Below are 144,179 nucleotides of genomic sequence, written 5' to 3'. Positions count from 1 at the left end.
GACAGGAAAAGTTTGCTGCCTAAATTAACTTCCCATTTAGAAATGTTCAAATACATGTAAAAGCACAAATAGATCATTAATTTGCTTTCATTTTCTGCAATCCCATGAAAGATTTCTTTGCCATTACCCATCAGAAAAAAGGTTTTCATTTTGCCCAAAGAATTCATTAACTTTTTAAAAACACCTGCAATTCTTAAGTAGCATGAAGGAATAAACGTCTTCAATGACAATTGACTATTTATAGCATCACAATTACAAACAGGCTGTAATGGCAGCCACAAATGGTTAAAGGTACACAAGTAAACATGGTAAACCACAACTTCCTAATGTGCTTAAATCTATGAGGCTAATTTCACCATAGATCACGCCAGCACTTTCAGGATCTGGGATGGAACCGGACCATTAATAAGCCATAAAACAGCTTTGTTTCCTCCATACTAGTAATATGCCTCCTACAAAGAATGTTAGTTTACAAGAGTACATTCCCAACTCCCCTTCACCATCTTCAGAGACATGTATTTTTGCTGAACAAACATTCAAATGCCATGTAAGAACTCTGAACAGGCCTGAACATCTGTAGTTTGGCAATATTAGTTAGACCTGAAGCTTTCTTCAGAATTAGATGGTAAATTCTAGATTTACCGATGATCTCTATGAGCATGTGTACATACAGAAAGTCTTACTTATTCATGCACCAAGCAACAGCAATGTGAATTCAAAAATCAAAAAGGGATAGTTTACTCTTTCATAAACACTAATATAGAGAGGAGTGACCATACCATTCAAGAAATCAACTGTGAAATCAACCTGTTGTGAGGCAACAGTTGGTTTCAGATCTACAGTAGGAATTTTGGAAACAAAAGAAACCAAGAAACAATTTTTCTGAGTTCTTCACCATGCAAACTTGCGGTAAATTCAAACATACCATCAAATTTGCACACGCAAAATCAATGATCAGTGTTGATCTTGGAACAACCTTTCATGTTTTTTAGCATAATTAGCTATGGATTTCTAAATAGCAAATGACAAAAGAAAACAGACCTAATTACAGCTAAAAGAAAGACTTCACTAGTCTGTTTCTATTCTCATATTATCAGAGAAGTAGGGGGATAAGAACAAACAGAGACATGTTACAGATTTCAATAACTAAACAGACTGGCTTATATGCTTGCATAACTAACCATAAAATTACCAACAGCTCATTCCTAACTGACCTTAAGGCCACTTTATGTGCCAGAATTAACTAATACTAATGCAGTGTAGTTTATTGTTTCTTTCTTTGTGATCCTTTTTTCCCCACGAAATTAAGCAGCATAAAGACTCATGTCAGATTTGTTGTATGTATGCAACATGATGCAGTAGAAAACTGCAACTGTTTCTTCTCATAAACCAATGAAAGATACTTCATGAAAATACTAGATCCTTGCTATGATTTTAGCATCTATTTGATGCTCCTTAAGTATTCAGATTTTTCAAGGCAGACAAGAACAAGCATATAAAAAGTGCAAATAATATGTTTTTTTGCTCAGTTTTTACTTTAAAAATATCAAAACTTTTTTTCTTGAGAGCTGAGAAGAAAAACATGTGTTAATAATTTGTCCAAAGAGCAAAAAATGTCAGAAATTAATAAACAACTGACATGCTAAAATGAAAACATTCACAAAACTCTATTATGATTCAACCCTAATAGCTGTTTATAGCAACATGCTTTTTCTGGTTTTCTTCATTTTGTTTCACTTAATGTAATTGTTATTGCTATTGCAGGATTGGCATTTTATAAAAAGAAAGACATAAGACTACATTTAATGCAGAATAAACATATATTACCCACACTACTGGAAAGGGAAAAAATGGCTACTTTGCTGATTTGTCATGGCGAAATTCCACAGTTTACCATCTCTGACATAAATATGTTAATATAAACCACCAAGAATGGATAAATGCACTGACATATGGGGAATACATGGAAGGCATTAAAACCATTAGCAATAGCACCACTGATATTTTAAACAAAAGGAGCTGCGCTATTGGAGGTAGTGTCATTCTTAAGAAACCATCAACAAAAAGAAACTTTGCTCTAATAACAAGGTAATCGAAGTGATTCACTCCCATACTAAGCAAATATAATTCAAATCATCGTTTCCCTACAGCAGTTTGGCACACATGTTCCCTTCAACTTCAAGGTCTGGAAAAATTCTGTGGTTTGGCAAGAGAGCAGCACAAGGGTACAACTGTATACAGTACTACGAAGCAAAACTGTACTCTTTCAGAAGAATGTGACTATACTAATTAATGTAAAGAGTTCATCTGTTTTTAAAGATACAAGATGTGTAATCAGATATTCTGATCTTTCACTACCTTACCACAATCCAGTAACTATACCTGCCTCCACAGTTATAAATTAAGAGTTTTAAACTCTGATTTTCTTCACTGAAAAATAAAAAGCCAGTTAACCAAAGTATGCCTTAAAATGAGACTGTGACCTATAAGACCATTTCATATGGAGTTATTATGTATGCAGAACCTTCTTTTTCTGTAACGTCTCTCTCCTTCCCAGTGGAGTGGCTGTCACAAGGTTAGCCATACTTAGCAGAATTGAACGGAGAATACATTTATAAACAGAGAGCACTACTTCCAACCTAGCCACAGTGTCTTCCTGACACTACCCCTCCCAGGAAATTCTTGGACCACCCATGATAAACGCTATTTAAGAGCTATTTGTTATTGATGGACTCTCCCAGACTGCCAACGTATTATGACCACCCATTGTGGGTTTGCTTGAGGAATGCAACTCAGGCCATTCAACAAAAGCAGTAAGAGCCTCCATGACTTGAGCTAAAGGACGAAAAGCTCAAACACTGAATAAAAGATCTAACAAATGAATAAATGATAACTAAATAACTGACTTAAGAGTAGGTTCCAATCCGATCTTCAGAAAGGATCTGTAAGCTCTCAGAAGCCTAAATCACTTGAGTGTTTTTATATCCTGCTATTTAGTCCATAAGCCAACATCTGTAGCAGATGCCTTACACTTTTATGTAAGAAATCCTGGAAAAGTACAAAAACCTCTGATACATTAATATGGGTTGCATGTTCTTGCAATCTACTTAGATTTCCAGGCTCCAATATTACTATTAATAAAGTGCCACTGTTGTCTTGTGAACATCTCTGTCATGAATATTGCCGTATGACCTACTCTCTGTCTACACTCCAAAATTCAATTTCCTCTAGACTACCGTCCCTACCATGTACTGTGCAAATCTCAGTCACTCTGATGTTCTCTTAGTTTTAACTTTAGTAGTATTTATTTTTATTTTTAAATCACTCCAATTTTTAAAGTCCAGAAATTTGTAACTTAGAAGCATAGTGGAATGAAAATGAGGCAGGAGGACGCACAGTGAATATGGATTGAATATTGTCCATTAATGACCTGTAACTTAAGTTTAGCTCTTTGGAAGCCCTTCATTCTAGGTCTTGAATATAACTCTGATGGACCCTCTCATTTGTTCTCCTTTTGAATTGTGAGGCCATACTTTGTGCCCATCAGGTACAAAAGAGCAAGCACTTAATAAATCAAATAATGTCAGAAAAAAAGGTATACATAGCTAAGTTGAAAGGCACTTTGCTATCTAATATATAATATTCTACTAAATTAAAGCAAGTGATTATCAATACTGCTTTTTATACTCTAGTCATTGGCACCACTTCTTTGGAATCACTACACATTAAAACTCTGAAAATAACTCAATGGAACAGGAAATGTTTACAGAAGTGGGAGCTTAAAAACAATGATGGGTTTTCACTTCAGCTGTAAGCACTATGACAGGCTGGACAGCTGTAGTGATGTCAGTCAAACGGATTCCAGACCTGATATCATATAGTTTATTTACAAAATTACTTAATGAAATAAATAAAAATCTCTTGCTTCTTTACAGTTTCCCATGTAGTGCAATAGGCTAAAGAAAAGCTTCTCTCTTTTCTAGTACAAGTCTTAATTACGCACTCAAACAAATGTATTAACATTTGTTAATACATTTAATTTGTTAATACAAATGTATTAACATTTGTTTTCTGTGACTTGCTCTCGGAGAACCACAGAAAAGCCTCTTTTCCTCCAGACTCCATCATGGTCTCTTTTATTTGCATTTCCTTTTTGAAGAGGCCAGAAATGCAAACTCTAGTCCAGGGAATTATATTAGCTCTCCTTGCATGCAAACAGGAGATAATATGGCTCATTTCACTGTATAAAGTTCCCTCACATTGGTCAATTTTTATTGGATATATAATAAGCATATTTTCATGAAAGGTTAACAGTGATTTGCCTTTTAAAATAACCTATTGGAAAGAACTATTTCTGCTGTTCTAACACACCCTGCAGTTCCTTAATGTGCAACCTCATCACTCTATCTGAATGACTTAGATAACAACTGGTTTCATTAATTCAGTATCACTTCCTTTTTTTAAAGGTTTTGTTTTCCTCTGGATGGTACTCATCCTCTGTGGCTGAGAGATTTATAATTTGTATATGTGCCTGGATGATATAGCCTGGGACTCAAAATACATTTTGTTCCCGAGTTATTCCTCCCCATATCTATTTATCCACAGAAAGAAAGTTCATTTTATTGTTGGGTAATCCACCTTTTCCTCAGGAAAATATTTTGCAGATCATAGCAAATTCAAAAGCCAAACCATGGCCTTAAATAACATAGTGCATATTTAAAGATTTTCAAGAGAAAAGGATATTCTGTTTAAAAATAGTAAAGGCATATAATGCACACTTAAAGAAAGTGAAATCATGTTTATTCCATACAGGCCTTTTTATCATTTATAGGAATCTTGAAATAATGCACTTAACTTTCATGAAGGACGTTATTATTTACAAGATGTTTTAAAACTCTGTGTTTCCATATCTAAAGTAAAAGTAACAGGAGCTGTTCAAGTCATGGGATAGCAATGCTTGCATAACACTTGGTAAGTCAGTGGGAAAACCAGCTAAACCTGCCAGACTAGCAGCTTCCCAATGGAGAGTGTATCATATTCTGCAGTGCAAACAAAACATTTTGAAGTTGAGTCATTCGTAGACAGAGTTTGTTCCAACCTTCAAATATAGAGTAAATCTGAAATTTGGAAAGAGAATGCACTTAGAAGTGAAAAACACTTCACTGCATAAGTATCACAATATAACTGTGTACATACATTATTGATGGGAGGACCTCAAAAGTTTTATTTCAGAGCAGATACCAACACTTCAGATACTAGCTGAAATCTATTCAAAACTTTTAGATCAAGTATAGTTTACAACGAAAACAAAACAGTTGTCCATGTTCACACTTCACACTAAAAATACAATATTCTGCAAGGCAGAGAATTTCAGAACTCCTTATGAATTTCGTAACAAATCACATCTTGGGTGTCCCTCATTAGGTTTTTTTTTAACCTTAAGATGAGTCCTAATAGATATTTAACTAAAACAGCCAAATGAAAAAGTGATTTTTCCAAACAGCACTATTTTGTAATTATTATTACTTGACAGTAAGTGAACTACAAATGACAGACATTGATAGGCACCTATTGTTATCACTAATGTATTCCTCTAGACTTTTGGACTGCTTCTTAAGCAAAACCAAAAAAGGTATTTCTTAATTTTGTATCAGATTTCATATTAAAACAGCCCTGAAGATAAAATGGAAGGAATGAAACTTCAGTTAGAATCACAGGAGAAAATGTTACGTGCTTCAGATAAAACAAAATGCTGCCAGAGGTAGTGTGACATTTGGTTTACAATACAATTTCTTAGAAGTTCTCAAGATTCATCTGCTGGTTCTATACCTACTACTCTTAAGAAATTCTAGCACAAATATGTACATTTGAAAGAGTAATCTTTATGTCATACGCTCCATAAATTTGTATGAACTGTAATCTTACTTTATGCCTTTTCTTAGAATGAGAGGTCTATGGTTTCTGTTTTCCTTTGTGTTATTATATTATTTCTTATATTTGGCATTATACATTTATTAAAAAAATGTTTAACTTAGGGATATCAGCTAAAACCTGATAATTGGAATCAGATGTTGCTTTTCACTACTGCAGGCTTCTCACCCTCAGTGTTCTGTCCAAATTCAAATTGGGCAATTAAATTCCAATTACCCTGTTCTACAAAGGCTCCTATACTACACTCATCATCACATCTCAAACCTAGAATTTTAATTGTAAAAAATATAATCTCTTTCTGTAATGGCATGTTACATTTTAATGTGAGCTATTTTAAACTAGTGAAGACCAGCTGGTGGCTTTAGGATGGAAACAGGCAAAGGAGAAATTTTAACTGGCACCTGGAAAGCTTTAGAATAGGCTGCACAAAATGCAGTAGGCTAAGTATTTTGTTTGGTCAGCAGGCAGGTTGAGGAGAGTTCATGAAACAGGTAAGGAGAGAGGAGGTAAATGCACAAGGCTTGCACTAATAAAGTCTGAGGGACAAACGGGGGTCATTCAGATGTCTTTGCACTGCACTTCTCAGAGACTGAGGTTTTGGAGAGCTAATTAGTTTCAGTGAAGTGCAAGACATGAGTTATGTCTACACAAATAATAAGCTAATAATCTAACATGGAGCAATACAGAGTTTTACACAGACTTTGCAGGGCTGCTGCTGAGACAGAGTTAGTAAAGGCTAATGGACTCAAGCTGCCTACATATGATCAGTATCTGTACCAGAATCCCTTGCCTATGATAAAAGTGTCCATATTATATATAATTTTTCATTGCCTGTGGTATGCCAGATGTTACAGAACTAGGGGGAAAAAATGGTGTGGAAAGGCTGGCTTTCAAAACGTTCGAACTGCAGCAGATACATAGTAACAATCTCTCTTGGAGTCCATCACTCATCCTGTGTAATATGCTATCAGCCTATGAATAATTTTAACACTTTTACTAGTGAAGGACATTTTCATACTGACAGTAGACCTACTAATTTTCACCTTCCCCGTGAAGTTTCTGAATGCTAAAATATCTCCAGCAAATTTCAATGTTCTGAAAGGTCCCACTTAATTTTTTTCAAATGCTTAAAAGGAGAGAAAAACAAAACCACAAACCAACAAAAAACTCAAAGGTGAAAAAAAAAAAGAGATGCATGATGGAAGATAGAGAAGAAGGAGCTTCCTTAAATCCTTAGGTCATCCACATAGTTTATGCCTGCAAATGCCCTACTTTACAGATTTGTGCTGCAACTCGGGAAACTTCATATCATGTAATTACAATACAAGGTCTATTCCTAACAAATACCATTGAATTTATTGTCATGAGTTCTGGCTACATACTGTGAGACCATGGATGACTCTTTCTTGACTATAAGCAAGGAAAAAATAAATCTATTTCTGATGAATATACACATTTATAATTTGAGATTTAAAACTATGATCAGTTTATCTCTTTTTTGGATACACTAATAAAAAGCCTTTGCCTGAAATTTATCTCAGCATAATAGTGAGAAACAAGATTCATATTTCATTTGTCAGTTTTTAAGAGCTATGTTATTAAAATATGCACAACAAAGTAATTATATTTCTCATTTGTTTCAAGAATCTGTATTTTATTAGATTAATAAATTTCAAAGTAAAGAATATAACATATTTTAAGCATATGAATAAAACTGTTCTGTGTAACCAAGGTCAAATGTCATTAAAGTAAAAAAGCCAAGTGATTTTTTTTTAAATTTTTCTGGCACTAACAATTTAATTCAGTGTAGAATTTCACAGCTTTCACATTTTAACGGAAAAGTGCTTCCTTCATTAGTTTTAAATGCATTATTGATGTGTCTAGTTCTAATGGATATGGTGCACATAGATGATTAATATATACACCCATTCAGACAAATATGGATACAGAACAATTCTAGATATTCCTTCAGGATTTAGCTATCCTTGCTGTTTCCTAAAGTCTCTGCATCACAGCGATTCTATTTCCCTTAAGTAAATTAAGTAATTCTCAGAATGGAAGCTTTAAGGTTTTTAATTTTTAAATTTTGTTAAGAATAAGCAGAAGCCTTCACTTTGTCCCAAAAATCCTAGATTAAAAAAAATCAGTCCTTTCTTCCTTAACCATTTTTGATGCAAAAATAATTCCTCCACTTCACTAAGACACAAGATACACGCTTCATGAGATCTAGGTCTATGGAGTCATGCCAACAGAATAAATGGCTCTTTCAGCTTGTAAAATAATTTTTATCTTAAATAAATTTGAATTAAGTAATTCATCATAAGGAAGAAATAGATTTTAAAACATTATTGGGATCCAAAAAAGACAACTAAAATATAAAGATTTGACGTGTCTGCATTAGCTGTAAGAATAATGAAACAATCTTAAGATTATGAGGCTATTTAAGGAATCTAAGCAATAGAAACATGCATAAGAAAATATGGAAAACTCTCTCCTTTTAGTTATTAGGTTCATTGGGTGGACACCTAGAAGGCACCGAGCCTAGCAGGCAACTTGGGTTTCAGTGAACAGTTAATGAAATTAAAGACAGGTTTTTTATGACAGAAGCATTTGTGTGAAGTACATTGAAATAGCAGAAATATTTTCTTGCTCTTTTTTTAGTACTTATTAAAAGCATTATGAACTCAGGATCCTCTGTGTATAGTTCTAGGATTAAGTAAGCAAAAATATGAAACTTTCCAAAGATTTTTATATGTAAATATCTAATTATTATAAGGTTTCGTAGATTCTTAAGATATATTGTATAGATCATCTTGTGGTGGTGATGACAGCCTTCTTGAAAAATAATGAAATCTAGTGATTTTTCTCCGAAAATTTTGTATGAAACCCACAGGGAGGGTGGTATTTGTCACTGTGATAAAATGCAGACTAAAATGTTATCAAAGGGGAGTTTCTGAGTCATTTATAACACACTGTACACTCATAACAAGGCAAGACTCCAAGATTTCTGCTTCCAAAAATGAGAACAGAGCAATGATTCAAAATTCCACACTATGCACAGATACTTGCACTTGCATTCTATGCACAGATAAGTTTAAATCACACGTTAAGATCACAAGAAATACCGGACTTCAGTTGTTTTTTCTCCAGATTTTGTCTTAAAAACTGCAAAATCTCTTGAAGTAGTGATAGTGTTGCAGATGTCTGTAGTTCTTGTTACAACAAACGGGAGAGCTAGTTCTAACACTAAGGTTGTAAAATGGAGTGGTATGAATAGTAATGTAGAGCTCTTTATTCCCTGAATTTTCCAATATTGCTGTTACTGAGAGCATTTCTCTTGTGACAGAAATAATGGGATAACATGTAAATCAACCTGAGCACTCAAAAAACAAAGGAAAAAAGCCTGAGGTGCGGAATTAACAATGTTACTGTACCACAAAGATGATGCTGCTCTTAAGAGGATTAGTTAGATGCTGTCCATATTACCTGCTGTTATGACCCATCTGTTCAGGTTTAGAAAAAGCAGGGAAAACATTAATTGCTGTAAAATAAGTAAGATGAACTTTGAAATTAAATGACTCTGTTTCTTACCAGCATCATAACAGAGCACTTTACCTTTGCTCCAATAGATGGTGGAGAATATTCATTGTGGAAAACAATACAGAGTTAACATTTTTTGAAAAGTGGAGCAGAATCTAATTCTTAGTGAGGCTAGGGAGGAAGGAAGAAATGGGGAAAGCAGAAAAAAGAGGAAGTCTGGCAAATTTTTATAAAGAGCTCAGGCATTACATAGAATAATGAAATTGTTGGCTATATGTGTCAGCTAAACATATGATACAGACATTTTTCAATGACTTTGCACACAGACTATCATGTATTATTCAATGACATGATCATGTCTCTGTTCTGCTTTCCATTTAATTCTTAATACTTCCTAACACTTTTTGGTTTACTCCCTGCTACGGAACATTAAACTGATGCTTACATGCATCTACTGAACTCCAAGATCTTGTCCTAGGTCAGCAGTGGCTGGCTCTAAGCCCATCAGTTTATAAAGTTGGCATGTTTTTTCCTCACCATGTGCATCACTTTTCTAAAATAGAATATTAGGGAAACCAGGGTTCATTTTTTTGCCCCAGACTCTAGTAATACTTATTGCCTAGTTAGAATTGTGAAATGTCTGTTGCATCTCTTCTTATTCAGAATATTTACTATCTTATTATCTGTCGCCACTACTTGTAGGTGGAAGAATTATACTAATTTTAAGCAAATAATTTGAATGGTGTATATTTCAGAACTTGACAGATTACTCGAGGCTGTACTTCCCCAGACATATCTGTAATGCCAATATCTAATGATACCTATCGCCATCTTCCTCCCCTCACTTTAAATGTTTGCTTTTATCCCCATGTCATCATAAAGGCTTGGCTGCAAGGTGCATTAGATCAAGGCATTGATCTAGGTGGAGAAACAAAAAGTTGCCAAAGGATTTATTTTATGCTGAGAGGGCCTTTTCTATGTTCTACACTGTACCCATTTTAATCTCAGGAATAAAATATGACAAGATGCTCAGATATTTATTTCCATTGCTTTAGGCTAAATATTTTTTTTCTAAATTATTTAAAATAGTCACACATAAATCTTTGACAATCAGAGTTTTTTTAAATGGTAGCAGTTTTTCAAGTGATAATATTTCTTTTAATATAAAGCAATTCATTTCCCTTTGATTCTTTAAGTCCTCCTTAGTTGTCTTGGAATGAATGCATGAATGAATCAGTCGATGTTTCCTGACAATAACACCTAATATATCTCTTTGCCTCAATTTCTCTTTACTGAAGCATTATCTGGAAATATTCCTTTTGTGTTAATGTTCCATGATCATGATACTGTTTTCCAAATAACTTGCTGAGGACTTGTCTCCAAAATATAATTGTACTAACCTCTGAAATAAATGAAGCACTGATGAAATACTTAATCAATGATTTTTCATGGTTTTTTACAACAGAATTGAATTGAATTGAATTGAATTGAATTGAATTGAATTGAATTGAATTCAGCTGGAAGGAACCTACAACGATCATCTAGTCCAACTGCCTGACCACTTCAGGGATGACCAAAAATTAAAGCATGGTATTAAGGGCATTGTCCAAATGCCTCTTAAACACTGACAGGCATGAGGCATTGACCACCTCTCTAGGAAGCCTGTTCCAGTGTTTGACCACTTTCTCTGTAAAGAAATGTTTCCTCATGTCAAGCCTGAACCTCCCCTGACACAGCTTTGAACCACTGCTGCACAGCCTGGTTTCGGCCATGGCCTGAGAGAAGAGTAAGAGCACTAGTTTGTCCTTGGAGCCAAGTGGCAGAGGACACATCAGGGACATCCAGCAGCTGTGCCCAGTGCCCGGCCACCGAGGACAGGAACAGTCCCCTGGGCCTCTTGGGCACAGGGACTACCTTGGGGCCAGCACCCCAAAGGCCTTCCTCTGAAGGATGTTGGGGTGGAGGGGTAGTGGGTGGGGCTGCGTGGGGCTCCACCATCCCCATGTCGCAGTGCCACCACACGGCAATGCAGCAGTCACAATGCCCCGGGGCAGGATAAAGGGGGCATCCTTTCATGTCCCACTGCCAGCCTGCCTGGCTTAGTCCTTAGGAGGGAACTGGCCCAGGGGCAGACCGAAGACATCCTAGAGGATGAAGAACCAGTGGAATTTCTTAGAGGGGGCTGAGGGAGGAAAACTGGAGGCTGGATGAGGCTGCTGGAGGTTCTCTGCTGCAAGGCCAGCTCCCAGGGGGCCACTTTCAAAGCTCATCTGATGCATGGAAATCCTTTTCATGGCTAGACCAAGGGAATGCCTTCTTGAGGAGCACTGCAGAGCTCGCTGTCCTCATCCCCTGCAGAGCCAAGGGCAGCAGCCATAAGAAATGAGATGTAGAGATGTTGCAAGGGGTCCCAGTGCTTTGGAGCACCCACTGGTGCCCTGCCAGGCACGGGAAGGATTCTTGCCCCCAAGGTTGATCAGACCAGGGGCATTTGGCCACTCTCGGAAGCCCCTGGCTCCAGGTTGAGGGAGAATAGGGGTTGGGCATCTTCTGGGAGGCATGACCAGCCTGTGCGATGAAAAGGCAGGTCTTGCTCGCATGCTCAGGCAATAGCCTATCGCCAGCTCTGGGGTCAGGAAGGAATTTTCCCCCGGGGCAGATTGGCACTGGTCCCTGGGGGTTTTTTGCCTTCCTCTCCAGCACTGAGCATGACCACTTGTCAGGGCTCCTCTTGTCCATTTTGGCTAGGTTACTGCCTGCTGCTCATGCACCACGAAGATGGCCTCTCATGCCCTGCAGCTGCAGGGAGGAAGGGGGTTTTCCCCCCAGGGTGGGCTGGCAAAGGTCCATGGGGTTTTTTTGTCTTTCTCTGCAGCACTGAGCATGGGCCCTTGCCAGAGCTCCTTTGAGCCATTTTGGCTAGGTGCCTGCCGCTCATGCTGCACAAAGGTGGCCCTCATGCCCCGCATCCAGGGGGAGGAAGCTTTCTAGACTCCCAGGGCAGGTCTCAAGTGTGGCCCCCGGGGGTTGCTTCTTTTCCTCTGTAGCATTAAGCATAGTCCCTTGTCAGGGCTCCTCTGGGCCCTTTTGGCTAGGTTTTTGCCTACTGCTCTTGCACACCAAGGCGCCACTCATGCCCTGGCTCTCTCTGGCTCTCTTTCCCACTGCAAGTTCATAGTGGGATTGAGCTCTGCTCTTCCCTTGGCTCAATTTCCCCAGGTGTTCTTGCTTGTGCAAAACAGCCTATGCTTGGAAGGTCTCCAAGCTTGATGCACCATCAGTAGCTGCCACTTTTCAGCTCTCCCTGCACACCAATACAAGCACAGGGCAGGCACGAGAGCGCTTTTCATACATCACTGGCCAAGAAGCACAGCAGAGCTACTTTTTGAAGGCAAAAAGTATGCTTCTCATCGATATGTGTCATACTTTTGAAAATACCCCATAGTACCACACACCTCTTCTTCTTTTGTGTGTGGTCAGTCTTGATCCTCATTCTTCATGTTCTCACTCTTCTGGAAACAGGGACTGCTTGGCCTGTATTCCTGCTGCTACTTTCTGTAGCTCTGTGACTTGCCTTGCCAGACTGCAAGGGATGTTTTCTCAAGCTAAACTGAAGAATGCATCAGCCTGCTCCTGGCTACACATGTGCATTGTGTTAATGCTTGTGAGCATCGGCTCTGAAACAGATTCAGAAAAATAAAATAAAGTGAAATAAAATAAAATAAAATAAAATAAAATAAAATAAAATAAAATAAAATCCTGTTTCCACTTGTAACCTTTATGGTATGTGTCCCTGAAAACCCCTCATATTTCAGGCAAATAACAGTCTCATCATTATTCAACTCATGATGAGCACAGGGAATCAAAGTCAACCAAACAGAACAGAATAGAATAGAATATTTATGCTATGTTATGCCTAGAGTTATGCATGACAAACCCTGACCTAGGCCTGAGGGGTCCATCCACGAGAGCGGCTCTCTGTAATGCAGGTCCCAGGCCCATCCAGGAGAGAGGGGCAGGGATGGGCACACCTAAAATGTCGCTCAGGCAGGGACTGGAGGCCCCAGGCTGAGCTGAGACATGTGCCCTGGGCCCTTTGTTTTAGATGTTTTTCCAAGAGAAACAGCTCAGGCATTTCTAAAAATGAGTACAAAGAGAAAAAAAAGTCCACAGGGAAATGAACAGGTATTACTCACCTCAAAAAGATTTGCAACTATTTAGTTCAGGAGCACTTTCAGGCTGAGGGCTTGATCTTTGAGCCTTACTAGTGTCAGAGATGTGGGGTTTTGCCATTCTGTGGAAACCCAGCTAAACTGGATGAACACAGAAGACTTTCAAAAACCGCACTCCACACATGCTGTTTGTTCAGATGCAAATTTGTTCAGATGGTCAAATTATCTCAAGATGATCCACAGCTCTCACCGCCATCAGAAGGTACATGCCTCCTTCCCACAATGTGACAGAGCCAATACCTAGGCTGGGACATGATTACCCCTTCAGTCCCTTCTGCTAGTGCAGGGCTGGGAAGAAATGTCATCAGAGATTTCCTCAGCATGTACTGCTAAGGAAAGGAGGAGGTAGGAAGAAGAACAGAACAGAACAGAACAGAATAGAATAGAATAGAACTGAATTGAATTGAAACAGTTTAAAGTTCTTTTTTAAAGAAAAGTTTCCTAATGTCAAGTCCAAACCTCCCTGATGGATGCAGCTTTGAGCCATTCCCGCATGTCCTGTCACTGGATACGAGGGAGAAGAGATCAGTACCTCCCCCTCCACCTCTCCTCCTCAGGAAGTTGTAGAGAGCAATGAGGTTGCCCCTCAGCCTCCTTTTCTCCAAACTCGACAAACCCAAAGTCCTTAGCTACTCCTCACAGGACACTCCTTCCAGCCCTTTCAACAGCTTTGTTCCCCTCCTTTGGACGTATTCAAGGACCTTCACATCCTTCTGAAATTGTTCGGGTCAGAACTGCAGACAGTATTCAAGGTGAGGCCACATCAATGTTAAATACAGCAGAATAATCATCTCTTTTGACTGGCTGGTTATAGTGTGTTTGATGCACCCCAGGATGCAGTTTGGCCTCATGGCTGCCAGAGGACACTGCTGACTTATATTGAGCCTGCTGTCAATCAGCATCTCTGGACCCCTTTCTGCAGGGCTGCTCCCCAGCCACTCCTCTCCCAAAGTATATTTGTGCCTGGCATTGCCCTGTCCCAGGTGCAGAATCCGGCATTTGGACTTGTTAAATGTCATGCCATTAATGATTGCCCAATGCTCAAATCGGTTATTACACTCTTACATTGACTATCTTGCTGTTGCTGAAAACAACATTCATTGTTGGTGAATTTCATCCTGTTATCAGCTTCTACATAGAGAAAAATTGCTACTATTGAGAAAACAGAAAATTTAATGGATACAGTTCTTAGTCATAATGAAGTCTTCATTTCTTCACTCATGGCTCTGTTGCTTAGAACAGTAATTTCACTGATATTAGTGACACCATTAATGTAAGTAACTACACATAACTGGAGGAGGAAACAATTTAAATAAAACCAGATGTCATACAGAAAACTAGTATTAACATAAATTAAAAGTGAAGAGCGAGATTCTTCCCTGAGTCTGACGACCTCAAGTCAGTGTTGGAAAACACAGGAAGATTTCAGGTACTCAACACACTGTTACTCTGTTTTGATTTACATTAACTTCAACCCCATTTTGTGTGTGAGGAAATATAAATTAGAATTGCACCTTCTCTCTTGAGTACACGACCTTTGTGAGATTTTATACAGAAAAGTGGCAGTGTAGCAGAGCAAATGGCCTGCCAGACCACCTCCTCAGCATTCTCCATATGTATTGGCTTTCACCTAATACACTTTTTTGTCACAGTCATAGAATAATTTACATAGGATTTGGTTTCCCTACCTTTGCATCAACAGTGTAAGGATAGAGATGTAAGGATATAAAATATCCAACTTTACATCCTATACTTTTTAAAACACAGACTGTATTGTTAATGATTGTCTCCTTCTGTTAATTAAATGTTCTGTAATATGACAGAGGGCAATTAATGAACAAGGACTAGGAACTCTAGGAAATTGCAAGAAAACACTAATTAGCTATAAGGAGCAGCGCTTGAAGAACTGAGCCCCAGTTTCCTTTACAACACATTTCTTACTTTAGGTTCACATCTTAGATTATTGTATGGCAGGTGTCAACTAAGCAGAAATGTTTCATGTTTTACCATGTTATACAACAGGAATAAAATGAGAACCTTATAATAGGATAAATGACGGACACTTTCCTGAGATCTTAATAAAATTAATTGAAACATTATCTAATTTAATATCAATCTGCCTTAGAAAGAATATTAAATGTATATTTTGTCTCAAGTAATTCCCTTATAACTGGAAGTTACATCACACTTCTGTTTCTTCCACTCTCTCCCTGCTTCCAGTAATAACAGGCAATGAACCAGTGTTCTGTTTAGCTTCTCTGAGAAACCAGACGTAAAATTACTAAAGCCACTGATATCATTTGGGCTAGAATTTCATGCTACTGCCATCATCCTCTGCTGGTCCTTCTTCAGAGTCCTTATCTGAGTTAAAAAGTGGTTCATTTGCATTCAGGTGAAAGAATGACACACATACTGAGGTGACATTTTAAAAGACAAACTGCAGCTTTATCATTTGTCTTTCTCCAGACCAAACCTCTCTTCAATGCACAGTATAGGTCACTCACTACATGGTCAGAGATGAAAAAGACAGTGGCAAGAGTCAATATGACTCTCTCCAGATGTTCATAGCAGAGGAGCTGAAATGAAGGTCATAAATGTTGGAATAGTTCCCGGATGTGGTTTGTAGTATGGTATGGTATGTCACTGGGAAAATTATCTATTTGTTTCAAGAAAGGTTCTTAAATGTAAGCAACTGGCTGGACAGAATACAACTACAGTTCTGTAAAAAAACATGTCACAGGGTGTCTCAGCTATTACGATATTCAAGACAAGTAGATACATTGTGACTGAATTATGAAAAACCATAGATCAACCAATCCCCTCGGATTACGATGTCAGCATTTGAATGTGTGAATTACCATAATTGTTAAACATCTCAAATACTACTTTTCAGAAACACAGTGGCTAGAAATAATGGTGATTCCAGCTGTTGAATATTCTATGGCATAAGAAGAAGGGTTACAGGACCCCCTTATCAGCATCTACTCTTCCCTGCCCACTCCAGCACATGCTGCAGGCCTGAAAGGAAGAAGGCAAACAGAAGCCCCCCCCCCAGCTGCCAAATCAGCTCACAGGCAAAACTTGTTAGGGAGTGCAGAACCAAGCACTTCTGAGCCTGCTGTACTTTATGCAGTGGACTGGAACAAAAGAGGCACAAAAGGCAGCTTTAAAGAATTTCTGCTTCCCGCCTTCCCCACGCTATGCTGTACACAGTTCAGATACAGCCAGGAGCTGGGCCAAAATGTTTGGTGTGGCTATAGTGTACTCCATCGGACAGCTGGAATCATTTTATATTGCTATTTTAATTTGAGACAGAAGTTGTGTCTGTTTTTCTTTTCATATTTAATCTGTTAGCTAAGGCTTAGCCTTCCCTTTTCCAAAAGCTCATTTAGAATGCAGTTTATTCCATACTTCATTTTCCCTGTATTTCATCTAATTGTATTTTTAATACCTGAACTCTGCTTTGTTACACATCTTCTATACATTTATCTCATAACTGCCAATCGATTTGGCTGTAAGTTTTTTAAAAACCATGTAAGAAGGGAGAATCTTCTTGGAATGTAATTGCTTGAATTTTAATCCAAATAGGGGAAGAAGCTTTGTACCTGCTCTACATGAAAGCCCAGAAATTCTAGAACTGAAACTTCCCCCAGAATGGTTTCCAGAATCAGCAAGTTTTCAGCTGCATTCCATGAATATTATTTGTTGAGCAAGAGAAATGCATGATAGTGGCACTCTTTTCAAGATGCCGAGAAAAAGAAATGAGGCACCTGAAGGACAGCTTCCTAGAGGGCTATGTAAGATAATTAAATTCTAATTCCTACTTCCATAAGAAGCATAACTGAAAAAAACTCCTAATGATTGGTCCTTTAGTTCTTCCTGTTTGGTAAAGCTTCCTCACTTCAGCTTCTCAGGACAGAGGAGGAGACTGTATTCAAAGTACACGTCACAAAATATTTTTCTACAAGCCCCTTCATGGAGCATAAAAAGTAGATGCTCACTTGCTTACCCCTTTCAATATTTTATTATTTGCTCCTGGAAGACAGTTGTGTAGTGCGTGAAGGGAGCAAGAGAGGTTTATTTTATATGGCAGCTTCTCTTCATGTCCTTTGAAAAGCATTTTTTTCTGAGGCATTGAGCACAGTGATTTTCAGAACCGTTAACTCAAGAGCAACCTCTTGTTCTTAGCCACTCTGAATACCAGGCCATAGACATCTCACCTTTGCTATCTTTTTCAGAAAAAAAGGCTTAACTAAAAGTGCAGAAACGATCATTCTTAACCTTGCAGCTATCTTCTCTTACTCCTTCTCCAGGGCTTTCATTCCCTCCCTTGAGGCACTCCCTTCATCTCTCCAGTATCATCACTTCTCTCCCCACATATGTTCTTTCGCTCCAGTGCTTACAGTTAGTCCCCGCCATTCCTTCTTCACTCTCATTTTCTATCTGATGGTTTCCAAGAAGCTGTCTGTTCTCCAAATTATCCCTATGACTACAGTTAGTGCCTTTCCTTCCTACTCGCAGCCAATCCTATCTCTTTCCAGTCCAGAAGTGACCCCCACCCTCCCTGTCTAGATTCTTGGTAAACAGAATTCACATTGAACAGCTGAGTAACCAATGGTTTACTACCACCCCTTTCAACCTAGTAGTGCCATTCAATAAAATATCTACACTTGTAAGAAGTACAGTAAAGATTTTATGACAAATGTGCTATGAATTGAGAAGTTTGCCACTGCAAGCATATTTATCTAAAATCATGTGGTGTACAGCTGTTGTTTGCTGGCAACACACTTAGAATGGCTGGAGTATCCCATGATTAAACTGAATTATATTGTCCTTTCTAGCTTACAGAAGGCTTTTGCTTTCTTTTTTAAATCTGCCATCAGTGACTTAAAGGCAGCAGCCAAACTAGGCACTGTAAGAAATCAAGTCCACTTTGAGAATCTCCCAAAGGTGGGTAAAGCTGAAGCCCCTCTTTTCCCGCAGGCCACTTAGACTAGGACTAAATTTAGGGTAAAAGACAAGCTGTACTTCTGTGTTTTTGCTGAATTTCTAAATCCATTTAACTGTTGCAAGTTGAATGGTTATGCAATTCTCTAAATTTGGAGAGTATCTCATAGATTATTAACAAATTATGGGCTTGTAAACTACACAGCTGCATCAGCCAATGACTGCTATTTTTTTAAAAAAGTGCTGTCTTACACAAAAAACCCCCAAAGGCCTCACTCACCGTCACAATGATTCATTTGCTCAACAGCACTCAAGATGCTGTTACCTTTTGCAGATATCTTTTTACCCCAGTGTCTGGCCCAGTGAATCCAACTTCTCCCTCTCACAAGTCTTACGAGTCCTATAAGAATAAGAAAGGGCACATGCAGCTGCCGTTGGCTACTTTGCACAAATGTCTTGGTATCATTTACAAGTTGATAAAACTGGAACAGTCTTTAGCCCATGAAAGTTAAGATTAATTGTATTAACTGCCATCCCAATTTTTTTTACAATTAATACCATGATTATAAATCTGTGCATTGGAGAATAAAAGAAGAGGAATACTGAACATGATGGTGGATGAAAATAAAATGTTAATAAAATTTTGTCAGACTGCTATTTCAGTAAATTGCATAGAAAAATTAAACTGTATGTTCATTAAATTTAGGAGATATCCACTCCAAATCCGTGTTCAATTCACTGAGATTACACAAATGACAGTACCTAGATTTGACTAACAGTACAAGGACAAGACAAGGAGAGAAATACATTCAACCTCAGAAAGCATGTCTATGAGGTCAACAGTGGGCTTTTTTCCTTTTTAATGCAGCTGTCTTCTTTGGCTGGACGAGGGTAAAGGAAATAACTTCTCACCAGATACAAACTGCAGTACAGCCTTTGGCAAAGACAGTCTTCATACAAAGCCTGCATTACTGCACACTACTGCTCATAAAGAAAACTGATGAAATTTCTTCCTCAGCAGCTTAAAGTAGTATGTAGAAAGGTTTGTGAAATGAGTGAAGAGTTGAAGACTTGATATTAAGACACATGAGGACATGCTGGAAAAACATTCAGTAGTTTCTCTCCTTCAGAGTCTTCTCTGATTTGTCACCCAATTTTAATCACTCTCTGCATCGGAAGGTTCTCAGCCAAGTCAGTCGACTGACTGCATAGATAGTCCCAGCTCATCAAAAGAATGAAGTAAAATAACCTAGTTTAAAGTGTTGCAGTTGCAAACATATTTTGTTTAACATCCACAATGGCATATGAGTACAAACTTTAAGATAGCAGCACAGCACAGCAGATGTTTGAAGGCCTCTACAGTAGAAAGGCCTATGGTAAAAAAGACCTCTACAGTAGAACAAGTGAGTTTGGGAATTCTTGTATTCAAGAATAATTAACAGTTCAATAGTCCATTTCTGATCAAAAAAAGCATCTCTTTTCTTCTCCGTTATGAATATTTCCTAAGCAGGACATTACTGCATTTAGAGAATTCTGTTTTATAAGAAAATGAAATGTAATTGTTTAACATGCATAGTAGAGGCATATTCAGTTCAGCTCAGGACGATCTGTGAATTTCCTAAAATTCCAGGGAAGTGCATCTTCTGACATGAATAGTAACCTATTCGCAAAAGCCTACTCCTTCTGAAGCTAACTGAAATCCAAAAGAAAATAATCAGTCTTCAGGTTCTTACCAGGTGTCCTTTTCCACAAATATGCTTACATCCCTAGTCTCAGTGTCCAGCTTTCTGAGGCTTCAGTAAACCTTTTCTACCCTTTATAGATTTGGACATTTTTATATCTCAGACAGTACAAGAGGATCTCTGTGCATTGGCAGCTACTGAGTTGCCAGATTTTAATTTAAGTAAGTGAGCTATCTGTCCTGAAAATAAATGTCCTTATCACTTTCCTCAGACCTCCATCTCAAGCCCTTTCATTGTTGTTTCCTCGTTGTTTTCTTGTTCATTATGAGAGAGCAGTCACGCTCCCAGATACACCCCCTCTGAAGTTTTTCTGACATGACTACAGCTTCCCCTTAGCTGTACAAGCTAGCTTACTTTCCATCTTCTGCTTCTATTTCTTTCATGAGTATAAAGGCTGTTCCATCCAAGGGCCATAAAGAAGACAAAGGATTCTACCAAATAATTTTTCAACAAAAGCCTATAGAAAACTTTTTAAGACCTAATTTTTGAAAGTTCCTCTAGTCTTCCTGCAGAATTCAAAACTTTAAAATACATTTCAGAAAAGCAAAAGAAAAACTAGAATTTTTAGAATTTGATGGCATTTTCTAGCCTTTGAATTTGATCTCCTGGAATGGAAGATCAGAAAAGCTGACAGCTGGCTGCTCATTTCTCTGAGAGATAAAATTACAGGAGAAAGAAAAAAAAAATTACAAAATTCCATTTACATCTAGTTTTGCTGTATTTGTGGATTATGAGAGGGAGTAATTGGGAATGACTGGACCAAACAGTAGGGTCAAAATGTGAAAGAGCCATGTGAAAGAGCTTTCCTGACTTCAGTGAGATCGTATTAGAGGTCAAGCTGGTCACAGGTTTTAAATCCACATGATTTAGTCTGTGACAAGATAGTCCTGAGTCCTAAGGACTCATACTGGAAAAAATGTGCCCTACATAGGGACGAGACAAGACTGATTCAATACTAAAGCCAAAACTTAGCAAATTAAAGTCTGAAAAAGAATTTTCCATATCACTACAAAAGCTACCTCCCTTTTGGAAAATTTTATGATTAAGTAAACCATCAATGGCGAACCAAAATTGCAAAAGAATGGAGTTTTTATAAAAGTTGTTCTAAAGTGAAATCTCCAGATGTGACCACCGGGAAAAGTATACTTTGTTAGCAGCTAGCAAAAGATGATAACTCACATTTCCAGACACATCCAAAACCACCTGTAGCCAATTCTGACTAAAGTGGTAGCTTTAGTGCTAAATTGTATTACTATCTGAGAGACCCACAAGCAAATGTCCTTACTGGGAACAGTAGATATGTCTCCCTTCAAGCAGGTCAGCAGAAAATCAATATAAAATTTTCAGCGGTTCCCACGCAAATCTAGCTGTGAAAGAGATTTCCAGATTTCTACTATTCATTTAACTTCCTCCAGCTGCCAACTAATGCACTTACTGTCAGATATTATCTCACCTAAGCATGCGACAATATAAACATACCTGAAACTAATGTTATTTGAAATATAGCTGTACTTCTAAACATATAATCAGACTTACAAATTAATGCAAAGAAATACTGTATTGAGTAACAATTTGAATTAATACCTTCCACACCTTTTACTGATAAACAGGCCACAAGTTGAATTTATGTGGTAATCAAAGGATGTTAATGTTTTCTATCTGACAATTTTAAATTGCCATGCCTCCAGTGACAAGAGATTTCTGGAGAACGTGCACTATCACAAAATCAGAGAACAATTCTTTTTGCAGGGACTTCAGGAAATCTTATCATCAAACCTCCTCAAAGTAAGGTCAACACTGAACTCAGACCAGGTTGCTGAGGACTTTTTCCATTATAGTCTAGTTGTGGTTTGTTTTTTTTTTCTCTTGAAGCTATCTCTCAGTATATCAGTCAGGTGGTCACATCAAACTGTCATATATTTACCTCCTTTAAATCCATAGACAAAGAGGACAGAACAGATTTGCCATATTTAATCCAATGCAAATTCTATTTTTGATTATTTTTCATCAAATGCCCTACATTGACTTACTGAGCATGTGTTTAAATATCTGTATATTTCAGACAGGTAGCCTTCTAAGGACTTCAGGAAATCATCTCATCCAACCTTCTACTCAAAATAAGGTCAATGCTGAACTCAGATCAGGTTGCTCAGGGCTTGTTATATTAAAGTGTAGTTTGGGATGAGGGGTTTTTTCTCTCTCTCAAAGCTACCTCTCAGTATATTGTTAGGGCAGTAGTAATTCATACGGATTTCAAAATCATGATTCTGTCACGAAAAAATAACTTCCAGCACAGTATATTGGCTCAGAGCTTGAAGCTTCTTTTCTTCTTCTCTGCTTTTTTTTCTTTTTTTTTTAAAGCAACTACCAATGAGGACAATAATATGCTAGAGCGTACTTGGATGGTTTTGCCACACAGTATTCACCCAGCTTGTACAAAGATGAAACCAACACCCAACTATAAAAAAGCCACCAAAACCCAGCAGATGACAATAGTGTCCACATTTGCTTTTATCCTGCTTCAAAACATTTCAAAGAGACATGATTTATTGTTCCCATATTTGGAAGATAAGACTCCCACCTTATTTTAACTTAGATTGACTCAAATGTGTGATAGTTAATAGTTACAGTTATTATAGTTAACCAGTATAATATCCTTTAATGTATATTCCCTAAGATAGATTGAAATTCAATTAATATTTTTGGTAAGATAAACACTTTTCCCTACATAAGTTTTGAACAATGAGTGAAAATCAGGAAGAGACAATGAGAATCTAAAACTGAGACATCATCTTGAAAATAAACCTAAGATAAATGCAAAGCTTCTGTCTTATTTGCCGTCTCCAGCTTTCATAGCAATCATTTTATAAATCGTTCCAGAGTACCATATGATGACAGCAACAATGCCCTCCATCACTAAAAAATCACTATTGTACCCATGTAGGGTTTTTCCCTCTTTTCTGGAAGAACATTTATGCAAGTGAGAGTTATAATAATGGTTGGAACAAACTACCTCATGAACAGGTGCTGGGCAAGCAACCACTGAACTGGAGTGCTGCCAGTACACCTCACTCTTGGCTGGATCTTGCTTAGCAGAAAGCTTAGCCATAACGTTCAAATTTCACTCATCAGCCACTTCCCCTTTTTCACCCCTTACTCCTTCCCGTGCCAGTGCTTCCCTTTGAATGCAATGGGGCTTTGTGCAGAGGTTATTGAGAATCCAATACGATTCTTAACTGTATTCATTCAAATTTTGGATGAAACAAGAATAGTGTTAATTTTAAATCCCTAACTAGCAGTAGGGGTAGGTATACAGATCTTCCAGTGTTGGACACTCTGGCTTCCTAATCCAAAGTCTTTCTTTCAAGGCATGGGATTATTCTTTTCTGATTCATTTGTGGTTTTCTTCTTTTCCAATCTACAAGCTTACCATTGCATTTCTTAGCTTCTCTTCCTAGCACCTTCTCCTAGTGCCTTTGAATGTTACTTCATGTTGAATCCTATATTGGAAAGCCCAGGTGATTTTTTTTTTTTTTTGGTTCTGCAACTCCCCCAAAAATACTTATTTAGAAAGCATTTTGGAGTGCTTATTATACAAGAACAACTTGGTTAACAGAATTTACATTTCAGCTGTCATCCTTCAAATGATCGATTTCTGCACATTCCTTGCTTTTCAGTAAAGTGTTCCTCATAACATCAGCTTCAAAATCTTCCCCCAGAACCATATCTGTGGGGAAATTCATAAGCTGGTTCAAATCCACAGCTCTTTCTTCTCAGGAAAGAGCTCTTCAAGAAAAGGGTTTCTGGTCCTTGAACAGATTTGGCTCTTAACCATAATACTAAATTGACTGTGTGATGTTTCATAAAGTTCAATATTAAAGGCTTTGTGCCCCAAGGCACACCTTCAGAGTTAGACCAGTCTGGCTTGGATCCACAACCAATGTTTATTTTACACCACTTACAGATTCTGCCGCCCTGATCAACAACTGATTTGCCTGAACTTAGTTACTTCAAAGTCTTGATTCATAGTACTATTGCAACTGAGCCTCTAGACTTTTAACAGTTAAACTCTAATAAGACATTTTCCACCCAAATGCATTCCAACAGCAGGACCACAGATCAGGATGCTGCAAGACTACAGTCAGCTCTATTCTTCAGTATATAACATCTTTTTTGCAGAACTATGTTCAGTGCTAAACCTGAAACTGATCTTAATCTGGGTGCAGAATTTAATGAACTATACCATTTGTTTGAATACAACATTGCTGAATCCAAAGAGCAGAAATATATAATGTTCACCACAAGACAGCAATTAACAATTTCTCAGTTCAAATAACATATACACAAGGAATAAAACTTCCAGAAATTCTAAAATCACTGAAATACTAGCATCTTTATTTACAAATGGAAGGAGATATGTAAATATAACAATACTCACACATGTAACGAAATTATACTTACTGCATAAATTTTTTTTAATAGTAACAACTACAGCCACTGTTCAGGAGGTAGTGAAATAAAGAGGAGCTACTGCACACTCTTTTACATATATAGTTACCATTGTTTTCTCTTTAAAGTAAGTAAAAGTGTAGAAAGTAGAAAGCCTCAATGCAGTTTCAATACACGAAAACAAAGAAGGTAAACCTAAAGGATTCAAAACATATACAGAGAATTCACGTGCTAAACTAGCTGTAGGAAGGCTATGGTTTCAATATAAAATAGAATCACAGAATCATAGAATCATTTAGGTTGGAAAAGACCTTTAAGATCATCAAGTCGAACCATTAACCTAACACTACCAATTCCACCAATAAACCAATTAAGGGTAGAGTAATAATTAATTTCATGTTTCCTGGCTTGGTGGCTGGATTATTTTTTAATGAAAGTAAAACTAGAATAGAATGAATAAGGTTGGAAAGTCCAACCATCAACCCAACACCACCATGCCTACTAAACCATGTCACAAAGTGCCACGTCTACCCATTTTTTGAACTCTTCCAGGGATGGTGACTCCACCACCTTTCTGGGCAGCCTGTTCCAATGCTTGACCACCCTTTCTGTGAAGAAATTGTTCCTAATATCCAATCTAAACCTCCCCTGACACAGCTTGAGGCCATTTCCTCTCATCCTATCGCTAGTTACTTGGGAGAAGAGACCAACTACCTTTCAGGTAGTTGTAGAGAGCGATAAGGTCTCCCCTCAGCCTCCTCTTCTCCAGGCTAAACAACCCCAAGTTCCCTCAGCTGCTCCTCATAAGATTTGTTCTCCAGACCCTTCACCAGCTTTGTTGCCCAATTATCTGCAGGATACAGTCAGAGAGTATGCATACACAAGGCATATCAGAAAAGACACATAACATGTAGAAAATATGCAAACTTTTTTGGTACATTATAAATAAAATGTGTATCTCAAAAGAATAAATTGTAAAGCCTGCAAAAAATAGTCAAAGATGATAATCCAAACTTTACAGTTTCAATAAAAAACTAAAATATTCCATTGTCTTTTCTAAATCTCTGCAGTTAAAACTACGAATGTGGAATTCAGGGCACAGCCTAACATAAAATAAACCAAACTGTGCATAGGCACTATTACAGCAATGTATTACTATGTGAGTTGTCTTCATTTTTTTTTTTATAGTACCCTAAAACGAGTTTAATAATTCAGACCCAAGTGTCGTGGTTTAGCAGCTGAGCTTCCCCTAGCAGACATCAAACTGTTATAAGATATATGTCCCAAACACTTGTGGACTCAACTGACAGTCTTCCCAATTTATGAAAAGATTCATGGACCAATGCAGGTCCTGAAAAACACTTAATGCCTCACTCAGAAAACAAATCTTATCAGCCAACTCCAAAGATTCCCTAGTCCAAACCAGCACTGAAGAAACACTGGATAGTACTCAGTATCAAATATTCCATTCATGACCATATTCACTGAGAGGCAAACCAAGAGGCCAACTGTAAATCTACTTAATTGCATCCAATTCATATACCTCACATATTCTGGATTCTGTCCAGGATATGGAATTAAAACCATCTACTGGCATAAATGAAGTACCTAAAACCAGACAGAGATTTTTAACCTCTGGATCTTTTGTAGAGTTCCACACAGATATTGCCATACTAACTGGGAAAGTAGGAAAGTAGCAGAGTCCCCAGTAATGTGTTAAAATCATTGTGTCCCTCCTAAAAGGATACAGCAAAAGCTTGTTAATTGGAAATTCTGCCTTAAAAAGTAAGACTCTCCTCCCTACTTTTTAAACATCTCAGGAAACTGGTCATAATAATGAGTATTTGATTGCTAGTAATATAAAAGCAGCAAATTTTTTTGTTTTAAAACATATGGCTGTACTACAGCTACTGTGACTTATACTACTTGGGACATGATCAGTTCACAAGGGAACAGATAGGTAAGGGGAACCCAAACAAGATAAAAGCGATATAATGACACAAAAGAAAGCATTCTGATGTGTCTGTAGACATGAAACTATTTTCTCTAATAGAAAGTAGAAGACCATATATTAGTAAATTCAGTCTGTACACAGGACTACTCAAGTTCTTGCAGTTTCCATATAGAAACGCTGCAATTGCTGTTTGTAAATACCTCCAGTTAGTCACAAGATTCCTCTTTATTGACATAAAAATATGAAGAGGAAGTTTTGGCTACTTACTTCACATTCTAAACAGATTACAATATTTCCAAGTAATTAGTCTTAAACAGAGAAGGTTTCAGAGTTCTAACATAGAATCATAGAATCACAGAATCGTTTAGGTTGGAAAAGACCTTTAAGATCATCCAGTCCAACCATTAACCTACACTACCAAGTCTACTCTAAGCCAATCAAGGGTAGACTAGACTAAACCATGTCCCGAAGTGCCATATCTACCCGTTTTTTGAACACAACATAAGAGTACCCTTCAGAATTTCCCTTATTTTATAGGGCTACACCCATCCATTCTCCTCCTTCCATAGTGGTGCTCCATTCTTCACTCTGATGATACTATACCATAACTCAACTGGTATCAAAATTATCAGATGCTGACACCTGTGTGTTATCTCAGTACCTCTAACATTGTGCTCTCTTCTTCATAGCCAAGCTTCGTCACACTGTATATCACCTGGACCTACTGTCCAGACTTCCCATAGGACTTCTGAGAACAGAGAGTGCTAGTAATGACCTTTTTTACTCCAGCAAGGATGAGGTGTAAAGACTGCAGTCAGGCTATACTTCACCACCACCCACCACAGTGCCAGAGCAGACTACAGCGGTCATGCTCACATAATTAATGGTAATCTGCAAGTCTCAAGAAAATGAGAGAGGAGATACTGTATAAGTCCATATTCCAGGGAGTCTCCAGAAAGGAAAGGAGTATGCTGAGTGAGAGGAGAGCAAAATCATTACAAGCTGCATTGCAGTCTCCAGAACAGTATGCTCCTCCGCATCTGACTGACTGAAGAAAGAGAGTATTCATGAAAAAAGGGAGAAATCATTCCTAACAAACAGCCCCCCAAAATCCTGTGGACCTCTTGTCAAAATCGTTCAATAGTATCACAATACTCAGTAATGCCATGACACTTTTTAGGTGTTTGTATTATGAAAGATTCCAATCTTGTTCCTCACAGCTATTGTACACACGTCCATCCCCTTTGGAACTGTGGGAATGACCAAAACAGGTCAAATATGTCATGTTTCTTAACAGACTACAGAGCATTGTTAGATATAAGAACTTATACAGAAAAAAAAATGAATGAGGAAAATACTAGAGAGAATAAAATCAACTCTGAAATTCAGGTGTTTGGTACATAGCATAAGTCCTCTGGACTTCGCACAACTGACACATGGGGAGCTAGTAAAATAGATTTATGAAACTCCTATAGCAAGCAATTATTTCCCTTCACGAGCTAATTACTCTGCAATTGCAAGTTTTTGGATGCCTGCATCAGTTCTTCTGCATGTACGAAGACCATTCTTTGGCAGAGAGGTATAGGCAGCAGACAGGACTATGCTTTCTATCACTCACCATCTTTTCTCTTTCTGACCCCAAATTGCCTTACTGTCACTTTTCTTTTCCTCTTTGAGCCTACTCTCCTCCCCCCCTTTCATGGAAGTAGGCACAAAGAAGAGCCAAAGTCAAGGACAGCAAGAGTCAAGACCAAAAAATGCTGTGAATCACAGATCTACAATGCCTTCCAATAATTTCTGAGCCAAGAAGAAACATGGCTCCATGTTTAACCAAGAGAACGTATCACAGAGAGAGATGGTTAGTGAAGCTGAAAACTTTCCATCATAATCTAGTGGTTTACAGAACTTTGCCAAACTTATCCAATAAAAATTAATTTTCCATTCCAGGTTCTCAGTTTAATTTGGGGAGGAGCACATTCATTTTTGGCTTAATCTCTATGTCCCAATTCCTCTCTGTAAAATAGGTGTGATAATATTTCACAGTTTTTTTGAAGACAAATCCAATGTTTGCAAAACCCAGGTATTCTAGTAATTTATGCCCTTCCACACAGCTCCTAAATCAACCATTTGGCTCATACCTTTCTTTCAAAAGATGCTATGCAGTCGTTGTGCAGCTTCAGCAGAATCTAGCAAGCACGTATTCAGTTGTCTAAAAAGAGATGCTAGCTAATCACACTTCTCAACCTCAAAAGCATTCAAACTCTTACCTCCCACCTTTCAAGAAATGCTTCTAAGCCCTGACCTAGAGGTCAGGCTGGGATGCAGCGCTCTTCTGAATCATCACATTGTGTAACAAGATTCACTGGCTCAGAGAAGTAATGACAAGCAAGTACAGATAGAAGCCCACCTGTAGGTAACCACTGAAGCGTTCATGAGCATGGGAAAGACCTTTACTCTGATCTTTACTACAGAGACAACTTTTGTATATCACACCTGCTAGACAAAACACACTGAACACGACTGGGAAAACAACTTTCCCACTCTACTTCATTCCTACAGTTCTATCCTAACAGAACTAGTGTTAAGCTTCTTACTGATACTGTATTTCTAGCCCTATAAAACTTAAATATTTAGGTGTGGTGGTTCAGCTTCAACAGAAAAAGTGGCAGAGTCCCTGACTACATCCCAGAATAGTTTATTATGTTGTGGTAGCTATCATCTTCTCTTCCAATAACTGTACTTTTGAGGAAAGTAATAGCAAATATTTTAAATCAGAGCAATTTTGACATGTAACAATAGAATGTGATTAAATGAAAAACACCACCATACAAAATGATTAAGTAATTCTAGTCACAGATATTTAAGTGAGCCAGTGATAGTCTGAATTCTGGGAATAAAAGTTAACTTGGTGCAAGATTGAAAATAAACTTTTCAGTAAATTTACTTTTAACTTCAATAGTAAAAACACAAACAAACAAAAAAAAAACCAACCCACCAAACCAAAGGAAATTGTATTTTAACAGAAATGACATTTGGGTATTCATACGAAATGGAATAACTCCAGTATAAACATTCTCCTACTATATTCTGCCATCATTCTAGTTTTACTACATTTCTGATGTCATTCAAATTGTTTTTCTTTTCTATACTTACTAGATATTCTTAGCATATTCCTCTCTACAGAAAAAAAAAAAACTGTAAGTGAATTATAAATGATACCATAACACTAGCCACAGAAGAAAAAAAAAGTTGAAAATATGACAGAGGAAGAACAGATTTTCAGCAAACCAAATGTAATAAAAAAGAAAGCAAAACAGTCTAGGAAGTACTCAGCAATACCCAAAATGCATATGTGCATATAATCTGTTATAGACTTTAGCCAAAGTCAATCCCTTTTTTTTATATTAAGACCAATTTCTTGTAATAAAAATACTGATTCAGTAGATACTGGTATTTCCTTTCTATTTCTGTCCAAGGGTCAGCCAAAAGTAAAAACAATTTACCTGTACCAAAAGCTTCCAAACAAGTTTCCTGCACCCATAACCACATACTTACTTGTGTTTCCTTTCACTTGAAGTTTGGAGAAAATTTGGAGTAGTCAGTTTTCATTAACCCACAGTATGAGAGTGTGTTTAGCACCTTATGTGTATACACAAGCTTGTGCTTTCCACTTTAAATGTGTGGCAAGAGACAGGGAAGAAGGGTGAAGGTCCCTCCTTGAGGGGAAGAATTTGTATCCAAATGGAAATCTACTCATTGTTTGTCTTAAACTCCACCATCCCCTTTTTACACTGGGGCACATCTCTCACTGAACCATGTATTTTTCCTCAATCTCAAGATGAAAAAGCACCTGAACTACTTATACTAAAATGAAAAATAACAATCAGCCTGAAGCAGACACCCAGCATGGAAAGTTTCAGCCTAAAATGTTCTCAATTATAAGCAAACGAAAACAGAATTATAGTGGAAAGTGTTAGACTACCTTAACTGTAGGCATCAGTGCCAAATCCACACATAATAAAACAGATTTCACAAGTATCCTAAGCACTGATTAACGCTCTTCAGTCCTAAGATATCTTACACTCTTGCCACATGGTAGCACGGAAAGCCTATTCAAGCCTGTCACCAAAATGCTGAGTACAATATGCCCTCTCAGAGTCCGTTCGTCTTCTAATGCCACTTATGGAGGCTGTCTTTCTGGTAGTCACAAGAAATTGCCCACTACAGTAAGATCCCAGTTTCCATCTGAGTTTCTTTGACATAACTACAAAAGGAGTAACAGTGAAAATTCATAATGGTCTTTATTATTAAACTGGTGAATATTATCAAGATACGTCATCTTTCAAGATGCAGGGGATACTTTTCAAATGTTCAAATGCTGACAGTTACAGCTAACACACTTTGAATTTTCCTCACTAAAAAAGATTATATAAACAGATCTAAACCATATCTCAGATTTGCCTCTGTAAGCCACCCTTCTTAGAAGTTTTCATTTTATATTTTTCCTGATTTTAGTTCCAATTTAATTAGCCAATTTCAAAGCCTCACATATATGATTGTTTTTATTTGTCTGCCTGTGAAATTTACGTAGCACCAAACATTGCTCTATATATATTGCTTTTACTTTTGTAACACAATTAGGTTTGGCAGAGTACTGAAGTTTTACTTGAAGACTTTGTTCTAAGAAAATTTACCTCACCTCTCATTATGAAGCAGCACAGTTGGATCACACCCACTCTGGAAATGGCTCTTTTCTGACTGCTGCTAAGACTCTCTTCTGTATCAGCTGTACCAATAATTGCATTCCCTGTTTGTGTATTGGTACATAATAGGGAATTTCATTAGCTTTACTAAGACTCTCTTCTGTATCAGCTGTACCAATAATTGCATTCCCTGTTTGTGTATTGGTACATAACAGGGAATTTCATTAGCTTTACAAAGGATTACCCCATCTTAATAAATCTGCAAGCACAATGCAATCAACTAGTAAGATCATAGGCATATGTACCAATGATACACAAAATTCAACTGCTGTCAGAGTTGTAGACTAAGAGGTATACATAGAGAAAAAGCCCTGTGTGTATAAATCTATACATATCCACTCTTAGCACCTCACTGCTGCATGCATACCAAAATGAACCTTGGGTATTCATATCTGTTTTGACTTTCTGTTTTGCCTACATTTGAATACAGGGTATTTTCTCTGAAATTATTTTTCTTTAGCAAAAAGGCTAATTTCTTGTACTTTCACGAAGCTCTCAGAAGTATTACCAAAATTAACACAGTAACACACTGCAGCTTCATAAAGTTCAGTTTGACAGACCACTAGAAAAAAGGTGTTCTGTAGTAGTTAAATAAACACATGTCTATAGCCAGCAGAAAATCCTCCACTACTCTGAACTGCTAGTCTGGTTTTATGGTGGTCAGGTGTGAGGTGTATAGGCATAGATGAAGCAATAGCCTGAACTGTCCAAGAAGCAAACAACAGCAGCTAATGTGCTCATGCTCACGTAATTCCACAGTTCATAAAATAATCTACCAAGGCTAAGATTTTCAATCATCTTCAAAGAAATACCCACAGAGACAGCAAAGTAACAGCACACTGTAAAGTCATGTCTGTATTAAAAAAGCAATATTCATGTCTTCTCTCCCACATTAATAATAATAGGCCTAAAAGCCAACAACACTACCAAAGAATCCAAGAAACTGAGGTTCAAGAGTAACGCAAAGTTGTGTTCTTCTTTGGAAAGGGATAGATTTATCCAGCAATAGCTGGCAGAAAGATAGTCACAGGCCCCGTCATTCATTCTCTGCCATGGATTTCCTCCTGCCAAGCAATGTCAGTCCTGTTTTTTCCACAGTAAACATTACTAATGCTATTTTCTCCAGATGTTTTCTCTTAAAGCCTATCTTAGTTAAACAATATGGACATATAAAATAAAACTTGAGCAACACATAATTGGGATACCAATGACACTGAAAACCAAAATACCCCAGATAGTCCCTACCACTGCTTCATATAATACAGTCTGTTCTGCAAGCCCTCTGGTACCAAGTGTAGACCACGACAATAAATACTAGATGACACCATTATCAGACATTTTTAGAAGTAATTTTCCAGTAAAGGAAATATTCTCCTATTTTTCCAAACGCAGTATTAAAGTCAACACTATAGCATACTCTACTGTATCAAAGATACCTAATTTAAGCATCAGTGATACCTACAAGACACACTCCCAAGAGATAATGAACTAAACATTCTGAACTATTAGTATGTCCTGTCTCCTCCATTTACATCCATCCATTTACATACATCTTCCTCAACCCCCTGCCTCTTGCCTCATCTGTAGTCTTTTATCTTCCATTCATTAGTACCTAAAAAGTTCTAGTGAAATTGTGGTCTCAAAGGGAGAGCAGACAACACCACAATTTTATCATTCACATTTTGGGGTTCTTGGGGTGGTATTCTCTTTGCTATCTAGACCATTTGATGCAATTCAGTACCTAATCAGATGCAGTTTTTAAGCTTATCACACCGCAGACACACAAGTGTGGAAGTATTTCATATAAATAAGATCAGAGTAACTGACTGCAGTGGCAACAAATTGAGATAGGCCTCATCTAAATTCTTCTTTTAAAGAGAAAAGGACAGAATAAAGATACTATTGCTAATCTCCATTTTATAAATCAGAACTGAGCCACAGAAAGACTAATATGACTAATAATATATTTATGGTAGTCAAGAAATAGATCATAAACTCCTATGGCAATGATTACATTAGGAAGTAGTGCAGCACAAGAGGAGCAGATGTGCGGAACAAAACAGTGCTGGCAACCCAACCTCCAAATGTATTTTGGTGTTTTACTACAAGCTATCTTATCTCTGATTCTGTGGACTGAACACCATTAGCATATAGAGAGCATTCAGTTTGCCTAAGGAGTTGCTCTTTCACTTCAGCCTCACCTGAAAGGAACTGATCCACATGATGCACGGCCAGTCTGTGATACAAATCAAAGCACAGTAAATGGGGAGGACTGGGAGATATGTTTCAAGAAGGGGTGTGCACACTCCTTATCTAAACTAAAAAGCAGATGCTCACTCTGCACCAGTGCACTGCAATTCATACACTAGAGAAAATAAGGGGAAAAACTTTAAAAATTTAAACTACTTCAAATTATAGAGCTCCTTTCACTATGGCTTCTCAAAGCCAAAATATATGTGACCAAATAAAGTAGACAACAAGTTTAACAGGTAGCAGCATTGCATTTTGAATGCATTTATGAGTGACAAAATAAGAAATAATATTTTTAAAGCTACCCATCTTGATGTAAGAATAGATAAAAATAAAACTCAGAGTTCTGTTATGTAATATATATTTTTCTTGTCCTCATCAAAGAAGTTATTAGTCTAATCCAATAGGGAAAGTCATAGAGATATTATGTGATTTGAGACACTGAATTTTACAATGAAATAAATATCTGGTAGCAAAACATTAAAGTATATTGCTCAGTAGGACTAACATTCTATTTGGAATATCAACCTCTGTAACTATTTAAAACTAAGGTGTCAGCTATAAACAAATTATACAGTTTGTGTTATGCCAGACGCAGAATCTTGTATCTGAAAACAACTGAGTCTGCAAGCACTATCAGGTCCAGGCTGACATTCAGCCAGCACTCACAGGTTTGCAGAATTCTTTGGATATGCCCCCTGACCTGTATGTTTCCAGCATCACTTGCATAATGGAAATTTACTCTAGAACCAAATTTGCACAAAGGTTAACATTCAGAGATTAACAAGTGGTTAGTATGCTGGTGTTATGTTTAAGCATCAAATTGCCTTTTCCTGTCTCCTGTTACCCCTTTCAGTGCTGATGCCCTCTGGAGAAGAAGAAACAATCTTCCTACTCTCTCTAGCTTTGGTGCCTTCACAGTTGGAAAGCACTAATTTAATCGTGGATTTAGGATGTGTTTCAAAGACAATGTTGTAGGCAAAATCCTATACCTCGATGAAAAGCATAAATAAAATGGAAGGCAACTTCATACATTACCCATGTATTTTTGTTATTGATGTAGCAATCTGTTATGCTGAAAAACTTCTGGGTTTGCAATATGGGTCAGTCAGTGTGAACTGTGTGCCCAGACTTTGAGATTTGACATGGACACATAGTTTTATGTTAACAAATTCCATTTCAGCACTAGGGTCAAAATGTGCCCCTTAAATTCACAGTTCAAAGAGAGCTAGCAAGAATGAATCTGAAAACAATTAAAGAGCCAAATCTTTATTTCTGCATTCCCTACTTAATTTCTGGAAACTTGGAATTTATTCAGAGAGCCCTAAGGTCTTCAAAGACAAAAATGAAGAATCTAATTAGACATGAAGTAAATCAGCTAACTAGAACTACACGAAGCACAGGAGAAGATTAGCTATTTCTATTTCTAAAAGTAGCATTTCACACTCTCCAGATATTTTTGTCCTTTTAGACTAAGATTTCTTTGGTTAACAAATGTTTTGGTAAACATTTTTGTACAGAGCCCAGGAAAATGGAAATCCAAACCCAATTAGAGTATTTGTCCAACAGCCTTAATGCTATTGTCTGACAGTCAGAAACCTCAAACTGTCCACTTGCAAAATGGTTAGAAATTAAAATATTATATGTATTCAGTTAAGAAAAAGTCAATCCATGTCACTTGTAACCTGAGGCTATTTAAGATGAAGAGAAGATCTGATATTAGAAATGTTAAGTTTTCATGTTTTCTAATAACAATGAATTATGGCAAGGATAATCACAGTTCAAAACCAGGATACTGTTGGTACCTGCTTTGATTGGACTGTCAGGTCCTACACAGGTCTTGACAAAGGTTCTCTTAAAGAAGTTGGAGTAATCAGTTAGGGGAACACCTTCTACCCATGATTTACAGTATGTATGGATCTCATACTAACACACACAAAAGCAGTTCAAATAAAAACAAGTGGCTACTTCAGCCACACAGAAGCTATACCAAGCTCTTCTCATATAAAATAGGTCATATATTTTCTAAGTAGAGAAAAAGGGAGACAGAATTTGCATCTCTTTGTTTACAATAGCATATTTTGTTTTTCTGATTCTATGCCCTGTAGGAACATGGTTTTGATATTGCTATTAATCAATGCAGCCAGCATATTCCTCTCTGTCAAACACTTCAGATAATGTGAAATATAAAAGGCAGTTTAAGACTAACATCTCACAATTATATTCCAATTCTGCCCCTTTTGGCTTTAAAATCAAACATACTTGTTAACCACAGGGTGCAAGCATTACACTTGAAAAATTAAACTCCGAGGTGATTGAAGATGCAGTTGCTGGTCAGTGGAAAGTTACATAACATTTCCAGTTTTATTTCAGGCTAACACTCGTATCCACACTACTGAATTTTTATGCAGCTTTTTGAATTCCAATGGACATTCACTCATGGAACACAATCTGCAAAAATATGTGGCTTCTTGATACTCTTAAAACTGTTCCAGTTGCACATCAGTCCATCTATCAGGATGTTATTAGTTTAACAATATGAATGGACTATTCAATGCCATGTTAATTTTCTTTTTCAAAAGGAAACACAAAAATATACCCAGGCTCAACATTTCAAAGAGAAGCCTCCTAAAAATGCCCCAAAACTGTATTTTGCCCTAATGGTACAGTTGTAGCAAGAGTTTGAAATTTGACTCAGTTTTCCTGAGGGGACAACAACAGGAACAATGAAAATTCTCTACAGATATACAATGCAAATTATGCAAAATTCCAACCCAGGAGCTACACTAAAAAGTGTTGACTGGCACTGTGCCCACCAGCGACCACATGCCAAATGGAGCAGGATGCAGTCCAACTGTTCAGCTTCCTATGATGAGCAACCATGTGCCAAGAATTTGGACTAAGGGCAAAATCATGCTCTATGACTCTTTTATCAGCACTAATTCCAAACAATAGTCTTAATGCAAAAAAGAAGACAAAACATCTTGTGACTGCACCTCTTTTGATACTACTCAAAATCAATTTTAATTAGTAATCTTGACTAAATATATTTATATCATATATGTCATGAGCTGAGATCAATATTAGATGCATTTTGTTTCACAGACTAAGCAAAAAGCCTTTCTTTTCTATTGCAAACTACATTTTGAAATGCAAATTACCAGAAACTTGAAAAATACATTTTATCGTGGAAATGTCAAGAACACATTAGCTATTGCCAAACCTCCAGCAATCTGCCAATAAAATCTCTAACCTTCACGCATGATTGGAATCAGTATTTCAAAACTAGCCACAACAGTAAATTCTTCTTGTTTTGAATTTGAAGTTGACCAGAAACCCCATGTCATAGTCCTGATGAGTCACCTAGAAAGACCTAGAAGAAAGTTAAACAGCTTTCCTACCCAGCTGTTTTGAAAGGATGTGTTTACAACGAATCCAACCCCAGCCCAGTTTCAAAGGCTTATACTACAAGCTAGCAATCATCTACCTCTTAGCAAATACGAAGAAAAAGATTGTGCCAACAATGCAGGACTTACTGAATTAAAATTAGGTGCATACTCAAAAAAGTAGTAACACACTTTTACTCAGGGCTCTGCTAAGTGTAATAATTTAAATACAGTTGACATTGAATGAGAAGAGAACCTGTCTGGGGAGGAAACACACACGCACAAAGTTACACTATGAATTACGACAAGTTCTAATACAGTAGAATGACTTTTCATTTTGTATTCAGCTGACAGGTTCATAAGAAACTAGTAATGAAAGACTCATCACCTTGTATTTGGGAGCTTAAGTAAATTAATGTGTAGCTGCTACATAGTTCCTAGTGGTCAGACAAGTACACACTACATAAAGCTGTGATACAGGGGATACCATTCTTCTCGTCTTTGATGGCACATGATGATTCAGAGTCAAGCACTATGAAAACTTTTAGAAACAAGCTTTTAACAATTACTTTGAGCACTAAGATTTGGTTGTTCAGGGATTTTTCAGGCAAAATAAAGAACATACAGATCAGGAATCATATTTAAGTGCTACATATAAATGAAGTATAAGAAAGTATAATAGACCTCAGTTTTGCACATTACGCTGAATCCTAGAAACATGTATAAAAAGACTACTTTGTGTACAATATGAGTAGCTCCTGTAGTTTAGGAGGAAAATAAGCAAAAACATTACTTACATATTTGTCATCTGATCCACTGGCTATAAACTCTCCACAAGGAGATACTGCAATTCCACACGGATAGCAGCGGCTACTGTACCCTTCAAAACGACGTTTGCACCTTCAGAGAAATTTCAGTCTTATTAACACCAACTGAAAACTAGCTCTTTTACTGCTACTTTCAAGAAATCCTGCTGAAGTCTCATCCATTTTTCTTAGTCTACAAATTTACTAAGGCAAATCCACAAATTAAGTTTTAAATATCTCTGCAGCAGGATTTTGACAAAACTGAAAGACATCAAAAAATATTAACAACTAAAAATAAAATGAACACACAAAACTACCCAAAAACAATGCCCAAAACCATGCTTTTGCCTTGTTTAGTTTACAAAGATAGAAACAACATTAGTATTTAGAAATGAGGAGCTGTGATGCCTAGCATTAAGCTACCCCCAGTTAGTCATCTCAGCAGGGAAAGCCAAACTCCCCTGCATTAAGGGGAGGGTGTTGTGAAAGTCAGTCTGCTCTGGGAAGCTTTAGAAATCTCCCCCAAGTAATTTCTATAAAAAGATCCAGTATGTGTAATCATAACATAAATTGCTTTTCTTATACCCAAACCTGGATATTTAGTCTGTGTTCCTCTATTTACATTCCTATTCCATGCACTAATTTATTGTATCTTGTAAATTCAAGAAAGACAATGTCCAAATGACATTCCAAACAGATAAATCTAGCTATCTACCCTACAACTGTAGATAACTTCTTACCTAGCTGTGTTAATACAGTCTAAAGGAAGTAACGCATTTAAATTGAATGCAAGGAATTAATTTCCTACTTTTCATGTTAATATTGTAAGGTAGGATTGCGGAGTAAGCTTTTGATAGCTGAGAACACTTGGCCCATTTAAAAATAATACTGTTTTTAATGAGATGAAGGTTAATATCCATCTAAAAAATCCATGATTGTAAAGAACTGTGATAGCTTTTTAGTCACTACAAAACTAAGAAAAAAAGCAGTAGAGTTGCTTCAATGTTAAAAGACATTTTAATACAAGTTTCAACCCCATTCAGAATTATCATTTACATATGTATACCTCATTTCAGAGCTTTATTTTTATACCCACAAGGTATCATTTCAAAACAGACTTATAATAATCTGTATTCTTGTTTTGCCTTTATTATGAATGCTATCAACCTGTCCTTCTCCTTACAAAACAAATTCATATATTTGACCATAATACAGCTGTCACACATTCTTTTTTCTTTATGTATGCTAGATCCAGGAACAAATTTGAAAGAGTAACATCTCCTGCCAGCACCTGTGATATACACTTTTTCCTGGCCAGTGAAATCACAGATGCTGTGATAATTTGATTGACTGAACCCGTGTGCAGAAATATCTAAATTTTTATACCATGTTGTTCTGGTTTAGACACACATGTATGTGTAAGAATGCACTAAATGCCAACCTGATTTTTTTCACCCAGGTGAAACAGGCATACTTAAAGAGAAACATTACTTTGTGACTGATCCAATGGCTATCACTTAGTAAAGCATTTAAAAAGACACTTATGAATGCATGAAAATGCATCACTTTACAGAGCCTAACTCTGAACTTTCACAGATAGTATATATTTGGCTGAATTTCTGTATACAAAACTACTGATATCAATGGACATTTTGAGTATACAGTAACCAGACTTTTCACCTCAGGCTAGTGCAACCCTAAAACTGTTGTAAATAACCCAATTTAGGAGAACACTACAGATCAAAGAGAAGTAACTTATAAAGACAGTCAATCACTGTGACTAAGATGTAAAAACATTCTTCATCTTCAGTTTGCACATAGCTCTTGCATGAGTATTCAGAGACTCACCATAACCAATGGCCGCATTTGGGCCATTGAATAACTTACCTCTATTCAAGCTTCCTATTAACAGTAAAGGAGAATATTAGCTACCTCAGTCTCCTCTCAAATGCAGCATTTTAACATATGTGACTCCAAAGGTTAGGCAATGGAGGACAAGCCACAGAATACATATTTGATTTATACTTTCAAAGAACTTCACTTTTTGGAAGGTAACTTAAAAGAAAACATAAAGGGTAGCGCGTGCTTCCCATACCACAGCTTTCACAGAATCATATGATTGAGGTTAGAAGGCACCTCTGGAGGTCATCTTGTCCAACTTCCCTGCTCACCTAGAGTCAGTTGCCAAGGACCGTGTCCAGACAGCTTTTTAATATCTCCAAGGTGCAAAACTTCACAATCTCACTGGGCAACCTGTGCCAGGGGTCAGTCACTAGAAATGGTTTCCAAAATTAGTTGTTCTGTCACCTTGCCAGGGATCAAGGTAAGGCTGACCAGTCTGTAGTTCCCTGGGATCTCCTTTTTGCCCTTTCTGAAGACAGGATTAACATTTACTTTCCTTCAGTCCTCAGACACCTCTCCTGATCACCATGATCTTTCAAAGATAATTCAGAGTGGCCTCACAATGACATCAACCATCAAGGAGCTGAAGGCAGGCTTTAAAGAAGACAAGCTAGGCCCTTTTCAGTGGTGCCCAGTGACAGGACAAGAGGCAATGGGCAAAAATTGAAATACAGAAGGCTCTGTCTGAACATCAGGAAACACTTTTTTACTGTGAGGATGACTGAGCAGTAGCACAGGTTGCCCAGAGAGGCTGTAGAATCTCCCTCCTTGGAGATATTCAAAAGCATTCTGGACATGATCCTGGACAACTAGCTGTAGGTGACCCTGCTTGAGCAGGGGAATTGGACAAGGTGACCTCAAAAGGTGCCTTCCAACTGCAATCATTATGTGATTCTGTGACTAAGCAGCAAAGGCATTACTGCAACTTTGGGCAAGTCTTTCCTTCAAATATCTTAGACAGAAATAAAAATTAAGCATGATGTGTTTCATCTGTCTGCTGTTCACCTTCATGGTTAGATGTGGCATTACAAGATTTTGCCCTCAGTTAGGCTTCTACCAAACGTTATTCATCATGTAGAGTAGATCTCTCCCACAACTCAGCCTCAATCATGTTTTTTCTTGTCTCTGCCAGAGTCCCAGTGGCATTCTTTGTGAATTTCAGAGTGCCTCAAAAAATACAGTCCTACTCAGTGCCTTTTCTCATTGTCACTTATGGACAATGTTCATAGAAATGTTCAAAGAAATAGTTTCCTTTTAATCTTATACTTGTAAGGTACAACAACATCCTGTGAAAGAAATTTCCTCATGAGAAAAATAAACAAAATTCATATATCCTCTGTCCTTCCTGAATATGCCTTCAGGATCACCATTCTTCCTTAAGTAGAGCACTGGCCGTAAGGACTAGCTCTCAGTGTTTAAGATCTTGTTCTCAGGGCCTGTAAAAGCTAACTTCCTCAATGAGGTGTTTCTTCTTCACAGAAGTCTCCTACTAAATCACTGCAAACAACTTCCTTTCAAAAGAATTTGACTCTTCTGCATCTGTGACCAATAACTCAATTACTCCACCTATAAATGAATGCATAAGAACTAACAGGATGCCAAGGCTTTCACTCCCTGCTATACCACAGCAATATAAAGCAATGTGTGAGTCATACAACAGTGCCACTTTTCCTTGTGCTAGTATGGCCACAGTAAAAACTAACATCCTGGATTTTATTTTCTTAATTGTTTTCCTGTTCAACCTTTCCATTATAATCAGGCTGTATATTCTATTATAAGTATAGCTACTTCCCCACCCCCTCAAAATCCTCCTCTAAGAAGACATTTTAAAAAAACTGATTCCAATTAAACTTTCCACAGAATCCAGTAGAAACTTTGTTATGCAATCTATTAATTCCAGATATCTCCAGGTATCACAGCAATGGAAAACAGTGGATAAAAAACCCTAGAATAAATAGATAGTTATTATGTGTATAATTTTAGTTTATTCTAGGAGTTCTTTTATTTCAGGCTTTTTTTTCCCCCTCTTGTTTTTTTTTTTAAGTAGCAACAGGTGGTGATCAAACTTATTTTGGATATTGCAAGCTTTATGTGGCCAGCTGGCATGCTGTCCAGCCTCCTAAGAATGCTTTTCTGGTCAGAGCGTTTCAGGGGTTACCATGACAAACATCTGGTAATTGCATGGGACAGGACACAGCCAAGTTTTCCCTATGTTCGCCATTGTACAGCTTTTAGTCTACATTCCAAGCTATGTATCTTTTTATGTTGCAAACAACTTGCAGAATATTAGGAAAAAAAGTAACATGTTTTCTCTCTTTGAAAGAGAAAGATAGCAGAATGTGCATGTCTTTATAAATCAGGGAATACTCTCACAAATACATGTATTCATTCTACTTGCTACATTAGAAAAATATCTTGACTGCAAACCAAAGTTTTCTTTTTTTAACCACTTTTTCTTGTATTCTATTACTTTGTCCCAGTGCTCTAGTATTTCACAGAACCACAGAATCATAGAATGCTTTGGGTGGGAAGGGACCTTTAGAGATCAGCTAGCCCAACCCCCCTGCAGGGAGCAGGGACAGCTTTAACCACATCAGGTTGCTCAGAGCCCCATCCAGCCTGACCTTGAATGTTGCCGGGGATGGGGCCTCCACTGCCTCTCTGGGCAACCTGTTCCAGTGCCTCACCACCCTCATTGTAAAAAATTTCTTCCTTATATCCAGTCTAAATCTATCCTCCTTTAGTTTAAATCCATTATTCCTTGTCCTGTCACAACAGGCCTTGCTAAAAAGATTCTCCCCATCCTTCCTGTAGGTCCCGTTTAAGTACTGAAAGGCTGCAATAAGGTCTCCCCGCACCCTTCTCTTCTCTAGGCTGAACAACCCCAACTCTCTCAGCCTGGCCTCATAGGAGAGGTGCTCCAGCCCTCGGATCATTTTGGTGGCCCTCTGGACCCGCTCCAACAGGTCCATGTCCTTCTTGTGCTGAGGGCTCCAGAGCTGGACGCAGTGCTCCAGGTGGGGTCTCACTGGAGCAGAGTAGAGGGGCAGAATCACCTCCCTTGACCTGCTGGCCACGCTGCTTTTGATGCAGCCCAGGATATGGTTGGCTTTCTGAGCTGCAAGCACACATTGTTGGCTCACGTCCAGCTTTTCACCCACTAGTACCCCCAAGTCCTTCTCCGCAGGGCTGCTCTCAATCCCTTCATCCCCCAGCCTGTATTGATATCAGGGGTTGCCCCGTTCCAGGTGCAGGACCTTGCCCTGGACCTTGTTGAACCTCATGAGGTTCACACAGGCCCACCTCTCCAGCTTGTCCAGGTCCCTTTGGATGACATCTCGTCCTTCTGGCGTGTCAACTGCACCACTCAGCTTGGTGTCATCTGCAAACTTGTTCAGAGACCCTTCAGTACCAGCAGATCCATTGAGGATCTATGAAATCTGAGTATAACTTAACAGTAGTAGTAGCTACCTTAGATGTTCTGTACACATGGGTTTCATTTTAAACACACACCAAACCCTTCACATAGGAGCTCAGCATGTTTTCACCAACAGCATCCAGCAAGCACCATGTTCCCCATCCTGTATACTTTCATGTATCCCCAGTCCCAAACTTGAAGGAATTCCAACAACTGCTTTATCCCTTTTCCCCCTCAGAATCCAGATAACAAGACTCAAAGCTCCAGGGAAAAAAGATGGCAAATCATGGGATCCTCACGTTCAGAACAGACCAAGAAGTAATCAAATCCAGAGTATGTGTATCCGTGTATCTTGCTCAGAATGATGTCAAGCAGTTAGTTCACAGCAGAGATGCAAACTGAAAAGTATCTGAAAATTGAAGGGCCATTCATTCAAACTGCATGTCTGACCCTAAGGCTCTCAAAGTGTAATTGTTAGAAAATGTGTGAGATGAGTTCCATGTGGCTGCAGGAATTCTACTGAAATATGTTGCCAGGGGAGCTTATGATCTAGCTGCACAGGATCATAATACTAGTTGGAGATTTTACCTTAATGTCTAAAACTATCTTTATACAATTGGCAAATCTTTTCAGAGGCTGAAAGAGGGTAAAACTGATTTTCCCTGGGATCGTGCATCAAAGCATTATCATGTATCTGAGTATTCTGCAGAAGAAATTCAGTATATCCAAGTAGTCCAATATTCCTCAAATATCTTCACTGTTGTCCAATAAGTACCCACTGCCTTTTTTTACAGAAAGAGATGAGGAATGGCTATTTCAGCAGCAAACAGCATTGGAGCAGTTGAACTTCTATTCCTCAACTGTTCAGAGTGTGAGTCAGAGGCAGGCTGCTCCTGCCACCAAATGTGCTAAATGTGGTGGTGGTTGGGAGCTCCTCCCAACACAGTGCCCCTGCCAATCTCATTACCTGCAACAGTAATCTAGCAGCTGTCACATCTACCTCCCCACACCTACCATAGTAGCAGCCCAGACCTCTAAATTGGGCAGTAATAACTTTTCCCTGCTCTCTCCATCTCTGGGTAGATAACGAGCACATCTGACAGCATAGCACAACTGTCCCTTTCCTTCCTTCTAAATTAATTCCCAACTTCAGCTGATATTTTCCATCCTGCTCTGTTATTCAACATTACATCAGTTCTCCCAGCAAGTTTCCCATCTCTATATTTCTGAGGCAAGTAGAGAAGAGCAAATGGTAATTTCATCGAATCACAGAGTCACATCATGGTTGAGGTTGGAAGGCAGCTCTGGAGGTCATCTTATCCAACCTTCCTGCTCACATAGAGCCAGTGTGGCTTCACCAAAGCTAAACAGAGGTGAAGCATCACCTCCCTCAACCTGCTGGCAACACTCCTCCTGATGCAGCCCAGGACATCACTAGTCTTCTTTGCCACAAGGGCACATTTCTGGCTCATGTTCAACTTGGTGTCCACTGGGACCCCCGAGGTCCTTTTCTGCAAAGCTCCCTTCCAGCTAGTCACTCCGCTCCCCCCAGCATATATTGGTGCCTGGGGGTTGCACTTGCTGCCAAGGGGACTTTGCACTTCCCCTTGAACTTCATGAGGCTCCCATCAGCCCATTTCTCCAGACTGTTGAGGTCCTTCTGGATGGCAGCACAACCCTCCAGTGTATCAGACGCTGCTCCCAGTTTTGTGTCACAAGCAAACTTGCTACACTCTGCCCCATGATCCAGACAGTTAATGAAGTTGTTGAACAATACTGGAACCAGTACTGATTCCTGGGGTATACTGCTAGTTGTTGGCCTCCAACTAGACTTCATGCCACTGATCACCACCCTCTCAGGTTCCCATTCAGACAGTTTTCAAGCCTCCTCATTGTCTGCTCATCCAGCCCATAACTTCATCTGCTTCTCTATGAGGATGTTATGGGAGACAGTGTTGAAAGCCTTACTGAAGTCAAAGTAGACAATATCCACTGCTCTCCCCTTATCTACCAAGCCAGTCATTTTATCATAGATATTTATTGAATTGGTCAAGCATGACTTCCCCTTGGTGAATCCATGCTGACTACTCCCAACTGATTCCTTGTCATTTATGTGCCTGGCAATAGTTTCCAGGATTAACTGCCTCATCACCTTCCCAGGGATTGAGACGAGGCTGACCAACCTGTAGTTCCCTGGGTCCTCCTTCTTGCCCTTTCTGAAGGGCCTTTTCCTCAGAAATTTATAGAAACTATGTCTTTTTGGTCAGCTAGAGATAGGAACAATTACTGGATAGATATTGTACAGCAACATATAAAAAATACCCAAGCTGCAGCTACAAAGACAACTTGTGCCTTGTTTCATCTCATATTCTGCCAAACAGTGTCTTAGACTAAGAAGTCTGCTGTTGATGCAGGTGTTCTGCCTTCAGAGGGAAGGCAATGGCTGATAAGAGCAGAGACAGTATTTTTTCATGTCCTAGAACATGAAAAGACATGAGCAGCTCTTCACTCACCCCAAAATGTTTCTATGGGATAATCTCTGCAAAATCAGTAAATCTTTTTTCAGTTATTCACCTAGCTTGAATGATCAGCATATTCATATGCTGATTGTGCTCACAATCTCGCAAATTCATTAATGCATGGTTTCCCTGCACAGTGGTATTGACCTTGCATTATCTTCATCTGTTTAGATAATACATTACAGAGTGTATATACTACCTATGGTACTATGCCTTTCAGAAGTGGAAAGAATTACTCTCAAGTTAGGAATATTGCTTAGAACATTAATCAGCTTTTGGGTTCCAATTAACTACATGGATCACATGCTTGATAACTACCAGGACCAACTTCTCAGCACATTTTTTTGGAGCAGAAACAAAAATAAAAACATCATAAGGCATTCCTTATTACGCATTTTGCAGACCTATGCATCTTAGGTGAGAAATATAATCGTGAAATGCATGACAGAGTGCAGCAAGAGCAGGGCTGCTATGAAAGGGAAAATGAGTGAGAAGCCAATGGTGATCATGGCACAGTGTCCTCACCAACCAGGGCACCGTCCCACCACATCTGAATAGGGTGGGCAGAGTAATGTGCTGATAACAAAGTCCATTGACAGTCCCAGAAAAAGGGAGGTGATGAACCAGGTCCAAGGTCCATCCCGGGAGTCCAGTCAGGAGCAGCAGGAGATGAAGCCAGATCCAGGGCTGGAGGCAAGCCTGCAACATGAGTCTGCTAGAGACAGAACTCAAGGCAAACTACCTACAAGGTTGGTCAAGGTCCATGCAGAAAACAAGGCCAGAGGCAGGACATGAGACAGGTACACTGACAACATAGTTCAGGCAAGGGCTAAATGTCCAGGCCTGAGTTTAAATGGAGTGCCTGAAGCAAGGAGCAGAGAGTGCATGGGTGGGTCCAAGGCTGGTCAGGGCAATTAAGGCCCAGTAGTGCACTGAGGGCCCTCACAGTGCAGTCTGTAACTTGAGTAAAGAGACATCTGAAAATCTGAGACCAAGCCAGACCATACGATTAGTTTCACAAAGGAGGATGAAGCTTTACTGCACCATGACTTTAGCCACATCTTACTGATGAGCAAGCAAGGTCCACATCAATGCCTAAAAGCTTTGCAGAAGATCTGAAATCCACCTTGGGGAAGAAAAGCTTACACTACTTCACATTCTAGAACCTCTCTTAGGAAAGTGACTCTTTGGAATGAATCCTGCAAGGGCAACAGCAAACTGCTGCAGAAATCTGGACAGCTGATTTTTCTCAATATCAGCCAGTCCTGAAGATGAGGGTATTCATGTAACTTTGACAGTTGGTGCTACAACTAAGTGTTTAGTCAATATTCTAAATGTATTTAACAAAGTGAAGAGGGCAACACTTTGAATTGATAGTTTCCTCCTAACATAACGAATGAAAGAAACTTTCTTTCTTCTGGATGTTTTAATGCACAGAATTACCTAATCTACAAGTGGGAGGAAATGAGAAATTGAAGGGATCCAGACTGGTAAAACAGAATTAAAAACTGTTGTGTGACACTTAAGTGACATACGAACATATTAAAGCAGCTGGTATTTAGTCTAGTCTGCCATTTTCGGTTGTTATGGGTTTACTGTGTAAGGGAATGGAATTTTCCTTAATTCCTAAGTTTCTACACTCTTTCTATGCATTGGTTTTACAGCACGGGGATGCCGAAATATATCTCACTGCCATATATGTTCATGAACATAGTCACTAAAAACAGGCAGGACTGGCAAATAAGGAGGCTTAGTGTATTGGAATTTTCTGATATATCTAGCCTAGGAAATCTATAGGACTCACCAACTTGTGTCATTCCAATCCAGACTTTCCTGAAAGATTAAAATTAAATGGTGGAGACAATAGGTACAGATCCCTATGAATCATTGGTAGCTTCCTGACTTCAGAAGGAGTTGTGATGTCTCTAAAATGCATTCAACAGAGAGAAAGCAGAAGGAGGTAGAATGGTAAAGTTTATTGTGTCTTATGGACAATTAAGAGTCTACAAAGTTTCATCATAAAGATCACTTAAACTCCTTCAAAAAATGTAAGCGTGCATCAACTTTTTGTACCTCCTGATCATTAAATGTTTGTCTGACTCTTTCTTGGTAATCCTGAAGCTAGTAACTGTAATGTTCTTACTCAGATTCCCATTGCACCTCAGTCTAACTCCTGTGTTCAATGCTTCCACCTTGGACTCAAGAGAAAGTATTTTTACTTGTTCTCCAAGTAGCCATTCTTTTAGACAAGATAGACTTAAATTGCTCTTCACCATGTCTTGGAAGTTGGTCCAAGGTCATTATCTTACCCTAATGCATATATTCATAAAGGCTCGTAGTTCACTATTCCAACCTGGAAGAAGAGTAGCCAAAGTTGGTTCTTTTTCCAAAAAGATCTATTCTTCTTGGTTCTTTATTCATAAGTCTGCTTTGTAGATTCTCTGGAGCTTTCCTTAGTTACAGTTATAAACGAGGAGAATGCAGGAGAAGTACAAAAATATTCAAAATCTGCAGATGAAACTTTACAAATCCATGCATTTCAAAGCAAATGAAGCAAGAGTCTGAGTAAATCCAAAAGTCACTAGCAGTGTCCAAAATTCCCTCATTTATTGGCAAGATGACCTGGCTGCGTGAGGTTGGCTGACAACATCAGAAAGTTAAAACGCCTTTTCTTGCACCACCTTCAGAGGAACCCGTAAGACTTTCTGGCACTCTCTGAAGCAATCTTGGAATATCTCCAGATCATCAATAGTGAAAGAGACAGATTCACAGCTTTATTCAGTAAGGATGATGAAAATGGAAGTTGCAAAATACTCTCATCAACTTCAAGAACAAAAGAAAAGATAAGTTAAATGAATTTTCACTGGGAAAAAAATGTAGTTTGATAATGCAGACTGAACAGAAAAATTCTTGTGGAACTCAGAGCAAAAAAATCAATGTATTCAAAACCTATAAAGCTGCAGGCCAGGATAACATGTCTGAAGATTTACTCTAAGCAAAGTTCAAAAAAGAACCTGAGCATTCTGCTATGATTCCTCAGTTAATTATGAGAAAAGGAATGCATGTCAGAAGAATAAAAAAAGGAACCATCATCAAAGAAATTGAATAAAAGAAACAACTAAGAGTCCCAGGGAAATTGTGCAGAGTTACTCTGAAAATTATTTCCCATGTTTTCAAACGCAGCTTTCAAGAGCACCATGCTGGAGGGTTTTTTCCCTGTTTAATCAGAAGTTCAGACTTTACAATAGTATTAAATAAAGTAGCAATGGATAGAACTCATTAAGGGCAACAAGCAGATTAAACAAAAGCAAACCAGTTTTCACTGTGGATGTCTAGGGCAAATATTTAGAACAAAATCAACAAAAAATAAAGTTGAGATCTCGCAGTTAGTGTTACTACCCACACTGCAAACAGTATAAATGAGAACATGGACTTACCTTTGATATATTTCAAGAACACTGGACAAAGATTTCACTAAACAAACCCTATTCTGGCAAACCCAAAGCAGAAATAAAAAGAGGTCATTCCAGAGGGACCATTCAAAACACAGTAATGGCTGATGCACCAACTTTACAAATCAACAGCTTTAAGAGATTAAAGATACTGGCCCACTATAAGATTGTTTAGGAACTAATCTCCCCTGTAAGCACCCAACAGTACAAGGATGGACTGGATTTGATTGGACAAAACCAAAAAAAACCCAAAAGTTTTCAGTCTGTGTAACTGTATAGTAGACCTAACACTTCAGTGGAGACTTTTTCCAAGTTCAGATAGAGATTTCCAAACTCAGCCATTTCAAATTTATTTCTTTGAAAAACACCTGGTGAACACATTAGGAAAAAGTGAACAGTTTTCTTCCTTATGAGAACTCAAGAATAGATGTTAAAATACAGAAGACTCAATCTCTGGTCTGAGCAATGAGAAAAAATTTCATTTTAAAAAATTGGCGTTCTTTTCCCTGAAAGTTACTAGCAAGTGAAAAATAATAATTTATTTTCTCTATTTCTTTTCCACAACAGTTACTACCATTGATCTCTGTGTAATATGTAACAAACACACACATATACATAATACCTAATAAGCACCCTTAAAATATGTGTCATTAAGGCCTTGAATTACTTTTTTGAAGTTTGGCTAATAGAACTCAGTGGACACTAGAATACGATGACTTTGCCAAATTAAATATAGAGCAAGAACACACATAAATTATTCCCCTCTTCCAGGACACATTCATTTAATTGATTGCCCAGATTTTACACTTTAACTATTTTACCATTCACCTGCTCTACTTATATTAGTATTTAGAAACAAAGAGACAGATAAGTGATCTGTGAAAAGCTTTCTACTTTTTCATTACTCTTCAGCAACACAGTTTGAGCAGCTTATTAGAAAAACATAAGAAGGTAACAGATTCCAACCCCAGCAGTCTCCAGTTTCATTACTTTCTGACATACAGTGCAGGTAATTCAGCAATGCTTTTGGCAAGAACATATGTGCCCCCGATAGGTTTAATGTATTCTTACCACAGAAAGATGGAAATAAATGAAAGGATCATTAAGCATTTTCTAAACAGAAAATTCAGTACTAGAAAAATGGTATTGCATCTTTCAATAAATATATGTTTACATACACACAAAGCAAATATGAAATTGTTCTTTAAAACTTAAACATCCTCCCTGTCCAAACCCCTTCTCTTTTAAACATAATTCTTTTAGCCTGTACAACAGAGATTGCCCCAAGTATTTCCTTTCCTTAGCAATATTCCCTCCCCACCACTCTATCCCTTTGTCCCACAGCTTTCCCAAGTACAACACTGAAAGCTTTTTAGAAAAAGTGTAGTGTTCTATTCTGAGTTTATGATAATGTATTACGCAAATTTATAGCACCACATACAAGATTTGTAATAATGTTGTTATAATTACATTTGTATTTTAAAAGCTGGATGACAAATTTTAAATCCTTTAGCAGTAATGACATGCTGTTTTGGAAATACCATTAGCAGTCAGTTCAATATACTATTTTATATATAGAATTAGATCTACAAAGGTAGGTAAGACATGAGTGAAAAATCTTGACCATTTAATGACTTCCGCATAAAAAACTACAACTTAGAAACCAGTATTTTGTTTGGTCTCTTAAAATTAGTAAATTCCAATTAGCCTTTAATTTTCTTTTTTAAAGGCCTGACTGTAGATCTGATTCCGCATCAAAATTTCTACTGCTATATCTGTCCTGGTTTCAGCTGGGATAGAGTTAATTTTTTTCCTAGTAGGTGGCATAGTGCTGTGTTTTGGATTTAGTATGAGAATGATGTTGGTAACACATTGGTGTTTTAGTTGTTGCTAAGTAGTGCTTACACTAGTCATAGAATCATAGAATCATAGAATCGTTTAGGTTGGAAAAGACCTTTAAGATCATCCAGTCCAACCATTAACCTACACTACCAAGTCCACACTAAACCAATCAAGGGTAGACTAGATTAAACCATGTCCCAGAGTGCCACGTCTACCCATTTTTTGAACGCTTCCAGGGATGGTGACTCCACCACCTCTCTGGACTTTTTCAGCTTCCCATGCTCTGCCAGGTGCACAAGAAACTGGGAGGGGGCACAGCCAGGACAGCTGACCCAGACTGACCAAAGGGCTATTCCATACCATATAACGTCATGATCAGTATAGAAACTGGGGGGAGTTGGCTGGGTGACAGCGATCGCTGCTCGGGAACTGGCTGGATCAGTGGGTGGTGAGCCACTGCATTGTGCATCACTTGTTTTGTATATTCTTTTATCATTATTATTATTATTACTACTTTCTCTTCCTCTGCTGTCCTATTAAACTGCCTTTACCTCAACCCACAGGTTTTTTTTTTTTTCTTAATTCTCTCCCCCATTCCACTGGGGAGGGGGAGGTCGAGTGAGCAGCTGTGTGGTGCTTAGTTGCTGACTGGGGTTAAACCACAACAATATCACAGCAAGTATGACAATTCTAAATAAAGATAAAGCATGGCTTTTTATTCCAAGTTACCTAATTCAGCCTTAACTCAGTGTTCTTAAATCCCACAGTTTGATGCCATCACCTGCAGCTATGGTCATGAAAAGATTGTAAGCTTCAGGTTGCTGAGTGCTGAACAATGACCCCTGTAAAATATGAAATCAGTTTCAGATAACTATTCTCATGGAGCTAATATTTGTAGAATCACAGTATCATAGAATATCTCAAGTTGGAAGGGACCCATAGGGATCATCGAGTCCAACTGCCTGCTCCTTGCAGGACTACCTAAAATTAAACCATATGACTAAGAACGTCGTCCAGACACTCCTTGAACTCTGACAGGCTTGGTGCTGTGACCACTTCCCTGGGGAGTCTGGTTCAGTGACCAAACACCCTCTCAGTGAAGAATTTAGTCCATTTAAAAAATAAACAATAAATATTTGTTAGGTTATATGACAAAAAGCTTGTCTGCACACACACACAAAGGAGCGCAGAGGAAAGCTGGCATGTGGAGGAACCCCATAACCCAGTCAGAGAAATGGAGCACAGCCTTGACTCCTCTCAGTGTTGTCCCAGGACAGCCATGAGCCCTTCGGTCCAGGGGTGACATCAACCATGATGAATCAAAAGGAGAGGCTCTCTAGGTCATCTCACAGACTGATATGGATTACTACCTATCAGGGTATGGGATCCATTATGGGACGTAGGGGAAGATAATTTTGTGATTGCACAAGATTTTATGGGATGTTTAGGGGAAGAAATAAAGGCAGGGAAAGGGAGGGATCAAAGTGGTTTGTGAGGGAACAAATGTGGGAAAACAGAGGGGAAAGGGAATAAGAGGAGCCAGTTGTGTGTAAACAGACTGCTGGTCAGTGCATTTGGCCATGCCCTGCATCTGATCAGCACGGCCTTTCTTGTCTTCCTATTGAACTCCATTTCTATTTTCCTGGGTGAAGGGACTCTCTACTCTATCAGCATACACGTATATGAAGGTCTAAGAGCCAGCAACTGGATAGGGGACCATAAGAGGCCAGCCTGTGTGTCCTGGAGTGAGTGAAGGTCTGGGTGCCACCAACTGGAGTGGGGCCATAGATCAGACAGCCTGGTGGTATGAGTGCCAAGAACTGGAGAGACTGAAGTGAGTGAAATTAAATGCCAGCAACTACAGTTGGACCAAGTGTCTGCAGTCCAAATAACTGGAGCAAGTGAGGGGGAAGTGAGGGTGCATGAGGCAGCATATGATCACTAGCAAACTTCAAGCTGGACTAGTCAGCAAGTAGGTGAAGTGGTTTGAGAGCCAGGTATATGTGTGTCTTTTGGGGAGTGAAGCATCTGGAGGAGCTGGCTACCAGAGGAACCAGGGGCCAGGCCAACTGCCAGAGAGACATGGGTTCACATGCCCAGGTGCCAACAGCTGGGAACTGCAGAGATCCAAGACCAGTTACTGGACAGTTTGTGTCTAAGCCCAGCTTCTGGAGCGATACACATTGTATTTATGTATATATTTCCTACTAATGGACCTTCATCCTAATCAGCCAAAGAGGAGAAGAGGATGAGACTGTTGGTGATGTCTGTGTTTGTGAGTGCTGAGTGTTTCTGTCTCTGTTGATCTGTGTGGCCAGCTGTGTGTATATGTATATATGTGCCAACTGGGTATACAAGCTCAGCCTCACTACTGGTTGGACCCAGGGGCAGGGAGCTATAGCAGCCTCAACTCCATTGGGCTACTGGATTCAGCTACTCCTAACAATATTTTATCAGAACTTCAGAAGCATTATTTGGCTTTGCATAGCTGACAAGATTCAGTTCACACAAACTTCCTGCACCTATTCTATATGGTTGCTATTCATCATTTCTTCAGAAGATGGCCCTTCAAAAACTAACATTCCAAAAGCTGCTCCCTATAATGTGCCCTATCGTAAGTTCACATCAGTTTGGAGTCATTACAAGGTCTTCAAAGAAAGGTAGAGGTAACCATCATCAAAACCATTAAAAACAGTAAAACATCAATACTTTCCCAGATCCTTAAAGGAAGGTTCAGATTATATTTTCTACCTTCATTCAAGACCTTCTTATTACTGGAGGGCAGCAAACCATACCAGACATTAATATTGCTCATGGCAAGGAATTTTCATGTTGTCAAGACAAACTAAATATTTTATACTTTTTCATAGACATACCCCAAATATTGATCAATTATACAAATGTGAAATGGTCTATGGCCATTCATTAGCAGATCATAAATTCCATCAGCTAATTAGAAGACTGTATCATTCAGAGAAAGACTATTCAGTTAAAAATATGTTCACATTAAAGCAGAATATATACATATATAATGCAAGCTGGGAACGTTCTAGCAATTTCTAGTTTAAAATTACTTTTTCAGATTGTAAATATAATTTTCATCTACATGAGAAACAAGAAAAGTACAAATATAAAATCTTAAGGAACTACCTTGACTACATAATACAGACAACCAGAGGAGTCCAGCATTTAACTATAAGCCATGTTTAGCCCTGGCATAAGTGGGCACACTTTCCACTGACTTCAGTAGCAACTGCATTAATTCATAACAGGACTGATTTTGGCTTCGTACCTTTAAATAATTAAATCCAGACTATCTTTAAACCTCTGATTTTTTAACATCCACATTGGCAAATCCTGGCCTTTTTGCTGGCTACAAACTTCTTTCTCCAGGGAACTAAATATAAACAGTTAAAACTCCTTCTTTGCTTTTCCCACCATTCACATTCTTGATTTGGCTGAATACATCACAGAAACCTCAAGGCCATTTCCTGCAATCAGTGCTTGATGGCCAGGAATCTTCTATTCGTTATGAAAACTGGTGTATAGGTGAAGAATGGTCTAGTATTTGGCCAATAGAATACCCCAAATGGCAAGACAAAGTGAGGCACTCAACATTACAAAGACTATAGGAGCTTTCACTTACTTTGCTTTAAGCAGGTTTCCTTCCTAAACTAAGGATTACCACAGCCTGCTCTAACAGATCAACTAAAATGCACTGTGCAACAGATTTGCCAACAAAGTCTACATATTCTCACATTAGCTTTGTATAAGTATAAAAAAAGAGTGATTTTAAAAAGAGAGTAATTGTCCAAAGGACACTATTCATTAAAAGTTACAGAGCACCCTTTCTTTTTGTGTTCTTGAAACTTTTACTCACCATCCCCTTCTTCAGTCAGTAATGATTGCAGAGTCTAATACAAAAAGTTCTACAGACACATACACACATTTACTTCATGCACTATTCCTTTACTTTGGAATACACATAAGAAGAAGTGTTGTTCCCTTCGTTCCTTCCCTGTCCTGACATATTGTCAGTAATATACTTTACTAATATAACGCTATACTTGTATCTTGAAACTACATTTGCTACTGAATATTGCTGTAGAAGACAACAAAATATATACCAGCTGGGATAATATGCAAGCTGAATTTCACTTATTCCTTTGTGTTTTTACAGTCCATTCATTTATGATAATCTATATGAGAATCTAATGCAAAATGTAGCATATTCCAACACACTCTTCACACTATATTCTTTCATTCTGACAGACAAATCACTTGCCTATGCCCCATCATCTTCCTCATCCACCACTGTAATCTCTTCTCAGCTTCTCTCTAGACTAACTACATTGCAACTTCCACATAAAATTTGGCCTCAAGAAGGACATGGTTCAACAGAATCCCTATCTCATTCACTAATTCCATATGAACACCACCAATATCCAAACAGTGCAGCTGGCCTATGCTAAAGGCATTGATCAATAGATGTCTCAGAAAACACATCTTCCAGGCAAGCACATACCTTCGGACAGGTTTGTGACTGTGGCTAGGAAAAAGTTAACTGACTGAAACCTCTGAGTTTCTTATTACATTTTTCAGCCTTCACATCATGTACATTTCCTAATTAATGGACCAATGAATTTTGAAACAAAAGAGCCTGGGCAAAAAACTAGAAACTTTGTTATTTCTTTGAAAATGAATGTAATCTATAACTGTGTTTGCTAGCAGAATATAATACCATCCAAATATTTGTGGTTGATACTGATAGATTCCTGTTCAAATAGTATGTTTTGCAGCACTACAAACATATTGCTAACACTAAAGCTCTGAATCTTTGTGGTCTGATCTCAAATAATTTCTCATCTATTTCTCAGAGGTTCCTAAACTCTAAGACAGGAACACAATTTTGATATTTCAGTCAATTCATTTTATTACGTTTCTTAAAAGTTAGTATGCAAAGCAATGGAACCATGAAACGCCACATAATACTTCGGTAATTGTCCTGGTTTCAGCTGGGATAGAGTTAATTTTCTTCCTAGTAGCTGGCATAGTGATGTGGTTTAGATTTAGTAGGAGAAGAATGTTGATAACACACTGATGTTTTAGTTGTTGCTAAGTACTGCTTATGCTAGTCAAGGACTTTTCAGCTTCCCATGCTCTGCCAGGTGCACAAGAAACTGGGAGGGGGCACAGCCAGAATAGTTGATCCAAACTGACCAAAGGGCTATTCCATACCATGTGATGTCATGCTTGGTATATAAACTGGGGGGGGGGTTGGCCGGGGAGCACCGATCGCTGCTCGGGAACTGTCTGGGTATCAGTCAGTGGGTGGTGAGCAATTGCATTGTGCATCACTTGCTTTGTATACTATTATTATTGTTATTATCATCATTATTATATTGTTATTATTATCATTACTATTTTACTTTATTTCAATTATTAAACTGTTCTTATCTCAACCCAGGAGTTTTCTCACTCTTAGTCCTCCGATTCTCTCCCCCATCCCAGCGGGGCAGGGGGAGTGAGCGAGCAGCTGTGTGGTGCTTAGTTGTTGGCTGGAGTTAAACCACAACAGTAATAACTGATAATCAATTTGCATTAGGTGATCTTATATCTCAAACCAAATTGTCAAGTTGGAAATCACTGGTTGAATAAAACAACTTACAGCAGTGTAAATCCATTACTATCAGCTTAGGATATTCACTTTGTCAGGCTTGGTATTAGAAGGCTAAGGACTACTTATCAGAATGAGGTGGTTACTACAGCCAGAAGAGCAACATTTGCTCATTGCTTCAGAAGGAGCCTAATGACATCACTTGGGTCTAGTAACACCCTGCAGTAAACTGTCATAAGCAGTTAGTTCTGAGGGTAGGGTCTGGAAACCAGACACAACTCCAGGGAAAAGAGTGGAGGGACCCTCAACATCAGCCTATCACTGAAAAGTGGGAGATTTCCACCAGTTTCCTCAGGCTGAGGAGAACAATGAACCTCTTTCACCCAGCTCCTAAGCAAACACTCTGAAAAGTAAGCTATTACATGAAACTGCAGCAGTATCACCACCACATCTCCACAGGACTATGCATTTAGTCCAGCTTCCTGATGAAACGATGCTTATGCAACTGTACTGTCTGCTGATTCCCATCCAGAATTTTTTTAACCTGCTTCGCTATTTAAATCAAATCTGACAGAGAGATAAAGGTCTTAGATAATTATGTTTCCACAAGATACATGTAAGTGAGTAATTAGCAGACAGAAATTCAAACCAGCACAGCCATTAAGGAAAGTAATTTTGTTTGACAAGCCATTAACCAACCAACCTAAGAGTAATTTGGAACAGGCGTGCAGTATGGCATGCCTCTCAGTCAACTAGTAATAAGGACATGACAAGAAGTTAAGCTTGTGATAGGGGAGGAGTGTTTAGGGAACATAGAAAACAAAACTGAAAGTGCATGTGGTGGGGAGGTGAAGGTTATAAAGAACGCAATAGTCAAATCCAATTATTGTGGTGGATTTGGAAGGTGACATGTAAGGACACAGGCTTAAAATCCTCTAGAAAGGATGTTTATTAGCTTTGTTACTGCTGAAAGAACCTGTATAAAAAGAAAGACAAGCTTCGTATCATCATTATATAGTATGCCCCAAGCACTTCAGGGGAATTTGTTGCCAAAGTGCTTTTTAAGGAAACAAAAATACACTGAGGTTTGGAATAATAAACATTAATATGCTCAATTAAATCAAGATTATAGAGGTTCTAAGCAAGCAGTATAAGGCCTAAAGTTCTGCAAGCAATTGAATTGTGTAAGCTTGAATCATATATGGAGCTTCAAGAGCTAGGCATGTCTTTTGTGGTTTCCTCTCCTGGACTTCAGTAAGCTAAGTTGCACTATTTTGGATCCAAGACTAAGAGTTCTTTATATATCAAATCCTAAATAACTGTACTAATCTAAGGTAGATGACAAATGGGAAGTAATGTGCCACAAGTAATACAAATATATAAACAAAAATCTGGTAGTAAGCACACTACCCAGAACAACTTCTTCCCTAGGTGAGTTTTTTTGTTACGATTTTGCCCAGCTCCTTCTTTTACTTCTACTCTTTTTCTTCATCCAATACTTTAAATTTGTCACAGCCAGCCCATAATTCTAGCTCTAAAATGGCCTTTTTATAAGTTTCAGAACATCTACCTCCCACCTGAGAGATGCTTGCTACATTCTTGCTCTGATTTCCCTTCCCTGATGTTGACAAAATAACAAAAATTCAATACTGTTCTGTAGAATATCAGGAAAGACCTGAAGAAAACATAATCAAGTCGCTAAAATACTACAGATGGAAAGGTGTAGTGTGAAAATATTTATATATCTACTAGCATACATATATATATAGACATATGTCACTGTCCTGGTTTCAGCTGGGATAGAGTTAATTTTCTTCCTAGTAGCAGGCATAGTGCTGCAGTTTGGATTTAGTAGGAAAAGAATGTTGATAACACGCTGATGTTTTAGTTGTTGCTAAGTAGTGCTTACACTAGTCAAGGACTTTTCAGCTTCCCATGCTCTGCCAGGTGCACAAGAAACTGGGAGGGGGCACAGCCAGAACAGCTGATCCAAACTGACCAAAGGGCTATTCCATACCATATGACGTCATGCTCAGTATATAAACTGGGGGGGGTTGGCTGGGGAGCAGCGATTGCTGCTCGGGAACTGTCTGGGTATCGGTCGGTGGGTGGTGAGCAATTGCATTGTGCATCACTTGCTTTGTATATTATTATTATTATTATACTGTTATTATTATCATTACTATTTTACTTTATTTCAATTATTAAACTGTTCTTATCTCAACCCAGGAGTGTTTCTCAGTCTTACTCCTCCAATTCTCTCCCCCATCCCATTGGGGTAGGGGGAGTGAGTGAGCGGCTGCGTGGTGCTTAGTTACTGGCTGGGGTTAAACCACGACAGTTACTTTCAACCACTGTTGCAATTTAAGGTTTTCAAATCAAACAAGGTAGCATTAAGACATTTGGCTATTCCTACAGTTAACAAAGATAAAGTACAGCAATATATACTTTCCATCATGATGCGATGCTAGTGTGCAGATATATTTTCACTGTATTCATTATTCTTCGTCTCACTATAAACATGTAACAACATACGGCAGCTTCTTACCTTGTGCAAATGTGGAAACTACTGTCTAAAGATTTACCAGCCAAGATTTTTTTCCTACATTTCTCTCTGCTCTGTCACAGGAACAACTGTTTTTTCCCCAGCTTCCTTGCAATTTTTATACTTTTTCTTCAGCATGATACTATTGAATTTTTCATTTCTGAAGTAATCCTTTGCATTAAAAATTGAGTTTAAAATGAGAAGACCTTCTAACTGTGCTACTGCATTTAATTTAAAGATGTTTAGAATCAGTCTTTATACTACAGCAGAAGTGCCAACCTTCTGGGAGTGAGCTTTACTGATGCTCTTCTCTTCACTTCCCTGCATCCTTCTCCTCCCTCATGGCCATTACCTCCCCAAACCTAGTTTCTTCCAGTCCTTGCATCTGCCCTCTGGACCTTTGCAAGACACTGAGGTTCAAGGAGGTGAGAAGGGAAGACATAATCAGGACAAAGGAGCTCTGGGAACAACAGTAATCTACATGGTTGTGGATAACTGGAACAGTATGGGGCGGGGCGAGAGGCGGGACACAATTCTACTAGAGAGAGGGAATTAAGTACAAGAAGGAGGAGAAAGGAAAGAAATTGTAGGAGGTGAAGTGAAGACTCATAGCTGCAGAGGCAGAGCACCTGTAATGATACAGAATGATACAGCCTAGCTTCAACTGGTGAAATAGGTTTGGAGAAGTAAACCGGCCACATGGCACAGGGTCAGAGGAGCAGGCTTCAGCCATAGGTTGGTTATTCTGGAGCTCCAGCAAACTGTCAGGAAGCTTGAGTCAGTACAGTCATCACAGAGGTTGCCAGTGAGAAAGAGAGAAGAGTGACAAGACAGAAGACAAGCCGGAAGCCCCATCTGATTGCTGCCACTGTTCTTGCCTCCGGGGAAGAGGAAGAAGAGCCAGCAAGAATGGGCAGAACCACCACCAGATTCACACCTCACCTGAAAAGAAGGACCACTGCAGCAATTTGCTAGCCTACAACAGAAAATGCTCCATGTAATTATTCTATATATGTATACTGTATAAGTACGTACTCTCCATTCATCTGCAATATTTCACAAAGCGTTAACAAGAACAGAGATTACCTTGCATAATTCAAGCTTCAGATAAGGGACAAGTTTTCATCAACTGTACTTACATCCGTACAGAGGCTGCAGACTGGATATTTCAGACAAGGGTACAGTCTGATTTTACAACCAAATTACAGTCAGGAAGATTCAAAACATTCATACTAAAGAAAGATAAGCTGTGGCAAGTAATGATTCAGTAGGGTGGTTTATCATCTTAAGCACATTACTGGATCAAGGCTTCGTCACACTGATAACTGCCACTGCTACAAGAGATGTGCTATACTCTACTAAACGTAAAGTAATGGTTCTGACGACCTTCAGTCATTAGAGGATTGGGGGGTGGGGGAGGAGCTCAATTATTTTAGCCACTATATTTTGGGCAGATTTCAAGAGGAGCAACTGTAAAGAATTCTACTCTGGCTTCATTGAAATTACCACAGATTTCGATAAGCAAAACAAGGGTTTAGACAAGAGAGTAAAGCAACCAGTTCTTAGATTCAGCTGATATTTAAATGTTTGAATGTCCCTCTGAACATTTCGCTATAGCACATTCTAAATTTCTGTAGTGTCATGCAGATAACCTGTATCTTTACAGAAACACTGATTTAGCAGCAGCTTATATGCACATACAAGTAATATGACAAGTTTATTTAATTTTCACTCCCAGTCCCTGTTTCTTGATTAGTAAGTCACACAGACATAGCAATACTTACTATCTTCTAAACATATTTTCACTTTTAGAGTACTAAAATTCAAAAAGGAACAGGAATTACAGGCACCCATTAAAATGGTTGTCCCATCCCACCACCTTCTAAGAGATATACTTTATAAGTCAGTGCAGCTATATCTTTTTTATGAATATACATATATATATATTTGTAATATTTCCTGCTAAACTGTTCTGGAGGAAGATTCAGAATACTGTTCTATTATACATCAATGTCTGCTGTGAAGAGAACATATTGGAAATGATACAATAAGCTTAATCAAGTACACTGCAGGCTGAGATGAATTTCACACATTGCTAATTCTTGCAAACAATCTCTAGAACAGACCAAATGAACAACTGTCATAGTTTAACCTCAGTTGGCAACTAAGCACCACACAGCCGCTCGCTCGCCCTCCCCCTCCCCAGTGGGATGGGGGAGAGAATTGGGAAAAAAAGTAAAACCTGTGGGTTGAGGTAAAGGCAGTTTAATAGGACAGCAGATGAAGATAAATTAATAATAATAGTAATAATAATAATAATGATAAAAGAATATACAAAACAAGTGATGCACAATGCAATTGCTCACTACCTGCCAACCGATGCCCAACCAGTCCCTAAGCAGCGATCACTGCCCCCCAGACAACTCCCCCCAGTTTCTATACTGAGCATGACGTCACATGGTATGGAATAGCCCTTTGGCCAGTTCGGGTCAGCTGTCCTGGCTGTGCTCCCTCCCAGTTTCTTGTGCACCTGGCAGCGCATGGGAAGCTGAAAAGTCCTGGATGACTGTAAGAACTACTTAGCAACAACTAAAACATCAGTGTGTTATCAACATTATTCTCACACTAAATCCAAAACACAGCACTATGCCTGCTACTAGGAAGAAAATTAACTCTATCCCAGCTAAAACCAGAACAACAATTTAAAATCAAAGTCATTACATTGCAAATTATGTATACTTGCTTACAGCTGCTGCTATCCAAAACCAGAAATAAGTCATGCTCTTCACCTATGTTTCTAGAATTTCCTATGTATTTAATAATTTGCTAACAGCTTTCTCCCACACTTAATCAGAACATATCTTCCTTAGTGTTCTACAAGACCTTCTAAATAGATTTTCTTTTTTTCTTTTTCATGTAAAGAACAAATCTCCTGATCGTCCCCACTTACTACTGTCCAGGTAGCATCACAAAGCAGTCTTGGAACATGGGAACTGATTTGCATGAATCTAAACCAGAAAATGCACTTCAAGAATATATATATCGCAATCACTAACGAGCATTCAGTCCACAAGATGAGACTAGGGCTAGTCCAAAGAAAAGCCTTCATAAATTTTGTTGTGTAGACACTGGATCTTCAGCATCAACTGTTTCACCCCACAGGTTTGCTTCTATTGCACCACCCCTCATCACTAGCTAACCTTAGATTCCAATGCATTTCACACTTTAAACAGGATGGAATTTACACACAGCATTCTGCATATTTTTATGTCTATAAAATATTTTAGCTTATTATCTTAATGTAAAAGCAGAGTTATATGAACTTTTAACAGCTTTAGACTATACATCTGTAACAAAATAGTTGATGTTCAATTTTCCTATTGACTTATCTAAAGCATTAATTTTACATAACTGAAAAAATAGAGAACCTTGATCTATAATTTTCCCCAAAAATGGTCAATTTTCTTTGCTATACCACATACCTCTAGGTTTTTTCCCAAGTGAATACTTGCCCACAGCTTTAAAGTTTTTCTTGATTAAATAACCTGAAGCCACTAAGCTGACCAAGCAAAAAGAAAAGCCAGAATTTTAAGCCTATATGTGTTACAAATAGTACTGAAATAGTTAGCACGATTTTAAGTGTTTTACCAGATCACATCTCTCAGGAAAACCCACAAAGATTTATACAACAGTAGTAATAAGGAACTGTTTTAAACCCACAGAAGCAAGGAATTTCCAAGTGGGAATGAAGAACCATACTCAACCAAACCTAACGCAGTAGGCATTCTAGCATGTATGGTATCATAAGACCTCCAAACATTCAAATCAACCTTCAAGTAAAAAAAGAGCAAGGGTGAGGGGTTTTAAGCCATCTATTCTATTGCAGCCCTGAGTAATTTTTTTTTTTTTTGGTTGCTGTTTCTGAAGTTTCAGAATAAATCAGGTGACTTCAGATTCAACTTTAGAGGAGAACAGTTACATAAGGAAAAGTTCCTGCTGAACTACAGTACTACAGTCTGGCGCAAGTAAGGCAAAGGGTAGCATACACTTCCCTAATAGCAAGCTTGTTCAGTCATTTTCACTGCTCCCTGCTTTCCACTAGAGAACAAATGAGATGTGGGTGCCTTTATCACACAGACTTATGACCTTGCCCATCCTCCCCAACACACAAAAAACTCTATCGATTGCTATTAATTATATTTTTAGCCTCCAATATCTTTGTTGATGGAGTTGTAGTGGTGCTACAAACAAAATTCAATAAAGTATATACCTTATTTTGGCAGATCTGATGGACTGATCTAGTATGAATTTCTGGTATCACTGCTGTGCTGCAGCCTGCATTGAGGTCAAAAACTTCCAATGCTCGGTTGCTGCCAGCTCTAAGTGCAATATCTGTACAGTTGTCTGTGTTAAACTGATCTAAAGGAACAAAAGCATATAGATAGACAAAAAGACAGATAACTAGATATCAAGACTCTGTTGTATTTAATGAGCTCTGAGCAGCACCAAAAATCTTACAGTCCTAAAAAATTTATGTCCAAGGCTGAAGTTCAATATCACAAAAAATACAGCATTTTTACTCTAATAGAAAAAGAGTAGTAAAGGATGAAATGCTAACTACTTTAACTGATGTTATTTCCATGTTATGAAGTCCAAAGAACTATAAAGAAAATAAGAAATATAAAGGATACAAAAGTAGAAATCATTTACTGCTGAAAGGCTGGTAATCTCCATTGTTGAAGCCATGGGAAATTTCTGTACCAATTTGCAAACACTTCTCTGTTTGTATCTGTAAAAAATACCAAATGAATGCTAGTGTTAATGAAATAAGTTATGATTTGTGGCCACCAGTAAACTCCCTTTGGAATCACAAAGCAAACCAAAATGCTTTCTGTCATTATTAAAAATTAAAGCCACAGATCTTTTGACTTATTGCTGAAATCTAGTAAAAAACTTGGTAACAAGACTCATCTGGATGAAAAGAAACATGATATTAGTATACCTAAGACAGATTTTCCATCATCATGAAAGACTAAAATAATCCTGTATGTATATTGAAAATGTTGAAGAGAAAAAAATTCTGTCAAGTACCTATGATCAAAAACCAGAAATACCACTAGTTTCAGTATAGCATTTCATGTGCTGATTATAGGGGCAATAAGAAAGAAAATGAGGAGAAAATAGTGAGGAAAGAATAATTTCCACTTAGCTGGGAATAGAACAAGGGGCTGACACACTATCAAAGAAATTTGGCTTCCCAACATATACGGGACTCCTCAAGGTCCATTGGGAAATCTGCCAGCTCCATGCAGATGTTGCAGACGTGCCAAGCCCCCTAAAATGGCTTCAGACTTATTTATATCACAATGCAGAACTGTGTTGTGATTCAGTCTGATTAGATCTTTCTGTTTACTGAAATATATCAGCACAGACAACATGGATCTGATCTGAAATCCACCAAAGTCAACAGAAAACATTCCTCCGTCAATATGGATATGGCTGTGTTGGGCAAGAAGAGTGTGATTTCCATAGAAGTCACCTAAGGAATATAAACAGAGTTGTTAATAGCTGCACTGGGTCTGGTTGGGGTGGAGTTAATTTTCTTCATAGTAGCTTGTATGGTGCTGTTTTACATTTGTGACCAAAACAGTGTTGATAACACACCAGGGTTTTAGCTATTGCTGAACAGTGTCCACACAGCATTAAGATATTCTGTGTTTCTCACTGTGCCCCCAGAGTGAGTAGGCTGGGGGAGTGCAAGAGGTCAGATGTGGACATAGCCACGACCACTTACCTACTTACCTGAATTATCCAAAGAGATATTCCATAACATATAATGCCACGCTCAGCAATACAATGGGGCAGGGAGGGCAGAGAGGAGTTTTTTGAAAGTAGCCATTGCTCGGAGACTGGCTGGGCATCGGTCTGCTACTGCGAGCTTCTGAGCAATTACTTTTGCATCACTTGGGCTTTTTTTTCTTTTTTCTTCACTTATTAAACAGTCTTTAACTCATCCCACAAGTTTTCGTAACCTTTGCCCTTCCAATTCTCACCCCCATCCCACTGGGGGATTCCACTGGGGGAGAGTGAGTGAGCAACTGGATGGGGGCTTAGCTGCCAGTAAAGGTCAACACACTGCAATAACTCAAAATTTCTACATTATATTCTAAATGCAGACACTTCATGCAGTAAAATAATTCCAATGTAACTATAAGTATTATACTTCCATTTTAGCATGTCTGTCTAATGACAATACAAAAGTCCATGCCTGACACACTTGTAGGAATAATTACTGTTTCTTTCCAACAACGCTAGAAGTTTGCAAAACTGAGATCGTTTGACAAAAGCAATGTTTATCAGCTGGATCAGTTCAAAAGAAAAATGGTTAATTTGCTTTTGCCTTTCTTTATCACTCTCAAACAATGATCTGTTGAGCTTTTCCAGGTAGACATTAGAGCTACTTCAGCAGCGATGGTGAAGCAGAAGATAAAATACAGTGTTTTGCAATTTAATCACAGAACATTTTGTGGTTTCCAGAAGTATTTTATTCACATAAACTACAAAAATAAGCTGCTCTAGACTTCCGGAACAACTGATTTATCTCCATTTTTGGGTAAAGATATCCAAACTAACTTTAAATAAGCTGACTGAGATAATAGGACAATCTAATGAAGGCAGCATGAAGCTTCCTCTGGTCTAATTTGCCCTGCTAAAAAAGGCTTACTGAAGCAGATTGCTCCCAAATGCAAGAACGATTTTTTTGAGTTAGCTGAAGTATCCCTCTTCTACAGTGCAGTCTGCTACATAGATGAACACCTCACAGGGTGTTTCCCAGATAGAATTTCACCTAGAAAGCAAACAGTAAACTGAGATTCATCAAATAGAAGTTAGGACAAAACTGAACCACAGTAACAGAAGGAAAAAAAAAATACAACAAGAGTACCCATTAGCAAAAAAAGAGGAATTTTATTATATTTAGGACCCTATATTTTTTGGACACAATGCATTTGCCACATGTCCTATTACACATTCAGTTCAAAATGTAAGTCAACTAAAATTCAGCCAGGCATTGTGGACACACTGAGCTGGACACTGTACATTAGTTCTTGCCTCTTAAGAGATTAAATATAACAATTTGGGTTACCTTTTTATGCTTTAATAATATCTCCATAACCTAAGAATTAACAGGCTACACAGAAGGTAGGTAATCAGATTGTGGAAAAAAGGTATTACATAATTCAAACAGACACAAGACAAAAACCTAAATGCCACTCACCTGTAATATATAAGAACAGAATTTGACAATAAATATGTATGTCGAAATGTAAACAAAAGTGCACAATCTACATTTTAAGTTAAAATAAGTTCCTGTTTGCTATAGAAAAGATTGTTATATATCTTACAAAGGTCTTGTTGAGGAATTAATCAGAGGAATGAATCCAGTAAAGGTCAAAAGGTGTTGTAATGTTTATCAAGATAAAGGTGTGAAGAGCACACAAAGGAAAAGCTTTTTAGATTGTTGAAAGATACTACAACTTATCAGTAAGAAGGTGCACTTAGCAAAATAACTGTGCTTTTGATGCAGAAAATCAACAGATTTCTGTGCATATAACAAGGGTTGCCTTGTAAGTGAAAAAGAAGATGATAACAAATAAGATAAGAAATCTTCAAAAGGAAAGAAAACAGATTTTTATTCTCCCATCAGAAGCAAGTTCCTAAAATAAAATTATATACAACTAGACCAAGAATTCTATATCAGATCTGGCCACTTTCCATAGATAAATTTGACAGTCTGCCATCAGCAAAGCTAATTCCTTTGTTGTAGGGTTTCCAATATGAACACACTGTCACAGACAGTTGTGAAGTTGTTTTCAGCTATAACAAAACACTACAAGCCCTAGACAATGCTGCATAGATGAAGGCCACGAGTATGAAGTGAATATAGGCAAAATTCCATCTCACAAGTCAACTGGAGAGATTATTGTAGCATAAATACACCCTAAAAATTGTCTAAATTAGACCAACACCTCCACAAGCCATGGAAAAGCTTGTGATGGAGGCAAAACATGGATGAACAGTATCTTCTTACTACATTTTTTCCAATTCTATGCACAGCACATAATCTCAGCTGACAATCCTACAGACCAGGTATTCAAATAAAACCATATTTGTGTTGATATACTCAAAACTACAATTCTGTCCTCCTTTAATGCCTTGAATCATTAGAATTCTGACAACAGTGTAAATGACTAATCTTTTATATGTAATATATATGTGATTTTATATGTGATATAAGTGATATGATATATCACTTATCCCACACACTTTGGGGATGTAATAATTTTGGGGCAATACATTTACAGTATATAGTTATTTCCAGGAGACTGGCACATCTTCAGAAAAAAAATATAAAACCAGATTCTAAGATGCAAGCACTTCCTTCAATGATTGCAGAGACTGATCTATCTACTTTCCAGCAGATCTGAAGTCCTTTGCTGAAAGCATTTTTCAGGAGACTCAGATAAAGCAGAAACATTTTGATGACAGACAAAAAAACTTCCATGTGTGGAAGTATGTTACTATGCTAAAACCAGAAGACAAACAGGCACCTAAAAAAACCCTCCCAAAACCAAAAAAACCCAGCTTGATGCAGATCTGACATTTAAAATTGTAAGGAAAATGGCTGCACATGACAAAGTCAAAACTAAGTGACAGACCACAAACATCATCAGTATAACAGATTATAAGCTTTCAGGTTATTAAAAATGTATTTATATGCACTGTAAAAATTAGTCTTCAAACAGTAGTCCCATTATACATTTCCAGACACAGCCCTGAGTTCAGTAAAATAAGAAAATCAGTTACATGAAAAGGAAAAGAATCAATTCATCTTCTGGAATGCTTAGAATTCATTATAACTGAAAAATATTGTCTCTTACACTACAGAGGAGGGTGGGTGTCATTCACTGACCCTATGTAATGATCTTAGACATAAGAAAAGATAAGCACAGGAAAATTTAAAGCATTTAGAAATGGTTGCTGTTAGAATGTTGCTAGAATTCATCTTATGACTTATGTACTCCTCATCGAGTTTCCATTCTGTTTCTGACAAAAAACAGTGTTTAATTTCTTTGGTCTATTGGCTAAAGCTCAAAGGAACCAAGCTTAGAACATTCTTATTATCATACTGCTGAATCAGGTCTGTTCAGCCCATTTACTTAAGAAGTTTAAACTGGCTTAAAGTGGTTTGCATGAAAATAATTATCCTGTTAAACATTAACTTTCCAGAAGTACCTGAAATGAACACTCTCCTATGTATCATTAGCGTGCTAAATTTTAAACTCATTTACCATGGCCTTTGCTTTATCCATCTATAATATGTGCTGGTATAGTTTCCCATTTCATCAGAGTAGATATTTTATCATTACTTTCCTTACTGTGTATATGATTACCGCAACCAGTTGCTAAATATAATGGCTTTAAAAGGCATTGTTTCTATTACTGGAAAATAATTTTCTCCTTTTTAAACTCTTTTCAAATTGCTCATGCTGATCTTTAGAACAACACATAAAACTATAAAAATGAGGTAACAACCCATAGATGTTTTGTTCTGCTCAAATTCTTATGTGACTTAAAAGTAATTAAGAATTAAAAAAAAATAAACTGAGAAGCTAATAGTTACACTTCATATCAGCATGCACAACTGCTGATGGGAGTAGAAATTCAATAGTTAGCAATTCTGGAAAAGGTAAAGAAATTTGTTCAGGTTGTGAATCATTTTGAGATTAACCACAGAAGAAGTCAGGAGATCTGTATTCTATTCCCAGAATTGCAATGAATCTCCTCTATGGCATCTGTAAGTAAGGATATATTTAAATAAGCCAATAAGGAATATAACATTCTTTTTCTTATTTCCATTTCTCAGTTTCACCTTTAAAACTGAGCCAATATTTAACCATTTAATTACATTGTTGTGATGCTTAGTTAATTAATACTTATGGGGAGTTCTTTGAAAACTCCGCACAGAGAAACAGTGATATGATTCGTCATTGTACTGTCTTCACCTCTGAAATACAGCAGCAATCTATTGGTTAGCCAGACTGCATTGCCATGCCCTTCTAATTAAGGATATAAAACATGCTTTGGGGTTAGATCTAGCATCTTCTTGAATCAGTCTGATTCAAGCATTCTTCCAAATTTGACTCAGAAGGCAGAATGAAAGAGTTGCGAGAAACAAAAGGAATGATGCAGTGTTCCATAAAAGAAAGAAATGCTGGGAAATGAACTGGAGGGAATTCACAAGAAAATGTCAAAGCAAATTAACCTTTAATACCTTTTTTTATAGATATATATATAATCAGACCTCAAACTGGTTTGTGGATTCGTTGTAATGTCTATGATTCTGTGGTTGGCCTTTCAGCACTACACTAATATCCCAGAGAGTCTAATTGCATATTTTTGAGTTAGTGTTACTGCATCAAGAAATACTGACAGCATGGTAATAACAAAATTCTGCTATAAGCACAACCCTACATACATACTTTAACAGCTTTAAACCAGGATATTATATGCTACTAACAAAGCAACTGGAGCAACACAGAACACAGGTGAAGTTCAGTGCCCAAGTCCTTGCAAAACTGCTTGAGTGGGTTCTACAAATACACCAAGTTCCATAGTACCTTTAGTTTCTGAACTAACTAGCTTGAAGGCAGTTCAGACCAGTCTTCCACAACAGTAACTGCAGTATGGATTTTCTTCAGGTTACTGGATACTTTCCTCTAGGAGGCATAGGTATTTGTTAAAAAAAAAAGGAGATATCTAGAGTCAGCACATCATATACTGCAATAAAAGTTCCTTATTAAAGCCTAAGCCTCCACAAATAGAAGGAAAAAACATTTTTAACTATATTTTAAAACTGAAAGTAATCAGTAGAGGGAAGGATCTAAAAGATCAGAATATTGTTTTCCATCTTCTTTTTCTAAGTTCCTCCACAAATTCCTGTATAAATTTTAAGAGTTAAGAATGGTATGAGAGAAACAGTTGCCTGCCTCAGTTTCAAATATTACTTGTTTACGCTATGAATAGGTTTCAAGCAAAGCTGGAACAGGAATCGCTTTTTCTGCCTTCCAGGTTCTCCTGTACTATTATACTTTGCTACAGGGTAAGCACTTCAGAACATGAGATCTCCTTAGAAGCAGTAATGAGAAAAGAAAGTCAAGGGGAGGAAGGGGGGTGGGGAAATCCTTTCAAAAGAAATTATGTCCATATTTCAGGATTTTCTTTTAATTTTATTCTATTAGTTTTACCCTCCTATGTAATGTATATACTATAAAACCAAAGCAGGAAATTCTGTATTCCTTTGTATTTAGTTTTTCCAGTCTATTTGCTATATTCCCATTCCAAATAGAGTATATGACTAAAATAATATGAATAAGAGCCACAGCAACACCCTCCATTAAGGATTTTGACCAGAATGGCAGGTAAAGAATTACAAGTGACAGTGGATTAACTGTAAAACCAAGCATGTGACTGAAAACCCCGATTAATTAACCATTTTGAAGAAGTTATAAACAGAACTTAGATCACAATCCATTAGCTACTTTTCCAAAGAAGGAATTTCTGTTCTTTAAAAAGTGTATTTTAAAGGAGTGATATAATTTGGCATTTTTTTCTCCTTTTGTTTCCTGTATAACTGTTTAAAGTTTCAGTGAAGTTCCACATACCAGGTTCATGCCTCAATACAGGAAAGCACTCCTATTCAAAAACATATTTAAGCCTATCCTCAGTATGTTTTTCTGTGCAGTGGCAAAACTACCAAGGAAATAGGACAGTTTTTCCCACCTAAGGATGCAGCCCAATACTATTTAATATCATGAACAGACAGGATACACCATTTGCAAAATCAACTAATAGACTTCAGTGTTGTAACCTTAATTCTGTTTGTTCTTCCACTCAAAATACAAAGTCATAATATCAAAGAAAAATATCGCTTCAAGGTTTTTTTAAACACTGTTATGTCTAAACATATACATATATACATGCATATATATGATATATATGCAATGTAATAAAGTCTTAAATACACAAATACTACTGAAAAACAGCAAAAGCAAATGAAGAGCAGAAATCCTTAGTAAAAGGATACAAGGACAGTTTTAGCTCCAATTATGAACTAAAAGAACAGAAAAGGTATATCAGGCATTTAATAAAAGAATTTATTCCAAGTCACAAAGAAGGATGCCTAACAAGGAAGAAATGCAGGGACAAAGACAAAATAGGATAATAAGAAAAGTAATTAGACACAATATTAACAGTTGGAAAGTCAGTGAAAATTATAGAAGTGATTTACTTCCATTTGACAGAGAAGGAAGAAAACAGTTGCAGTACATTGGAGTCTCTGAAAGAAAAAGTATATAGAAATATTCCCACAAGAGAAAGATTTGCAATAGCTTCTCAAGCGTAACATAAGACATTAATGCCCACTAAGATGTAAACAGGCAGAAGGTAAAGCTCAGAAGGTCCCAAATGGTAACAGTAATAGTAAAACTGTATTTGCACCAGATAAGGTATGCTCTATAAAAAAAAATCTGACATTTCTATTTTTTTCTGTTATGCCAGAACAAAGATATTTTTACAATTAGCTTTTACTATTTGTTCAATTTTTTTCTTCTGCAATATTCTTGCCCTCCACCCCACCCCACCTCACCACCCAAAAAATCCCAGATGAAACAGCACAAGTACTTTTTACTGGTCTGTTAATGAGAAATTTTACTCACCACTTGAGGTCATCCTTGGTTGTGTCTAGATGGAAACTGAACAGATGAAATTCAGCTCCACAACACAGCAATATGAATGCATCTATAAAATAAAACTGTGCAAAGCGTACAGTCTTACGGAACTTCTCTTTGCCCTGAAATGCAAAGAAAATTACTAAGAATGGATTCTAAGATATTGAATACTTTTTGTCTGAGATTTCTGGTGTTAAGGCGTAGTCTCCGTGCTATCCTGCCCGTATGCCAGGAGGTTAACCTACTATGTAGCGGCCCTTCCTATTTTTGATGTCTATTAATCTCAAAATAAAGTTTTCATTCTACTTAAATTAGTTGGCAGTAAAGTTAATAGTATCTGTAGTCAACTGAATCTAATACCATCTAGCTTCATGGTCCAAACTTCCATTTGAATTGGGGAGTAGACTATAAAGTCAAGCAGAGCTGAGCCAATGAAAACATAATATACAGAGCAGACAATAAAACCAAAACTTCCAGACATGCCCACTAGTTTTGTCTCCCAAGACTGGTTTTTTTTTCCTTTTCCTATATTGTCATGGTAAAAGCCTAATTTGAAGTCAATGGAGACCACCCACATCATAGTATCAGTTTGAATCACCACTACTCAGTAGCTTTGAAAATCAGACTGTATGTTCCTTCTACAGAGCTGTTAAAATGGAAGTAGATAAAGGTGCAAAATAGTGTCCTCTGTGAACCAAACTGACAGGAGTTTCTAATTACCAGAATTAGGGCAGGTTCATTATTGCAGACTGACCAGACCCTTAAAGTTCTGTCTTCTGATGCAGAAACTAACCACTTCCTGTCATGACTCCAGCCAACAGTTAACTGCACCACCATGACCTAGTAAAAATAATAACGGAAATATCATAAAGCTCATTTCTTGCATTTATACATTTCTCCAGAGTTAATCGTACTGTTTTAATATAATTATACACAATATTAAAATACATTTTAAATACAGGCTTCAAGTGGTTGGATTGAAACTGGTAACAGTAAACCACTTGTTTTTTTTTTTCTTCCACCAAAAACAATGGAAAAATGTCTCTCATTAATAATCAAGATTCACAAAATTAAATAAGGTCAGAGAAATATCAAGTTATTCTACCTGAAATATCATATGTATTTGGATGACATTGCTTCCATTGGTATAAGGAAGTTTGTATAAAAATGTTATAACAAATACAAAAGACACATTTATCTTTTACAGACATTCACATTCTAAAAGAATAAAAACTAGTATCTAAATTTTCTTCAGCTTTCTGCAATTCAGATTTGACTCAACTAGAACTATAAAATAGTTCTAAACAAATATATAACACAATCAAACAAACTTCCTTCAAGGTAACAAAAACACATTCACAGATCTTTACTGCCACAGTAATATTAACAAATTCTATCTCCACACCAAAGTGAATTAGAACCAGAGAAGTGGTTATAAGGTTGTTGTCATTAATAGTGAGTAACAGCTGTATTTCTGATCTTCTTCATTAAATACCGGCTGTCTCTGAAGCGCTGAATTGGATTAAAATTATTCCAAACTGTGGCAAAAAACTCCACAGCAAATAGAAGTTTGACCATCAACTCCTAATGCTTCTCATCAAGCTTCTAAGGTCTGGAAAAGCTGTCTTCTGATGCACAGAGGTCCAAACGTCAGTCTGAAAAAGACTACCCAATGAGGGATATTCAAGGAATAATTTCATCTGACTTCATCGTCTTGTTGGTAACAGAGTGAAGAAAACAACCATCACTGACAATACGGCTACCAAATACTTCAAAGTGCAACTGGGATGGTTAAGGTCCAGAGCCCTAGGACTTGTTACTATACCCATATGGCAAAATAGGGTGGTCATCATGCAAGATCACAGCGCTCTGCATCTGTTTGTTAGCCAGTATTTGGCTCATGGAAAGGCCCAAAACCTGGCATCTAGCCCACAGTGTTGATGATGATCATGTGTTATTTTGCTCTGACTAATAAGCTATCCTGAGTGTTTCATCCTAGATTACTTCATCTCTGCCCACCCCTAATAACAGGGGTTGGAAGTCCAGCAAAATTGAAGTTACCACACTGAAGCTTGTAAAGACTAGGTGTTTTTTGTCATGAGCCTGCAAGAAATGTACTGGTGTGGAAAGGTTCAGCCCAAAGAAAAAAACTGAATCCCAGGATGGTTACTCGAGCATTGAAGGCCTTCAAAATCTGAATCAGGCTTCCTATGAACTTCATTTTGAATGCTTAACTTCAAGTGCTTAGAAACTGATTTTACAGAGCTGCAAAGTGCCATATATTCCAGAAGACAATGTAATTGATGGGATGATGCTTTAAAAGGAAGGAAGGAAGGTGAGGCTACTGAGATCCAGAAGGATTTTATCACATAAAGCAGTAAAGGAACTCACCACAGCTATGGCAAATAAATACTTATTGTAGAAGTCTCAGCAACAGAACACCTGACTTTGACTTTGTAGAAGTTCAGTGTTTTAAAACACAAAATATAAGCAGTTACAAAAGAATCACCAATCTAATTTATCTACAGATAATGATAATTCTGACTTTAATTTTTGAAAGTTATTGGAAGAGCATTTTCAAGAAACATCCTTGAAATTCACTTGAAGAAAAAATACAGTATTACTCGAAAAGATAATATGAGTATTATAATATAATGAAATTTTATATTAAACATGATCAGGAAACCACTTAAGACCTTGCAAAAATTGCAGTACTTTATTTTATTCATTAGGCTTTTATTACTGAGCTAGCTGGTTTTGTAAAAACACAATGAACATGCCACTACAAAAGCTTCTGCAGGACTGTCTCATTAGATTAAAAAAATGTAACTGCTTGTTTAAAAATCATAGTTTAAAGTATTATAATCTCCAGTTAATAGCAAAAAGCTTCTACAAGAAACAGACTTTCCAGTTTGGTGTCAAACAGTTAAAAACAAGATTAAAAACTTACAAAGAACGACCTTCAAAAGCCAGAAACACCATCCAGAAGCTAAAATTATTGATGTGATCTCAAATTATATTGAAGCTGATCAAAAAGGTCAAAAAAGAAGAAAATATGGCACACAAAATTAACAAACTTTGGCCCATATTATTCTAATTTTTCCAGATGAAGTCTGATGAACTTCACCTAGCCTTAAAATATTCAAAGTTCTTATGCTGCCCTCTTGTGCACATTTTCTCTTTAGTCAACTGAAGTTTTATATTAAAAAAAAGTTTGCTTTAAATTACAGGAAGGCTAATGAATTTATCTAAGCAATTAAGATCTTCTGTGAAAACATATATCTTTAAAAAGGCTTATAAACAAGATATTTTAATTCCCAGTTACCAAAAACCTGTAGGATTTTCACCAGAAAACTGCACAGGTACTGGATAAGTACATATGTAAGTACTATACTTATTTTATTCTCAATACAAGGATTTATTTGTAATTTTTTTTTATTTATTTTGTAAAACCATTCAGAAGCCTTGAATTATCTGCATTAAAGAAAAACAAACAAAAAACCAAAAAAACCAAAAACAACTTACCAGAATATACAAAACAGTTTTCCAAAGTGGTAAGGAACATGAGAAACTTTAGGAAAATCTGAGGTTTGGAAAATTGGAAGACCCATGCAAAAAGCTTAATAATGTCTGCACTCCAGGTCCCCCAATCCCAAAGCCCAGTGAAGGAGATGCCAGATGATTTGCGAGAGGCCAGTAAGCTTCAAAACAGGCATTACTCAGGGTTCCCCAGTCCTGAAGCACATTAAGAAGGACAGCAGCTGGTTTTGAAAAAGACTTCTTCAAAAAGGCCATGCTGGCTGTAACTCTTTTAAAGCTGGCTAATATTACCTGCACTTCACTACAGGACACAGACACCTGAAGAGCCAACACTGAAGAGGAATGCAGAACTACTTAAAACTGTGAGCACTTCAGGGAGCAAAACTGAATGAATTAGAATTATAGCAAAATTGCTGTTATACCACTCCACTCTGATGGTGCATTATAAAAATATGATTTTTGATAATCAGCTATATTCAGATGTTAGTGCTGCCTTGAAAATGCAATTTCTAACAGAACAGATATCATTGCCATTTCTTGCAAAAAAGAAAGTTTTACATTACCATTGATTGCACCTCTGAATAAGAGCAACAGTTTTTAATGAAAATACATCTATTATGACACTTCAAAACCAATGGCATCTAAAGTAGAAAATAAATAAGTGATTTCACGATAATCTGAACTGTACAGAACTACTACATGAATGAAATAAGCACGTAACTGATGATTTGCGGTTCCTACTCCCCTACAGTACAGTACCTGACAGCTTCACATTTATGTGGCTTTTGAAAAGAACTACATGCACAGGTTGCATTCTTCTGCTACTTACAGACCCTGAAGTAGAATGTGGTTTACACTTCTTTTCAGACTGTGCATCATTAAAAAGACATAGAATAAAGAATGAATCATTCATTATCAATGAAATAAATTAGATAGTAGCACAAAACCTAAGAAAACTAATAGAACAAAGCCAATTGTTAGAAGAACAAGTTAGTAATTAATCAAAATTTTTTTAAAGCAAGAGAAAGAACTAGTACTTGACACCTTAACTACTGGCACCAGAAAAAGCTTCTCTGTAGTAGCATGAAGTTTGGTGCAGGTCACTTTACTCTTCTCATCACAATAAATTAGACTGCATTTGCAGAGTACTGCAGTATTTTAGGGAGCTCTGATTGTTGACATACCTTATAAAATCATAATATTTAATTGTACTTCATAGAAAGACAAAGCCTTTCGTTAATAATGTGTCAAAACCTACGTACTGTTTCCTTCATGATTTACAGAGTAATATGAACTAAGGTTTTCTTTCAAATTTAGAAACCTCTAAATTCAAACCTTTTTTTTCTCTGCTTTCAAATATGTCTACTTAGATTACTATTCTGTCTTATTAAAGTCTATGTTTTCTCTTATTGCCAGTATTGAGACATTCCTTAGATGTTATTTACTATGTAGCAAGTATATGGAGGTATAGATGGAACAAAGTCAATGAAATTAGTATGTTCCCCTGAGATGAAACAAAGATAAAACCCAGCTATTGCCAGTCCAAAATCAATGAAGCCTGCATAAAAACAAACTCCAGTGAAAAAAAAAATCAAAAAAAGAGTATTTCACGGTATTGAAATGTCACTTTCTGCAGCCCATAGTCTCTATATACATTCAAGCAAAACCAGCTTAACTTCTTAATAGTGGTTCACATAAAGAGAAGCTGGATCTGCAATGCAAAAGATGTTCTACTTCATGTTCAGAGTAGCTCTGCTATGACAAAAAAAAAGATTTTAAAGTTCGTGAAAATCATTTACATCTTAGCTGCTTCAGATTACTTAAGAAAGATGCGTTAATAACCTGAAGAAACACTGAATTCTTTGGGCACAACTTTGTTAAGCTGCTGAGTACTAAATACGGTAGCAGTACTGTACCATTTTTATAGATGCTTGTAACAAGTAAGGGAAGGAAATACAGAATTTTGATCTCTTCCAGTTAAAATTGCATTTTTTAGAAATCCTGATCTTCTAAACCAATGTTAAATATATTCCAGATATATGAGGTCCCTTTGGACAAAATTACTGCTTTTGTTCTGTTACTATCTACATAACAAAATTATGTCAATAAAACCTCAAAACACTATTCCTGCCTGCAGTTTATGTGACTTGCACTATGAATTTGCTCAAATTAGTCAGTGATAACATGAGAAAAACATTTTTTAGAGTTTATGAAGTTTCTCTTGTGGAAAAAAAAAGACCTACCCTGTCCAAAAGGCATATTTTCATCAATTTCCTCACACAAAGAGGAAATATCAGTAATGTTACCTCCATTAGTGGCCACAGTGTCACAGCTTCTTCCACAAAATACAACAAAAATTACTCAAAAAAAACCCCAGTTTTCAGAAATCAGTTATCAGATTTTTAACTTAGAAACATTGTTCTAAAATAACTTAAAATAGTCTACTTTTATACTTGTTAAGGCCTGCTAGTAAACAGTCATCTTGCATTACAAACTTCCACAGTAAATCAGTCCTGCTATATACATTTTAAGTCACAATATTTACTGTTATTAAAACTTTAACAGATAGTTCTGTAGAAATTTAGAATTCATTTTTTTTAAAGCTGATTATAATGTTAAGTAATGCACATGTGTTTTGCATATGCATACACTTTCACAGATACGGATTTCTCCATAGGAACAGTCCCTTTTTTTTTTCAAAGAGTTGTTCTTTAGAAGTCTGGGGCTGCAAACCAAACACATTTTTTGCCAAGTCATCACAGTCAATTTTTTGGCTAATAATCTATTACAATATATTACTGCAATATATGCATGCATTATTATTACAACACACTGGCTTTATTATTTCTATTTAATTTTGTAATAAACATACACAATGCAGATAGCAATATATATCATGATAAATTACTACTTACCTCCCAGAAAATTGAGAAATGGGAAAACCTGGTAGGCAGTTTAATTCTAGAACAAAACTAACTAATCGGAGTTCTTCTACATCTTCTACAACTTCGACATCTTGAATCAGCAGTATCCCCTCTTCCCCATTCTTCTCAAGGTGATGTACGTGGAATCTTTTCATTACTATGCCATTTTAGGTTAAACTCAATTATACACTATTTCTTTAATAATGTAATTCATAAATTTACCTGAAAAAACATTATACGTGTCAGTGAGATTGGAAGTGAATATCAGTACAGTCTTGTCAGCCAGGCCGCAAGCCAGCATTTCTCCACCCCGTATAAAGAAGAGTGTCTAATGATTTATATTTGAAAGCAACAAGGACCTAATATGCTAAAAAAGAACTTTCACTTTTAAGCTAACATAACATTCCTAGAAATAAGCTCTCTGCAACTGATTTCTTTCAGGAGCTATAGAAATAATTTCTTCTCATTCTCTAGGGAACACTTATGGCTGGAATATGTTTTAGAAAAGTTACTGATTGCTTCCATTTACTTTCATTTTTTGAAGATGAAAGTTGCTCTTGTCCCCAAAGTATTTATAAAGATATACATTTTTAAATACTTTGAACATATTGTGGCTTGCAGAGTGTACATTGATATAATTATATACTTGGTAATACACTGGATTGCTAATCTAAGAATCCGTTTCTGTATAATATTTATATAGATTGGAAATCACTAAACCTCTTACAAGACTCACTTCTCCAAAGCAGTTAAGAAAAACACCCTTCTTTGGATTACATGCAAGAATTCTTTCTTTATATTTTAATATATAAAAAATGAATAATGTTTACATAAGAAATAGTATTCTGATTCTTTTGAAACAGAACTTCAGCTTTTCATATGCCCTAATGACACTAAGTAAATGTCTCAGAAAATAAAATTCCTTAGTGAAAGAACTTGTTAGACTACTAATTTTCAAGTGGTAGTGGGAAAGTCATAGAATAAGTACAAAAGGAAACAAGATGTAAAATCAGAGAACAATTTGAATCCTTTTGCATACATGTTAGAAGCTTGCATGGCTTTGAAAGTTAAAAAATTATGATCTAACAGTACATGTGGCCTTAATAAACCATGTCACACAAATTTTGTTTTTCTTTCTGCACACTGGCACAACTGTACATTTTATAAAGCCTGTACATACCAGAATATGGAATGCAACATATTGGGGTTGGTTTACAAGTAACAGATACAATCTTCTCCTATTGGATTGGAGGAGGACTTTCCAACGGATATTCTTTATTTTTACTTCAAAGAAGGAAAAAAGAGAAAGAGAGGAAAAATATTAAGACATCTAAACCCACTAGATTTTCATTTCAGTCATGACATAAATGTGCTTTGGGAGCTATTCTAAACATCGTTATATAAATATTTTCTGAAAAACCTATGTTAAATCCAAGATAAGACCCAGAAAAAATTTCAAATTGTCATATGTTAATTACTCCTATCACCAACTGTTATGAATTCATGAGATTGAAAATTAACATGGACTTGTACATAAAATCAAACTTCTTAAGTTGCATACCTATCTAATAAAAGTATTTAAAGAACGCAAACTCTACCTTGTTGTGATAATAAATAATATGAAAAATATCTCCATATGTAAAAATAAGAATTACATTGATCACCTATTTAACAAGATACTAAAAAAACCCACACAAAACTTGAAGTGCTAAGTACCTTAACCTATCATAAAATAGTGCAAACCAATCTTGAAATTATCTGAAGTGCTCATCTAAAGGCTTGCCTATGTGTGCAAGGATTACAAAAACAGTCTTGAGCTATTAAGTGTTTAAGAAACATTTTTGTTAAGAGAGAAAAATTATAGCATTAATCATTCTTTACTCTTATGTTTGTACATTTGTACTACATAGAACAAAGAGTCTATATAATACTAAAGAGAAAAAAAGTGTGTAATATCCCCATTTAAGATACCACACCAATTAACATGAAAGTGCCAGCTCTAAAACCATGTTCGTTCTTTGTGTTCACAGTGATGATGAATCCACTGGTCAGATTGTACCATTATGTATCCTCTGTTTAAATCCATTAGAGTAATGTTTTAGCTTAAGATAACGTGATTTTAGGGGTGAATGAAGCACATTATCTGAAATCACTAACTCTGTGCCACGTCCAGTTACTTTTCTGACTAGAATTGCATCTTAAGAACATGTTGCAACTATGCCTCCAACCATATTTAGCACCTGTTCTTCTTTCTAGCAACAAAAATCTAAGAAAACAGATGTGTATATTTTCTTTCGTATGTAAGACTTACTAAAATTTAATTGATAGTCTGATAATCTGAATCACTTGCTGCAGTCATTTTATAGCAAATCTACAAAGCCTTTTAGTTCCAGTGATACTCATAACTAAAAAGTTACAAAGAGAGAAGCAGCTACAAACCATATTTCCAATAGAACTGTATTTATCCTCATTTAATTTCTTTCTCCTCTAACAGAGTTGCTAGGTTACCTACTGTTTACAACTGGTCTTCCACTTTGATACCTCACTTTTCTTCAGATTATTTGGAGGGAACATGGTCATTCTACAAGAAAGAACACAGACTCTCCTATATGAAATATTAAATGTTGCATGAGAGAAATAGCTTATTTCAAACAAAACCCAATCCTACTTCTTTCTTATTACTTATGTCTGCTAGTAACATCAGTAGGTAAGACAATGTACACATTGATGACAAGATAACTTTCTAAAGATCTAATGCTCGAGTTTGCACCTAGATTTTGCTTTATGTGAGTTATTTGCTGGATAATGCATTCTGAAGGTCAAAATCTATTCATATAAAGTTCTCAGACATTTCTTTCTGCAAGCTGAAGAAACAAGAAGAGTTTAATCATATCAAAGAGACAGGATGCGTAATACCGATTTTGAAAGGAAGTTGAACACTGACCAGAAACTTTGAAAATTTTGGTTTACAACATATTTTTAAAATTATTTTGTTTGATAACATCCTATCTGTTTTTCACATGTGGTTAATTTCACAGTCGTGAAACTACATGGCTCTATTACGTGCCAAAATATCACACACCAATAAAACAGAAAAAATAGTAATGTATCTACTCACTGTGGTGCTGCTGTATAACCTGATGACTTAATTTTATTATAGAAAACCAATGGCTGATCTTTCACTGCGCTTTTCACTCCTATAGCAAAATAATTTAATTTTAATTAATTTTTTTTTAAACATTATATTTTTACAGATAAGGTAGATACTTAGTTAAGCTAGCACAGTAAAATACTTGCTGTCTCCTTACTTTACAAAACACATTTAAGACCAATCACTCTAAGATAATGCTTACTGAGAAAAGGAAAGAAATATGAACTGTTACACTGTATAACAACCCTCTTCCAACAATATCAATGAGTAGGAACTTCTTTAAACTTTGAATTAACAAGAGTTCTGAGGAACTTTTTTCATCATTTATTCACAATTTATTCACAAATGTATTTTGTAGTTGCCTATTTCATGCTTAGCCTTCATATGCACTAGCTATAATATACCTACACCTTATATTTGGAATATGGAATGTATCTAAAGATTATTAACAAACTGGCTGGTGGGAACACATAAATGTCTGGGTTTTATGTCATTAATATGTCTTCATTCACACTGCTGTATTAAGAAGCCTGACGGAGAGTCTCCAGCCCAAAACTAAATATGAGCATTTCATATCACCAGAAACAACCTAATTAAATAAATGGTGTAAAGGGGGAAATCTTGTTGATACTCCCAGGGAAAAAATTCAGGTGCATTGGGAGTGATCCTGTGGGCACATTTACCTATGCTGAGGAGAGAAGCTCCTTCAACTCCCACCAGCTATCCTTTCTTTTTACGTAGCAATGAGGCAGAAAAGTGCCCTTCCTGGGGAGCTCCCAGAACCACTTGCTGTAAGAGACTACAGGATTTCCTTACAGCACCTAATCTATCTGAGTGTGGGGTGTCAACAAGGGTAGTACAGGCATCAGTGCTGGGTGTCCGAAGCAGCCTGGAATTCTAGCTAAAGCGCTGTGTGGTTGCATTCTCACACAACACTAAAGATAAAACTTTTTACATTCTAACAGGCCCAACAAGGACAATCAATATAGTAAAAAAAGATTATTTCTACATGTCTACAGACACCAGTATTTTCATCTCTTTCCTAAAGAAAAGGTGATGATGAAAAAATTATTTTGTAGGTATTTTCTGGACTTTGCTTTACTGTTGCTAAGCAAAGAAGCTACAAGTGCTTCAACAGGAACTGGAAGTCAGACCTTTTTTTTTTAAACAGTAGGACATTGAGGCAAAAATTAACTTCCTAAACTTGCAGATATTGACAAAAGACTATTCAGGACAATAAAATTAACCAAAACAGGTAACCAAAGTTAAGAAAGAAATGGCAGATTATAAAGAAAAAAATATTGCATGCTATGGAAAAAGAATGACTTAGGAAAAATGGAAACATTCTACACTCTAACTCTTAAAATCCACTGAAAGTTCTCAGACGATTGTTTTTGAAAGAAAAAAAATAGCATATTACCATCATCTTCACTACAAATACATATGTAGGATATGAAATACTACTAGAAGTACAAAATTCTTCCTACTAAAATAAAAATATCATGCAATATATATTTAAAACTAAAATCAATATATTGATTGTATTAGGTACCAGCCAGTTATGAGTCTGTTACTGTTGATAAAAACATAACTTTATTAAGTCATTTCAAGCTTGGTTTATACTTACCAGGTGTTTTACCAGAAGGTTCTTTCATGTTTTTCTTTAAACCTTTACACAATGGAGAATTTGTCAATAAAGAACACCTAAGTTATAAAACCAAGCACAAAAATCAATCAATACAATGGACAAAAGCATCAGATTAGGAAAAGGTGTCAAAACGTCTTCTTAGCTATTTGTCTGCATGTGCGTATGTATATATGTGTGTGTGTATATATATGTATGTATGTGATACCAGTAAGATTTCCATAAATATAAATCAGGCATAGTGGATTAGTTATCAGCTCAGATACCCACCAGCACAGACCAGCCTTGGCCCTGACCAGATTCACAGACCATTGCATTTACATGATAAATCTCATTTCTGTGAATATTAACTGGTGATTTTATTATAAGCACTGAAATCTGCACGTCAGTGTATATTGTAGGTTTTTTTATTGTCTTCAAGATGTCAGTGTTTTCCTGGAAGTCATTTACAGGCACATGAAAGACAAGAAAATAGTAGTCAGCATGGATTTACCGAGGGGAAGTCATGCTTGATCCACTGGATAGACTTCTATGATAAAATAACTGGCTTGGTAGATGAGGGGAGAGCAGTGGATATAAGTCCATATTACTTTGACTTCAGTAAGGCTTTAGACACTGCCTCCCATAACATCCTCATAGAGAAGCTGATGAAGTATGGGCTGGATGAGTACACAATGAGGTGGACTGAAAGCCAGCTGAACAGCCAGGCCCAGACAGTGGTGATCAGTGGCACAAAGTCTAGTTGGAGGATAGTAACTAGCAGAGTACCCCGGGCATCAATACTGAGTCCAATTCCATTCGACATCTTGTTAGTAACCTGGATGAAGGAGCAGAGTGTAGCCTTACCATGTTTGCTGATGACACAAAACTGAGAGGAGTGTCACTGGTGATACACCAGAAGGTTGTGCTGCCATCCTGACATCCACAGGCTGGAGAAATGGGCTGACAGCAACCTCATGAAGTTCAACAAGGGGAAGCACAAAGTCCTGCACCTGGGGAGGAACAACCCTATGCACCAGTGCATGGCTGTAAGGAAGAGAGAGTCAGGCTCTGTGCCTGGTTCCCAGTGAAAGGACAGAGGTAATGAGCAAAAATTAAAATACAGAAGGTTCCGTCTGAATACTGGGAAACACTTTTTTACTGTGAGGGTGACTGAGCACTGGCACAGGTTGCCCAGAGAGGTTGTGGTGTCTCCCTTCTTGGAGACATTCAAAAGCTGTTTGGACATGGTGCTGGGCAACTGGCTCTAGGTGGCCCTGCTTGAGCAGGGGAGTTGGACAACATGACCTGCAGAGGAGCCTTACAACCTCAACCATTCTGTGACTATGTGATTTCTCCCACTCAGTACAACTAAAGCATGACAGGAAAACAAGAAAAATAAACCCATGTCAACAAATAGCACTCTACAAAACCATCTGATACACTTCAGTGTCAGGAAAACACATACATAACCCAACTCAGAGGAAAAAAAACATTTAAAGTTATTCTGTACCTGGCAATAACCGATAGACTGTTCTCGTTTCCACGTAGGAGAAAATCACTCTGCTGAGTTCTCACCAATGCAGCAAGGTTAACTTCCAGCACAGCAATCATATCTTCAAGCGTTGAGGTGATCAAGCATAAAACCTGCAGCAATTATACCGTAAAATAACTTCCCATTTACTTCATAATTTAAGCTCCAACACTGAAGCATTTATAATGGAAAATGAAAACACTTTGTGTCATTTATGAAAATTAGTCAAAAATATCCATGGGTTTAGTCTTGCAGAGCATTAAACAGTAAAAAGTGGTTAATGCGGTCCTTCAAAAGTATGCTTATGTTGCTTAAATATGTGTCTTAACAGACTTGCATACCTGTGTCTCAGAAATTCCAATACCTTCTACAATAGAGATATTTCAGCAGTAAGAGTTGTGAGAAAAGAAGCACACATGGAAGAAAGATTGGTTTCAGAAACATGCTGAGAACGTGCTAAGAACTGAATTTAAAACAAAAGCCTTCTTTAAAACACAGCACTGCTATATTAAATATGTAGAAAGGCCTAGATTCAGCTCAGTTCTGTAGGAAAACCGTAACATCAAAGATGGAGTACACAAACAAGAATGCCTTTTTTTCCTTAAAAGCACTTTTAGTGACTGTCCACAGAAATTTTCTCACAACTCAAATAGTTTTCACAGATTTCTTGGAAGGATTCAGAAGCAGTTCATCCTAACATTTGTTTGAGAAACAAGGTGTAACAATGCTTATACCTTTTTTCCCCTAAAAGATTGCCTCTGCTCCCCTAATGGTTGTTCTTGACATTCAAGGTACACAATGAACACTATAAAAAACAATTCACCTTTGGCTTATTAATCACTTCAGACAGTATACAAATTGTGAGAGCTTTAAAATTCCCCAGCTTTTTAAACTAGTAGATTCCATAAAGAAGGATCAACACTGTCCAGAGAAACTACGGTGTAATTCACACCAAACAAAACAAATGTGTACATTAATCTGTAAATAAAATGCATACTTAATATTTATAGAAAATAACTGGAAATGTAAACATTCATTAAACCAATATTTACTGTATACCCACCTTTCCATTAACTGCCTTCCTTGTTAATGCACATGATCTGGCAAAGCGAATGCTGAGGTCACTGTAATCTTTACAAAAAGAACATAGTGCTATAAAACTGTATTTGCATTTCAAAAGAAAAAAACTATCACTAAGACAGGGAAAAAAAAAATTACTCATACTAATTTGACACCACCATAATCTACTGTCTTCAGTGTATATCGTTCTAGCTTACCCCCACATTGTAAAGTAGTAGAATGACATTCCTTGTATTTAACACTCATAAACTGCAAAATCAGATAAAAATTCATTGCTAGCCACTACAGAAATCTAGTGCTGACACATCTTCTGAGACAAGTCAGCAATGCCAGAAAAACATACGAAACTGAATTAGAAAAAACATTTCTTAAAAAAAACACTTAGTTTCTACTGTAGTCTGCTATTTCATGAACTAATTCTTATACTGTTTATATAACAACAACAATACTACTCCAGCCAGAACACTTGTGCAGAAAATATGCATAAAAGTGCATGATGTTATCTTCTACAACATAGTGGAAAATTTAACATTTCCCAAGGACTTCTTTCATATCTGAAAAGTGCTGTCAAATCAGTTGACTTCTGCAAGATTTTAAGCAACTTGACAAGCATACTAAACATTTTCAAAAACTTTTCTCCATGACTAAGGCCATGAAAGGTAATTCCTACTGTCTTGCTTTCTCAATTACGTCTCTTTTAAGAAAAACTTGTGCCAGAACCTACTTACAACTTAGTTAACAATTCTGTTTGTCTAGACAGAGGCGATCTAGTCAGATCGCCCCCCACCCCTTCCCATTCTTTCACAACTTCACTGTTCCCTGGCTGCGCAGGGAACAAGACTCAGGCACAGAATTTGCTGTCTTCGCTCATCTGTCACAAGATAAGAAATCCATACAACCCATGAATTCAGGGATAAGAGCATGCACGCAGCAGAAGACGGAGAAGGTATTCACTGAAGCGCTGAGCTGCACGTAAGAACTGATACCTATGATGCCTCAAGTAACATAATGTCGAGGTCAGCTAGTAGAGAATGATATTTACCCAAGGACAAAATGTTAGATAAAGCAGAAACTTATCACTCCCAAAGAAATATTCGGGCAGCAGAGCACGGAATTGGACGCAAACTAAAAGAGTATATGAACTTTAAATGAACTATGCTCATTTCCATGGAAAAACCACACCTCTTGCCAAAATATTCTTGCCTCCATGTGAAGACCCTTACCCACTGGGCCTGCACAGTGAAATTATGGAATATTGTGTCTTTAAATCAAGGAGAAGAGACTAAGATCCAACGATGGTACAATAAGCAAATATAAAGGAGTGATATATAGCAACATAAGTATAAATACGTTAAAATATTATTGTAAGGGTGCGCTAGCTTTGTGGAATTACCACCTAGCACCCATCTCTGTGCAGAAATGAAATAAAATCGGTATCTCGACTCAGTGTGTGAATTGGATTATTGCACACTGGGTAATGAACTCCCTTTGTGAGACAACACTAGTGTGGCAGAGCTTCACAAGAGATAAATTGGCCAACAGGGAAGTTGGGTGTGAAGGTGTATGCTGCTTCACTCCTCCTCCCATGTCTTTAATGCACAAACTTAGCTCCCATCCCCATACCTGGCTCCGCCTGAACTTTACCAGAGGTTTCTCACAGCAATTCAGTATCTTGTCACCCAAGCACTTGTGTGCAGGAACTTTTATTCTCCAGGCTACTCTGTTGTATGGGGCAAGGTTCTCATCCTCCCCTCCCACTTATTTATGGGGGACAGAGCCAGAACATGAAGTAACACAGGTGCTGTCCTGCTTGTCTCCCCCACATTTTTTGACCCCCTAAGTATCGCTTTCGTCTTCTTTGTGGGACTGGTCTTGTAATGGAGGTGTCAGCTGTGTCCCAGCTGTGTGAAGTAAAACCTTTGTTTTATTCACGGCATGTCAAATAACAATGTTTTTCTGTCATTGAGGAAAGTGCTGGCTGATGTTTTAGTAAGATTGATAGGAAATACCTTCCAGGTTCACAGTTTCTCTTGCAGTAGAAGTCTGTGGTGTAATGAACATCTGAGATTTAACATAAAACTTTAGCGTATTGCTTGACAGGCCTGTCTGTTTTCAACAGACTGTAGTACGAAACTGATCTGGAGTCTCTTCTCAACGCCAGAAGACTGCCTCTTGGTCTACAAAATGATCTGAAGATTTCAGACAGCTTAACGGGGCACAAAGTCCCCCTAAGCCTCCAGAGGGTTAGTGCTGACTGTACTCCAGCCGTGCTTAATGAGAATGAAGTGAGTGTGCAGAAAAAGTAAGGATCTCCCTTAGCTAGCTGCGTCTGGGTACATGTTGGTGCTCAGTTAGTTTTCAGAAGTGTCTTAGACTGGAATAATTTTTGTGTAGTAATGGAGCGCTGATCAATCATGCAAAAATGGGCTGCGGCCTTTTAAATAACAGGGAAGACTATGCCCTGTGGCTTTCTCTCTGGCAGCTTAATATGTATCTGTAACAGTTGAAAGAAGCATGTACAGTAAGCCCAGTGTGGCTTCCCGGAAATCAAAGCATGCTGGAAGACAGCGCTGAGGAGTAGGCTACTAGTGCCTGAGAAGTTCCTGTAGTCTGCTTCTTCCCCACTCCCCAGCAGGTTCTGGGCTGGGACGCACCCAGATTTTCCAGTCAGTGGTAAATCAGCATAGTGGACAATAAGCTGGATTTTCCTTTCAGTTTGATTTTCAGTTAACTGAAGTAGCTAGAACTTGGTTTCTTCTGCAAATTGTAGATACGTATCTACACCTTTAGACTTTCTATTGGTAATCAATTTTCTTTTTTCCCAGCAGAAACCATTAGGCTGAATGCTCCTTGGTTTCATGAGCAGCTATGTATAAAACAGCTAGTGTGTGAAAATGTTTTTTGTGCATTTTCAAGTGTGTTGAAGTACAAGAATAGTATGAAATCATTCTTCTTACAGTTATTCAGAAGGTATACAGCAAGTAAACCCATGCTGGAATAAGGTCTGCTAACACTGTGCTGATTGTAATTAGTGTTCTGCTAACCGGTGCGTTAGGTTTTTGTTGTCCTAAGTTGTGTTAGGAATGCAAAGCAAACTTGACATCAGGAAGGAACACTTCCCTGGTTTAAGCAGCTTGCATCCTTCCATCCAAACTCTGCTTAACTCCTTGCTTTGGAACCCAGACGAAGTGAGGCAGGTATGGCCCTAGTTCATTATAGGCGCCTCTTTATTGAGAAATAAAGCCTTTCTGAGCCTGAAAGCAGGTAACTTTATGTTCAATACACGTAGGAAGTTTGGAATAGAGATCAGTGTTTGGAATAATGACCAAGTGAAAGAGCAGTGAAAAGGTAATCACTCTGTGGTAAGCTACGTGCGTTTATTCTTCGGTGACTCCAGTTCCTCTATGCGAGGTAATGCGAAGGTCCCTTCACGTTTGGATGCTACTGAAGCCCCATAAAACGACTCAGCTAGTAGAGGGCATGGAAACCCCTTCTCTGTGCAGAGGAGTTCTGTGTCCTGCAGTTTATGGGATGGGGGGCGGGGGGAACATGAACTGCTACGACTTTCCGCGCTGCAGAACTGCAAATGAATCACAGCACTACTTAAGACCTCATGTGGCTTTTTAGAATTCCACCGGCTCTACATGCCAGCTAGCGTACCTATGGATTCTTCCCTTCTGCATCCGTTCAGAGGTGTGAAGAATACAAGAAAATCTGTTCCTGTGAAGTGGCAAGTATTATTACTCCGCATATGCTAGACTGACAGCACTGTCACCTGTCTGGCCTTCTGGTAGAATGTAGAATAGTGGGTCATGATCCCAAAAACAAGCTGGGACTTCCATTAACTTGTGAGGTAGATCCTGATGTACATGACTAATTTCACTCTTCCATGAGAGAGAGCAGAGCAATTTAACAGAGTATCAGGAAACTTCTAGCCATTAATACTCAATCGAGGGAAACCATGAGGCTATTGAGTAAGTGCAGTCCCTCTCCCGTCCAATACAAAGATAACATGTAGCCTTCGTACCTCAAATAGTTCTAAGATTTGTGTGCCCAGTTTGTCCATAGTTAGAATCCACCAGAGAAGGTTGCTTCGGGTTGTCCTGGTTTCGCCTGGGATAGAGTTAGTTTTCTTCCTAGTAGCTGGCATAGTGCAGTGGTTTGCATTTAGGATGAGAATAACACTGAGAACACACTGATGTTTTAGTTGTTGCCAAGGAGCGTTTACACTCGTCAAGGACTTTTCAGCTTCTCATGTCCTGCCAGCGAGAAGCTGGGAAGGGGCACAGCCAGAAGAGTTGATCCAAACTGACCAAAGGGCTATTCCATACCATATGACATCATGCTCAGTATATAAACTGAGGGGGGCTGGCTGGGGGGCAGCGATCGCTGCTCGGGAACTGTCTGGGTATCGGTCGGCAGGTGGTAAGCAACTGCATTGTGCATCACTTGCTTTGTATATTATTATTGTATTGTTATTATAACTACTACTATTGTACTTTATTTTGTTTCAATTATTAAACTGTTCTTAACGCAGGAGTGTTTCTCACTCTTACTCCTCCGAATCTTTCCCCCATCCCACTGGGGCAGTGGGAGTGAGCAAGCAGCTGTATGGTGTTTAGTTGCTGGCTGGGGCTAAACCACGACAGCCTAACTACAGCAGGCTGAGGTTCTGTCTGTATTTGTTATAATAACCTATTTATTGACAGGAACTTGAAGTATGACTATGCTGAAAACGGGACCCCTGTTTTTTAGCAAGTCACATTTTCTTTAATTACAGACAACAGAAGACAGCAGAAAGGGAAAAAAGAGCAGCAGCACAATGACAAAAGAAAATTGAGAAAGAGGCCCAAAGGCTAATAAAAAAGAACAAACCAAAATTGGTGTAAAACTGTCCCAACAGAAAGCTGGCATCAGTATCAGTGAAAAAGAGAATTACAGCTGGACAACATATGTATCAGTATTGATGGAAGTGTATCTCGGACTTCACCACACTGCTTGGTTCCAATGCATTCTTCAAGGCATTGTAGAAGGCAGGATTCTAACAAAATATCTCGAACTGCTAGGAGGTGGTTCTTAAAGGAGAAAAAAGCCCACAGAAAACCATGCCTTGATGGACTGATCTTGCCTGCAGTGGTTGTATTACAGCACCCTTCTTTGCAGCAAAAGCGATTGAGCAAGGCTGTTGATTGAAAGACACTCTTAATGAACAGTTCAAGCCTCAAGAAAAGAATGTAAATATTTGGTGGTGGGAAATGTACTGCCTTGTCGGTGCTTACCTGAAACACGTTTCAAAGAACCCTTTGCTTCCTGCTGGAGAAAGAATGTCTGCTTTTGCCTTTTTAGAAAAGTATTTATAAAAAAGGAATATATATAGATATAAAAAGCTTCACAGTTTTCCATGGGAGATCATATTGACCTGTGCAGAGGACAATGACTTGTTATGGGTGACCTGCAACTCTAATTGTACTCCTGGTAGAGTACACTGTGGTAAAGCACACCTTCCAGCTGAACACTAAAGCAGATTTCCTGCTACTGTGCCACGAGCAGCTTCCTGTGCTACCATGCACATGTACAACACTGCAGTGGTTACCAGCAGGGGCATCACTGCACAGCAGTGCTGCATGCCACTCCTTTCTCACGAAGGCCAACATTGTGAACATAGAGGAGCAATTTAATCTCTTGCTTGTATTGGTAAATTTCTGTTCAGTGAAAAAGAGATGGTGGCTTTGATCAGGGAGTAAAACTCTTCATCAGTGCAGTCTGCCAGCTGCAAGTGATGAGGAGTGATCCGCTTGATTTGAGATCTTTCAAAGCATTGCCCACCAGCTGCAGCACCTCGGCAGTGAGGTACTGAAGGATGGCGGCACTGTAGACAGCAGCAGTGGCACCCACTCGCCTGTAAGCTGGTGGTGAGAGTCTTCAAGCGTCTGTGGATCTGGCCCACATGGAACTGCAGCCCAGCTCTCTGTGAGTGCGACACCATCTTTGCCTTGGCCTTCCTGCTGTCGTTACCACCAGCCATGGTGCCACTGCCGCTTCCCGAGCTCCGGTCCCGAGTCCACACTGGAGCCACAAGGAAGTGACATTTTCCAGCTCCTGAAAGTACTTCTGATTAGCAGTCTTGAGCCAAATTGCATAGACCAGACATGGGCTGTCATTTATCTGACCTCGACTGTGTGTCTGGAATGAAGTTGTAATTGTCTCCAGCTGCACAAGTGGGCTAAGGTCCTATTTTGTTTCAAAGGAGATATAATGAATAAAATCAGTGAATCCAGTGTACAGTCTTTCTGACCAAATATGTAATCATTTACTTTAGGATAAGATAAACAGTGCCTTGAACTCACTGGTTATACTGACTAACTCTCTGCTGCCCAAAATGGGACCAAGGTTGGTTCGGCCATGGGTGTCTACATTAGAGCCATCCATATTTAGTCAGATGAATCCCACCCCAGTCTCCTGCACTCCTCATCAGGTCTCTGATAACTCTGCTATTAGCCCTTACTGAAGCCAATAGCAAAAGCTTTTTTTTTTTTTTTTATTTTTAGTTTAACAGAAAGGGAAGTCAGTCTGTCCTAGTTTCTGCTGGGATATAGTTAATTTTCTTCCTAGTAGCTGGTATAGTGATGTGGTTTGGATTTAGGAGAACAACGTTGATAACACACTGATGTTTTAGCTGTTGCTAAGTACTGCTTATGCTAGTCAAGGACTTTTCAGCTTCCCATGCTCTGCCAGGTGCACAAGGAACTGGGAGGGGGCACAGACAGAATAGTTGATCCAAACTGACTAAAGGGCTATTCCATACCGTATGACGGAGGAGGCCCCACTGTATAATAAACTGCAGAAAATGAAAAGCAATATGCCCTGTTTACTGATGGGTCCTGTCGTCTTGTGGGAAAGCATCGGAGGTGGAAAGCTGCTGTATGGAGTCCTATACGACAAGTCGCAGAAACTGCTGAAGGAGAAGGGGAGTCAAGTCAGTTTGCAGAGGTGAAAGCCATCCAGCTGGCTTTAGATATTGCTGAACGAGAGAAGCGGCCAGTACTTTATCTCTATACTGACTCATGGATGGTGGCAAATGCCCTGTGGGGGCGGTTGCAGCAATGGAAGCAGAACAACTGGCAGCGCAGAGGCAAACCCATCTGGGCTGCCGCATTATGGCAAGATATTGCTGCTCGGGTAGAGAACCTGGTTGTAAAAGTACGTCACGTAGATGCTCACGTACCCAAGAGTTGGGCCACTGAAGAACATCAAAACAACCAGCAGGTGGATCAGGCTGCTAAGACTGAAGTGGCTCAGGTGTATCTGGACTGGCAACATAAGGGTGAATTATTTATAGCTCGGTGGGCCCATGACGCCTCAGGCCATCAAGGAAGGGATGCAACATATAGATGGGCTCGTGATCGAGGGGTGGACTTAACTATGGACAGTATTGCACAGGTTATTCATGAATGTGAAACCTGCACTGCAATGAAGCAAACCAAGCGGCTAAAGCCTCTCTGGTATAGTGAACAACGGCTGAAATATAAATATGGGGAGGCCTGGCAGATTGATTGTATCACACTCCCACAAGCCTGCCAAGGCAAGCAGTATGTACTCACCATGGTGGAAGCAACCACCGAATGGCTGGAAACACATCCCATGCCCTATGCCACCACCCGGAACACCATCCTGGGCCTTGAAAAGCAAGTCCTATGGCGATGTGGCACCCCAGAATGAGTAGAGTCAGACAATGGGACTCATTTCCGAAACAACCTCATGGACACCTGGACCAAAGAGCATGGCATTCGGTGGGTATATCACATCCCTTATCATGCACCAGCCTCTGGGAAAAATCGAACAATACAATGGACCGTAAAGACTACCCTGAGAGCAAAAAATATCAAAATAACAGGAAAGAAATGCGCTGGATTAAGATTATTTTCCCCTCAAAAAGATTGGGAAGAGTTTCAACCATACTACTGAACAGAATCATACATTCGACACATGCGTCTTATACCTGTTCGGTAGATGAGATAGAATGACACCTCACCTACATTTTAAACACACCATCTTTGGAGCCAGTTCTAAAAATTTATGTATACTCTTTTCACCAAATCATACCACTGTTTACTGTGTGTACAGATTTTGATGGCTTTAAGAGCAGATTTCACAGGTAACCCAGCCAAAAAGTTGAAAGAGTTATCTTTACACCTCCTAAGTTTCACAATCAACACTTAAGAGACCCTGGAGGCACAGTTCGTTTCAAGCCCTGATGACAGAGCTCAAAAGAAAAACATGACTACCAAACCCAAGATCAGAAAAGAATAAAGCTCTATGACCGTATTTTAAGAGAGGGAGACAGACACAAGCTTATTCAAGTCTGCAGTTTGGTTAAACAAAGCTATTCAAAGCCCTCTCTTCCCCTCCTACGTGCCATTAATTTGGTGTTTACACCAAAAGAGTTAATTTTATTTGTAGAAGCTGCTTCCTCTTCAGGAACTGAATTTAGATGGGCTCTCTGCAGATCAATCCAGTTGGAACACACAACATCGAGTATCCAGCGGTATGACTTGTGCAGACAAAGGCCATGCCCAAGAAGACTCACAGCAAAGGATTATTTTTTTCAGTCATCTCTGAATTTTGATGGTAAATATTACCTCTGCCAACTTAACTGATACTCACTTAAGAGAAAATTACTCTATTCGTCCTTTCATGTACATGCATGTCTTACCTCATACATGACTGGCCCTGGAAAGAATGTATTTTCAGGCACAGATCAGCTACTGATTTTTCATGTCTCACTACTTCCATCCCAGACACTTGAAAGAATATTAGCACCAAAATCACATTAACAACACACTTAAGCCTTTCGGTGTATGCCCTAATTGCAGGAACTGGCTCTGAAAAGTAATTTTTAAAATCTCTTTCATCGAAATGACACACATTTCCTGCTTTCACGGAATACTACCGATAGAAAAAACTGTCCTATAGAATCAGCTCTATCGCACCCTAACTGCCTGACAGAACCCAAAGAAGCATGTTTTCCACACTTCCTCAAGCCACACGCACAATAAGCAAAAACAATCCCAGCCCGCTGGGCAGAAAGCGGTCCACTTAAGCTGTGTATGGCTCAAGAGTTCTTTCACAAGAGGATTTCTAAACATTCCAAGATTAGACCCAGAATTTCAGTCCCTGAAAAAGCTCTCCTGACACTAACATACTTCCGCCTTAAGCAAAACATTGAGACCCCTGCACCTCCAGGCACGGCCAAGTGCCAAGGCCTACTTACTCCCTCTTCAAAGCTTTCATATTCCATAGGGACAGGTAGCCGTCTGAAAAACCCACAACAAGCTGGTTGCTTCTGCTTATGTAGCACAGGGTTGATATTGCTGCTCCTGAAGGATCTCGTAATTGAAAGCAGAGATGTCTCCCTTCTCTGGTCACGCTTTCTCTTCTTTGTGGAACTTCAGCAGGAATTCTAGTGGCAGCTTCTAGATCTACACACACAAAACCACACAAGAGGTTGCATTTGGAACACCCACACGACAGCGCGTATCCTCTCATTCTACCGTCCCAGGAAAAATACCCATTTATGCAACACTTTTTTTTTTGACAGTTCCATTTCGTACGTATTCAAAGAACATAAGATCTCTCTAACCAGACAGGTGCTCCCACTCCTATTTCAAAACCAGGTAAAACTGCAACCTTCACAGACAAATTCTTCTTGGCACTCTGTAGATCAGGACTTTGTGTCGGGGACAGAGACGGCACCGCGTCTGGGGTGCCCCAGGCCAGGCTCCCGCAGCCAGGAAGGAGGAAGCCCTGGGTTAGCAGATTTGTAATGACCCTTCACTGCTTGGCAGGCAGCGGCATCAAACGTTAAGCTTCGCAATAATAAATCCACTAACTTCAAAAAGAAATCTGTTCTCTAACAGTAAGACTATGGCTAAGAATTAAAAGTAAACATGAAGAGCCAGGACACGATTCTTTCCTCTATCCAAGCAACAAGAACTGTCTATAATAGGAATGACTTGACTTCAAATAGGGTTCTGCATTTCTGTATCAACAGGACAAACGAGATGGGAAGGAATGAGTTCTCACTGTTGCGGTCATCGCAGGGGCGCACCGTGGACAACATCAAAGGAAAACAGAAACCTGTTCACAAACGGCACCCCTGCATCACTTCTGCTGGCACAGAGCTGGGGAGGCTGGTTAGGGAAAACAAAGTGCTCTTTCTTAAGGGGAGTAACACAGGACTCCTAAATCACAGGCAGCCTTCAGTAATCAGGGTGGTGTTTTTGTAGACAGAAAGCGCTGCTACTGCACGCAACTGAAGCCTTCTGCCTGCAGCAGTGCCAGAATCCACTGGACTACCAGCGCAGCAGGACGCTGATGGAGTGGGAGCATCCAGCAGCTCCAAAAGCTGTACTGCAAGGCTAAAAGCATTGCTCCTACTGTATAGGAGAGGTATGGCACTAGAGAGCTTCTGGACACTACAAAGGCATACAGAAGAAAGCATTCATTTTCTTTAGCAAGGTGCTGGAAAAACTCTCTCATGAATGCCCTGGGCAAGAGGGAAGCTAGGAAGCATAATGGAGATTAAAGATCAGCTCACTTTACGGTACGTAAAGGAACATCAGTGCTTGAACAGTTGTTAAAAAAAAGGTTTACTCAAAGCTAGCATTTTGGGTTCTCATGTTAGGGATTGGTTAATTACACCTGTGAAATCATCATTTTAGGGTTTATCTGTAAATCTGGCTGTACTACATCAACATTTTACTCAATGCTATTTTAGAGGATCCAGCGTGGCTTGTACTGGAAGTTGCTCCATGTACGCACAGTTACTATTTTTGCTAATTTGAAATTAACTCAGTCTTTTGAAGTACAACCTGGAAAGGTCTTGGAAAACAATGACACCTTGTGCTAATCCCACCTGGTACTGCCTGTTCTCTTCCTGATTCCGGGTGCCTTGCAAGAGCTCTTTGCACACAACGGGCACCAGGCCTCTGTTTGCACCGTAGCCCATCCTCAAACAGCTCTTCCCTGAGCCGGTCTGACCCTACGCCAGCAGACTGGCGTTACAACCTTGCCAGGCGTTCTCCAGCGCTCCTTGGCCAAGGTCACAAAAGACCTCTCTCTAGCAAACGAGCAAGTGCATCCTCTTCGTAGATGAGCAAACGCATACACAAACACTGCTGTCTGGCAGGAGTGCCCCCACTAACAGTTCAAATTACCAATCAAGATTTGCACATGCACTTGAAAGCAACACCGAGTTCCATGGTGACACAAATGCCGATACAATCTAGCTAACGCTTCAAACCAGTAAACTGATAAATGCCAGGCATTTGCAGTACGCTTACATGACTGTTGCAATGGGAGATAAACAAACTGACCGGCTACAACCGCGTACTGGCTAAACCTGCTTTTAGTTGGTTCTTTGAATAAAATCTTACCTGGCCCGCAAAACTGCTGGATCCTGCTGGGATGAGCACACCAGTCTCGTCCTTTAGGAAGCTACTAAGAGACCAACAGCCTAGACCAAAAGTCAAGGTTTTCCTGTGCCCTGGATTCATATGCGCTTGTCATGTATGCTTGTGCTGTTGGTGTTCATAGCAATCATACACCTACTTCCTGCATCCTTCTCTCCCTGTGTATTAACATTGCAATTGTAGTATCAAAACACAAGCAATCGGTCAGCCACTAGTAATTCATGGTTTAGTCTCGATTTAAACCCAGTTCAACAGCAACGCACACCACACCGATGACTGCTGTGGGAGAAGCCTGCTCTTGAACCATGCCAGGTGGTACACAGCCAAGGAGTAAGCGACCTCAACGAACAGACACGTCAGCCAACTGAACTTGCCTTTCTCCCTCTACCTCACCTGTTGGTCAACCGCATAGCACAGGGCACTGGAAAATGCATTTTATTTTAGGAACAGCTTTAATTCAAAAGGGACCACAGTACATTTATCGCCAAGAATATCAGAGACTCATTAGCTTGACTACTTTGGTGAAAAAAGCACTCCTGGAATGGAAACCCGACAGTTTTGCACAGAAGACAAAAGTACAAACAAAGTAAGAAACAAATACTGTCTTACTACGTGAAATTCTATTATGTTGTCCTATTTTCAGACTGGACTAGACTAAGAGGTTACAAGCATTGCCTAACACAACTCACAAGAAACAACCGATTGGCTTCTGCCTGTAGCTTAGTTTTTCTCCGTTTTTCTCCACCAGAAATCACCAGCTAGGCTATTTATGATCAGTTATATGGGAAGCGATGAAATTGCAGCAAATAAATTTATTACGCTGACAACCCTGAGAGTACTCTTCCATGAGAGGAAGTTCTGACAGGGGATTAAACAACTTTGGTCACCTTCTGCCCCGACGCCCTGTCCTTACTGTAGTCCTGGGGGTGGTTGGTTCCTCAGTTGGCTGTGCAGTGTTTGCACAGCATGTGGAACTCTTCTTGTTCTTCTCCTAGGAGTATCAAGGATTTCCACCTTCCCACCTGAAGGTATGTCTTCCTGAGTAGAGGTAGATCCTGTGTCTGCTGAGACATGTTGTGTCCCCCTCCTAGAACCACTTCTAGGAGTGACAGGAAGTTTATATTCTGTTTGAGGAAGCGATGATTTAGACAGATCAAGGTCAGAACTTTCAGAAACTTCTGATGAACTCATCTTTCTTCTTCTGCCTCTTTTAGTTGGCGTGGCTAACAGGACTTGGTCACTAGGCTGCACCTCTTGATCCTTGACAGTATTTTCACTGAATTGTAAATTAATGCTTTTCAGTCTTCTTGCACTTCTGCTGGGACTGACTGCCAGTTTTATCTTAGGATCACTGTCAGGCTGGCCCGTTTCCTCATCTCCTGCTGAACTTTTTCCTCCTCTAGTCCTTTTGCAAGCACCAGAAGCAATAATGCTACCTTCAGCAAGAGAAGTTTCCTCACTAGCCCCTTCCAAGAGTTCAGATGCAGCTTCCTTTGCTCTCCTTAATCCTCCTCTTCTTGGAGTAACGGCTATGGACTGCGTACTGATGGACAACGTTTGTCCATCAGAATGGCTGCTTTCTACTTTTTCTAAATTAGCCAGTTTCGGCCTCCTGCCTCTCCTAGGAGTAACGGCGATCACAGGGCTTCGCTCCTCTGAAGCACTGTCTTCTCTTTCAAGACTACGAGTCTCCGGCACTTCTTTGGTTCGCCTGGTACTTCTCCTAGGAGACAGTCCTAACAAAAGCGGCTTGTCTGTCTTCAGTAGTTGCCGATCGCCGCCCGATGGAATATTTAGACTTCTACTCGGCTGTCCCCTCGTGCGTGTTCTAGGGGTGATGACACGCTCTACTTGCTGTACGCTGGTTTCATCTTCCACTCCTTCCTCTGGCACAGTTGTTAAGGCAGCTTTTGCCTTCTGGAATCGAGTTACCTTTTTGCCTATGGTTTCGTGAATAGATTGTTCTACAACTTCAGATGTGAACTCTTTACTTCTTGTGTCTTTGATGACATCCAGTAAGTTCTCAGCAATAGCTACCTTAATGGGTTCAGGCACATACGGGAGAGACTCTGCAGTATTTTGAGATTCCTGATCACTAGTTACAGTGGACACCGAGTTTGTAACATGTTCTTGGGTTTCAGTATGTCCTAAATTGTTCACTGCTTCTTCCTCTGTTGTTGTGCCAGCCGGTTTAGAAGCTTCTACTAATGTAGGGTCTCCCACCTCCGCTTCACCTTCTTCTCCTTCCAAGACTAAAGTAAAATTACTTTGAGGTATAAAAAGCTCTCCATCTCCCTCAGCTGCATCACATTCACTCTCTCTCTTATCAGGCAAATCACATGCAAACTGTTGCTCTGTAGTATCATAGCCATATTGAAGGCTGCCTGATGGGTCTAGTTCACTATATGGTGATGTTTCAGGTGCTTCTTCTGAGGCTTCTGCCTTAACCGCGCTATCTTCAATAACCTGAAGTTAAAAAATGTCTGTTAATGCATTATTCATTACCAAACAGACTAACTTCAAACCGAGGATGCTGAAAGGCTGCTTCTCCTTTCAGATCACCACTGAATGTGAAGTTAGAAACATACAATGTACTCTCTACTACAGATAAACGTTCATGCGTTTAAGGGACAGAGAAGAGACTATTCGCTGTGTGCAATCACATGCTCCGTTTCTGCTATTTCTGTTCATGACTAACCATTTGCCACCACCCGTGAACAAAGGGAGCAGTTTTACAATACAAGCCGTATGTACAACTGACAGTATCACCACACTGCAGTACTTTCTCGACTGACTACAAATCCACACAGAGTGACCGACTCTGCACCTAACAGGGTAAAATACAATTATGACCCCAAAGTTTAAAGTTTCACTCGTGACAGTTGTGACCACAACACTTAGTCAAGCTGGCCAGGTATCACAGCTGGCAACTCAACGCTGCACTTTTAAGAGATCACTTGGGTGAGGATACTCAAGCTTTTATGTCCAGAACAAAAGTAGTATCAGTTACGTAACCTGGGACAGCTGGAGAATCTCTAGTTCCCATTTTCAGTCCATATGAACAACATATTTTAAAATGAGTATTTTACAAAGTTTAGATGTTAAAAATACATGGTTTCACAAAAAAAAAAAGTTTTAAGTAGCTGGAAATATCTTGACACCAAAAGTAACTCCTTACTGGGAATTCTGTTTATGTTAATAAGGAACAAACAGTAAAGGATCTAAGCACCTAAATCATTCTGAAAATGACTTTGGTTCCCACACCATTTTGACATTTGTTAAATGGCCACCAGTATCAAAACACTGCACTCCCCAACTCTTCTTGCTGCCTTTAACATCAAAACTATTTATTTTTCATGCCAAAGAAGAAACGTTTAAGTTCTAGCAAACCAAACAAATGCATGGTTATTTTAAAAAAATAAGGTGGTTTTTTTTTTTTACTACTACAGCTCTCAAAGGCCCAAGTCTTGACAGGTTCTATTCTGTGCTATACAAACAGAAAAGACATAGGAGAAAAACACAGAATCATAGAATTGTTTAGGTTGGAAAAGACCTTTAAGAACATCCAGCCCAACCATTAACCTAACACTACCAAGTCCGCCACTAAACCAGTTAAGGGTAGAATAATAATTTCATCTTTCCTGGCTTGGTGGCTGGATTATTTTTTAATGCAAGTAAAAACTGGGAAGCATTATCTGCCCTTACGTAATGAGGTTTTAACTTGTGTTAACCAGCTAAAGAAACGGAGACATTTTTGCGTGTCTTCTAATGGTCGGTAAGACAGGACCGTGCTCAGTTTGCAAAGTGGTGTCTGTTTTGTAGAAAATGGGAAAATAGGTTACTCACATTCATTTCCTCTGTTTTACAAACACTGTTAGAAACAGCTATTTCTTCCTGCGGAAGAGGAACATTTTCGTCAACTTCAGCTGCTTCCAGGTTACATTCTTTAGGCAAATCCACCATATGCTTCCCCTCAAGGCGATTTGCTAAATGAGTACTGACCACATCCTCACTGTCAAGGATACTTATCACAGCTGGAAGAGATTGATACAATTCTAACTTAACTGCTATATAAATGACACAGGTTTAAGCAACATGAAGCAACAGAGGGAGCAGCAGCCAACAAAACAGTTCTCCATCCTGACATGTATCTTGGGCTTTCTCCAGAACTAGAAGACAGAACTACCTATCTGGAAAAGGAGGCAGCCCTACAGTTTTAAAACAAACAAACAAACAAAACACACACCCCACAATAAAAACAACCAACCAAAAAAGGAACAAAAAAGAATGGGAAAATTGGCTGGCAAGTCCACAGAGAAGAACAACAACAGAGGAAAGGGTGGCTGGAAAGGCACACTGATAGCTAGTTGTTCTTCACAGCCCGAATACCAAGGATGCATCATCTTTTCAAAGAGTAACTCAAGCAGCAGGTGCCATAGCACACAGATCAGTACCCATGTACAACAGTAAAGTAAGTACTGATCTCTCCTTCTAATGTTTTAAATTCTACCTGTTTTCTCAATAGCTTTATCAAGAACAGGGACATTCCGTATGCATTTCCCACAAGGACTTTCTTTGAGGCGGGTATTTCTCTCTACAGTTTCATGAAAGTTAGCAGTAACATGCTAGCACTACTTCAATCTGAGACACCTGTAGCGGTAACTACACGGGAAGTCTGAATTCTTCTTTCCAGTATAACAAGAAGTCTGATGCATAATTTCAGTCAAGAAAACAAAATGACCATTGACAGTCTGTTTACAAACTAAGCTTGGTATGTTACTGACCTAAAACATAAACACCTCAGAAAACATCCCTCCCCCTTAAAACTGGGTAGTAAGTTTTCTTATTTCTCTATGGATACTTAGCTCATTCCAGCAATGCTTCTGTCCTTTCTTGACTCCATTTCCCCTCTTCCACAAGAATGCACCTCGGGTCTTTTCTTGTTCTTTTCTCTAGGGATTGACTGGTGCTATTGAAACCCAACTGCTTGCTAACCTGGTTTTAGCTCAACAGATTCAGTTTTAGAAACATCCTCCTTTTCTTCTTTGTTTCTACTGTCTGCTCCCTCCAGATCCAGCAACAACCTCTGCAGACACTATGCAGGACTGGGATAATTTTGCTAGCTCAACCCAAACAAGAGCTATACGGACTGCCTTCTAATGCTTCCAGAGTACTGGAATGGTACAGAACTGTTTCTACCACAGTCCAGCAATGACAAAGTTTCTTCACAAGGTTATTCTTTAATGATTACTACCTTATCATGCTTTCTAATGAAAAGCACCTTTGATTTCTTGTCCGAACACAAGGCATCTAAAATAGGACAGGCAAATGTTTTGAACCGTCTTGCTCAAAACACTCACATCTGCAGAGTCCCTTTTACCCACGTACACGGAGTCCGTACCCGAGCACTCCTGGTTGTTAAAAAGAAAAGGAGCTGAGGAACTTCAATTGCAACACTCACTCTCCAGGATCCTCCAGAATCATCTCAGACTTAGGGCTGAATCGGGCTGCGTGGCATGCACTGATACTGGAGTACACACTCACTGCTACGAACTGTTTCAAGACCTCAGACACAGAACTCTGACACTTGCATACATGTCCCAGGAACAGCAAGCTTTTTTGAGAGAGTTGAAAAAAAAAAAAAAGAAAAACCAACCTAGTCAAAGCATGCCATACACTAAACTTGCTGTGAAAAACCGGCGGCCTACAGAAGTTCCCCTAGAACAGAACCAGAAGCCTAAGGTTTCAACTTGTATCCCCCTCCAAACTCCCACAAATCACTGCTGCCTCTCAGCTGCAATTACACACCAGCAATGCCAACCTAAAGCAGCACACATTCATAATGTCCAGGATACCTAAAAAAGGACTCCAAACACAATCACAGTTTTAAAAGCCTAGAAGAAGGAATTGCCTAGGACACTTGTGAATGCTCACCGTTAACTGCTGCACTCATCAGTAGTTTAACCTTTCGAAGACCTTTGAAAAATTCAGAAACATAGGTTATCACAGCATGAAACACACCAGCTTCCTTCCTTAGTTCTGATGAATCTGGTTGTTCCATCTGGAAAGGTTTATCTTCAAGCATTTCGCTGTAGTCTTCCTTCTCCAATTCTCGAGAATCGGCAGGTTCTTCAGTGGAAGAATTAGCTGGTTTAGCAGCTATAAAGATGACATCATCTTCAAAATCGCCAGGTGATTTTGCATCATGATACTCCAAAGTAGTTTGGTCTGACCTGGCAGAGAAGTTACTGCTTTCTTGGCTGACATCCATTTTCTCCAAACCGTCTCCAGGTATGCTTTCTGAAGGCTCTTCCATTTCAGCACCATCATCCTCAGGATGGCACACAGTAAACAGAGTTGTTTTATCTCTACTTTCAGGGCAAGCATCCTCCACCACTCCATGATGACGCTCAGGGGAAGCTCCAGATACTCCTTTATCATCTTCTGTTACCTTTTTTTTTTTTTTAAAGAGAAAAAAACTTCACAATCAGTAACATGTATATGCTTTTTGTCAAAGCAAGAAAAAAAAAAAAGGAAAAACATACAACGGTATTTGCAAGTTCTGTGTCACCTTAAGCAAGGCGCTACAAAATTAATTCTCATTCTAGCACTACCTGAGCTTTTAAAGCCGAGTCTAAAAATTAATCACACTGCTTACTGAGTTTCCATGACCTTGGAGAATTAAGATGAAGTGGGTCTCCTAAGTGCTTGCCTATACTGTCACCTCAAGGCCCTTCACTGGCTTCACTACTGTGTTTTCAAGAGGGAGCTTTGCATACCTTAAATCGTAACTCAAGATTTTTCTTTTCCGATCCTTGCCTTTTCAACTCGTATGCGCTACTAAAATGTTTTAGGGTTCGCTGTGCCTGTAGCATGGAACAAGTAAATTAATCTGGCCACGCTGCATTAGCAGCAAGAACTTCATCTAGGAGAGCAAGCCTCTTGTTACAGTTGAGTAGCTCTTGATAACAGGCAATAAAAGGTATTACAAAACCAGAGTACGACAACTTGTTAGCACTCATACGGAAAGCTCATACATGCAGATACCAGCACACGCCCCAGGGGTTCTGCCCCCAATTTTGGTACGTTACGTTGGCAACCACACGATGAGCTGAATCAGGGTGATTCAGACTGACAGAACAAAAGGAGGAGTACAAGGGGGCAACTTTCAGATGGACCAACTTCATTTGACAACTATACAAATGCTATTCCCGGCGCAAGGCAAGAAGCAAAACCCAGAACCGTAGGGCTGGAGAACAGACAACAGTACAGCTCTCCATCAGGAGTCTGTTTTTACCAGAATTTAAGGAAACCCAGCCTTGCAAAAAGAGAGACTGAAAGCAAACGCAGCTCATGACTTTTGTTGCTTTCCAAGGTGTTTACCTCACAAAGCTTAACGAACCCAAACAACTGGCTCAACCTATAGGCCTTACCTTCCTGCCATACCACCGTTTGAAAAGATATAGCGGGAAGCTGAACTAGCAATTTGGAACAATCACAGCTCCTACCAACACATGAGTAAAAACCACCAAGGTCACTGGCATTTATTATGAATACATTCCTGCACGCACATGATGCCGCAGAAGGTCTAATATAACCTCTTTTGAACAAATTCAAGCCTGCCACTCTGATTTGCAATTCCAATTCTCAATATGACGAGTTTTGGCAAAGTTTAACCGAAAAAAAAAACAAACCTAAATCAAATCACAGCCCACAGAGCCTTCAACTGTAAAAACCACTAACTAAAGCCCAGCTTACCCCAACAGTCCATTCGGCACTCGAGTTCTCTTCCCTGAAAGATATTCTAGGCTCCTTTGCTCGTAGAGGAGGAGTAACTGATCGTCCTGGAGATGCAGAGGGAGTTGCCAGGGGTGTGGTGCGAAGGCTGGATCTGAGAATAGACTGAGGAGTAAAGCCAGGAAAACCAGAAGCAGATGTGGCCAAAACTTTAGCTCTCTAGGAAAAGAAATTTAAAAATTTGCTTTAAAACCAGTTCAGTCTTCAAGAGAGAAGACTCCCCTTGTCAAAAGCCTTGGTTTAAATTACAAACGCAGTTTGTACCAGCAGAGAGGACAAAGCTTAGCCTCTGCACTGCTCTTTCTCCAAAGGTATGAAAATCTTAACAATAAAACCCCATGCTTTTTATGTCTCTTTTTGACTTTTTCTTTTTTAATAGCCAACATAAAATGCTATTTTTCAAATTGATTTCCTGAAGAAACAAAGATATGGCATCTTCTTGTCTGCAATCTTATCTTATCTAAGTTTTGCCATTTCTACACTGCTCTTCTAAAAGGCACACAGCCTCAAATGTTACCCCAGATACAGTGACTGAAAACTCTGCCATGCAAAATGGCAATCAGCAAAGCAACAGCAATAGCTTCTTTTTTCACTGATTAATCAATCCGCGCACTACACTAAATTAAGTGGTGCCGCTGTAAAAATACCTCCACATCTTCATCTACAAGCGTTCAGGTCCTCTTAGCTCAAAAAAGATTTTGCAGTACTGACAGGGCTTTAAAGGAGGATAATGAAACGAGCTTAACGATATGGACACTATTTAAGAAGAAGAAAAAGGCGGTAACGCCAAGAGACCACAACTATTTTGTTCAGGTAGGCAAAGGCAAAAACATCAGCACCAAGAAGACAGGTCAAATGTTATTTCCTTGCATCATAGAGTTTGACGACAGTGAACGGAAACACCGATTAAACACAAACAATTAATAACTGAAAGTACTGCAAAAAGCCATCACTGAATTTGGCAGAGACTGACATCACTTCACTGACATCGCTTAGTTGTCATTCACTTCACTGGATTAAGAAATGGAAGCATATACGTACATTCCTGCTTGTAGGTATGCACGTCAAACTATACAGAGCTATTGAGCACTTAATTAATGAGGTGGTTAAGCTACAACTTGCATCTTCCGGTATCTAAGTACATTGACATGTCCAACTTTAACTTACTTTGTTCCATACAATAAAAAAAAAAAAAAAAAAAAAAAAAAGTGTATTTCACAAAGCTGTGGGACCATGTGCATACTGCAATTAACTCAGAACTAAACTTTCCCTCCTCAAGACTGTTCCCAGCGTACTGCTTCCAAAAGGACTGTATAAGCAATAACCACATGCATATTGAAAACATCCCACAACCCAAATCCAACACTCTTTGTGTTAAATACTTTGCTGGTTTCATTCTAAACAAAGTGTACAGGCTTATTGGTTTGGTTGCCTGTCCTGTTACTGGGTTTTTTTTCAAAATACAAACCTTGACCACAAGAGGAGTCTCTAGTAAATTCAGCTCTGATGCTCCTGAAAAATTCTTCTGTGAGATGGAACCGTGCATATCTGATCTCAATGGGCTCAATGCCACAAATGAAGTAGAAGCCCTGCATGGCGACTGCCAGCTACCACCCTGTGCTGCAGAACATGAAGGAACAGGACGAACCACCAAATCCAGCAATCTGTTAGGATACACAATTCAAAATATGAAAACAAATAAACAAAGGGAAAAAATCATGCTGCGTTCCAGAAATCTGAGATCATACGTAAGAAAAACAATGAACAAGAAACACAGGTGAGCCCTCACTGCTGGGGTGATGCATCAGGCCCTTGAATGACTTACAGCCATCTTCTTTTTATAAATTACTTCTTTACACTTCATACTTCATTTCCTAAACCACTGCCTCTGAGGCAAGAGTAATCCAATTTGAAGGCTGTTGCACAGGTGATGTAATTCTCACATCAGAAGGAAAGTCACCTACATTGCAGTGCTGGGACCACTTCAAATTCGCCACTTACTTGTGTCCCTAAGTTGACTTTTTCTTTAACAGACACAAAACCACATGCAAACAGAACACTCTGCAAACACAGAAAAATACACACACACATGCACACACACACACATATATATAAAAGAAGCAACACCTTTTTCAGGTATTCATTGTGTAGATCTACTATACCTGGAACATTTTCGTGACAATTTTGTAACCGGTGTCCCAAAAAATGCATCGGGCAGCTCTGCGTCAGGGAGAGGATGCGTTCTGCCTGGTGGTTCTGTAGCTCTAGGACTCCAATTCAAAGGAAAATGTAAACTGACTGTCATTCCCCTGACGTCCAAACATACCCCAATTCAAGTTTATTTGACCATACCCCCTCCGTAGGAAAATCACCTGGCAACTACTAGCCTCTTTTCTGCTCTTTATAATTCTGCCTCTTCTGAAGGAAAAAAGGCAGAACCACAGCAGAAACTGGGCAGGAAGTGGTAAAAGAGTACTATTTGATCACACAAGCAAGTCTATCAAAATCTCTACACCAACAGCTTGATGGTAATCATAGTTTTAGTTTCAGCTACCTTAAATTCTGTAAACACATTTACCGTAATGTAAATATATGTATTTGCATAAACAAGATTATCACAGCAGAAAAACTCTCTCCCCAAATACTACTTACGACACAGGGATTCTTCAATGTTATACACTGTATGTGCAAAACAGCCAATCAAAGCTTTATTCAGGTGCACCTTCCCACCAAAACACTAACACAGTAATTCAAATGGATTTTTCCCCCTCTCTCTCCAAGCACGTAAGCTCAAGACTAAACCTTGTTAAAAGGCTGCTTACCTATCATATTGCGAGAAACTGGTTTTCTGCTCGTTTCCTACCCATACTTCTCCAATTTTGGACAACACGTTGCTGATGAAAGTTGCTCTCGTACGCACATTTCCTGCATTAGCTTGTTTTGTTACTGTTGATAATGGCTTTGGCCTTGCAACTGTAAAGCAAGACGGACAAAATACCAACCTTGTGGAACCAAAGTGATGGCTAGCTGTCCATTCTATTTGCCCCCCCTTAAAAATTACCTTCTCTTAAGACCAACGAAGGCAAATGGTAAGGCTTGGCTCTCTCTACAGCCAGCTTCCTTTGAACTCTAGGGAGGATCTTGCCATATTGGTCTAATATAGAATTTCTGGCAACTGCTCTCTCTCTCAAGCGAGGGTCACGATCATTCTGATGAATGAAAAGCATAAAGCAAGAAGTTAACTAATTGCAAGAAGTTCATTGCACAGAACTCTCCGGGCTATTCCTGATTAGTGAACACATTTCCTCTACAGAATACATCCACTGCACAGAACAGCAGCAAGTTCTACCCAGCAGCACACACCAATTTCACCCGGTATTTTTATAGCAAAGTGGAAGGAAGACTAGAATAACAACAGAACCTACAACTGTAAGGTAAAACAATTCCGGCACTCTGCAGAACCTCATTCGGATACACTTGCTATCACCTGCAGTTCTCAAATGGCTTACAAAATAGCAGGCTTTCCCTTCTTGTTCCTGAAACACCAATGTCCGCAACAACTGAATATACCGCCCAACTGCAAATTACCTTGGACAAATGACGTGACTATTAAAACGAGTAAGAGAGGGCAACCTACACACACCTTCCCGCTGGATGGAAGTTTTCAAATGCAGGACCCAAAACTTCCAAAACCACCTTATACGTTTGATTCACTGGAAAACTGTGGTTCCGGAAAACAGCAAATGCATCACAGATCCGTAACACAAGTTCACAGAACACAAAATTTCACCTGGCTATTTTGAGAAACAGAACTTAGGGAAGAATTTCTGCCATAAAGTGGTAAAATGAAAGTCGGGGAATTCTAGAGCTTGCGCTATAACTTAAGGAAATTTAAGAAAAAAAAAAACAAAACCAAACAAACCACCCACCACACAAACTTTACTTCGTGGATCGGCATCCAGGCTGCTCTCAGCTAGCAACACGACGTTGTGTGCAAAACACAAGAGATGACACAAAATAATACATTCGATAATACATACATAACACATGTATCTGAATAACTGAATTGTAAGAGTGGTTGATAGATGCAAACAAACCATTTTAAGTGGAGTCAACAATGACCTGTCACATTTAATTTATAACTTCACAGAGTAGCTTTGGAGTGGTGAAATACTTTGTTCAACTTTTAGGTTCAGCTGTAACCCAAGGGGTAGAAACTTATCCCTCCTATTTCAAAGAATGGTATAAAAAACAAAGCAGGATTTTTACGGCGTACCATCAAACACAGTTAGTAACACCTGGCAAAAACCTGCGCACCCGAGAGAACTTTTACGCTTACCGTAAGATTAACCTTCATTGACTGATGCAACTGTAGTGCTGAGATATAGTTGGAACGCTGCAGGTGGTGGACTAAAAGAATTTCGTGATTCTGAGCACCAGCATTGGTCTGTAAAAACTTCTCCAAACACTCCTGTGAGAAATAACACATTCCAAAAATCTATTATGATTCCGCCGCTTCTCTTTTCAACGAGACGATTAAGATGGGTTTCTTGTCCACACTTACTTGTTCGGTGGCTGTGAAAGGTAGCTTCAGCAAGTCTTCCATTAGTCCCATCTCCTGACAGATTTCATACATGTGCTTTAACAGCTCTTCTATGTTTAACTTAGTGGTGTGTTGCTGCAACAGACCCCAAGCCTCCACCACGCACCTGTAATTCATTTTTTTGAGATGCAAACCAGTATTAACTAGTATAACCAAAAAGATGCCCTCAAATTACTGCATTCCAAGTCTAAAGGAAATTTAGGCAATGGCCATTTGTATTATATATTCTCCACCTTTCACAACATCTGAATGCCAAAACGGTGGGTGGGATATATTTCTTTACCTATTGGACAACAACACAGTGAGGAAAAGCCGCACTTCACTACTGCTTGACACCGATGGCTTCATCATCTGTATGTATCTGAGGGCTCGCCTGTGCTCGCCTTGGCACATAAGGGATTCAACAATTCTCATATGCTGCCATGACACAGTCCTGATTGTAGCTGGATGAAAGAGCAGGGCCAGTGAATTCTGTAGAAATTAGAGATCAGCTTTATTAAGATACACAGATACTCTCATGCAACAAAAATATTCAAAAGTTTCTTAAGTACGGGCGAATGGGTGTTAAATAAACTTACACGACTAACTAATGAAATACTCGATGAGGGACATATAAATAAAAACTCCTAACTATCTGCAGAAGAAAAATTCACTTAGCCATACCGAACAAAGCGAGTGCTTTAAAAGGAGTCATTCGCACTCTTCTAGGTTAACCAAATCTCGGCGTACAAACACCACTTTTTTATAAATACATTACGAAAAAATAAGCTGTTCTCCCCGACAAACAGATGACACTAACATCGTGACAGGTAAACAACAACCTTCAGCATCAGAAAGAACGCAAATTAGGTTGAAAAGTCACTTTTGCACTCTTCTAGCTCACATCTTGCTGCTATGATCACAGTTTTAACATGTAAAGTACCTAAAACACTGATTTTGAGAAAGTGCTCGACTGGTCTGCTGAAAACAACCTAAAAGGGATGGCTTTCAAAATTCAAGTATCAAGCATTATTAAAGGTCATTGTTTCTTTGATAATCAATTTCCTGTCCGAGTAATTAAAACAAAAGTTCAAGTCAGAATCCATTGCTGGAGATGTCATAGCAGTATTACACAAAAGCTTCTAATGTTCTATCGTCTGTTATTAGCTAAGCACCAATTTTTAAAAATCGTTTTATAGATTACAGCTTTGTCCTGCAATGTACGTCTAAACTAAACTGTAACATACTTACTTCATAATCATTGTGATCTAGAAGCCAAAAACCTTGAATAAGCTTCACAAGCCCCCAGGGGATAGCAAAGGCAGTTGGGAAGGAGTCAATTGAAGTTTCTGTTTTATTCGGAAGGGAATGCATGATATCTAGCAGCAAGTAAACTGTCTGATGTCAAGTATCTCATTAAGGCCAATACATTTGCAAGACCAAACATTTATCACGTTACATTTAGGAAAAACATAATGAAGTCAGAATACAGAAGTGGCAGAAAGCAGGAAAAAGACGAGTAGTACTCTTGCCATTTTAAGCTCTTATAACCTGAAGACAGTCAGCTCCTACCCACAAAACTGCATTCTCAATAAGGAACCAGAGAGAAAGTCTCTTTGATTCCTGTAAGGCATGCCAAAAGGTTAACTTTCGCTATTGAAATTACTTCCTTTACAAACTCAGGCTCCCTCTTTAGTCACCAGAGCTACCAGCTGGACATTCAAAACATCTGAACACCCAAGGCTTAATTACTAAGTTCTTAATTACAAGTTCTGCAGTTGTTTTTTCCCCTCATTTCCAAAGTACGTAAAGCAATGTAAATTACAATGTCCTTACACTACAACTTCGCTCTGAATGATTAAAACTGCCTTTAAACCAGTATGCGAGTCACTCCTCAGTAGTGTCATTTTCTCTTTCTGACACCCGTTTTTTGGAACATATCCTAATAAGACAGCTCTGGGGCACAACAGCTTTTCAACCCCTTGCTCTCTCGGCTCCCCTCTCAGGTTAGGCAACAAACAACAAAAGCAATTCTGTGTATTTCAGCAGCTGAAAAACTAAGTTTCTGCGCAGTGACTTTGCTCTTCTCTCTGTTGATTATTCTGGGCGCCTGCACTTTTAACAGAACAAAAGCAAGCACCGTTAGCTGTGCTGGAAAACGGATCATTTCCGCAACCATCAGGTACTGCTAAACCACCCTTAGAAATCCCTTTGCTCACCACGTTTTAGTCCATCATTCTAGTAAGTAGGCATTTGCTACACATCTGAGGGCTTCAAAAGAATTAAACTCGGTGTTAAATTTGGAGAAAAAACAAGGGAGGGTTTTATCTTTAACTTTTCTTAGTCAACCTGGTTTCTCATACCAGAAAAGGCTTTGACACAAAACATTGGGCGGGGGGGGGGGGGGGGGGGGGCAACCCACACATAAAAAATCCACAGTACAAAGAGAAAAAACAATGCTTCTGCCTACGACTTCATTCTAAACTACATGTTTTCACTTGCATTGTGTCTGAAGCATAAATTAAGACACGTTATTAAACACGTGGCTGACAAACATTTAAGAACATTTATGGGCACATACTGAAGGTCTACTAAAAATAACTAGAAAGGATACAATTGCGTGTTTGTAGCTTTCTTCAATGCTTTCTAGCAAATAGAGATCCAGCAGTGCCTAAAAGGAAAAAGGAAAACGTAAAAGTTTTTTTAACAACTCCTGTCTTTCATGAATTGTTGGCTTTTCGGTGGGTGTTTTGGGTGGGGGGGGCGTTATTGTTTTCAGCGAACATAACACTCACATGTAAACTAGCAGGTGGATATTTCCCAGTTCCTCCTTCATCCCTCCGCCACAACTTCTCAACTTGGTCCCCTAACTGGGAAACCATTCCATCAATCATCAAGCAGTCAGAATCCCATTTCCCTCTGGAACAAAAGGTAGCAAGGATTTGCACACAGTAAAACACTAATTCCAGCCTCTCACTGTAACACATTTCCTCCAGGCAAAACAAAACAAAACAAAACAAAAAAGCTCCCACCATTCAAAGAAAGTAACAAACATACAAAGGCATGCTTATGACTTGAAATGGACATGAAAGAAATTGCCGAGTCAGAGGAGAGATGTTTCTTAGATCATACTGAATTAGTAGAGGAGCTCAAAACACAAATCCTAAATGCTCCCTTATTTAAAGGAAAAGTTGCAATAACCTTTTGGTTTGCAAGTTTTCTTTTTTGTTCTATTACTTGCAATACATAGGAAGCGTCAACAAAGTTTTTCAAGGGCCAGAAATAACCACTCTCATACTGTCTAACAGAGGAAACCTAACGGTATCAAAAAACACAAACCTAATGCCTCAAACTGCACTGTTCCAATACACAGCTGTGAGACAACAGAATGGAAATTTCAGATTTTGTTCCCAGCATCTCACTTTGGTTACGGAAAACAAGTTCCTTTCAGAAAGCTGAGCATACAGGTCAATTGAAGTATCAACTTAAGCAGCACTTCTGTTTCTACACACATACCACTACAATTACGGATGGCTGAACTTTTAAAAACTGCGTTCTTCAAAAGTCCATCACAGTCTGCCGCTGGCTGCAATGCTACCCTTTAATTTCCCAACAACAAAAAGCAAAAAAAACCACCCTAGAGCTTGTATGCTTCTAAGGAGCACGGCAGCCTGTATGCAAGTTACTTGAGAAGTAAGCTAAGCCAGATGAACTTTACAGTCAATACCTAATGCACTGCAGCTCCCACCCTAACTCATCTCACAGCATCTTGTTCACAGTGCCACAGCCTGTCAGCTTCTTTAGGTCTTTATGTAATCTTCAGTGCAGCTTCCAAACAAAAATCTATTAGCATCTAATCCAAGGCATGTCACCTATATGCTAGTAAGCTAGTCCAGGAAAGAGAGCTGACATTAGGAAGTGACTTTTATCCAACAGGCAGCAGAGTGCTAAGTGTGCCGACTACATGGAACTGACTAAATCTTACCAAATCACACAAATGTACTTGTACTTGTGGGTAGGAGATTTAGGCCAATACAACCATTATCATCTATCACTAGTCAGTAAGGGAGAGGATTTTTTTTTTAAAAAAACAAAACATGCTTTCTTCTGCGTCCAAAACAATTGTTCTGTCAACGCCATGCTTTGCTGAACTGGAGATGACTGATCCGATCTTAATCACGTGACAGGCAGTAACAAATTCTACACATGAGCCAATGAATTAAGTACGCTACAAAAAAACAACGACAGCAACAAATGGTACTAAGCAGAGGTACAGATCAACATTTTAACACAGGAAACTGACCTCTGTGTTCAACAGAACACATGCATCACTCAAGTCAAGAGTATTGCCAGCAAATGCATGAAGCATAGCAAATACAACTGTCGATATAAAAGCCATCCACTGCCATGTCTGAATTTGCAGTGGAAGAGTTCTAGAGTTTTCCTCTAAGTCTTACCTTGATAAACGCTCAAGTTTCTGTCGATGACCAGTGTAGTAGCTCTGAATCAGAGCATAATTGTAGAAGGGTCTAGACAAATGCATATCCTCATCTACAGGCAATAAAGTAAAAGCAAGTTAAAGAAGTAATACCCCATTTTTAAACTAAAATTTTTGACTAGAGACACAGAAGGTCATACAAGCTAAGCATCAAGAAGCACAGGCAAGCCTCCACCTTTGCAAGAAGCCAATCCTGTTTCTGCCTTTGCTAAGAGAGATGGAAGGCACAAGACTCAATTCCCTCTTGCCTCAAGTGCCCTTTCAAGTTTACAGTTGATGTAGCATTCAGAACACGTAGCATTCAGAACATGTAGCGGAAGCAGAGTTCACTACAGAAAAAACAATTCTCAAAGGGAATGGCTTTTTACACATGTCATGTGAGCATCTGTAGGACAATTAAGGCTGACAATAGAATTTGTAACCCAGGCAAATAAAGAAGTATTGCCAAGGCCTATTCTTTCCCCAAGCAATAAATAAAAAGTTCAAGACAGGCAGGTAATGCTTTTACTGTAAAAACAAGTGTTCCAGTAGTTGTTAAGTTTAACAGTACGTTGTTTAAAATCCCAAGTATTTCAAGCTGTGGACACAAGCAACTCCCTGAAGTCAGAGCCTTACTGCTATTTCTAAAATACATCCAGGAAAGAAACTGCTTGCATTACTCTATGCTATGTGTTCGAAAAAACAGCAAAATCTCCATTTCACCAACACAACTTCAGCAGACACTGTCAGTCAACGAACCAACACGACTTGTTAGTGACAAAACAGTTACAAAACCATGGCTAAGCACGTGTTCATAGGACTCACTCACTCAATAGTCTCCTTGGTACAAACGTATTACAGGTTATGCTTACCTAAACCCTCTGGAAGGAGACTGGATCGACAGAACCAGATGACCACTTGCGCGTACAAAGAAATGAGGCTCGTTACCCGCTGCTTATTTGTCAAGTCTGCAAAACCTGAAAAAAGGCATAAGATGATTTTTGTTATGCAGCTCCTTTCATTTTTGCAAAACTCCCTGCATCATACCAAATAGGAAGTATAAAAACAACAGGGCGGAAATCTTTGTCTTTGCATTTTTCACTCCGCAACACTTTCTTCCGTGAAGAAAAAACCCACAATCCCCACCAAAACAAAAGCAACCCCCACAAACAAGCAGACTCACTAAAGGGATATTCTTTTTTTTTCCCCTCAATATGCACAGAACAATTTAGAATATGAAAAGCTATAGAAACTCAAGGAACTTACTTTACATGTTCCTCATTCATGCTTCCTTTATATTTTTAGTAAATTGCCATACAATATTTGCACACAATTATAAATGGCTAGCTAAGAATTAAAAAGAATAATTTTCTGCATCACCACATTCAGTTGCTGTCTTTCCAACCCAGTTGCTTGCATAGCTTCCTGCTGAATGTAACCTCCCCTACCCACTTGCGTGAACTCCACAACAAACTATCTCCCTGAACTCAATGCCTATTAAGTGGTGGTCCCAACTTCTCAGATTTAAGCCCCTTCTCCCACCTACGTTTGACTGCCTTCCAACCAACAACAGCCAACAAAAGCTCATGTTTCCACAATTGCAACCCTAGCAGAATTCCAGATCTTAATAAAACACACCAAAGACCTAGTAAGACTACCACAAACCTTTGTCTGTAAGTTCTTGCGCTTCTGCTAGAAAACAGTTTAAGACGGTGCTAAGGTTCCTCAAAAGCAACTGGCAGTGCTGAAGAGACTGTAATGTCTGTGGGTCAATGAAGTTGCAAGAGCCATCAAACAGCGGAACACCTTTTCAAGAATAAATATTACGTCGTTAGCCTACAGAGCAATTCCAGAGCTTCAAAGTACACTTCAAGAACCACGCCCAGTATCATATACCAGCAGGTTACTCAGCAAGCTCCATTAGAAAGAATCATTTTATGTGCGCAGAATGACTACACTAGTACTCACAGATTTGGTCAAATTCATCTTTTGCGTAGATCACTTTGTTCCACGTCCACTCAAGAACAAACCGTAAATTAGCAGCAGAACTTGGCTGCTCTTTAAACAGAAGAGAACACAAAAGAAATTAATCCACAATTTCAAACTAAAAAACATACAACATAAAAACAACAGAAGAACTATTACCTTCACATGTCCAATGTTTAATGCACCCAGTCAGAAGTTCTAAAGAACCTGTCTGCACAGCAGCTGACAGGATCGCTTCTAACTGCTCCTCCTAAACGTAAAAGACAAAATAAGATGAGAATCTTACATACTTTCAACATCTGAGCCATCAACAGGAAATGCTTCTTTCTAACTGGATACTCATTCACACATCACAAAGTCAAGTACTACACATGCAACTCATTCCACATGCTTTCTCGTAATTCTAGCCACAGCCTGGACTGCTTGCCGGTCTGAGGAACACGGTAAACTTTTCCTCTGACATTTCAACTTACTGAAGGATGTATTGGCACGCCTCTGCATTACAGTCTCAATTACTGGGTTCCAGTTCACTATTTCCAGTAACATCCTCCGCTAATACCCATCACGCATTTCGTGCGTGTAACTTTGCCATCAGGAATGCATGAAGGGGACAGACCAAATAGAACTATGCAACGTTTGCATGGAAACACCCAAGCTAAGGTCAAGCAGCTTTCTAGACTATGAAGACACGAAGCAGCTCGGACACCCAAAACATTAAGGTAGCATCTTCTGAAGTGACAGAAAAGAAGTGAAGCAGTTACATTCTCATCGGTTTAAATTTTAGGCTGTATTACAATGTAGTGGTAAGCCTTTAGAAGGATAATGCACAGCTATGCACAGACACGAGATAGGAAGTAGTAGCTTACTGCAGCTGGTGTTCTGACACTCCTTTCAGGTGAAATGAGCCTTCATAAAACTCAACTTTGGTTGGTTGGTTGGTTGGTTTTTTGTTTGCTTGCTTGTTTTTTTTTTTTAAACACATTCAAAAGTATCTTTCCCTTCTAGGTAAAATCATTACATTCAGATCAATTTCTAGACATTAGAATACACGCGTGGCATTTCCATCTTTCTCTGAAAACTGGTTTCAGGCAAGGAAACACACCAAATACTCCTTACGGTGGCAAACAAGACTCCAAACCAAGCTGCTTGACCCTAATTCTGAAGTTTGTCTTACTAACGTTCCAAAGAAATCCCTGCTCAAATGCCTAACAAGTCTCTCAACAATACACTCACAAGTCACCAAAGGTTATTAAAACATTTCTTCATTTCCCAAGTTATTTCCAAGCTGGAGTTGACATCAGAACATCTGACTGGAATCTAAGAGTCTACATCAGGCTTGCAAAATCCACAGTCTATGGGCTAGGTCAACCTGCCAAGAAATCTGTTTTAGCTGCCACACTGCGCAGAAGCGTTACCTGCCCTAACATGCTTCCACAAATCTGGCGAAGCATCCAGTAGACGGGAAAATGAGGGCAGCGGGAAGACTGCTCTCCCCTCCCTGCTAATTGCTCCACTCTGTGATGACTAGCCAGCTGATCACGTAGCTTAGATCCTGCCTGGGTGAAGAGCAGCTGTTCATCACAAAGGCTGCGTCTCTCATGAAACTCTTCACGTGGGAGAGAAAGGTTGGTGCGCTGCAAATGCAAAACCTACGCAAGAGCAGGGTGAAGTCACTATGGGGGGATAAAGCAGAGAGAAGGTAGGGAGACAAAGGTGATGAAGGTGTCGCAGCAACAAGAGGGCAGTCTAAGAGGACTGCATTGGGCTACTGGAGCACAAGGCAAAGGCTACAGAGCTACAAAAGCTACTGCTTTGAGAGGATGCAGAAAAGCCTACTGACAAAGGGAAAATGAGGGCAAGCGGTGATGAAATTGTCCCGTACAGCTGGCAACACTAATTGTTTACCACAGCCCACCTCCTTGGAGGCAAATGATCACCTATAGTGATCACGTGAGGTACAGCAAGCTGGTGTTTGCAAGAGCTCACATCCGACTGAGACTCTCCCATCGTCAGCTACTTGCACTGAACCTAATGCTTTGAGAAACAGACAGGGACGAAGGCTGTTCTGAGGGAAAGATGCTTTCTCTTGCGCATGACCAGCCCTGACCGCACGCCTTCTTGTGCGTGTCTCTGGCACAGAATTCATAGGTGGGTCTCTAAAGACAGATCTATTAGGGCTGCTCCCAAACTCAGCAGTCTGGATCGAAGAATGCTATTACTTCTGCTAACTAAAGTCCACACCTGCATTTCAGGGCAACTCGCAAAGAATATGAACAGCAGATTATCACGTCTGGTAGCCTCCACAGCCCTGTCAGACAAGGTGCATGTTTCCCCCTTGATTCCCTGATATGCACTCACCTGACTCAAACTGGATGGCTGGACATCAACTAGTCTTGGAGACAGCAAGCCAGCTACGAGACACCTAGTGTAGCTATCATGAATGGCTTCACTTATTGAAGGACCAGATTTCTTTAAAAAATTCAGGGTCTGAAACATCAATCAAAACCAACAGATTAAGACACCATTATTATTCACTCACTAAGGTTCTGGATAACCACTACGAGAAAGAATATAAACGTTCACTTAAGCTGTCAGGAAGCTTGCATCAGCCATATGCTTTAGGTTAGCAATACGAGTAAACATTACTATGTCGAGTCTTAAAGACAGCGGCCAAACCAACACTTACAGTTTATAAAACAAATCCTGTAAAACAAACTATCAGCCTTTGCCATGCTTAAGTATTCTCTAGCTTCTCTGTCAATACACAGGCCTTTCTTTTTTTCCCTGGACACTGACACAAAACACATTCTGTACAAGCAAAAACTAACACACAACTTGAAATCACACTTTGGGAGACCCTTTCTATGCTGCTTTCTGCAGAAGCTGATTCATGTTGGAAATACTCAGTGACCTGAAACTTATTTCAACATTATTTGTTACCATCTCTGCAGCGGCTCGGATGTTATCATTTGGCCAAGTTTGGGAGGAAAAAAATTCATTTCTTCTTAGGTAACTAAATTTTCATTTTCTCCATTCTGTCCTCCTTTTTCAAGTTAATCGGGGAGCACAACCCTAACTCAAGACTATGCACGCAGTTCGACTGATGAGTAACAAAGAAGTTAACAGCTCTCCCCAGCTTCCACAACATCTTTGTTCGTGCTCCTAAAGCAACGTTGTATTCCCTTCTAGACATTCAATCCCCGATGGTGCTTCAAGAGCAGACATTGCCAGTTTTACAGTCCCAAGAGCCGACCTAAAACATTACCATTTGCATAAAACTGGCAGGACACAAGTGCAATCATGCGTGTGGATGGGCAAGACGCACATAAAATGGTCTCCGAGACTGAAAGCAGTGCAACAGAAAACTTAGAATCTAAGGTACACCTCTTGACGTTCTCAATAAAGATACAGTAAAAGATCACCTCTTTCTGGAAGCCGGTGCAAGTCATATGAACAACTCCGGACTGCAGCAAGCACGTGCCATCTGCAGAAACAATGAATCTTTGACAACATTCCATACTCTCACAGTGATGTTACAACCAGTGCACATTCTTTAAATAGCAATGCCTGGAAAGATATAATCGAGCACCCATCTTCTTCACCAGACCACTTACAAACTTTTTTAAAAAAAAATAATTACTGTGCATAGAAATTTTATCTCTAGTGCTATCGAGGTGCTGTGCTTTGAGCTTCGTTCAAACTCAGGTCATTTTATAACCATCACCGCTTCACAGGCTACGTTGCAAAAGCACCAAAACCCAAAGCTCAGCACACTGTCAGATACACTTCACAATATTAAATACTTTGTTAGTACAACATAATGAGCACTGGGTTTGCGGGGGGTGGGGTGGGGGTGGTGGGGTTTTTTGGTTTCGTTTTTGAGTGACAAACAAGGAACAAGAGAACCAATAAATGGCATCTGACCTTTAGCTTATCACTATTAGAAGCAGTGAGATACCTACCAAAATTATAGGTGCTTGGATTAAAAAACTGCTCAGGTGGTGGGTAAGAAGGAGGAACTCCCCGACTTAGACTCCGCTCATGTACCAGAATATCCAAAATGAGGTTTGGAGAAGTCATGCTTGTTACAGCATCCAGCGACCACAATGCAAAATAGGGGCAATCATGAAGGAATTCTTCTGGCCTGAAAGAAAACAAGTGCATAAGCTAAACGCCGACTTTCAAATGAATTAGTTGTAGGGATATTGAAAACAGCTTCATAAAGACCTACCTTAGCGAATCTGGCATTTGAGCATGATACCAGCGATTAATGTCAAATACACCCAAGTAAGTAGATGGTTTTCCCTGACCATATGTATTCACTTGCCAGCTGAAGATCGATACACTGCTGTCAGGAGATATTACTGTAAAAGACAAGACGTTGTTTCTTATTTGTAAAAAATACAACATATCCGATATTTTTAACACACCACTTTCTGTTTTGCCTTAATTCCGTTATATCACTCATGAAACACTATGCTTATGAAGAATAATTAAAAAAAAATTACAGAATACCAAACACCTCTGTGATGGGTTTCAGTCATATTGCCCCTTTTTCTTCCTCAAATTGTTCTAAGCCAAATCAAATGCACAATTTTTAGCCAATTCAAGTTTTCCATACAGTAAGAGTTGATCAAGACATTTAGCTAGATAAATAGTTTAGCAAAAAACAGCAAGCCAGGAACACACACATTGCTACTTTTAGAAAGCATACAAGTAATCATCGTATATACTTGTATCACTCAGCTGGCACTATTCATTTCCAGATTTGACTCCAGCACAAGATTTAAGAATAGCTCCTTTCCAGCATATTCAGAACAAAAGAACACAATTAGCACACAAAATAACTAAATAAATAACACCCCCAACAAACAGGAATGCATCCTCTAGATGCAAGCAAAGTATGTAGCGTATCACGTACCCTAACAGAGTAAGGAACAAGACGACAGTTTCTTTGGCAAAATGTTTCTCTGTTCCCTGATCAATTTGTCATTACCATTTAGGGATCCTCACACACTTTACTGTGTTTCACTGTTTTTCACTGTTAACAACTTGCGTGCCATTTGTTTTGTTAGCTGCTCAAACTGCCTTTAAAGATATCAATTATTTTCATAATTCAGAAGACAGCTTCATTGCTAGCGTCAACCCACATCCAACAGAAGCTCATGTGTGCCTACAACCTATCTAGAATGCATTCTGGATAAAAGCTAATTAGACACCGTCAGAAAAGTTACAGGTATTTCTCTATGCCTCGTATGTCATAAAAAGGAGACAGGAAGGGGGTTTTTTTTGTTGTTTTGTTTTTTGGGTTTGGGTTTTTTTTTGGGGGGGGGGGGGGGGGTACTGTTTGTTTTTAAGAAGTTTTTAGGAGGCACTCTCTTCAGAAACATGACACAAGTGGAGAAAATCCAGAGGCATTTTTCTTAGATCTTTTCTAAGATTTTCTTAGATTTCCAGCACCTCAATGTCTTTCTTGTAGTGAGGGGCCCAAACCTGGACACAGTATTCCAGGTACGGCCTCACCAGTGCTGATTACAGGGGGGCCAATCTCTTCCCTGCTCCTGCTGGCCACACTATTCCTGATACAAGCCAGGATGCTGTTGGCCTTCTTGGCTACCTGGGCACACTGCTGGCTCATGTTCAGCCGGCTGTCGACCAAAACCCCCAGGTCCTTTTCAGCCAGGCAGCTTTCCAGCCACTCCTCCCCAAGCCTGTAGCGTTGTATGGGGTTGCTGTGACCCAAGTGCAGGACCCGGCACTTGGCCTTGTGGGACCTCATACAGTTGGCCTTGGCCCATCGATCCAGCCTGTCTAGGTCCCCCTGCAGGGCCATCCTACCCTCCAGCAGATCGACACTCCCACCCAACTTGGTGTTGCCTGCAAACTCACTGAGGGTGCACCTGATGCCCTCGTCCAGGTCACTGATCAAGATTTTCAAAGAGTAGCAACTGGAAATTTCTAGCAGACCCATTTTTAAAGGCTGATGAAACAGTTCAACCCTCTGAGGTGAAAAATGACACTCGTCACATCTTATTCAGGAAAATAAGATGACCAAGACAAAGAACTGACAAACAGTAAAAGGTCCCACATTTTAACATTAAATATTGAGACACAACAAAGTAGCCGCAAGAGAAAGGATATAGACAACTGGGTTTTCTTCCAAAGCAGCACACACTACAAGGTATTGTCTTTGCCACTGCTAAGACTGTAGCTACAAAAAACTTTTAGCAGAGGATAAAACAAAGCAGAAGTTCAAAAATTAAACTGGAGAAAGATTAAAGAAACTCTACTCTCAACCTGCCAAAGTGCTTAGAGCACCACAAGACATGCAGAAGGGAACTGCAATGAAAGCCCTTGTAAAGTTAAAAAAAAACTATCAGGGTGCTCTGGTCCTCTAGAGCACTGTGTATTTATGTCATCAGAAAATTGCACATCAAGATAAAGAGGTGACATCCGTACTTAGAACACGCCAAATCACTTGAAGATACTTCTACCCTGTCACCGTGATAGATAATAGCCTTTTATAGAAACACCACCTTTTCCAAACACCTAACCTTTACCTCTTCAAAAGTAACATTTACAGGCAACAAAGGACCTTCCCCACATAGAAGGAACAAGGTCTAAATTTAAACTCATTCAGAAAAATCAAAATGCACACTCCCTATAAAAACAGAGGACCACGATGCAAGAATCACCCCTACTTCATTCCATACCTACTGAGAATATGCAAGAGAAAATATCAAAATAGGAGGAAAGAAATGCGCTGGATTAAGATTATTTTCCCCTCAAAAAGATTGGGAAGAGTTTCAACCATACTACTGAACAGAATCATACATTCAACACATGCGTCTTATACCTGTTCAGTAGATGAGATAGAATGACACCTCACCTACATTTTAAACACACCATCTTTGGAGCCAGTTCTAAAAACTTATGTATACTCTTTTCACCAAATCATACCACTGTTTACTGTGTGTACAGATTTTGATGGCTTTAAGAGCAGATTTCACAGGTAACCCAGCCAAAAAGTTGAAAGAGTTATCTTTACACCTCCTAAGTTTCACAATCAACACTTAAGAGACCCTGGAGGCACAGTTCGTTTCAAGCCCTGATGACAGAGCTCAAAAGAAAAACATGACTACCAAACCCAAGATCAGAAAAGAATAAAGCTCTATGACCGTATTTTAAGAGAGGGAGACAGACACAAGCTTATTCAAGTCTGCAGTTTGGTTAAACAAAGCTATTCAAAGCCCTCTCTTCCCCTCCTACGTGCCATTAATTTGGTGTTTACACCAAAAGAGTTAATTTTATTTGTAGAAGCTGCTTCCTCTTCAGGAACTGAATTTAGACGGGCTCTCTGCAGATCAATCCAGTCGGAACACACAACATCGAGTATCCAGCGGTATGACTTGCTTTCAAAAAGGGCAGACAAAGGCCATGCCCAAGAAGACTCACAGCAAAGGATTATATTTTTCAGTCATCTCTGAATTTTGATGGTAAATATTACCTCTGCCAACTTAACTGATACTCACTTAAGAGAAAATTACTCTATTCGTCCTTTCACGTACATGCATGTCTTACCTCATACATGACTTGTCCTGATGCCAAGCGTTTTCTGTCACCAAATGCTAGCTGCAACAGGTGTAAACTCACAACATCACCTTCACTGAAAAGGGCATAAATTATGAAATTTGATTACAAAGCTGCTTTATAGTCCTCGTTATCATTTAATTAGATCTAGACTACTGAAGTTTTCTTAATAGCATGCTCTTGCTGAGAAGAAAAACAGCACTTCCTCAAACACAGCAGTTGGCCACATTTAGCCGCTAAAGCATAAAGGAGGAAATTTTGACACTGACAGCTGCAGAGGCAAACGCTAACCAGACAATGTGAAAGCTTTAAGATGTTGTATGGACCAGAGATTGTTGGAAATAGCTCTTCACAGTCAACAGTTCTCGAGCAAAACTGCTCTGAAGTCAAACTTAAGAAGACTGACACTCTACAAACAGCTGAGCTGATTAAATAGCTTGCTGATGCTGAGAGAGAGATCTTTCTCCCCTCCCCTTACCACCAAAGTTCCAGTCCCTCTCTTGCATACACTGCACCCTTCCACGCACTGATCTGATTCAGTAGCCCAGCAGGAAACCACTGACTTTGCTGCTCAACAGTGACTGTCCTCTGCCAGGTGAGCTCAACTGGTTCATCAAGGCTCCCTCCACAGACTGCTAAAGCTGGCACAAGGTAATCAGCAACACTGTCACCTCCCTCCTTTAGGGGCAGCAGGCTGTTACATGGGCACGCTCAGGGTTCTAGATCTGCAGCCTCAACTAGAAGTAGTTGAGTGGTATTTTAATACCACGGTGCGAATATCAAACAAATCATGAAGCAGTCATCAAGAAACAGAGGAAGGCATTTAAGAATGCAAGCACAAAAACATAGCCACTGTTGCTTTGCCTTCTGGCAGAAGGTAGGAACTAGTAGGCCCCTCTTCACATCTGTTACAATGCCATAAAAATTGCATTGTAAGCTTAATACTTTCCATACCTGAAAGAGACTCCTGCACAGCTGAATAAACAAAACAAATATACATGCATCTGCTGTATGCGAACAAATATTTAAAAAAAAACAAAAACACCTCCGTGGCTTATAGTTAGTTTTTATTCACCTTTCCTGTGTAGACTGAACAGCCCACAAGTAGCAACAATTACGAGGATCGTTCTCAGGCTCTTGAAAAGTAACAGCATACACAGGAATCCTTCCTCCTTCAAGCTGAGAGTGGTGCCTACAGGTTGAAAAGAAAAAAAAAAAAAAAAAAGGAAAAGAAAAAAGGTGAGCCTACTGACCCTAACTGTTTGTAGAAGGGTAGAAGCATCTTCCAAGAAAAGAGCACCTTACATGCTTATCCTCAAAGTAGAGAGGATCATACTTCCACCTCAAACATGCAAGTCAAGGAAGCGACTACTTTTTAATGCAACAGTCAAGAGCTGAGGAAATTACTGTCCATCAAACGCAATAACCTGGGTTTATCTCCTCCTCTGCCTGAGGAGGAGGACGACAAACATAAATGATTACTGCAGCTGCCAGGCAAAAGACTGTTCCTGCTGTTGTAGCCTACTTCAATATTGAACTTAAAATGCAGCGTGTCTTCTGAAAAATTTCAGACAATGCCAAACAGAAGTAGTTTCTCCTTTCTTTACTTGGATTATGTAAAGCATTTTTCTTCCGGACTTCGGAACCTTATTTGTACCTGCACAATCTATTCTTCCCACCTCATTATTCCTCCACTGTCTGTTGATGCCTCCAACAGTTTCTGCTGGGTCACTGCAGATTTGCTTAAGTGGATCTCAATTGGGTCAAATATTTCAAGTGAGACTGCTCTTTGGCAGTTAAAATCGCCTCTTAATTTCTCTACTACTTCCAAAGCTACACGTCCCTTATTTTCAGCCCCAAGTGTTCCAAGCAAACTTTCATTTGCATGCATCATTGCCTTGGAATGGCTCAATCCCTTATTTCGGTCAAGGCGGAAACGTAGGAAAGAATGTATTTTCAGGCACAGATCAGCTACTGATTTTTCATGTCTCACTACTTCCATCCCAGACACTTGAAAGAATATTAGCACCAAAATCACATCAACAACACACTTAAGCCTTTCGGTGTATGCCCTAATTGCAGGAACTGGCTCTGAAAAGTAATTTTTAAAATCTCTTTCATCGAAATGACACACATTTCCTGCTTTCACGGAATACTACCGATAGAAAATACTGTCCTATAGAATCAGCTCTATCGCACCCTAACTGCCTGACAGAACCCAAAGAAGCATGTTTTCCACACTTCCTCAAGCCACACGCACAATAAGCAAAAACAATCCCAGCCCGCCGGGGAGAAAGCGGTCCACTTAAGCTGTGTATGGCTCAAGAGTTCTTTCACAAGAGGATTTCTAAACATTCCAAGATTAGACCCAGAATTTCAGTCCCTGAAAAAGCTCTCCTGACACTAACATACTTCCGCCTTAAGCAAAACATTGAGACCCCTGCACCTCCACGCACGGCCAAGTGCCAAGGCCTACTTACTCCCTCTTCAAAGCTTTCATATTCCATAGGGACAGGTAGCCGTCTGAAAAACCCACAACAAGCTGGTTGCTTCTGCTTATGTAGCACAGGGTTGATATTGCTGCTCCTGAAGGATCTTGTAATTGAAAGCAGAGATGTCTCCCTTCTCTGGTCACGCTTTCTCTTCTTTGTGGAACTTCAGCAGGAATTCTAGTGGCAGCTTCTAGATCTACACACACAAAACCACACAAGAGGTTGCATTTGGAACACCCACACGACAGCGCGTATCCTCTCATTCTACCGTCCCAGGAAAAATACCCATTTATGCAACACTTTTTTTTTTGACAGTTCCATTTCGTACGTATTCAAAGAACATAAGATCTCTCTAACCAGACAGGTGCTCCCACTCCTATTTCAAAACCAGGTAAAACTGCAACCTTCACAGACAAATTCTTCTTGGCACTCTGTAGATCAGGACTTTGGGCCTCATCATGAGGCTATATGAAGCGATACCAACTCCTGAAGCCGCTGCTGTAATAGCCAAAACAGCGTATGCCATCTGAACACACAAATGAGACATTGCATTCATCCAAACGCACGACTTCTCCTAAGTCGCATTTATTTTAAAAAACAAGCCTAAAAAGTGCCCCAAGTCCATTAACAGAAGCAGAAGAACATTCCCAAGAAATAGGGCACCTCTGGCACAACTTCCGATCAGGCAGCTGCACCGACTCAGATGGTAAAACTCCCACACCGTGCTGGCAAGAATCATAGTGACAGAGGCATCCTGCTGGGAGGGGGCCATTTCTAACATTACAAGGCCTATCAGCCACTCCCATTTTTAACCCGTTCAGGGCTAGACGATGTCAAACCACCATCTGTAATCCACAGTCATAAATGCCTGCACACTAGTATCTTCAAAGCGCGATGCATACCGTTTATTTGAAAGACACACGTTTTCTTACCTTTAAATTCAAGTTTAAAAACTGCAAGCTTACCCGATGCTTCTATTTCATTCTGACTGCAAGACACATCATCCAAACAAAGGTCAACCAGAAGTAGATGACCAACATCTGTAGCCACTGCTGCCACTCCAAAGAGCCATCGCAGACTCTGATGTAGGTGCCGAGTGCTCACGTTGGCTCCTCCGTGATTAGTTATGGGTTCCACAGCAGTCACCTACAGGAAAACTACAAGTTAATATTTAAGCTGTTTGACAAGCTAAAAAGCAGCAATCATTCAAAAGTGAAGCCAGAATGACCCCATCACAAACAAGAAACTAAATACTCCCGTATTTAGTTTTTAAGTCGTAAGACTTAAAAACAAAGCATTGTTTCCAACTACATCAAGGGGAGGAAAGAAAAAAAACCAACCACCCACCTGTGCAAAAACCCATCGCTGCTTTCCATTTACTAGCTTCCCTACAGTTATTTAACAGAATCAACTTCAGCGGTGCATTCTACTATCACAGCTTACCCATTTCCATTTTCTACTTAGAAATAATTAACTCACACAGAAACACAGAAAATCTGTTTGTTATATGCAAGAAACTTTATCCTATTCAAGGGACGTGAGAAAGACAAAACTAAATCTAGCTCTCCTGCCACTCACAGCCCAGCGGCACTGTGATACCGTCTGCGCCTTCTTTGCCAAAGAGGTATTAGGATAAATCACAGCTCCAAGTCAGATGAGGCAGCGGTCAAGTTGCATGGCAGACACTCCATTTCCATGGCACTGAAACATTTGCCCAAAGTGTCGAAGGGAGATACTAGCTTAGTCAAATTTACACTAGTCCTCATTTAGAATTAAAATAACAACCAGATAAAGTCAAGAAAGTCTTAAAAGCGCACCTACGCTTCTAGTAATGTTAACACAACTTTAAAAAGCCAGCCTAAAACAACAGCCAAAAGAACAGCAGCTTGTTAGATAAAAAGCTACTCCAACTAAAGAAGCAGCCCACGCTGCTCTTTAGCACACAAAGCGGTCTGCGTGCAACTTCACTGCAAGGTCTTTATTCAGGCAGACCTGGCGGCACCTGCAACGCATCCCAGGGCAATACTGACCCATACAGCAGACACACAACCACAGGAAGACTCCTGCACTAAAGCTACACAACAAAAGAACACGGGCTATCCTTTAGCCTTCTTACAAAATGCAACACAATCAAAGCAGAAAGCTTTACGTCAACAACAAAGTTCTACGTGAAAAGAAAACAACAAAGTCGGTGACCATCACAAGGTAGTCCAGGTTTTTTTATCCCCACCACCACCCGAGGTGGGGAAAACTAAGCAAACCCCCGAGCCCCAAAGTTTTCTCCTCGCCCGTGTCAGGCTCTTGCTATGACTACACTGCCTGGCAATCTACTGCAGAACTTGCCTTTCCTCTTGGCGTCACGCAGGTACGCCAGGACTAACCCCAACGAAGGCCCAACTCAAGCCACCTTCTTTCACAGGACAACCACCACAGAAAACACGGAGAAACAGGGGTAAACCAAAAATCAACTAGCGCTCCGGCAACATTTACCACAGAACAGCTTCGCGGTGCCAGTCTGGATATTGTTGCGACGCACCCAAGAAGGACGACGCAAGGTGCGCGCGCTCGCTCGCTCGCTCGCTCACTCACTCACGCGGGGAAACACCCTCCCTCTGGCGGGCACCGGGGGGAGGGGCGAGGGCTCACTCAGGGACACATCCAGAAATCACTCACCGAAGGGAGGGGAGGGGAGGGCACGCAACCCCGGGAAGCTTCCTCAGGCGGCGGCGTCCCGATCACACAGCCGCGGCTCTGGCGAGACCGCTCCAAAAGAAGGGGGGTGGTGGGGGGTGGGTGCTACGTCTCCGGCCGCGCACCATTTATACCCTGGGTGGGATCTCCGCTGTGGTCCTAATTGGTCACGATCCAGAAGCTTCTCTGAGCCGAGGCGTCTCTTTGGCTGTGGGCCCTGTCTGTTGACCGAGGGCCCCGCCCCTCCTGCTGCCCCTGCCGAGGGGTGTAGGCGCCTGGGGCACGGCAGAGCGCGAAAGGCGCGAAAATGAGGCGCGAACGGACGGCGGTCGCCATGTTGAGAGCCCGGCCTTCATGGGGGCGGGGAGCGTACCTGTCACACTTGGTCACAAGAATTCTCATCTTAGAAGTACCTACAGTAATTTTGACAACTTTATTTTATTTCAGATTTTTTAGACTAGGCATTAGAAAGAAGTTTTTTACAATGAGGGTGGTCAAGCACTGGAACAGGTTGCCCAGAGAGGTAGTGGAGGCCCCATCCCTGGCAACATTCAAGGTCAGGTTGGATGGGGCTCTGAGCAGCCTGATCTGGTTAAAGCTGTCCCTGCTCACTGCAGGGGGGTTGGGCTAGATGACCTCGAAAGGTCCCTTCCAACCCAAAGCATTCTATGATTCTATATGTCGAATTAAGTTTCCAATCTTCTCTGCTCCTCAAAGGACTATCCAAAGTGTTTTGATTATTCGAGTTCTTGCTGCTCCAAGTCTTGATGACTCTTAGGAGGACAGCAGGAATACTGTACATACCTTGCGGCACAATTAGCCAAAGTTCAGGTGTTGCTTCTAACTTCTTTCAGGATTTTTTTGTTGTACAACTGGCTCCAAATGAATCTTTTCCGGTTTTGCATAAAGCCTTCCAAAAATGTTTCCCAGTTTTAACACTTCAATTTTCCATGTAGAAGCTCCTGAAACTGTGTATTTTTCCACTGCACTATGCACTGGCTTTTCATATTCTCCTAGACTAATGCTGTTGGTCCCAAAGATGGGTTCTTCACCCGGTGCGCAAGAACCAATTCACACACTGAGTTGAGATATTTGCTTTATTCCATTTCTGCTCAGACACGGGTGCTAGGTGGTAATCCCACAAAGCTAGCACACCCCGTTATTCTTGCTTCACATAGTTGCACAATTAAACAAAGTCACTGCGCCTGCTGTGAACACCTACTTGTCACTCGTTCGTATTTGATGCTTTACAATGCACGTATAAGATGCTTCAGTCCATAACAAATATATGTCACCAGCTTAGCACATGTTGTAAATAGCCAACACTTCTGGATTTTTCTTTGCTGTTTCTAAAGTGACTTTCTCACTTTATTCTACAGGTTTCAATTACGTTTTACCAGATATATTTCTTCTGCTTGCTTGTTCATCAAGAAGCTCGTGATGAACATCACCGTAAGCAAAAATACAGCTTGGCATGGCAAAGGTATTATCAGCGTGTACCATACCGCATATTTCCTTACATCTACTAGAGCACTCCGGATGCCTGATTACTTCTGAAGTAAGCCTTTCCAAATTAAAATATACCTCTTACCTTTGCACTTAGTCTATTTGTTGTTTAGGCTTCTAAAAGGAAAAAAAAAAAAAAAGTAGTGACTAGACAGTAGAGTGCATCAACAGGTATTTATAAGGTCGTACAGACAGAGAACACTTCCCTCTGCTTCTTCCAAGCCAACCAGCAGTCCAGTTCTCTTCTGCCAGGAAAACCGGCCCAGGTTTTTGGTGACTCTCTCCTACCAATCTAAGTGTTCTCTCCACCACACAAGTAAAACAGCACCACACCAGCAAAGGCTTGTCACCATTGTTTCTCTAAAACTATAGCCAACAGCTTCCTCAGTAGAAGACACAAAATTAATATAAGCCTGACTGAGTTCATTTCACTGTCTTCAAAAAGCAAACCCCAGGCAAATCAATGCAGGAAGACAAGTTGATGCAGTAAGCGAACGAGGAGCTGTCCTCAGCAGAGCAGGATACAGCACTGCCTGCCCAGACACATGTGGCAGCTGCCAGCCACGACCAATGCAATCATCCAGACTGACGGGCCTAAGGCGGCACTTGAACTACCACGTGTGATGACATTTGATATTATACTGTGGACCCTTAACCAAGGGCTACGTTATTGCCAGATTACCCAAGCTTAAGAGCCCCTGGAGCGTCTCGTTGGGGCATTGGTGGCAGAGAGGTGTGTGAGTAACGAATCTCAAAGATGACAAGGAGGGGAAGACTTCACACTCGGAAGACCAGAGGTTAAGGTATCTGGCCACGATGCCCGTCACTGGGAAATGCGCCTGAGCCATGGTAGCGTACTGGTGCTTGACTCCTTCTGGGCTTCCTCCAGCCCAGATTCCCACATCGCCTGCGTGCTGCAGATCCGCCGCTTGTTCTCAGCCAGCAAAACCTGCACCTCTTCCGAACAGAGAGGCAGCTTTAACCTGGGTATTGACGTGTAAAATAGCAAACGCCAGGAGAGACGAGGACCAGCAGCAAGGGAGCCATACAGTGGGAAGTGGTTTGGCCTCTTGCCAAGCAAGCCCTTCCTACCTGAACCTCCTATGGACCGTGAGGCATGGGGGGACATAAACCCACTCTGCTGCTGAACAGCCGAGATGTTTGTTGCTGCTGTCGGCATCCTGAACTGGAAATGAAAGCTGCAAGCTTCCTTGTCCTCTTCTACCCAGAAGGTGATCGATAAAATACTGTGCCCGGAGCGTGCACAGGAACCCACCCAGGTGAATCCTCTTTAAAGGGATTTGCAAATACTTGCCAATTGCAAACGCTTCCACCTCTTTCTTCAGCTGTGATGCTTGTCTTCTCTTGTCTTGTTATAATATTCCTTACTTTTAAAGTTGAAACATTTTTCACTCCTGCCTGCAATAGCCTTACTTACACTTGGTTTGGGCTTTTACCTTGAGCAAACCATCAACACTCGATAAGGGAACTGACTTTGAGCGACTGGGCATGCCCACGCCAGTGCTGCAAATGAGTATAGGGACCATTTCTCAACAGAGGAGGTTTGCATTTTTTGTTTTTAAGTTTTTAAAAGCAATGTGTCTGAGGAGAAAAAAAACAAACAAACAAACTTTGAAATGAATTCCAAGTCACAGACTATTAACTACTACTCTCATATCGACAGGCAGAAACACAGCAGTGCTGTTAGGCTGCCCTTAATAAAGCAGAGCACAAGCTGGCCAGCGGGCAGCAAGGGGAGAGCATCCACCTTCGCGGAGCGCCCGCCCGGGCCAAGGCTCCTGGTGGTCTTGGTTCTCACGTGCGTCATCTCAGGGTCAGGTGGAGTCCTAATCCAGGCAGGGGTGGGGTGGCACAGCAGGGCGTGTGCTCCTGCACGTGTGTCAGGACTGAGCAGGGGTAGTGCAGGGCTCCTCTCTTCCTCCCAACTATTTTGAAATACTTGAAATTGCCGTACCAGGGATAATATTTTGTAAAACACCTCTGATAGAGATGCTACAAGAGAACTGTAAATCTTATGTTCAGATGCGTACTACCACACACAAACAGGATAACTACAAGGTTTAATTCAGAGATTGTTCAAAATGTTCTCTGCCACCTGCTTTGTAAGAAATTTACCTGTGGACCTACCATACTTCTTCAGTGTTACAGATTACCAGAAATGCCTCCTGATAATCTTCTGGGAGGTCACAATCTACTTGCTATTTGTGGCTGTATTTATGCTGAAATACGCACGCGTTCCATTGGCTATTGGTCGCCTTGTGCTCCTGAGCCCAGCCAGTCTGGACGACACTTTGTTATTTTCAGCCTTCCGTTCTCTTATAAGCTTCTCACCGGGACTTGCATTTACCACAGCTTTGTTCCTGATCTTTTTTGTCCTTTTAAATATGAAAATACATAAAAGACAAAAAGAAGCTGTTACCCAGACACTCGCTGCAAATGACAAGATTTACTATCAAACGTGACTTCTTTTTTTCTTCTTTGGTTCTTTTCCCTGTTCACAAATATCCCATGGAGCTCTGGAACGTGACAAGTGAAAAAGTCTCATGACCACTTTCTTTCTCAGGTGAAAGCATCTGATGCCCTCTCTTGTACCGCTACCAGCAATCACAACCTGCTTTGGTTCTGCCTCTGCCAGCCCAGGAAAATCCTTCTCTTCTCCAGCTAACCCTAACTTGCGGCAACATAGCCATAGCTGCTGTGCCTCTAGTATGCAGGGCAATGTGGGATGGGGTACCTTAAAACCAGCCCTCATCCACTGTAGGTGTGGGTGTGCCAGGTAGGCAGACAAAGCCCCAGACAACTCCAGCTGCCCATGCATGGAGCTGGCTCAGGCGTGGGGAGTTTGTTGGTCTGCGTTCATCGGCACGTGAAAGCAATTCAGCTCTTTGCAGGACTGAACTGGCACTGGAAACATTAAATCTTCCGCTCCTGACACCTGCTAACAGCCAGGCTGGTGCGGCTACCAGGTCACTGAGCCACGATCCGCTTTGGGGTAACAGACATGCAAGTGCCGGACATCTTTTTATGGGAGCTGGAATAAGAAGGAGTTAGTGCTGGAGTCCCAGCACATGCCGGACTGAAAGGACTGCAAAGAGAGCGGTTTTCAGTCCTGAGCCCCAGGAAGGGCAGGAGGAGAGCAAAGGGGAGGAGAGAGGGAACCTTTCCCTCCAGAAGGAGCCGATGGACTGGGAAAGTGGCCGGGAAGCAAGCTGCTCCTGGGCAGGATGGAATAGCACTATCGCTGCTGGGATGTGGGATTGGGAAGCAGGGACAACAAATGCCTGGCAGCAGGGAGCATCTGTATGTTCTGCGTTTCAGTCGTTTTTGGTCTGTGGGACCCCAAACTACAGCTTAGTTTGAGAGGTGCTGCATCACTGGGAGAGAAAGGGAAGGAAAGAAGCTGAATGAAGTCACGCATACGAGAGAGACCCAGAATTCTCAGGAAAAACAGTTGCCTCTGTCAGACAGCTCAGCTGGAAAAATACATGCGTTCCTTAAGAAGAATACGGAATAAGCTCTTAATATGCTGCCCTTGCTCATTGACAGATTCACCCTTTCTTCATCCTGAGCTGTCAATCACTTTGAACTGGTATCTCGTGTCATTTTGCCCAGCACCTGACTGCAATTTGCACCAAGACCAGAGAGAGAAAAATTGTACAATTGTACCTTTCAGCATATCGTAAAGTTGACAAAGTTGTTCGTAACAGACGTCTGCTGGACTAACGGCCGCAACCTGTAAGCCTATGAAAAGCATTAACTGACATTAGATTTTGAAGGAGGTTTTTTAAATTAGTTTTAAACACCGTCAAAAATCAGAGAATGATTAACATGGGAAAATAGACCATTTAGTCCTTCAACATAAAAGGAGACCCCTAGTGCCTTAGCAATCTGACTAAAAATTAACTCTTTTTAACACTTTTGCAAGACATGAGAAAGACATGCAGACAGAAAGATGAGAAGAGACAGGCAGTTTTTTGCAAAATTACTACTGAAGGCGCATGAATCCTGGTAACTCTGGCTTACACTAGCATCAACGCAAGAAAACCTCACAGAAACACTTTGATGGTATTTGTACAAGTAACAGTTGAAGAATCTGTCCTTCAATTTGTTCAGAACATCTTCGATGAGTTAAGACAGGCAGTATTTGAAGAAACTCAGGTAAGCTGTTTTAGGACTATCAGCATTTACAGTCAACATCTTCGCATGGGCACGTTTTCTATTTGTATTCTTCCATTTCATTGCACTTTCTTTAAAGAAAATACCTCTTCAAAGGTGCTGGAGTATACGGTTGATTCACCTGAGACAAAGAACAACCTATGGGAGTTTCATCTTTCTTAGGAATGCACAGCACAAACACTAATCTCAGAATTCAGGAAAAAATAGCCATTTCATAATACCACCTAGTTTGATGTAAAGAACATGGCTTTTACATAAAACAGGTGCTTTTGAGTTTTATAGCTAGATTTATCTGTATTTAGATAAATCTTTACAAATATGCAGGAAACTCTTTCAGAAGAAATGGGGTTTGTATCTCTAACGTAGGGAGAGATCTAGATTTTTTGCCAGCCACATTTCTGTTCTGAAAACAGAATTGGTCTCCATTTGAGTAATGTGCTTAACAGGGGCAAGAAAGTTGTGACCAGCAGAAAGGCTCTCACCTTTATGTTGCATAGAAAGCAATCCTAACTTTTAAACTACACTCACTTTCACCAATGTTGAAGCCACTCAAATCTACTTCTGCAGGTAAAGTGGGTTACAAATTCAAGAATCAATTTACCATGATGGCCCTGCTGTTTCCCCCCAGAGCAGATGGCAGGAGTTTTGTCAGGACCTAGTCCCTGTATGGGATATGCAGCACTCTCTTTCCTGTAGCAACCTCACCCAGAGCCCCAAGGGAAAATAAAGTGAAAAGATGTAAATGGTATATGTAACTGTCAAAAGCAAATTTAGAGGGGGGAGGGAGGAGGGGAAGCTACCAGATTAGAAACGTCAGTATATTTGTGCTTACATACGTCTCGGGCTTTATTCATTTAAGTAACTTTATTAGCCACGCAGCAAGGAATCCTGAATGGAGGGAAGATTTTTTTCATATATAGAAATTTATTTTTTACTTCACAGGAAAGGATCTAAAAAAAAAAACCAAAACCAAAACCTAATGACATTTCCTAATGTGGTTAGACCCAGACTTAGATGTATTCCTTCCTTCAATGCATCTCTTTCAGATCCTGAGGATTTTTGCCTTTTGCTTCCTGCCAAGTCCACCAGATTTATAACTGACTGACTGGTGATTGCTTCATGGAGAAAAATCTGTTAAAATATGGTATCAACAGCAGGAAAAATTACCAAATCAATCAGTAAGGCATTATCAAGTAAGATACAGAAAACGTTACTCTGCAGAAACGCAGAGGAAATAGGTTGTGGTAGTTACCCGTATTGGAACATCTTCTATATGAAGAATTGCTTTAAATATGAGAACTGCCTAAAAACAAAGGACCTACCCTCTCTCAGGATTAAGCAACAGAAGATACCGCTTGTCACCTGCACTGACAGAAGGGGAGTATGGAAACACCCCTGGCTCCCAACCTCCCCTGGCTGCAAAGAAGTTGTCTCCCTCCCAGCCCCGTTCCACATGAGCCCAGGACTGGCCCTGCCTGCCAGGGCTGAGCAGCTTTCGGAGCTGCCTGCACAAGCAGCCATGGGGACCTGAGCTCACTTGTGCTGCAGAGATGGGTCATGCACGTCTGGGCCAGCCAGACCCACCTCCTCCTCCTCAAGGAGCCCCAGCCCAGGGTTGTCCTGTGTAAGCTGCTCTGCTGACACCTCTCCTACTTCTCTCGACAGGGGACTTCAACACAAACTGTGCTTCTGGTATCAGCCTACCAAGGGGAAAAACTGGGGGAGCATTGATACGAGCAAGGCCCGTTTTCCAGAGCAGAGCCGCGAGCAATCGTCTCCCGCGGCACAGCTGCTCTTGAGATGGTTTGGCCACGCGTCAGCAGCAGCACCACGGTCACCCAGCACCCCTCCGCCTGGCCAGGGGCACACACAAGGACAGCAGGATTCAGGCCCACGTGTCCCTCTGGGGTCATGTCTGTGCAGTTGTGCCCCACTGCGGCATTCCCTTATGCGCGGTCTGGGAGGTGCCACAGACTGCCCCACGCTGTACCAGCTTGCTCGCTATAGGGCCGCTTGTTATACCCAGCCCAGGAGTTCTGCATAGCACTAACGGGCAAGCAGCAGCTACCAGAGATAAACAGTGACTGTAGGGTATTTCTGGACACCGGTGAGATATTGTCAGAGACCACTTGTAATATTGGGGACATGGGGGATCTTAAATACAGAGTCGACCTGCAAGCAGGCTGTGGTTGAGGGCGTCTCTGCCTTTGGCGATCCTCACTCTGAGAGCAGCAGTGGTGGACAGGGTGTGAGGGCCAAAAACGTGGGCTGGCAAGGCACTCCCTGCAGCCCAGGGTGAGGAAACCCAACATGTTCCCAACTGCTCGCTCTCATGGAGGTAGCAATAACACAATGATGGGTCTAGGTAAAACAGAGCCACCCTGCATTTTGCATCTGCATAAACTTCCACGAGTTCCTTTTATGGTGCATCTAACAGGACTAAATCCATTAAGAATGCTAAACAGCTATACCGAACAGTGGAAACAGTACCTGCACACTGCACCTGTTTGAACTGGATGGCCATGAGCCATCTGGCTTTACCACATTTAGAAACTTACTCCCAGAGTCTTCCACTTTCCAGGTGAATTTCACTTACGTTGAAAGCTTACAGCTGCAGACTGAAGATGTTTGCCAACTTCAGGATAAAGGCATTATTTTCCTCTGCTTCAGTCATCATCATTAGATGAGGAGTTTAAAAAAGCTTATTCCATGAGCTGCTAAAACTAACAAAGTTTGTTTTCCTGCTGATTGCATCAGACTTGTCTGAAATCGGCCACATGGCTCAAAACTAGTGAGGAAGAAGGTACAAGGGAAAGCAGTACACAAACAAGCGGCAAATTGTACACACCTTAAAAGAAAAGCTAAAAACTCAGTCCTCTGAGACACAGACCATCTTCAAAATCCCCTCCCAGCTTAAGAAAACAGATTGCCCATTTTCAATTAGTAATGAGTCCTGTATCTGCCAACATAAGAGACTAACAAGATGTCGTGGTTTAACCCCAGCTGGCAACTAAGCACCACACAGCTGGTCGCTCACTTCCTCCCTCCCGGTGGGAGAAAGGAGAGAATCAGAAGGGTAAAAGTGAGAAAACTTGTGGGTTGAGATAAGAACAGTTTAATAATTGAAAACAAACAAACAACACCACCACCCCCCCCCCCCCCCCAATACTACTACTAAATTGTAATGAAAAGGAAAACCACAGAAGAGAGAGAGAGGAACAAAACTCAGGAAAAACAAGTGATGCAACCACTCACCACCCACCGACTGATGCCCATCCCATCCCTGAGCAGCAATCACTGCCCTCCAGCCAGCTCCCCGCACCTTATATACTGAGCATGACATCATGTGTTATGGAATATCCCTTTGGACAGTTTAGGTCGGCTGTCCTGCCTATATCCCCTCCCGGCTTCTTGTGCACCTCCTCGCTGGCAGAGCATGGGAAGCTGACAAGTCCTTGACTTAGTATAAACACTGCTTAGCAACTACTAAAGCATCAGCATGTTACGACATTATTCTCATGCGAAATCCAAAACACAGCACTATACCAGCTACTAGGAAGAAAAGTAACTCTACCCCATCCAGAACCAGGAGACAAGAAGAGGAGCACAGGGGACCAAAAAAGTAAATAAAAATGCTAACTTTCTTCTTAACTCCTTTTTTCTTCAAAAAGGAGCAAAATACAGACAGGAGAAAAGAAGAAAAATATTACAAGGGTTGAAACAGCTTGGCCACTGGTCTGGCAGAGCAGCCGGGTAGCTCAAGCAGCTAAAAGATAGCACCAGATAGGTCCAGACAGCACCCACACTCTTCAGCCAATATGCCCAGAAGAGTCATGTTAAGAGAGCATAAAGGATGACTTTCAAAGTACAATAAGCAAAACAGAAATAAAGGTACATACAAAACTAAGCTTTATTAATACTGAAACAGCCAGTGCATTACCTGTTGCTTATAAATTTCCAGCATACTGAAAGGAATCTGTGAAGACAAGAAGTCACTAGAGGGTAAAACGTATTTGAAAAAAAAAAAAAAAAACCCACAAACTTAATGGAGTGTTGTCCCATCGTAAAAATAACGCAGGTTACTCAGATCAAAACTTCCCTCCATCCCAAACCGTTACATAAGCCTAATTCATGCACTTATTTGTCAGATCCATACTGCTTCCTCACAACTCTGTTTCTTCTGCAGCATTTCTTCAACCTACCCTTATATGCAATAATCCTTACTGCTGTCTGGGTAGACTCCATCATAAGATACGCTTCAATGACTCATTTGACTTAGATACTGTGTTATTAAGCATCTAGACGGCATTGTAGAAAATTCAACAACTGGTAATTTTTGACAGCTGGGCATGGTGGGCAGTTCAACTAGTATTGACAGTCAAGGCTATTTTGAGAAAGAAAAAGCCAGTATTTCCCATTTCTGACTGAACAGCTGTGGCGGGGTATGTTATCTGCGTAGGAGTACGTGTAACGTGAGAGCATCTGCTACATCACGGTGATCGGATCATAGAAGGGTCCCAGCGCCAGCAACTGGTGGCACCACAGGTCACGGGGCGAGCAAGTTAGGCGTCCGCAACCAAAGTCAGGCCACGGGTGACAGAGGCCCGTGTGTCTGTGGCGTCAACAAGTGGGGCGGAGAGGGTCTCGGAGCCAGCAGCTGGACTGGGGACCCCGGTTGTAGGGTCCACGTGTCCAGGGTGCCAGCAAGGGGAGGGAGCAGTGTGGTTGTATTTTCCCCTTGCCTTACGTGCACCTGTAAATTGCTAGCAGACTTCAGGGTGGGCTGGCCAGTGAGGAGGAGGAAAATCCGTCTCTGGCAAGACTCCGTGTCTCAGCCAGACGCGAGGGAGGGAGCCCAGGGTCCGGGCACAGACAAGAGCTGAGCTTGAGGCTGTGCCAATCTTGTGGGGCTCTGCAAACATGGGTGCGTGTGGGAACCTACAGAGTGACAGAACGCCTCTGGCGTCACTTGTGAGCTTAAATTGCAACGAGCCGGAGAGGAGGCTTTTGGCGAGTCGCCACAGTGCTGGATGGGGGGTGTTAAAGGCGTGGCCCCGTCTCAGGCAGCCTGTGTAGCCAGCCACGTTGTCGTCATGCGTGTGTGTGGCGCACACTCAGCCTCGCTACTGGCCAAACCTGCAAACGGGAAAGGAGCAGGCACACTCACGGGTCGGGGACAGAGACGGCACCGCGTCTGGGGTGCCCCAGGCCAGGCTCCCGCAGCCAGGAAGGAGGAAGCCCTGGGTTAGCAGATTTGTAATGACCCTTCACTGCTTGGCAGGCAGCGGCATCAAACGTTAAGCTTCGCAATAATAAATCCACTAACTTCAAAAAGAAATCTGTTCTCTAACAGTAAGACTATGGCTAAGAATTAAAAGTAAACATGAAGAGCCAGGACACGATTCTTTCCTCTATCCAAGCAACAAGAACTGTCTATAATAGGAATGACTTGACTTCAAATAGGGTTCTGCATTTCTGTATCAACAGGACAAACGAGATGGGAAGGAATGAGTTCTCACTGTTGCGGTCATCGCAGGGGCGCACCGTGGACAACATCAAAGGAAAACAGAAACCTGTTCACAAACGGCACCCCTGCATCACTTCTGCTGGCACAGAGCTGGGGAGGCTGGTTAGGGAAAACAAAGTGCTCTTTCTTAAGGGGAGTAACACAGGACTCCTAAATCACAGGCAGCCTTCAGTAATCAGGGTGGTGTTTTTGTAGACAGAAAGCGCTGCTACTGCACGCAACTGAAGCCTTCTGCCTGCAGCAGTGCCAGAATCCACTGGACTACCAGCGCAGCAGGACGCTGATGGAGTGGGAGCATCCAGCAGCTCCAAAAGCTGTACTGCAAGGCTAAAAGCATTGCTCCTACTGTATAGGAGAGGTATGGCACTAGAGAGCTTCTGGACACTACAAAGGCATACAGAAGAAAGCATTCATTTTCTTTAGCAAGGTGCTGGAAAAACTCTCTCATGAATGCCCTGGGCAAGAGGGAAGCTAGGAAGCATAATGGAGATTAAAGATCAGCTCACTTTACGGTACGTAAAGGAACATCAGTGCTTGAACAGTTGTTAAAAAAAAGGTTTACTCAAAGCTAGCATTTTGGGTTCTCATGTTAGGGATTGGTTAATTACACCTGTGAAATCATCATTTTAGGGTTTATCTGTAAATCTGGCTGTACTACATCAACATTTTACTCAATGCTATTTTAGAGGATCCAGCGTGGCTTGTACTGGAAGTTGCTCCATGTACGCACAGTTACTATTTTTGCTAATTTGAAATTAACTCAGTCTTTTGAAGTACAACCTGGAAAGGTCTTGGAAAACAATGACACCTTGTGCTAATCCCACCTGGTACTGCCTGTTCTCTTCCTGATTCCGGGTGCCTTGCAAGAGCTCTTTGCACACAACGGGCACCAGGCCTCTGTTTGCACCGTAGCCCATCCTCAAACAGCTCTTCCCTGAGCCGGTCTGACCCTACGCCAGCAGACTGGCGTTACAACCTTGCCAGGCGTTCTCCAGCGCTCCTTGGCCAAGGTCACAAAAGACCTCTCTCTAGCAAACGAGCAAGTGCATCCTCTTCGTAGATGAGCAAACGCATACACAAACACTGCTGTCTGGCAGGAGTGCCCCCACTAACAGTTCAAATTACCAATCAAGATTTGCACATGCACTTGAAAGCAACACCGAGTTCCATGGTGACACAAATGCCGATACAATCTAGCTAACGCTTCAAACCAGTAAACTGATAAATGCCAGGCATTTGCAGTACGCTTACATGACTGTTGCAATGGGAGATAAACAAACTGACCGGCTACAACCGCGTACTGGCTAAACCTGCTTTTAGTTGGTTCTTTGAATAAAATCTTACCTGGCCCGCAAAACTGCTGGATCCTGCTGGGATGAGCACACCAGTCTCGTCCTTTAGGAAGCTACTAAGAAACCAACAGCCTAGACCAAAAGTCAAGGTTTTCCTGTGCCCTGGATTCATATGCGCTTGTCATGTATGCTTGTGCTGTTGGTGTTCATAGCAATCATACACCTACTTCCTGCATCCTTCTCTCCCTGTGTATTAACATTGCAATTGTAGTATCAAAACACAAGCAATCGGTCAGCCACTAGTAATTCATGGTTTAGTCTCGATTTAAACCCAGTTCAACAGCAACGCACACCACACCGATGACTGCTGTGGGAGAAGCCTGCTCTTGAACCATGCCAGGTGGTACACAGCCAAGGAGTAAGCGACCTCAACGAACAGACACGTCAGCCAACTGAACTTGCCTTTCTCCCTCTACCTCACCTGTTGGTCAACCGCATAGCACAGGGCACTGGAAAATGCATTTTATTTTAGGAACAGCTTTAATTCAAAAGGGACCACAGTACATTTATCGCCAAGAATATCAGAGACTCATTAGCTTGACTACTTTGGTGAAAAAAGCACTCCTGGAATGGAAACCCGACAGTTTTGCACAGAAGACAAAAGTACAAACAAAGTAAGAAACAAATACTGTCTTACTACGTGAAATTCTATTATGTTGTCCTATTTTCAGACTGGACTAGACTAAGAGGTTACAAGCATTGCCTAACACAACTCACAAGAAACAACCGATTGGCTTCTGCCTGTAGCTTAGTTTTTCTCCGTTTTTCTCCACCAGAAATCACCAGCTAGGCTATTTATGATCAGTTATATGGGAAGCGATGAAATTGCAGCAAATAAATTTATTACGCTGACAACCCTGAGAGTACTCTTCCATGAGAGGAAGTTCTGATGGCGGATTAGTTATCTGCGGCCTTATTTGCTCACTGTGCATATTCAAATATTAAGGCAAAGAGACTAAGTCAACGTGAATCAGTTAAGTCTCTAAGCACCAAGTGGCTATTCAAAGTAAAATCAATTTGCTTTAATTCTCCTTCATGTTATAACCTGGAATGAATACTTTCATGAGCCTTGGCTTCTAAACATCTGAAGAAAAAGTCTTACGAGTATTTGTATTAACTCTCTGAGGTAACTCAGGGAACTATTTCTACTGAAACGTTTCTTTTCTTGACAAATTCCCTTCAAACAATAGCCCTTAACCTTATTAATATTAATTCTCCCTTCACTAGTATGTTCTACTATGTGTTTCCTATTACACCTATTATTATTCTTTCTGAAAGGTGAGAGTCTACTACCCCAAGGCAGTCAACCTTCCAGCGGAATTTTCTCTGGGGTTACAGCCCTGAATGTACAGATCCACAGTTGAGCTTCAGCTTTTAGCCATCTGCCATTAAATCAAAGCAGATGCATCAAAACACCCTTGAGAAACCCCAGCTCTTCTCTAGGGTGAGAAAAACAACCAACCAACCCTCAAGCAATTGAATTTCCTATAGAAAAACTTCAGAATTGCTGTGTTTAGCGATGAACTGTACTGAGTAGCTCCCATGAAATTCTCATCTTGCGCACAAGAGAATTGCTGCTCCATGCTTTCTGCATGCATCCACCACGCTGCATCACCCCTTTTTCTTACACAGGCCCCTCATACCTTTCTCTGGCACCATGAATATTGTCTTCCTCTCAGATACATGTGCAAACACCTGCAGTTCTCTAGTAGGACTCCTAGCCTGCTCGGCCACTCGCTCCCAAGCCATTTTAATCTTTTAAAAGGCACTCTCCTTCCCAATTCGTTCTCACTGTTAAGAAGCACTGCTCACGCACTGGATCTCTCTCACCCTTGTTGAAGTTATCTTTTCCGCTCTATCCTTCAGATACTTTTAGCAAGCCTACACAAACAAACCTCAAGCCAAATCTGTTTTCTCCAGTTCATTATAAACCCATCCTTGAGTTGCCATCTTGACCCTGTCAGCTAGCTTCTTTTCCTTTTCTAAAGAAAAATTCCCAGTGCCTGTTTATGCTTCCATTTCCTTCTGTGTCCTTCAGCTTTCTGAAATCCCATTCCTCGTTACGCATTATGCTTACACTCCTGTTCTTTCTAAAGTGCTCCCTGGGGAAACTGGTCAGTACCCAAAATCTATGCACTGAATCTAAGTAACTGAAAAAAAACAGAGGAAAACATTTTAACATAAAATTGAATTAAAATGCCTTTAAAGTAAATAAAGTTACTAGACTATTAGAAACCTTTAGGAAGTTATTAAATCTCACGTCAATTTTCTTGTTATTACTATTGCTTTCCTTTTTTCCTCCAAAGCACTGCCAAATGAGGATAATTCAGCTGAGCTGGTTATAAAATAAAGAGGCTAAAAATTACTACAAATTATCAGTAAAATTAGCTAGTATCGTGTTTTCATTTGTTCTAATTGATTTTCCTACAAAAAATATACCATAAGTATAAATGACAGAAACGTTAAAATCCTATTAAGCAATCTTCACTAGCATTTCATCAATCAATTTTATTTGATCAGGAATTGGAGCATTTTATAAATACTCTTGTGCTCTACACAAAATGTCTATTCAGAT

The 144,179-nt window shown here is 39.7% G+C and overlaps 2 protein-coding genes across 2 annotated transcripts; both read right to left on the bottom strand.

The window, feature by feature from the left end:
• Positions 1 to 33,891: 33,891 nt before the first annotated feature.
• WDR27 (WD repeat domain 27) lies at positions 33,892 to 91,961 on the bottom strand. Its single transcript, XM_075707692.1, is given in 18 exon segments — positions 33,892 to 33,923; positions 35,614 to 35,734; positions 37,992 to 38,094; positions 51,863 to 51,975; positions 63,566 to 63,687; positions 63,987 to 64,084; positions 72,072 to 72,205; positions 72,804 to 72,903; positions 72,905 to 72,923; positions 78,770 to 78,856; positions 79,725 to 79,831; positions 81,060 to 81,128; positions 81,666 to 81,744; positions 83,326 to 83,402; positions 84,836 to 84,969; positions 85,920 to 86,016; positions 91,216 to 91,274; positions 91,623 to 91,961. Coding segments are annotated over 18 exon segments (1,890 nt in total).
• Positions 91,962 to 98,290: 6,329 nt separating this feature from the next.
• LOC142593237 (protein ELYS-like) lies at positions 98,291 to 132,039 on the bottom strand. Its single transcript, XM_075707690.1, is given in 32 exon segments — positions 98,291 to 98,370; positions 98,373 to 99,873; positions 101,254 to 101,441; positions 103,342 to 103,858; positions 105,166 to 105,363; positions 106,673 to 106,868; positions 107,367 to 107,474; positions 108,027 to 108,177; positions 108,266 to 108,413; positions 109,544 to 109,675; positions 109,769 to 109,913; positions 110,091 to 110,278; positions 111,038 to 111,184; positions 112,401 to 112,457; positions 112,582 to 112,705; positions 114,244 to 114,337; positions 115,136 to 115,240; positions 115,929 to 116,069; positions 116,232 to 116,321; positions 116,409 to 116,499; positions 118,608 to 118,736; positions 119,672 to 119,733; positions 120,212 to 120,393; positions 120,481 to 120,613; positions 122,139 to 122,250; positions 123,831 to 123,915; positions 124,915 to 125,031; positions 126,320 to 126,527; positions 127,297 to 127,477; positions 128,646 to 128,658; positions 130,682 to 130,812; positions 131,986 to 132,039. Coding segments are annotated over 32 exon segments (5,808 nt in total).
• Between the last annotated feature and the right edge of the window lie 12,140 nt (positions 132,040 to 144,179).

The sequence above is a fragment of the Pelecanus crispus genome, chromosome 3 (genome assembly GCF_030463565.1).
Source record: "Pelecanus crispus isolate bPelCri1 chromosome 3, bPelCri1.pri, whole genome shotgun sequence".
Lineage (NCBI taxonomy): Eukaryota > Metazoa > Chordata > Aves > Pelecaniformes > Pelecanidae > Pelecanus > Pelecanus crispus.
This window is presented reverse-complemented; position numbering and strand designations above follow the sequence as displayed.